General features: G+C 31.9%; 2 protein-coding genes and 1 long non-coding RNA gene across 12 annotated transcripts in view; 1 reads left to right on the top strand and 2 right to left on the bottom strand.

The window, feature by feature from the left end:
- The first annotated feature begins 28116 nt into the window (after window positions 1-28116).
- Window positions 28117-30199, top strand: LOC120077586 (uncharacterized). Its single transcript, XR_005481790.2, has 2 exons — window positions 28117-28416; window positions 29691-30199. It is a non-coding gene; the product is annotated as an uncharacterized LOC120077586 (long non-coding RNA).
- Window positions 30200-36141: 5942 nt separating this feature from the next.
- LOC120077079 (MADS-box protein SVP-like) lies at window positions 36142-97481 on the bottom strand. 10 transcript variants are annotated; one of them, XR_016529733.1, is made up of 9 exons: window positions 97237-97481; window positions 96588-96794; window positions 56096-56177; window positions 54547-54608; window positions 54333-54432; window positions 54205-54246; window positions 38006-38077; window positions 37758-37895; window positions 36142-36404 (listed from the first exon to the last, which is right to left on the bottom strand). XR_016529733.1 is itself a non-coding variant. In XM_090313971.1 (9 exons), exons 2-9 carry the CDS (start codon window positions 96767-96769, stop codon window positions 36383-36385), a joined length of 690 nt encoding a protein of 229 aa, XP_090170097.1. In that variant the 5' UTR covers window positions 96770-96794; window positions 97237-97481; the 3' UTR covers window positions 36142-36382. The 10 variants fall into 10 exon arrangements, 6 of the variants coding, with proteins under 6 accessions (XP_090170097.1, XP_038886862.1, XP_090170099.1 ...); XR_005481727.2 differs by having other exon boundaries at window positions 37758-37902; window positions 38006-38047; XR_005481725.2 differs by having other exon boundaries at window positions 38006-38047.
- Window positions 97482-141245: 43764 nt separating this feature from the next.
- The window catches only part of EMB2804 (tubulin folding cofactor B), a 5949-nt gene continuing 3015 nt past the window's right edge, over window positions 141246-144179 (bottom strand). The window contains exons 6-8 of the mRNA XM_039033130.2: window positions 143093-143226; window positions 142504-142573; window positions 141246-141742 (exon numbers count right to left, since the gene is read on the bottom strand). Coding sequence (XP_038889058.2) covers window positions 141689-141742; window positions 142504-142573; window positions 143093-143226 — 258 coding nt within the window. The 3' untranslated portion in view covers window positions 141246-141688. The remainder of the gene's footprint in view (window positions 141743-142503; window positions 142574-143092; window positions 143227-144179) is intronic.

The raw sequence follows: 144179 nt of genomic DNA, 5'->3' as shown, positions 1-144179 counted from the left end.
CATTGATGCTCGACCTGCTCATCTTTGCCACATTGAAGTGGACCATCATATTGAGAACATGTTCCTGAACAAATGTTTCCTCCTTCATGTGTGAGTTGAAGATGTACTTAAGAGCCTTGTGCCTGAGAAGTGCGGATGGTTGTCCGAACATTCCCTTCAGGGACTCCACGATCTCGCGTGCAGTGATCATGGGCTCATGCTTCTTGGCCAAAATGTCATTAAGGCTGGCCAAGATATACGCTTGGGCCTATTTGTTCGCCTGTGTCGAGCACTCATACATGTCTCGAATGTTTCGAGTAGCGTTAGGAGGTGGAATAGGAGGACACTCCTCTAGAAGGACGAACCGTAAGTCATCAATGATCAAAATTGTATTTATCATGTTCTTTCAACTAGCGTAATTCTCGCCAGTCAATTTGTCAGCATCAAGTAAAGACAAAGTAGCAGAAGCCATAATTTAAAATTGCTAAAAAATGAACAAACTTAATAAGTTTACTTGCATTAAACCATTTTTATTACTAATTAAGTTTTAGCAAAATAGTTTTATTGTATCCTAAGGGACATCTATTTTGTAATGATGCTCCAGTGAGGTAGGACAAAAGTTACCGTAGGGTGATCAAGTGCCTCTTTACTGGAATGAGACAATCTCAACCATTAGACAGAAACAACTCCTTGTAACTGAATTTAATAGTCACCATTGTTCGGTCTAGAATTTGTTAACATCCTTAACAATTCTATGTAAGTGTAACCCCTCATTTTAGGCCCTAGATTCCCGTCCTAATGAGCCAACGATAGGGAAAAGCCAATTAGGACAAGAGACTAAAGCAACCTTATCCATTTCTGGAGATCAAATAAAGAGTTGTGCAAAACAACCATCCTTTAGGGGGACACTCTCAGGGTGCCACGAGGCAATGCACTAAAACTTTATCCAACTTAATGAGAGAAATCAAGGGATATGTTATCACACGTCCCGCTCTCACTTACTATGAACATTTTTCCATTCACCTTGTTATTGACCTACCCAAATGCCACCCGTAGGGGGACACTCCAAAGGTGCCTTGAGGTCGAGGATAGATCTCACGGTGTGAACTTTTTAGGGAGATGTGTAGAGGTAAAGTGAAGTATCATATACCCCAATTACCTCCAACTGAATGTTCTACCTAGGGATTCGTTAACTTAGAAAATCCGGCTACTGATTTTAACTAAGTGGTTTATTTAATTTGCTAAAAAACAACACTTGCTTTTGATGATTAAACAAGTTTGATTCAAGTCTTATTAAACACTTTAACAGACTTTCATCAAAATTGCATGCATGTAACAAATCTATCTAATTCACCTTTCTAGGTAGGTTCTTCGGTAGGGGTGCAACGTTTCCATTGACTTAAATACCCCAACCTTAGCCAAAAGGCCCCTTATAGATACATTTGTTACATATTTAATCTTTTATTAGTCAATGTAATCCTATTAAACCAAATTAAAAAATTAAACTTAAGTTTCTAATCTTATTAGAAACGTGATCTTAGTTCTATCTCAATCAAAATTTAAAACACTTTTAAAACATGATTAAAGCCTAAGGTGTGCATGCAACTCTTTCTTATTGATTTTAATTCTAATTTCATTAATTATAACTCTAATAAAAAATGAAACAATTAAAACCATTCACATTGTTAAGCTAGACATTCACAAGGTATTTATAACTTTTATAAATAAAACTAAGTGTCATGCTTCATCCAATGTTCATTCATTACTAATATATATAACTTTTATATAACTAAGTAATGAACTAATCATACAATCCATGCTAACATACAACCTTATATTATAACATTATAATATAGATGATGCATGGATATGCTTTAATGCATGCATATATTATAACTCTTATATTATATGATGCATGAGCATGCTTTAAGTAATTTAATCATGCAAACTAATATATTATAACACTTATAATATAAAGATGATGCATGAATAAATTGCATAACCTATAGTGGGTTTTAAAACTATATATGACATACATTATGGCATATAATCTAAACATACATCACATGCACATTTAATAAAAGTTGATGGACTGAAATAATTTGTCTCAAAACCAAAAAAAAAATGCTAAACTATTACAAAAGATAGAGTCAACCGGTTCGAACAGGTGAACCGGATCTTGAACCGCCCGCCTTGAAGCCTCATCACTTGATTGTGTAGCAAATCCTTCTGAATATAAACAATGGTGTAGCAATGGTGTAGCAATGATCGTGTGGCCTAGGACTATGTGATGAGCATGAAAGTCCATGCGATCGTGCAACACGCTTCGAGTAACGCATGCCATGTGATCGTGTAGTTAACTACTATGCAATGAGCGTGATAGTCTACACAATCGAGTAGCAAGCGTCGAGTATCGTATACCATGCGATCATGTAGCTATTGACTATGCGATGAACATGATAGCCTACATGATCATTTAGCATGCATGCCTTGTGTCGAGTATCAAATACTATGCGATCGTTTACCCCCGAGCGTCTACGCAATCATGTAGCCAATGCAACACGATCGAGAAAACTCTTTACACGATCGCGTAGCATTAGCTATGCGATCATTTAGCAAATACTACATGATCGAGTAGAACAATTCCACACGAACGCATAGCCAAATCTAAACGATCATCTAGCTTGAGCTACAAATGTGACCATCATTTTATCTTTTCCATCGAAGCAAACAACAACTCTTTGCATCTTAAGCTTCTTCACGAATGACTCAAAAACACAACAAGAATACAGAGTCGATTGCAAGTTATTATGCTAAAAAACGTAGGGGCCCTTACAATTAACTTTTGTAAATGTAAACGAAAGCATTAAACAGAGACAACTATCTCGAAATTATCCATCAACAACATCCACAAACATTTAACACTTAAACGCATTGCAGAAACTTAAAACCCACCAAACCATAAACAACATTCAATACAATAAACCGAATTTGGAAATCAGAACACAACCTGGCTCTGATACCAATTGAAGGAACTCCATTTACAGAGGATCTTTGAGTGGAAGTGGATCGTCTAAATTCCATTGTGAATGAACGCAAACGTTTACAGTCAAATAGAATAGATTATGCATAAAACTTCAATTACAACATGCTTTCGAAATAAAAAACAAAAGTTGAGAGATTATACCTTTGAAGAACCGTTCTTCAAGTAAATCCCTCGATCTAACTTGTTCATGAACGCAGCGAACAACTCGAATAAACAACAAGTAGTAACTCGATTGTCGAACAAGCAGCAAGCAGTAATTCAATCCTTCAACCAAATCGAACACTACCACTTGGTGACCCTGGTATTATCGGTGTGAGAATCTAGGAGTGGTGGCACTGGCTACTTTTGGTTAGAGAGGAAGTTTGGTATGGAGGAGGAAGTCGATCGAGTAGAAACAAGGTCAATCATGTAGATGATGAAGTCTATCACATAGACAATGTAACTCGATTGTTTAGATGTTCAGGCTATCGTATAGTCTCTCTAGCTATCATGTAGCAACTCGATTGTCAATTCTTATCTTACGGAATAAATTAAAAAACCATTTTCATTTATCCCATTTTTTCCATCAAACCAAATAACTACCCACTAAGGGTGGTTATGGAAAAAAAGAAGTTACTTATCAAATAATTAATAAATATAAATAAATATGATATCTAACTTATCATATTATATTTATAACCTATAGTTTTAATATTGCATCATATACAATATATAAACCATAGTTCTTTTTCTCTATTTTATGGCAGTTAATATAAATCATATTTATATTAAATTTAATAACTATGAATCTAATTCATAGAAAATATATTTAAATCATATTCAAATATTAGTTCCTCCAATTAAACAATAATGTATCAAATACATTATAACAATTATATCATATATAATTGAATTAACTTAATTATATCATATATAATTAAATTGCCTCTTATTAATTTGAAATTTTCAAATTAACCCAAAAACTGATTCTCAACTTAAATCCATTGAGCTACCAAGGGGACCTTATAGATCTATAGTTTGAAACTCCAACGATACGTGAATAACTGATTAAACTCTTTAATCACATTATTCACCATCCGTTAACTACTGGGCATTCCACTAAAGTTCGACAGCTACACTCTTCACTTCGCGTTACATATATATTTTTATGTCCATTGGATATAACCAATCATCAGTACGATGACATTCATAAGTACAGCTAGGCCAAATTACCGTTTTACCCCTGTAGTTACATCTAACTCCTTAAGTACCATTGATTCCTCTAATGAACAATAGATCATAGTCCCACTATGACTAAATCCCTCTTGGGCCAAGAGAGGGTATGACGCCACATTGTTCAAGACTCGAAATCAGCCCTTAAGGGAGCAATTTATCTACTTACCCCTGCTTCGGGGAAGGAGTGAATTCCATCTTGTGTAGGTAAGTTCCCAACTCCCTAATTAGACGAATCCTCAAAATGGTAGGCTTGTTGAGTCAGCGATCTGGCCACTCTCGCCCATAAAAATCAAAGGACCGCCCTCAAAGATAGGAGTTCACAACTCACTCAGGATTAAGGTCATGTTACCTATGGTCATCCTAGTGAAATGAAAGTCTCAATTATGAATGGAGTTATATAACGAGACTAAACATTTCGTGGTTCGGTCTTATACAAACTCCTCTGTACAGAATATCCTCACTCGCATGTCTAATACATGAATGATTAGGATCAGTTCATTTGTAGCACTTTACAACATTTGTAACACCACAAAGCGAGCCATCTCGTAGTGTCACTAGGATAAGGTAACCAGCCTTATCCATATACTACAAACCATTTAAGTTATCACTTAAACACGATCCACTTGTATATCTCCACATGCATGTTTAAGTTACAACGATAATCATAGATCTTAGTTTATTGGTTTGTGGTTAATGTAACTAAAATATCATATATTTTATAGACGGAAGTGAATAAAATATCATATATTATAAATCACAGAATGTTTGTTCATACAAATGTTTACAAACTACAGGACCCTACGAGATTTAGGGCATCAACCCCAACATAATCAACCAGAAGGATTCATTGAACAAGATCAAGAACAAAAGGTTTGCAAGCTTAATCGATCCATTTATGACTGAAACATGCATCTCGATCTTGGAAAATAAGATTTGATACAACGATCAAATCTTATGGCTTTAATTAAAATGTTGATGGCCTTGTGTTTACAAGAAAATCATCAAGACCTCAGTAGCTTTCCTCGTGCTGTATGTGGATGATATCCTATTCAGTGGGAATGATATAGGTTTCCTAACTGATGTAAAGAAATGGCTAGCCGCCCAATTTTAAATGAAAGATTTGGGAGAGGTGCAATTTGTTCTAGGGATCCAGATTATAAAGGATCGTAAGAACAAAAGGTTGGCCTTGCCTCAGGCATCGTATATTGACAAGATGCTTGTCAGATATTCGATGCACAATTCCAAGAAGTGTTTATTACCTTTCAGGCATGGAATCGTATTTTCTAAGGAACAATTTCCTAAGACTCCTCAAGAGATTGAAGAAATGAGACAAATTCCCTATTCATCGGCTATTGGTGGCCTTATGTATGCAATGTTATGTACCAGACCTGACATTTGTAAGACTGACTATGTATTAAGGATTGTTAGTCGGTATCAGTCTAATCCAGGATTTGATCACTAGACGGCAGTCAAGATGATCCTCAAGTATCTTCGAAGAATGAGAGACTACATGCTCATGTATGGAGATAAGGATCTGATTCTTACAAAATACACAGACTCTAACTTTCAGACCGATAAAGATTCTTGCAAATTGACATCGGGGTCAGTTTTCACTCTAAATGGAGGAGCTGTAGTGTGACGAAGCATCAAGCAAGGATGCATCGCGAACTCCATTATGGAAGCCGAATACGTAGCCACTTGTGAAGCAGCTAAGGAATCTGTTTGGCTGAGCAAATTCCTTTCAGATTTGGAAGTTGTTCCAAATATGGATTTGCCTATCACTCTGTATTGTGATAACAATGGGGTTGTGGCAAATTCGAAGGAACCTCAGAGTCATCGTCGGGGCAAACATAGAGAGTAGAAATACCACTTGATGAGGGAGATTGTGCATCGCGGTGATGTGATAGTCACGAAGATCGAGTCGGAGCACAACGTTGCTGATCCCTTTACAAAGGCTCTCACAGCTAAAGTGTTCGAGGGTCACCTAGAGAGTCTGGGTCTGTGGGACATGCGGCATTTTGTCTAGGGCAAGTGAAAGATGATACTCGGGTATGTCCTAGTGTATTGGATATCGTACATGTTTTTTCTTGTATTGTACATTAGTTTCCCGAGGCATTAGAACAAGTGGGAGATTATTGGGATTGGTGTTCTAATTCTCCCAGAGTCTCGTTGTTTGTAATTATACACATTGTTTATGAAGAAAATAATTGTTATTTCATTTTGGAATTTATTCATATTCAATAAACAAAGCTCCATGGTTATCTTATGTAAACTTAAGCATGTATATGGGATATACAAGTGGATCATGCCTTAAGTGATAACCTAAATAGTTCTGTAGTATAAGGATTAAAGTGGGATATCTGATCCTGGGGACACTACGGATACGACCCACTTTGTAGAGATTTGCAAGCGTTGTAAATTACTACAGATGGTAGATCCTGACCATTCATATGGAGACATGCGAGCGGAGGTGTCCTATACAAAGAGTTAGTATAAGACCGGACCACAAGATGACTAGTCTATGTATATAACGCTGTTGATACTGGAGACTTACATCTCACCTAAATGACCATAGGTGAAATGACCTCAATCCTAAGTGTTTTGAGAACTCTTTTATTTGAGGGCGGTCCTTTGAGTAGTATGGATGAAAGTAGTCAGATTGCCAACTCAACATGTCTACCTTTTTGGGGACTTGTCTAATTTGGGAGCTGGGAACTCAATTACACAAGATGGAATTCACTCCTTCCACGAAGCAGGGGTAAGTAGATAGATTGCTCTCTTAAGGGCTGATTTCGGGGCTTGAACATAGTGGCCACAGCTTCTCTTTGGAAGAGAGAACTTAGTCATAGTAGGACTATGACTTATATTCATTAGAGGATTTAGTGGTACTTAAGGAGTTAAATGTAACTATAAGGTCAAAAAAGTTATTGGCAGAGCTATGCTTATGAGAGATCTATGAAGGGTTGTCGCACTATTGATTGGTTAAGATGAACACATAATATATCTTTGGTAAGAAGAGTTCAACTGTCAGTCTTTAGTGGAATGCCTGGCAGTTAATGGATGGTAGATCCCGTGACTAAAGAGTTTAGTTAGTTATTCACGTACCGTTGGAGCTTCGAGCTACAAGTCCATAAGGTCCCCTTGGTAGCTCAATGGATTCAAGTTGAGGATTAGTTCTTGGTGTTGATTTGAAATGTTCAAATTGACAAGAGGTAATTCAATTATATATGATATGATCGATATGGTGTATGAGATACATCAAGTGGAGGATTAATGTAAATGAGGTTTAAATTAAGTGCCATGGAATAGAAAAAGAACTATGGTTTATATGTTTCATGAGATGAAATATTAATACTATAGGTTATAAATATATTACGGTAAGTTAGTTATCATTTATATTTATAATAATATTAATTATTGGATAATTATCTATTTTTCTCTAATAACCAATTGATTGGGAGGTTATTAGTGGTTTCATGGTAACCGTGAGATAAAAGGAAAAATGTTTTCCTAATTCTTAAGAAAGAAAAGAAAAGAAAAGGATTTGCAAAATTGTTGATTGGAGATTTCCAATCTCGGAAAGTTCTCATGGAGTAATTAACATCTAATTTCTCGTTGGCAACAGCACCAAAATTCAATTAGTTGTTGCTGACTTGACTCATAGACAAGCGTTGTGTCCACCTATACATAGGTGTTGCTACAGTTCACAAGCAAATAAGGTTTTCTCACACACTCACGCAACGCACACCACTCGGTAGTTTGCTACATGCTTCATATCCCTAATCCACATGACTAAGTATGCGATACTCTAGCAATCTTACTAAGTGATGCAATGAAGTTATGGATGCTAAGTAAAGAAAGATGGAGATGGAATCGAAGGAAACACCGAAATGCATTAAACACATAATGTTTTAATTCCTTAATCACAAAATGTAATACAATACAATATAAGAAAAGAAGAGAAAATGAAATGACCAGGAGAATGTGCGTCAAGGTTGCCGGTTGTGTCATGGAAGGGCAGTGGAGCTGACTCTCTCGAGATCTAGCTCCGATCGCAGGCTTCGGTCGTCACTCGAAATGGATGAGGGAGATGAAGAACTCTCAAGATTTCTTCTCACACATTAGTCTGGATTGCAGGGATAACCCTGGATAAGTTGAAATTCTACTCATCGGCTTCTTTATATAGAGCTTGGATCGTCGACAACATTAATGGACTGCTCTGATTCTGACATTCACGGGCGTTAGTTCTTTCTAAATCTCTACTGCTAACATCGTGGTAGATGAAATGTCAACATCAACTTTTGCTTTTTCCCGAGATATGTGTTGATGCGTTCATTCCACCAACCTTGCGTTGATCCCTCTATTATGCATTATCGCGTAGCCGCAATCGTGCAGTGACCGCATTTGCTTAATACTGCAACTTCTACACGATGACCACAATCGCTTTGACGATCACAACTCCTATGCAATGGACGCTTGCGGCTGATCACTGCAACACCCATGCATTGATGGTATGTGTTCGCCTTTGCGATGGAGAGTTTCTCCGCATGCGATACTTCGGCTTCCACGTTTGCATCCACTTTCTGCATTAGCTACAAAAATAGGCAATGGAGCACATAATAACACATAATAGTGGGTTAGCCGAGATTCATCATGTTGATCAACGCAAACTCATTTTCTCATGAATTCCTAACATAACTGCCGCATATTCTGCTTAACAGCCCTCATAATTCTAAATAAAAGATCTAAGATGACATGCATTTCTGCATGTCATCAACTACCAATCATGTCAGTTTCTCTTACCAAGGATTCAGTTCCTGGCAAACCTTACCACAGTGAAAGATGACTCTTAGAGTCGGCACTAGTGAAGTTGTTTCAACTGTTGCTGTAGGCAGGCTGAAGTTATTTGTTGAAAAGAACTGTTATATATTACTAAATAATGTTTTCGTAATTCCTCATATTAAGAGGAACTTACTCTCAGTTTCTTGTCTCATTGAATAAGGGTATGTCGTCTAGAAGAAAACTGGATTGAGAAGTTGGTGAAAAATGGACTTCTAAAAAGTTTAGAAGAAAACTCCTTACCGGTGTGTGAATCATGGCTCGAAGGCAAGATGACCAAACGACCTTTTACTGGAAAAAAAGTTACAGAACCAAGGAAGCCTTGGAGCTATTACATTCAGACCTTTATGAACTGATGAATGTTAAGGCTCGAGGTGGGTATGAATACTTCATCTCTTTCATAGATGATTATTCAAGGTACGGGTATCTCTATCTAATGCAACGTAAGTCTGAAGCCCTTGATAAATTCAAGAAGTATAAGGCTTAAGTTGAAAACTTATTAGGTAAGAAGATAAGAACACTACAATCTGATCGTGGTGGAGAGTATATGGACCTCCAATTCCAGAACTATATGATAAAACATGGGACTGTGTCCCAACTCTTGGCCCCTAATACACCTTAGCAGAATGGTGTATCAGAAAGGAAAAAAGGAACCTTGTTGGACATGGTTTGGTCTATGATGAGGTGTGCTCATCTTTCAGACTCGTTTTGGGGTTTTGCAGTAGAGATAGCATGCTATATCCTGAACAATATTCCCTCAAAAAGTGTTTTTGAAACACCTTTTGAGCTGTGGAGAGGCCACAAAGGTAGTTTACGCCATTTCAGGATTTGGGGTTGTCCAGCACATGTGCTAATGATTAACTCGGAGATGTTGGAACCGCATTTGAAGGTTTGCCTCTTTGTAGGCTACCTCAAGGAAACGAGAGGTAGATACTTCTATGATATGAGTGAGGATAAAGTATTTTTTCTACAAATGCTATCTTTTTGGAAGAAGACCACATCCGGGATCATAAGCCACAAAGTAAGCTCATTTTGCGTGAGATTTCCAGTGAGACTGAGATTATTGAGGGTTCAACAAGAGTTGTTGAACAGACTGGCAGATCAACAAGAGTTTTCAACCAGTTCAAGAGTTGAGTCCGCCTCAACGTAATGGGTGGGTTATGAACCCATCGAATCGTTACATGGGTTTAACTAAAGCCCAGAACATCATTTCCAATGATGGGGTCGAGGATCCATTGTCTTTTAAGAAATCAATGGAGGATGTTAACGAGGATGAATGGATTAAAGCTATGAACCAGGAAATGGAGTCTATGTACTTCAATAATGTCTAGGAGCTTGTTGATCCACCTTATGGGGTAAGACTTATTAGGTATAAGTGAATCTATAAGCAAAAGAGAGGTGTAGATGGAAATGTGCAAACTTTTAAGGCTCGACTCGTGGCAAAGGGTTATACCCAGGTCGAGGGAGTTAACTATGAGGAAACTTTCTCACCTGTTTCCATGCTCAAGTCTATTAGGATACTCCTGCCCATAGCCATATTTTATGATTATCAAATATGAAAATGGACGTCAAAACTGCCTTTCTTAATGGTAATCTTGAGTAGACCATCTATATGACTCAACCAGAGGGGTTCATAGTTCAAGATCAAGAGAAAAAAGTTTGCAAGCTAAATAGGTCCATTTATGGGCTGAAACAAGCATCTAGATCATGAAACATTAGATTTGACACTGTGGTCAAGTCGTTTGGCTTTGATTAGAACGTTGATGAGCCTTGTGTCTATAAAAAAATCATCAACAGATCAATAGCTTTCTTGGTACTATATGTGGATGATATCCTACTCATTGGGAATGATGTAGGGTATCTGACTGACATTAAGAAATGGCTAGCTGCCTAGTTCCAAATGAAAGATTTGGGTGAGGCACAATATGTTCTAGGGATCCAGATCATTTGGGATCGTAAAAACAAAAGGTTAGCCTTCTCTCAGGCATCGTACATCGATCAAATGTTAGTCAGGTACAGGATGAAGAATTCCAAGAGGGGTTTGTTACCTTTCAGGCATGGAATCATTTTGTCTAAGGATCAATGTCCTTAGACACCTCAAGAAGTTAAAGAAATGAGACAGATTCCCTATGCTTCAGCTGTAGGAAGCTTAATTTATGCAATGTTGTGTACTGATAACGGGTAGAAATGCACGTTATTACAGCGCAAAGATATAAAATAATGAAGGATTGCGATGGTAAAAATATATAAAATCGCGTCCAAAAGCATTAAGTATAGAACATTGCAATCGCATGCGTCCATCGAATTAAAGTAGTTAACTTATGTATTTTGTGCAGGAAAATGCATTGGGGCAAGGCGGAATTGCAATCCAAGGAATTTAGCATTCGCGCACATTAAGAAGATTGCGACCGCAAGGTTATGCGATCATATACGGTCGCGAAAATCTACTCAAGAAGGTGGTCGCATAGAGCCGATGCATTGAGGTGAAAGCTTAATAAATCACGATGGAACAGAAACTTAATAAATCACGATGGGACAGAAAGCTGATGGTTGTCGAATCCGAATTTAGTTGACAAGCCGTTAATGACACACTGTAGCAAGTACACTCAACTTTTCGGTGACAATTATCCAGTGCATCAGATAGAGAATTAATGACATCCCATCAATGCAATCATTTGAGAGAAAAAGTTCTTCACCTCAAAGCTCTATAGCATTTACATTGAGAGATGACTTGCTGTTGTATGTGTGTAGCATGATCGCATAACATGAACGCAATCTTAGGAAGTGTTAGCTAAAAACCTTCTAAATCTGTTCTCTTGTATACTCATTGTACTTTCGTGTTATTGACTCTTTTCTTAATTCCGCCGCATATAATCTATACATTAAACAAACATACCAACCAACGCATTGATTTATTTATCACCATAAAGTTATCAAAAATCACCGTTGCATACCATTTCCTTAGTCCCTGTGTTCGACCCCGGGCTTACCAGGCAACCTGGTAGAATTTATACTTGGATTTTTCTAGGAAAACCTTTATGTACAATGCATATTCCACCATCACATTCTACACCATTATTTCATCGCATTAACCATGCATCATGTACCAGACTCGACATTTGCTATGCAGTAAGGATTGTTAGTCGGTATCAGTTTAATCCATGATTTGATCACTGGACAGCGGTCAAGACGATCCTCAAGTATCTTCAGAAAATGAGGGACTACATGCTCGTGTACGGAGATAAGGATCTAATCCTTACAGGATACACAGACTTTAACTTTCAGACCGATAAAGATTCTCACAAATCAACATTGGGGTCAGTTTTCACTCTGAATGGAAGGGCTATAGTGTGGCGAAGCATCAAACAATGATGCATTGTGGACTCCACTATGGAAGTCGAATACGTAGCAACTTGTGAAGCAGCTAAGGAATTTGTTTGGCTGAGGAAATTCCTTTCAAATTTGGAAGTTGTTCCAAATATGGATTTTCATATCCCTCTGTATTGTGATAACAGTGGGGTTGTGGCAAATTCGAAGGAATCTTGGAGTCATCATCGGGGTGAGCATATAGAGCAGAAATACCACTTAATCAGGGAGATTGTGCATCGCGGTGATGTGATAGTCACGAAGATCGCGTCAAAGCACAACGTTGCTGATCTCTTTACAAAGGCTCTCACAGCTAAAGTGTTCGAGGGTCACCTGGAGAGTCTAGGTCTGCGGGACATGCGGCATCTTGTCTAGGGCAAGTGGGAGAAGATACTAGGGTATGCCCTAGTTTATTGTATATTGTACATGTTTTTTCTTGTATTGTACATTAGTCTCCTGAGACATTAGGACAAATGGGAGATTGTTGGGATTGGTGTTCTAATTCTCCCAGAGTCTCGTTGTTTGTAATTATACACATTGTTTATGAAGAAAATAATAGTTATTTCATTCTGGCATTTACTCATATCCAATAAACAAAGCACCATGGTTATCTTATATAAAGTTAAGCATGTATATGGGATATACAAGTGGATCATGCCTTAAATGATAACCTACATAGGTCTGTAGTATAAGGATTAAGGTGGGATACCTGATCCTGGTGACACTACGGATATGACCCACTTTATAAAGGTTTACAGGTGTTATAAACTACTACAGATGGTAGATCCTGACCATTCATTTGGAGACATGCAAACGGGGGTGTCCTATACAAAGAGTTAGTATAAGACCAGACCACGAGATGACTAGTCTATGTATATAACGCCGTTGATACTGGAGACTTACATCTCACCTAAACAATCATAAGTGACACGACCTCAATCCTGAGTGTTTTGGGAACTCTTGCCTTTGAGGGCGGTCTTTTGATTAGTATGGGTGAGAGTGGCCAAATTGCTAACTCAACATGCTTACCTTTTTGGGGACTTGTCTGATTTGGGAGCTGGGAACTCAATTACACAAGATAGAATTCACTCCTTCCCCGAAGTAAGAGTAAGTAGATAGATTGCTCCCTTAAGGGCTAATTTCGGAGCTTGAACATAATGGACACAATTTCTGTTTGGAAGAGAGGACTCAGTCATAGTAGGACTATGACTTATGTTCATTAGAGGATTCTATGGTACTTAAGGAGTTAGATGTTTGTATAGGGGCATAACGGTTATTGGCCGAGTTGTACTTATGAGTGATATGTGAAGGGTTGTCGTTCTATTGATTGGTTAAGATGGACACATAATACATCTGTGATAAGAAGAGTCCAACTGTCGGTCTTTAGTGAAGTGTCTGGCAGTTAACAGATGGTGGATCCCGTAACTAAAGAGTTGTCAGTTATTCATGTACCGTTGGAGCTTCAAGCTACAGGTCTATAAGGTCCCCTTGGTAGCTCACTGGATTCAAGTTGAGGATCAGTTCTTGGTGTTGATTTAAAATGTTCAAATTGACAAGAGGTAATTCGATTATATATGATATGATCGGTATGATGTATGAGATACATCGAGTGGAGGATTAATGTAAATGAGATTGAGATTTACATTAAGTGTCATGGAATAGAAAAAGAACTATGGTTTATATGTTTTATGAGATGAAATATTAAAACTATAGGTTATAAATATATTATAGTAAGTTAGTTATCATTTATATTTATAATAATATTAATTATTGGATAATTATCTCTTTTTCTCTAATAACCAATTGGTGGGAGGTTATTGGTGGTTTCATGGTAACCGTGAGATAAAAGGAAAAAAATTTTCCTAATTTTTAAGAAAGAAAAGAAAAGAAAAGGATTTGCAAAATTGTTAATTGGAGATTTCCAATCTCGGAATATTCTCACGGAGAAGTTGTCAAGTAAATCAGATTTACTAAGTGATAGCTTGGAGTTAGCTAAACAATCGTGAGTTAGCTAAACGATCGTGGAGTATTCTTACCCAATAGACACTTAGCTAGACGATGCATTAAACGATCGCATAGCTTTTTCTAAATAATTAGGCATCGACCTATACGATAGGTGTAATGCTAAAATGTTTCTTTTACTTACAGCATGCAAACAAATATGAATGTGGATTAATGAACAACAAGCTCATATTGCCATAAACTTGATGACGTAAAGATGGAAATGGAATGTGGATGTTGTGTTATGCATTACTACTTCTAAATATATGCGTTGTTAACTATATGCTTGTAGTATGCTATAGAGTAATGTGTTGTCACAAGTTTCCTTGCGTTGAAACCAAGTATAATTCCAACGCAAGTTTCTCAGAGTAATCTGAGGTCGAACACAGGGATTATTTTCGTTAATGTGTTACTTTCGTGATATATGCGACCAGTTTTACAATTAATAAAAGATTTGGTTTGTACATGAATTTAAATTGCGATAACATAAATTGCGTTGATAAAATAAAAGTGCGATAAAAGTAAATTCCTAAACTATTATGATACAAGATACAAGATTCATGATACATGATACTGAATTCGAGATTGACTGTGAAGTTATACAAAGGTTCGTGGTATGCGATGGCAAGTCTTTATGTATGAATCAGAAATAGAAAGAATAATTAATAAAAACATTGCAAGTTTGTTAACTACGTTAAAGATATAACTAAGGTTCCGCTTTCCCTTGGCGTACAGCTCTCGGTGATCGGCCGCATTCCCATATCTCTATGGTGAAACTGGGATGAACGTGATGAACGTAAGATTGTTTCCATCTCTGGAAGTACTTCTCGCTTTAGTTAACACATTCTTCCAACCCTTTCTCGATAGGCGGAATAGCATCTTCACTTCTGCTCTCACAGGTGAAGATGCCGTTTAGCATGCGTTAGCTAAACATAATTATTTCCTTAACACAAATTACTTTACTTGCTTAATTCTTATTAATTACCCAGGGAATTAAGAAAACATCATGGAGAAAGTGAATCATGGATGAACAAAAATAGACAGAGAGATGATAATGGAAATGATCATAACAATTAATACTAAGATTAAGCGTCTGATACATGTTATGAATGATAGAGTAAAAAAGATGAGTACAAGTGATGAAAACGAGATAGAAACAAATACAGAAGAGTGTCAACGTCTTGACACAGATCTGGACAAAAGTTTTGCTTGCCGGCGTGTGGAAGGATGAAGAGAAGAGCTTCCCTCTTAGGCTTGCTCATCTGGTAGAAGTAACCTTCGTATAGAGCTTCAATGATGAGGATTGAAAAGATTCTTTGCTCGAAGACTCACCTCTCGGCCTTGTCTCTTGATTATCCCGGATTTACTCTGATCAGGCGCTCAGGCCAGTCTCTCTCTCAAATCAGTATATACACGTCTCCTTGTATCGAGTATATACAAGTATCAATTCTCCCATATTGAGTATATTTTTCAATGGAATTGCAGAAGCTATTTATAGGCGAATCTTTGATTCGTTGTAGTGTGGTCTCCATTTTATTGTTAAGGCAGTTCCTAAAATGGTGGAGTGAATATTCATTTTGTTACGCAATCAATCCCATAAAAAATGCACAACTGAAAGCTGTACACGCATCAAAATCTTCAGCAATTACGTTGCTCTTTACATCTTCGATTGTTTGCCCGCATGCGGTGTTGTTTTTTTATTACCGCATGCGATTGAAATTGCGTTGATCGCAAAGCTCTTGATCGATTGTCGCATGCACCGTCATTGCGTTGATCGTCTCTCCATTATTGATTGACGGGCGCAATGTGACGTAGATGCATTGTTCAGTTTATCTTTGAGCCATGAATGCATGCGGTGACTTGATTTCTTGCAAAATAGAACTGAAACATTCTTTTCTACCATCACAATGGTGTGAGTGGGTGTATTGACGACAATTTATAATTCTCGCATTTCTTAGCCAATTTTCATACTATCGACACAACTTTTCTTCTTTTTGGCCGCAATATCTAAATAAAACAATATAAATAACTTGTATTTCTACAAGTTATCAATAGATTGTTCCATCTCCCACTTGCTCAATCGTTTACACAATTGTGGTTCCTCTGGTTTTCTGCCTCTAACCAAGTCCACACAGAGCCCACCCTCTGGATTCTCACACCGAGAATACCAAGGTAAACTTCTTGGTGATGTCTTACTCAACTCGACATTGTCGAGGTTTTGTGGAGGTTGTTCATGGTGTTCAGGATGTTTGTGACCTTGGGGATCGCTTAGTTCGAGTGTTCGGTGTTTGTTCAGTGTAGCAGTCGTGTTAGACAAACGTTCGTGTGTTGTTGTGTTGCTGTGATCAAGCGTTCATGATTAAGGAACTTGAAGATGAGTCTACAAAAGTTTTTTATTCTTGTCCTTGATCTATAGTAAAGTATGTTGTAATTTCTATTTTATTCATAATCGTTTGTTTCCATTTGTGAGTGTAATTGTAATGTTCATATACAATTGAAATTTGGAAAGATCCTTCCGCTGCTCATGAAAATCCTCGTATCTGATTTCCTTCATTAAGAACATCCTCAAGTATCTATGGAGAACGAGGGACTACATGCTTGTGTATGGTTCTAAGAATTTGATCCTTACAGGATACACGGACTTTGATTTTCAGACTGATAAGGATTCTTGAAAATCCAGATCAGGATCTGTGTTCACTTTTAATGGAGGGGCAATAGTATGGTGAAGCACCAAGCAGCGGTGCATCACGGACTCCACCATAGAGAACGAGTATGTAGCTACTTGTGAAGCTGCTAAGGAGGTCGTTTAGCTCAGGAAATTTCTGACCGATCTAGAAGTTGTTTCAGACACGTCAAAGCCCATCACACTTTATTGTGATAATAGTGACTGCAGCTAATTCCCGTGAGCCTAGGAGTCATAAACGCGGCAAGAATGTAGAGTGGAAGTATCATTTCATCAGAGAGATTGTGCATTGAGGGGATGTGATTGTCACAAAGATAGCTTTGGAGCACAATGTTGTTGATCCATTTATGAAGGCCCTCACGGCTATAGTGTTAGAAGGTCACCTGCAGAGTACGGGTCTATGGGACAGACCACAGCTGGATAGTGGGAGATCTTGTACCTAGGCGTGTTATGCCCTAGTTTATTGTTTTAAGTACTTGTATTTTATTATCTTGTACGCCCCACTAGCTTTAGGACAAGTGGGAGATTGTTGGTGCTGATGCCCTAAACCTCATAGGGTTCTATAGTTTATAAAGCTTGTATGAACAAACTCTTGTGTGATTAATAATATATGATATTTTTATTCACTTTATCTATAAAAATATGTGATATTATAGTTGCATTAAACACAAACCAATAAACTAACATCCAAGGTTACCGTTGTAACTTAAACATATATGTGGAGACATATAGGTGGATCATGTTTAAGTGATAACCTGAATTGTCTATAGTATATGGATAAGGCTGGGTACCTTATCCTGGTGACACTACGAGTATGATCCGCTTTGTAGGTGTTACAAATATTGTAAAGTGCTACAAATGATTTGATCCTGATCATTCATATACATGCGAGCGAGAATATTCTATACAAAGGATTTGTATAAGACCGGACCACAAAACGATTAGTATCATTATATAACACTGTTCATAATAGAGACTTTCATTTCACTAGGATGACCAAAGGTAACGTGACCTTAATCCTGAATGAGTTGTGAACTCCTGCCTATGAAGGCAGTCCTTTGATTGTATAGGTGAGAGTGGCCAGATCGCAGACTCAACAAGCCTACCATTTTAGAGATTCATCTTATTGGAGAGCTAGGAACACATCTATACAAGATGGAATTCACTTCTTTCCCAAAGTAGGGATAGGTAGATAAATTACTCCCTTAAGGGCTGATTCCGGGTCTTGAACAATGTAGCGCCACACCTTCACCTGACCCGAGAGGGGTTTAGTCATAGTGGGACTATGATCTATTGTTCATTAGAGGGATCAGTGGTACTTAATGAGTTAGATGTAACTAAAGAGGCAAAATGATAATTTGGTCTAGCTATACTTACTAGAAATTTATGAAGGGTCAACATACTGTTGATTGGTTATATCCAATGGACATAAAAATATATCTGTAGTGTGAAGAGTGCAACTGTCGATCTTTAGTGGAATGCTTGACAGTTAACGAATGGTGGATAATATAATTAAAGAGTTTAATTAATTATGTACGTACCATTGGAGCTTCAAGCTACAAGTTCATAAGGTACCCTTGGTAGCTCAAAAGAATTTAGTTGAGAATCAGTTTTTGGGTAATTTGAATTGTTCAAATTAATAAGAGGAAATTTAATTATATATGATATAAGTGTTAATAATGTATTTGATACATTATTGTTTAATTCGAGGAAATAAATATTTGAATGAGATTCAAATATATTTCCTATGAATGTGATTTATAGCTGTTAAATTTAATAAAAATATGATTTATATTAAATGCCGTAAAATAGAGAAAATAAACTATAGTTTATTTTGTATATGATACAATATTAAAACTATAGGTTATGTGTTATATTTGATATAACATATAGTTTATATAAATAAGATATGATAAGTTAGATATTATATTTATTTATATTAATTTTATTATTTTAAATAGTAATTCTTATTTTTCTCTTCAACTACCTTAGTGGGTGGTTAATTGGTTTTATGGTAAAAGGAATAAAAGAAATTATTTTCTCTTCTTCCTTATAGTTGTTACATGATTTAGAGCTTTACTATATTATAGAAAATAGAATTGTTCTGTGTCTTCTTCAATCTTCTTCCTCCTACAAACTCAAGCAAACCTTCCAAACTAAAATAGTTAGAGTCCATCACTCTTGGACTCTCAACTTGAGAATACCAAAGGCTCCCAATGGTTGTGTCTCTTCTTGGTTTATGAAGTTCTTGAAGAAAGTCCTTAAGGTTTGCTGAGTTCGAGGTTCGTGACAGTTCGAGGGATTTACACGAAAAACGTTCTTAAAAGGTATTATCTCTTGAACCCTATTTCTTTATAAAAAAAAAGCATGCTGTAATTTATATAGAATGCATATCTTGTATATTTACTATAAATTTATTTTTTCAATCAAAATGGAATTTGGATGATTCGCTTCCACTCAAGGGTCTCTTTAAAACGAGTTCCTTCACTTCAAAGGTAAGGGTTTCTGAAACCCTAAGTTTTCTTTTATTAAAGCATGCTATAATTTATGTAAATGCATATCTTGCTTTTGTTTTTCTATGAAACATATTCAATAAAAATTGGAAATTTGAGTCGATCTTGCTTCCACTCAAAGGATCTTTTTCAAAAATTTCCTTCACTTTATACCTAAAGTAGACAATTCCATATACTTGTCAAGTTAAGTGGAGATTCCCTTATCCTTATCAAGGTAAGATCTAGCTCTCGGAGTCTATCGGCTAGAGAGTTTACCACTTATAGATTTTTCTATATTTGTAACTTTTTAAGGATGTTGCTATACACTTAGTTATTTTACAATTACCCGAAAATTAAACTCCAACTTTGATCAAACTCGAGGAGAACCGACCTTATAAATGGGCAAAATGGTGTAGGTTCATTTAGACTAAGAAAACGTTAGGATGATTTGTAAAAGGTAGGTAGAGGGGTCTGCTAAGAACAACCGACTCAACCCGACCCCAATTATGTGAAGAGTCGACCCCTTATTTGATAGAGTAAACATACATACAACGGAAGAAATGAGAAATAATAAGCACTCTAATTACATTTAATTTGAGTTTTAAAGCATGCATATAAACTGTTATATAAAATAGGGTTTCATAAGTATATTACTTTTTATAAAACTCTTCAAATTCTTGCTACTCTCCACGGATTTGGCCTCCAAATGTACAGTAGACCACCAAGAAGATCTTCTCTACTATTCTCTAACTCAGATTGTGTGGTGGAAACACTGAATTGAGGCCAATCGGGTTGAGAAGGAAGAGGGTTTGGAGAGAATTTCATAATTTCAGCTTTTTGCTTGCATTAACTTTTTCCCATTCAAAATTCGGAAGTATCTAACCATGTGAATCATGTAAGTGATTGAACTTCAGCTCATTGACACCTCAAAGCTTAATTTGAGTGGGCTAAGTGTTTAATTAAGAAGATAACCACTCAAACTTTAGAAAAATTAGAAAACTCCACTAAAGAGGAATTTCCAATTTTTAATTTAATTTCAAATTTTTCAAATTCAATTTTGTTTTTATTTAATTTTCACCAAAACTAAATGGAATTGAAAAGTTCAAAACAGATTTTGAATTTTACAAAATTGAATTGAACTTATTTTATTTACACAATTAATTAAACGAATTTAATTAAATAATTAAATATCAAATATTAAATTAATTAAACACCTAATTTATACATGAATCCTATTCACGTAAATCAATATTTAAATATTCTAATCTCCCTGATTACGTTCAATTTTGATGAATTAAACATTTAATTCTATCAAATATAATTAATCAAACCTTAAATTGAATTTGAAGTGCCGCTTAATTCACTGATCTAAGATATAATTTTATGAGCTAGTAGAGGGACCTTATGAACCTAGAGATCATGAGATCCGATGATTTGAGATTAATTGGCTAAACTCTTTAGACCGAATTAATCAATATTTGTTAACTACCAAGACAGCCTACTATAGCTCGATAGTTATACTTTTCTCACTGTAGATATATTTCTGTCAATTTTAATCATAATCAGTAAGTCGATCCTTCATAGGTCGTTCGATTTACAGCTAGGTCAAAATTATCATTTTACTCCTGTAAATACATCTTGTTTCTTAAGCTCCCACTGAACCTCTATTGAACAATTGGTTTATAGTCCAACTAATAAACCATGACCCCCTTGATCATGAGAGGGCAAGGTCCCGTTGTTCAAGACCAGGAATCAGTACTTAAGAGAACAGCCTATCTGCTAACCCTAAATTGGATAGGAGTGAATTCCATCTTGCAGGACTATGTCCCCAGCTATTTATTCGGTCTTATCCCCAAGATGGGAGGCTTATTGAGCAGTGCTATTGGACTACTCTCATCTATTCAAATCAAAGGATAATCCCAAATAAACAGAAGTTTATAGTTAACTCAGAATTAAGATCGAGTTACCCTAGGGCATCGAATTTGATATAGTTAATTTTAACAGTAAACAGTAGTTATATTTCGAGGTCCGATCTTATGTAAACATCCTTTGGATACAATACCCCCATTTGCATGTCTCCACATGAATGATTTTGGGATCACATCATTTGTATGATTATACAAAATGGTTGCCTCCAATAGTGTCGCCAAGATGAGGTACCCAATCTCATCCATATGCTTATAGACCATTCTGGCTATATAATAAAACTTGATCCACATTTATGTCTCTATATAAAGTTAAAGTTTTCATATTATAGGTTTTCGTATTATAGTCATGTATTCGTTTATTGGATTTTTATAATAGAATGCAATATCAATAACATTTCATTGAATGAACAACTCAATGATACTTTTATTGATAAATAGAATATGTTTTCAATATTTACGAACTGCGAGTTTTAGGACATTCCCAACACTATTTGGGCTTTTTCATTTTATATGACTTAATGACCATGCATCAGATATGTTAACTCCATTTTGGGATTGTCTACGTGAACCATCATTTAGTCTAGAGTTAATCGGGTATATAGCAATAATTATACTATCATTTGGAAAAATAGCAAAAGGCGGGATCTTTTTGAATTATAGCAAAACACATGAAAGTCACGTGAGTCCAAATTTCTAAAACCTTAAAAGGCCCTCTGAAGGAACTTTTATTCAAGAGTACCTACGAGCGGAAATGGATCTTTCCAATTCATCGTGACAAAATTTCCACATATACATTCAAACATACTAATATGCATTCATAACGCTAAATTACTGGCATGCTCAAAGGAACAATAAATAAGAGATCGAGAGATCATACCAGTTGAAGACTTATTCTTCACAAAAAATCTCACTTTCACTTAAATGGTAAGCTATCGTTCAGCAAATCCCAATCGTCTACCTCGTACAGTCTCCACACAAACAGAAAGAAGCGGGGACGGCACCACCACTCAGAGCCCTCAGTATTCTTGGAGTGAAAATCCAAAGGATGGGTTTTGTTCAGATTTGGTAGAGAGGATGAGGAAGGGAGATCGTATACAACAATCAAGCAAGTGGAAGATAGGCTTGTCTATCGTATAGACAAAATGCTTGATCATTTAGGTGAAGTATACGATCGTGTAGGAAAAGGTAAGCGATCGTGTAGGAAAAACTAAGCCATCGTCTATACGAACTCTTTGTATAGAACGCTCCCGCTCGCATCTCCCCTACATCAATGATCAGGATCAGACCATCTATGAGTCACAACACTTGTAACTATTCCACAAAGTGGGCCACGTCCATAGTGTTACCATGATAAGATTTCCCTCCTATATCCATATACTACAGACCATTTTGGTTGTCACTTAAGACATGATCCACTCGTATGTCACTACATACATGCTTAAGTTACATAAAGATAACCGGGGATATTAAGTTTATTGGTTTGTAGCAAAATAAAACCATCTAAATATGCAAAATCAAGAAGTGAAGTAAATATCATATATATTATACATCACAAGCGTTCGTACAAAAATGTTTACAAACTATAGGACACGAGAATTTAGGGCACAAATCCCAACACCCTCATCGTCCTTTTTAATTGCAATATAATTAATTCGACATCTTTATTAATGAGATTGTAATTAATTGCTCAACTATATATCCCAATAGACTATCAATGTCAACTAAGCTCATCATTTCAGGCAGATAATTTGCCATAAATCTTGTGATTTAATAGTTGTTTTGGATTTTCAAATAAGATTTAATAGTTGTGTTGAATTTTTTAATCTTGTACATCGACTAATTTTCAAATCTTGTTTTGAAATTTAAAATATCATATTATATTAATTATCATAACTGAGACTTGTTATTTTTATTATACTTTCTATTAATCTTAATCTCGATTCACGAGTTTTAAAATATTTTGAATGTTTGGATATCATATTTTGAACATAGCTTTAGCTTTCTTCATCCTCTATATTGAACGCTTTCTTGTTATGGTTGTTCAACTATTAAGAGTTTTGTTCAATGGCAACTGTGATGAAAACAACCATTACTATGACTTCCGATTTATTGAAGTTTTTGTTGCTTCAAACACATCTTTTTCAATTTTCATCTTTTTTTTTCTAATTTCATTTTTTGTACTCAATCGACAACAAGTCTACTTTGAAGGCTTAACTTAATCAATCAAATCCACTAGTACATAAATGAAAGACTCAACTTAATTGACCATCGACTAAGAGTTTAAGTCACAAAGTCTCTTCTTTCCAAAGTGATTCCTATCGAATCATCGTGAAAAGGTGGGCCAAGCATATTGACAGAGTTGGTATTCACCAGTATTAACCAATTTCCCTTAGGGGTCTTAAACCTACCTTGACAGATTCAATCAAGGAAGGATGTACCATCGTCAAATATTGGTTGTTTCTCTTCTCTTCGTGAGATCTCCACGATTAACATCAACAATACATCATAACTTGTTAGTAATTTCAATTGACAATTTTTAATTAGGATTTTCATATTCCAATTTAAACCAGTTTCTTTCTTCATGAATACAATTATTTAGATAAAGTTTTTATTAGTCCGACTCTTACTTTCTAAACTAATATTTTGGGCCTAGAACAAGAAAAAGTATTGTTACAGAATTTTGGGTAAGCTCCAAAGCGATTTAGATGGTTTGGTTAATTGATTTTCAATCTATGAAGCATAGATACTTCATGTGAGGCAAAAAATCGGTATCAGACACGTATCAGATACCGATACTTCCAGATACTTATCGGATACATATCTAACACGCGATTGACGTATCTATTTTGATGCTTACCTTTTTTGAAAGAAAAAAAGATAAGCAACTCATCTAATCTTTCCCAATCTAAAACGAGGAAGCCTATTTAAAAAGCTCACTACTCGAGACCAAAACTAAAAGGAAAAGAAAAATAAAAGACCAAACCCTAGAATCATCTAATCTTCATCTTCACATTTGAGTCCTCACAAAGTCCACAATTATATATTCCACTTAAATATCTTCAACAATTTAACAAATAAGTTCTTGGTTTATCTGCATATTTCTCCCTCTAATCTTCTTCTTCTTCTCTAATCAATATGAGTCACTTTTCTATTGTATTTTATTGACTATTTTACTTCAATATCTTAGATGTTACTTTTTGTATTGTATTACAGTGTTTGTACTATTGTCATTAACTTGTATGCTAAGTTTATCTATATCCTAGATTTTTTTTAAGAAAAAAGAAAATGTATCTTCTACATATTAGTATCCTAGTTTTTTAGAAATTGGCATATCACTGTATCCTATCATATCCATATCTCATATCTGTATCTGTGTCTATGCTTCATAGTTTTCAAGTATATTTCTTTTTATGTTTATTGTATTTGTTAGGCGTAGTTTGGAGACAATTACAGTGTATTTGTAGGTAACATAAATATCTCATTAGGAGCATCGCCAAATGAAGGAGTAATATAACATGCAACAGAAGAATTCAGAATCAATAAACACTTAAACTACATTTAATTTGAGTTTTAAACATGCTACTCATGAGGTTTTCATAAGAGAGTTTTTACAAGACAATACCTTTATAGTTCTCTCCATGAATTCAGTAGCAATTCCACAAGTTTGAGCTTCATTCTTTAGATAGACCACTAACAAGATCTTCTCCACTATGCTCAAGAAGGAATATGTGATGGAAACACTCTAATTAAGTTGAATTGAGGATGAACTTGAGAGGGTGTAGTAGGGTTTTCAGTTTTGCAGCAACTTGGATAAAATCTCAGAGATCCTTCTCAATTCCATGCATGAAGCTTCATTATATAGACTGATTTCATGCATTAGAACATGGCTGCATGTAGGACAGCTCCTACTTGGAATTGATTGAAGAACTTATGGTGGAATTTGATGATAAAACACCAAAGGGTTAGGGATTTTTTCAATTTTTGGGAAAAATCCACTAACTCAAATTTCTTTTAAAAAATTATTTTTATTTAAATAAAACTATTTTTTAAAAAAATTAGTTTTATAAAATTAATTTAAATAAAAACAATTCCAAATTTAGTTAAACCTTTTAATTAAAAAATATTAATTTAATATCTTAATATTAAATTAATAAAACACCAATTCCACCAATATGATTCAATTTAATATTTAAATCATAATTTAAATATCAATAGATTCTCCAATCTCATTTTAATTTCGACTAAATTAAACATTTTAATTGCATCGTATACAATCAATTGAAAACCCTAAAACCGAATTTGAACATTTCAAATTCATAACCCTAAATTCAAAATTCATCCAATCAATACTCAATTTTATTATTCCAATTTATGAGTTAGTAGAGGGACCTATTGGACCTATGGATCATGAGCTCCAACTATTTGTAATCAATTGGTTAAACTCTTTAAAAATTAATTACTTTTCGTTAACTTTTAAGGCATATCACTATAGCTCGATAGTTGCACTCTCCTCATTGTAGATGTATTTCTGTCCATGTTAACCATAATCAGTAAATCGATTCTTCAGAGGTCGTTCGTATTTACACCTAGGTCAAAATTACTGTTTTACCCCTATAAATACATTTTGTTCAACTCCCACTGACCCTCTAATGAACAATTGATTCATAATACCATTTATGAATCATATCCCTCTCTATCATAAGAGGGTGGGGTCCCAATTGTTAAAGACCAGGAATCAGCACTTAAGGGAACAACCTATCTGCTAACTCTAAGACAAGTACGAGTGAATTCCATCTCGCAAGGCTATATCCCTAGTTATCTATCCGATCTTATCCCCAAAATGGAAGGCTCATTGAGCAGTGCTGTTGGACTACTCTCACCCATGCAGATCAAAGGACAATCTCGAATAAACAAGAGTTCATAGCTAGCTTAGGATTAAGATCGAGTTATCATAAGTTACTTGAGTATGAAATAGTTAGTTTTAACAGTAAACGGTCGTTTTAAAGAAAATTGACTATTTCGAGGTCCAGTCTTTATGCAAACTCAATGCATAGGATGTCTCCACTCACATGTCTCTACATGAATGATCTGTGGATCACATCATTTGTATTACCTATACAAAATAGGCCGCATCTAATAGTGTAACCATGATGAGATACCTAATTTCATCCATATACTTATAGACCATTAGGCTATATACTATTAATTTGATCTTGTTTATGTCACTACATAGAGTTAAAGTATTCATACTATAGCCATGGATAGGTTTATTCGATTTTCATAATAGAATGCAATATCAACAACTTTATCAAATAAGATACTCAATAATATTTTATTGATAAATAGAATGTTTAACATGAAATTTACGAATTGTGGGTTTTAGGACATTCCCAACACCAAAAACTTTCAAAATACATTTTATGACTACAAAACCCTCATCTGAATTACAGTGTAAATAATTTTTTCCTTTGCACATTTCTTTTATCATAAATCTTTATTTTCTCCTAAAATATCTCCACTGTTTTAATTCATCAAATCAATTTTTTTTTCAAATATCAAAACTAAACCATTTTTTTCAAATATTATTTTATTTATTTGGTTTGGTTTTTTTTAGTCTTTTTTCAAATTATTTTATGTTTATGCATTTTGATTTTTTAATTAGTTTGAAAATTTTATACAATCAAATATCATATTTTTCTAATTAGTTTGAAAAATTTAGAACCGAGACTGAAGACTGGCCAATCGCCTTTAAAGTAATAGGGTGGAGGAAATTATGGTTGCTATGATAGATTTAGGGACAATGATTCTATTCAAGATAACACCATCGTTAGGAGTTGAGGTCGATGACAGAGCCTGTGTCGAAGGAGTTGAGATAGAAGAATATGAGATTGGAGTGATCACTAGTAGCTCTGAAGGACCAATAAATGAAGCTGATGGAGAGGGGGCCAAAGTTGAAGTTGATTGTGAAGTATTGGAGGAAGGAGAGGAAGCCACATTTGATGGAGCAAGGAATGAAGACAAAATTCAAGTCGAGGTGTTGCCTTTGTTGGTGGAGGAGCCGATTTTGGAGAGAAAAATGGTGGCAACTTGGTTGGAGAAGAGGTCGATGTAGTGCATAGAGCATGGCCAACCGATAGTCTCTAGATTTTTGTTTTAATTACAGTGTAATTATGTAATAAGTCAATAACAATCTCATTTGTATGGCTAAGGGTAGTTTAGACTTTTATAAATTTATTTATTATTTATTTTTAATTCATTTTGTCATTTTAATAAATGAAATGTTGATTTACTATTTTTACAAATGAAAAGTTAAAATTTGTCATTCTTCTTGTTAGTCCTTTGATATATGTGACCCCCTTTTTTTATTCATTTGGGCCAAGATATATTTGAAGTTGGACTAACAATGGGGAGAGCAAATTATAAAGTTTCATTTGAAAATATGACAAATTGTTTTCATATTTTGAAAAATAGCAAAATGATGAAATTAATAATTAATTAATAATTGGAGAATTGCATCAGGTGGTCAATTGAAATTATACATTAGTATCATGTCGTGTTTTGTAGAGATTTTATTTTTTTTTCTTATTCCAAAACTACCCCCATAAATATCCCAAACCTTCAGCATGCAATTCTCTCCCTCCCGCATTTTTCCTTCTTCTTCAACGTCCAATTTTCTGCAACAAAGATTTCGATTGATTCTGGATTTCTCTCATTTACAATTGGTTTCGATTTCGAATTTCTCAACTGGAGTATTCGATTTCGATTTGCTCAGCAGGAGTTCTTTAAAGCTGATTTGTGGAGGGTTTTTGTTCAATTTTTTGGTTGAAGTTCGTCTACTGGTTTGGTCACATTCTCTCATTCTAATAGGTTTGTTTTCAAAATCTACTGGTTTCAATTTTGAAGAGATTTAAGAGATTTCTGATGCGAATTTGTGGTTTCGATTTTGATTTTGTCTACTGGTTTTGATTTCATGCCTTCTCACTGTTTGAAAATCGCCTTCCCTATTTGAAGTTTGATTTGAGTTTCTTTTAGTTCATCTAATTTCAAATTGTGGTTATTGTTCACCTGGATGTTTCTACTGCTTTTGTTACTTTGAATAATGTAGTTTCTCTTGTATGTGGTTGTTGTAGTTGACAATTTTGAAATCCCCAATCCCCTTTTGTATGAAGTGTATCATGTAGACTGAATTTCAATTGGAAGTAATGGATTGTTATGAAAAAATTGCGAATGGAGCTTGTGTTGTCAAATATTCTGGAGTTATATGACTGTCTGATTGAAATTATTAAATGTTTTGATGTATATAGTCTTATAAAATGGGAGAAAATCCTTGATATTATGTGTTCGCAGTTGCTTACCTTGTTAATATTATCCAAGTGACAGTTTATTTGATTTTATCTTCACATTTTCAATTGTATTGATTATTGGATTTTGTTGACGGTTTAGAAACATGAACTTGAAGGGTATGAATATAGAAGAAAATCAATATGAAACAACAACAAAATAGAGAGAAATGTGTTTATAAGCTCAATTTTGGAAAAGATTATCAATAAATTGATATATACAATATCAAAGTGGATCAAATAAGATTACATATTTAATATCACATTGTTTGACAAAGAAAAAAAGAGTTAATATCACATTCTTCAAATACAAAAATTCGATTCGACTTCTAAAGTTGAAGAAACTCAAAATTATAAAATAAGATTGGTTGACAAAGAAAAAAAGAGTTAATTACAATGTTTTTCTTCAAATACAATCCAAATTCAAAATTTCATTCGATTTTTAAATCTAGAGAAAGTCATAACTATAAGGTAAGATTGGCTGACAAAGTAAAAGAAGTTAATTATAGTGTAATAAATTGGAGAAGCCCATAATTATAAACTAAGTTTGTTTGACAAAGAAAAAAAAAAAGTTAAGTACAATATAATTTTTCAAATACAAAAATTCCATTCGACACACCCTCCCATAATTATAAAGTAAGATTATTTGGCAAAGAAAAAAGAAAGTTAATTATAATGTAATTCTTCAAATACAAAAATCTCATTCAACTTCTAAAACTGGAGAAACACATAATCAACCAAGTCTGAAAGCCGCCCGTGCAACTACTATATATAACTGTTAACATAATCCTTCTGTCTCAGGTTATTTGTTTAGAAATGCCTAGATGCTTCTTCTCCACCTGTAGAGTCACAAAAGATAAGACAACTGGCTGAGAAGATGTCAGTGAAGTATGAAAAGAGACAACAACAGGCCTAATGGAGAAGTAAAAATAGAGGGTCTGGGAGAAGTACTCAAATGAGGAATGAGTCTACCAGTTTTAATTCCATTCGTCGAAGAGGGTGCAACTGGCCTTTTGATAGAAGGAGATGGCATCCGATCAGATTGGAATTTTGGATGAAATATGGATGGTCCTATCAAGATTAAGGGCGAAGAAGTCAAATTAGTCTTGGAGCTTGGTGCTAGGGTTTCAGATTGCGTGGCAAAGAATCCAGGAGAAGATTGCAGTGTATCTTCTCTCTCAATATATCTCATCTATAGTTGGTACAGTCGATCAACACATGATAAATGGAGATGATATAAAATTGGAAAATTGAAATCACATCTATATTGAAATAGGAAAAAAATTACATCTTTTATTTTAATTTCAAAACATGGGAATGCTTAAAAAAATTGACAATACAAAATTAGATACACTAGATATTCGATTGAGGGCCTTTTGGGTATTAGGAAAATCAACCTTTGCCAACAAAATCCGAGTCCTGTCAAATATCCAAATGAAATCTAGAATGTTACTATATATACCCCAATTTCTGTTTAGGAGCCCTAATTGGAGGTAGTTAATCTTGTGGAATTCGAAATTGGTAAGAGGTCGGCTTCCATTATCATTAGCCAAGATCTTAAAAAGGAGTTTGATTGTGTTAAATGTAATAATTTTTATTGTGGTTTACATAATAGTTGTTAGGATTAGTCAAACATTAAGGGTCATTTAAGAGCTTGGATCAATATCTTGGGCTAAGTGGAATTATCCAAAAAGCCCAACAATCATTTTTTTTTTTCCATTTGTGATATTATCTCACTTAATATTACCCCATCACTTATAAAGTGTTCAAATAACCCGATAACTCGAACAATTCAGAAGGATTGGATTGGATTAGAGACTTTATTTGAGTTCTTTGGATTGCCAACCTAACTAATCGAAATTTTCGGGTTGGTTCAATAAACACCCTCAACCCAACCCATGTACACCCCTAACCACAGTTAGTTTACCTAGTATAAACACATTTTTTTTTATTTTCCATAACCACTATTCGTTTGCTTATTTACAAATATATTCCAACTATTTATTTTTCACATCAATATTAGGTTCATTCATCTATATCCTTTACATCATAATTATTGTGAAGACGTTACCTTTGTTATATTTCTTCAAACAATCAATAAAAAAAAAAAAATAGGCCTAATTTATATCTGACTCATGGTAATATCTTAAATGGGTATTCATTTGTTTCTTCATTTTTGCTGTTTTCCAATTTTTTTTAATAAATATAACGATGATTTTTATTTAGTATATAATCATCAATATATCCATATATACCTTGTATATATTATGTACCTTTGATTCAATCATCACACTATTTGAATCCTATCCTTATATATCTCTTGCACTATTCAGTTTTCTTCTACACAATGAATCAACATGATATTGTTACGATATTTATATGAAATATATCATAAAAAAAATAGTATATACACCTTGTTGAGAAAATGAAAGGATTTTTTTTTTTTTTTTTTTTTTTTTGTAAAATTATGAGCATTTGGTATTTATGATTATTTAACCATTAATATTCTCTGATTATTTTTGTAAGCCTTATATATCATGTTGAAATATAAACATGCTTTTGGGTTAAAAGTATTTGGGCCTAGTCCAAACAAAAGCCTGATTTCTAGAAGTATCAAGTATTAGAATATTGAAAAATTGGACAAAATAGCAAGTGATGTTTCATTTGGATTTATGGCAAAATCCGAAAACAATAAGATTTTTGGCTAAACGTATGCCATGCAAATGAGGTCCTTTTTTATAATGCCCATTCTATCATTAATCTGATCGTCCATCAAAGTTATTAAGTACAGTGTAATTGTTATAGCGTGAATATTGCTGAATTAGAAATACAGGTAAATGGGCAAGCCTCAGTTATCAAATTCCAACCTAACCAATTAGGTAGAAAAAAAAGTGGCCTCATTTGAATTTTGAATTGGCAATTTTTTATCATAATAGATTTGTTTAATTACTTTTCTAATTAATTCAAAATTAATCCATCTTTGATTTTTCTCTCTCAATTCAAATTTTAATTTATTGTAAATCTTCCCATTTTACATTATCTTATTAAGTTTATTTATTTAAAATTGTTATGTTTTATCACATGACATACTATTATTATTAAATTTTGGATTCGATAAAATATTTGATAGATATTTTGTTTTATGAGTATCTCAAAAAAGTCTGTGTTATTGATACACAAGTAATTCGTCAATTTTGCTATCTTCCGCTGTTTTTGCTATGACTTTACAAGTTATACTTCTTTTTTATGATCGATGGGATGAAGGTTCACACAAGTAATTAGTCAATTTAAGAGTAAACTTTTTTCTTCAGTCAATTTGTCTATATCTCAATTGACAGTGTACAAAGATAGTTCCAACAATTAGAATCTTATTGGGATTGTTGAGGATAAAAATTCTTTGTTTCCTTTTTTTTCCCCTAGTTATTCCAGCATCTTTCGTTGACTCTTATTGTTTCTTCAGTTTTCTCTTTTTTCAGAACTTTAATCCTTCTTCGAACGCATTTAAGTAGTTGATTATTTTAAAAATTATTTAAATGATAGGGATAAACAAGATATATTGCTTTTTTGTTTTAGAATCCTAAGAAGTTAGGGAAAATATATGTAGAACAAAGATTTATTCGGATTGCCTAAAGATTACAAATAAAATATTATTTTAAAATGCATTATTTTTATTTTAAAAAATTAGGAAAATCTTGAATTATTTATAAAAAAAATGAAGATCTATATATTATATCCAAAGGTTTAACACTTAGTACTTACCTTGAAAAATTGAAACATTGCATAGAATAGATTACATTACATGAACCAAAAGGAAGATTGTGTAAGGGTTTAGGTTTCTTTACCTATGAAAAAGACTATGAGACTATCGATTTTGTGGAAGGGTTTAGATGTAGGTGATACTCATTCTTCCTCTTACAACCATATCAGTTTCGAAGTCTCTTAAATAGGTAAACAAGTTTTAGAAAAGATTATACATGAGGAGGTGAAAGATTGGTGCAATGGAAGGGATTCTCCTCACCTTGATTTTGTGTTGGGATCACCTGAGAAGACTGATTTTCGTTCCTCACATGGTATGTTGTGGTTGCGTGACGAAAAGGAAAAGTGAAGAAAGAATAAAAGGTCACATAAAGAAGCTTTTTCAAATCCTAGTTACTTGTTGTTTGGGATTTGAGTTGTTGGTAGTTTTGATTTTAATTACTTTTTATGTTGTATGAATATTGGTTAACGTGATAATTGTTTGGTTATAGTGTATTTGTATTTTTTTTTTTTAACGTTTTTGAAACTCTCCAACTTCAAATTTTGAATGGTAGGTATTTACTTTTAAGTGAGGATAGTTATGAAAATTTCTCATTATTATTTTTTATTATTTAATTCGAATTTGTCATTTTTACAATTTAAAAAATATTTGCTATTTTTCCAAATGAAACCTCTAAATTTGTTATTTATCTAGTCAGTCCTAGAATATCCTAAAAAAATTACTTGTAAGAGATGCTTAGAGTATATTGTAGAGCTCTTTAGTATATATGAGAAAAATGTGTAATTGAAAAAAATGAGTCTAGAACGACATTTGTAGTCAGTAGATCACGTGCGTGTTCAAAATTCTAGCAAAAAATTTCAAAATATCAACTAATATAAATAAGAGAGATATCTTAGAATCCTTAGGTCAAACAAAAAATTAGAAGTGATCAACTTCTTTCTCAAATCTCTCTTTAAAATTACTTTGAACTTCCAAAAGTTTCTTTCTAACATATCAACACATCATTAATTAAATGATACATCACTTTTTATATTTGTCTTAACATTTTTTTTTTTTTGCTTCGGCCACTGCAATCGAAATCGATTCAAAATTAAAATATATATTATATAGTGTATCATAAACTATATAATATTCCACAATAACAATTATACGATTTTTTTTAATATAAAATATGTTTATGAATTAGTAATGATTTATATTGACTAATTTTTTGTGGGTAAATATAATTAATTTTATAATTTATAAATATAATGTTAAACCTATTTTAAATAAATGTTGAAATTAAAATCAAATTTTTAAATGTGCTTCGGATAAATATTTAAAAATTTAAAATACAACTCTATTTTAATTGAATTTTTATTTTAAAATTTTTGTTTTCAAATTTCTTATCAGATAAGTAAAAAAATTAATCGATTTGCATGATTTCATAGTCAAATTAATCTATTAAATAGGTAGAGATTAATGCACGGTAGACAACTATGAATATTTTAGGCTCCATATGGTAACCATTTAGGTCTTATTTGGTAACTCATTTGGTTTTTTTATTTTTTATTTTTTAAATTAAGCTTATTTCATTCACATTTCGTACAATGATTTGTATCTACACTTGTTGAATTCTTAGCCAAATTTCAAAATAAAAATATTTTTTTGAAAGAGACTTTTTTTAATTCTCAAAATTTAGCTTGGCTTTTTAAACCAAAAAGTACATAAAAGAGGTAGAAGTAATATCCATAGGTTTAAATTTAAAAAAAACAAAAACAAAAAACAAAATAGTTACCAAGCGGGACCTTAGCTTTTTTGTTTTTGTTTTTATTTTTTAAAATTAAGCATATAGACACTAGTTCCCACCTCCAAATTTCTTGCTTTGTTATCTATTTTTTATCAATGGTTTAAAAATCAAGTTAAATTTTGAAAACAAAAAAAAAGTAGCTTTTTAGATACTTGTTATTTTTGAAATTTTGCTAAGAATTGAACATTGTACTTAAGGAAGATACAAATCATTGTAAGAAATGGTAAACAACTAGAATTAATTTTCAAAAACTAAAAACAAAATGAAATAGTTACAAAATGGGGTCTTAGTTTTCATTGGCATATTTGATAAATTAGGCTATATTTTGGCCCATATTTGTAAACCTTTTTAAAAGTCCAAAAAACATTTTTAACACTTAAACTTTCGTAAAAATATCAATTTAGTCTCAAAACTTTAGTTCGTAACAACTTAATCTCTATACTTTCAAATTTGTAATAGTTTAACCACAACTTTAATAAATAATGATTTAGTTCATGTACTTTAAAATTTGTAAGGATATGTTCCTTATTAAAAAAAAATATTAGTATGATTTAATGAAATTTCATACACCTATAGATTGATAAATTAATCGAGAACCAAATTTATTTATAAACTATAAAGATTAAGTCGTTACATAATTAAAATTGACGTTTAATTTTGATAAAATTTTACACGGTAGGAACTAAATTATTATAAATTGTAAAATATAAGAAACTAAATCATTACTTATTTAAATTAGGAATTAAGTTGCTACTAATTTAAAAATAACGAGACTAGATCGTTATCAACTAAAATTAAAATGTTAAAATATAACTTTGTATAAGAAACCAAAAGTACTTTTTAACCTTTAGCATTTTCAGTCCAAAAATTATATTAAGGTTAACAAATTTTTATAAGTAATATTCAATTTTTTTTTAAAACATCATGGGTGATTGCTATTAATTATCTTTCAATTATGTCTTTCCACTTTCAAAATTTTTATTTTTAAAATTACTTTGAAATTATTTATGATAATCCCTTTTTCTCTTGAAATAAAGGTGGACAATTAGTATTAATTAGTAGAGTTACATTATATTACTTAAAAACCATACACAACTGAAATATTTTTGTATATTAAATATGTTACATATGTGTTTATATTTTTGTCCATTTTCATCTTATTTTAACAAAAATATTTTTAAAAGTATTAAAAAAAAAAAACAAATCTCAAAATACATAAACAAAAATGAAAATTTTTAACTCTAAAAAAAATAATTAAAACAAACTCCAAACTCAACGTTATATCTTAAAATTCAATTAAAAAAACTATTTTTAAACTTCATGTTAAACTATATTGTAAACAAAACGGTTCAATAACAACACTCACACTAAATCATTCACATTTAAACCTAATTAATTATAATAATAGATTGATTAGATGCCACATGAATTAATGAAAAATTTTCACAAATTAGAAAAACTGTCAAACTATTTATAGAAATAGTAAAAAAAAAAAAAACACAGATAGATATCGATAAACTTGACACATTGTCTATCACATAGTATCAATAATAGACTTCTATAAGCCTCTATAAAAAAAAAAAAAAAATTTGTTATTTTGTGTAAATAGTTTTCCTTATTTTTTCATTTCTAAAAATCTATAAATTAAATTATATTTCCAAATCTCTTTTAACTACCTTATAGGAGCTTAAAGGGCAATTATGGTATGATCTAATGTAACAAATTCAAGCAATTTAATTTTTGTTGTGTGTGCCAAACTGCAGAAATTCGTTCAATCTATTTATTGCATAAATCATATACATGCACACTTAATCTACCTTATTTATTGCTTTTTTTTTTTTCTTCTCAAACTTGTTATGTATATATTTTTACCAAATACACTCTATTTTTTAAGAGAAAATAGCATATCATTGGGTTGATTCAGGTGCCAATTTGGAGCAATAAAACTCAATACTCAAGCAATGGCAATCTGCAAAAACATTCTAAGGTTGTTAGTGATAATAACACAATTAATTAACAAAGTAAAATTTGTGGATGATATGATGACTTGAGTTTAATATTTTGTTTATTAAAAAACAAATATTTGATAATATTGAAATTAATAGTTTGGTTTAAACACTATTCTGGTTGTATACCTTAAAGCTTAAAATGTTCTATGTTAATCTTAAATTTTGAGATATAAAACCAGTTTAATCCCTGTCACTTTTTTTTTTTAATTTATAAATTGGTTAGAGAAAAAATAGGAAATCAAGTCTTGATTCAGTAACTATTTGATTTTTGAGTTTTATTTTTTATTTTTTAAATTGAGCTTATAGATATCTTTTTCACATCTAAATTTCTTGCTTGATTATTTACTTTCTTCCAATATTTTAAAAAACTAAGCTAAAATTTGAAAACTAAGTTTTTTTTTTTTTTTTTTTTTTTTTTTGAAATATGGTTAAAAATTCAATTCAACATAAAAAAGATGAAAACTATTGTAAGAAACTAAAGAGAGATGGACTTAATTTTTTAAAATAAAATGGTCATTAAATGAAGCCTAAGTAAATATCAATCCACAACATAACATAGCTCAAGAATTGATATATACTCATCTTCTTAAGGGCCGAGGTACAAATCCTCATACACTATATCTGTTACACAACTAATTAAATTCATTATTGTTGATTATCAAAAATTATTAAATGAAAAGGAACAATAAATTAATTTAAGCCCTTATTTGATAGTTATTTCGCTTTTATTTTTAGTTTTTGAAAATTAAGTTTGTTTTCACACAATTTTTTAATAATGAATCTCATCTTTCATAGGTAAAATATTTAATTTTTTTCCAAATTCTAAACACATTTGTAGTTTAACATTGACTTGAATTTTGAAAAAATTCCTAAAATGTAAACAAAAAAAAAACCAAGAAGCTACCAAATGGAAGTAGTATTTGCATAATTAATTATAAAAAACCAAATAGTTATCAAATAGAACCTAAAATAGATATTTGTGCAAAGTTGAGGACTAAATACAATAACATTAGAAAGTTGGGATCCAAAAGATATTAATAAGTTTGTCTTTTTGACAACATATGAGATGGGGATCAAATCTCGGACTCCGAGATCGATAATACAAACAGTATATCAGTTCAACAAAGTTCATTTTGATATGAAAACGAAGTTTTTGGCAAGTTTTAAAATTAGAATATTGCTTTTCATATTAAGATGGTTTTGGATTGAGTTTAGAAATGGTTAAAAAAGAAATACATAATCTAAGTGAATGTATGAGACAAACAAGTCTTGAAAGGAGAATTATCGTTGGAATAGTTGAAAATTAAACTAACCCCAATTTGAGAGAAGTATCAGAGCTGTCATAATCTTGAGAAGGGTTTGATGAAGTGGAATTATTGACTATAGACTCAGAAGAGTTTCCTTGTATGTTCTGCATTTGCTCTGTCATTGTCTCCAACTCCTGCCACAAACTAAATTCTTTCATTTTTCCCACATCAAAAAACATCCCATTATTGCCTAAATAGTAATAATAATAAATAAATAAAAATTTAAACAAAATGATGATTTGTATAATACTTACAAGCTGGTTCAATCTCTTGTTTTCTTCTATCAGCAAATCAACCTGAACATTCAGAATGTAATACTCAGACCACTGGAAAGTACCATAACAATAGAAGTTCAAGGAGTAGTTAGTGTTATGGGTAAAATTGGACTGAAACATAAAATAAGATAGAGCTAATGAAGTCAAGAGTCCATGGTAAGTAGGAGTAGGCCCTACCCTAGGTGGGTCGAGGCCGATTAGAAGTTCGGGTCAATCTCTTTTTCCCATGAGTACATTTAGTCTAAAGAAAGAGATTTCTTGGGCCTGACTAGGGTTGAGTTCGACCCAAGTCTTATGCTTCCATTCAGCTTGGGAACGGTTTAGATAGATTTAGTTTTTTTCCTCTTGTAAAAGGAAAAGAAAATAGTAGGATACTCTACGTCAACCTACTATAAAAGCAACATAACACTTCAACAGTGAATAAGTCTCAAATCTTAAAATTTCTACACTCTTTTACTCTCTGATTTAAGCATCAGAGTGTGCATGACAAGTACCACACCGATGTGCATGTTCTTTCTCTGATAGATAAATTTACTATTGTTGTCATGTGAAGGTCAAACTCTTTTTCTCTGTCCGAATTTTGGCATCATCAGGTATGAGATTTCTTTATGGAGTATATTAAACTTTGGTTTTACTTTTACATACAATAGTTTTAAATATCTTTATACCATTAATCTACACATTGTATTCAAAAGTATCTCTGATTCAATTTTAACAATAACATTAAAGTGAAATGTAATACAGAGCATAAGAAATATCACATGTATTCAAGTGGGTTGGAAAAAAAAAAGCCACAATTTGAAACACATTCAGAATCTTCTCAAAACATGATACAAATATTAGTTCAATTACAGGTGAACAGAACAAAGATGCTAGATTTGGTAACATGCAGCAAATATCATAATAAGTTATTTGAAACCAACATGGAGAGGAAAGGGAGAAAATTGAGACTGAAAGAAAGGCTGGAGTTGAGAAGTTTGTGAGAGAGATAGAGGAAGAAGAAAAAAACAAACACATGAAACACGAAACAAGCCAAAACCCAAGTGAAAACCACTACAATTTTTTAGTGTAACAAAAAGAATCTGAATCTCTTTGGTGCAAAGCCTTAACAGGGTAATGTAATTTCTTTAGAAGAATACTTATTAGGCTGCATCCATCATTTTGCAGACCATCCCTTTGAAACTCAGGTGCATGCCTCAGAGCAGAGGCTGCACCATATGCCAGCAGCAACACAGCGTCCCGCGCCCGACAAGGTTTATGTCCGGCCCCCAAAGACGTTTGGTCCCGCCTCACCAAGCACAGTCCGCCGCACCACCACCCACCCGACAAGGAACATAGCAACATCCCGTGCCCAAACCCGAAGCACCCACTCATCCGCTGTCACACCTCCAACCAACAAGCAATACTATTGGAATATCTTGAATATGGTCTGTGATACTTTAAATAATCAAGTACGGGAGGTCTCACTCCGAAGGCATCTAAATCAATTTGTTATTTACGTTTATGATTATAGGGTTTAGAGAACTGCTCTATATAAACTCTCTAACTTTAAAAATGCTCCAATTTTGTAATCTGTATCATTCTCTCTAATAAAATTGTTCTTCCTCTACTCCATAGACATACTATTAGTGAATCACGTAAATTTGTGTTGATCTCTTTTGTTTTACAGTTTTTCTTTATATTTGATTGTCGATTCTTAACAAACACAACAACATCCGTTGCCCAACAAGGTTCATGCTGGACACCTGGAGGCATGCAGCTCCAACCCACCATGGACGTTTCGCCACCATACCACTAGCCGAAAAGCAATGCAATGAAAGCCGTCGCCCAACAAGTTTCATGTTGGACACCTGAAGGCACCCAGCTCCATCCCATCACAGACATTCTACCACCACACCACTTGCTGACAAGCAACGCAACAACATCGGTTGCCCAACAAGGTTTATGCTAGACACCGAAAGGCATCCAACCCCACCCCACCCCACCATGCACGTTTCGTCGCCACATCACTTGCCATCATTGGGCCTCTGACCACATCCATGCCCAAGGTATGCCCAGTCATCCAACCACAATATGTCACGTGACAAACTCTTCCTTCTTTTCTTGAATATATGTTGGTCTTTTTTGTTGTGCGGTTGTGAGGAAAGTTTGCTCTTTAAACTTGTATCAATGAGACTCTTTTTGTTAGGAGTGCAAACAAAAATCCCACATTGGTTAGGAAAGAAAGTAGTTATGGGTATATAAGTTAGGATAATTATTTTCATTAATATGAGACCTTTTGGATGGTTCCAAAGCAAAATGGTGAGAGTTGGTTTCATACTTAAAAAAAAAAAAAAAAAATTGGTGTACCAGTGCACAAATTTAGAATGATAGCATCACCTTAACAGCAATTTGGTCTACCAGATCAAACTTTTTACAATTTATAACTCTTCTACCATGGCTCCTAAATTTAAGTATCCTTCTTCCAAAAAAATTGCACCAACTGAATTTTAAATTTCTACAACTTAAACATGCATTAAAACTTAAAAAGATGACTTTTATTGAACTATGTAAATATGCATTAATTATTTAATACAGGAAGTTCAGCCAGTTCCTCACAATTGTTTAGGTATTTTTTACTGGACATGTATGTTTATCTTTTGTATCTAACCGGTGGGTCCGGATGCAAATGGTATTGCATATTTTGGGTTGATAGAACAGTAAGCTCTAGAAGGGGAGAAACCACTCTTTCGAACTGGTGGGTCCTTGGTCTCCGATCTTGATGGACCTTTAAATATCTTCATGATGGTATGATATTTTTCATTTTGGACATAAACTCTCGTCATTTCTTTCTATTTCATCCAAGAAGGCCTCATACCATTAGAGATAGTTGTTTTCCTCTACATACCTATGATCATTCTCTTATCAAACCAATGCGGTACTTTGATAGCATTTCCAACAGTTCTTTGCTCGAAGAAAGGACCATCAAGTCTCTCCTCAAATAGTCATCTCTCCGAATTACACATGAGTATGTGGTCTGTTTGAAAACTCAACCATGGAATAGTCCTTCAGTAATCACTGTTGGCTACCACCATGACTAAATTTTTCATTGATGGTTTGTCTGAAAGCTCAATCATAGAACTATGATAGTTATCCTCCTTTATATACCCATGATCATTTCTTTATCCAAATAATATGAGACTTTGGTTGCATTCCAACAAATATTATATCCCCACATGTGGAATCCTTACAATAAAACTTAAAAGAGTAATGACAAAAAGATTTAAAGATCGAAGTCCAAATAGAAACATGTAATGTCTAACAAGAGCTCATCGATCCTCCTTAGACCTTTTGCCCTCTCTAGAAACTCTTCTTCTTAATCCAAAGACTCCACAAAATCACACAAACTCAAAGTAAGCCATACAAAATATCCCTCCTAATGAAAAGGCGATGTAGGAGAAGCTATTCTGAAATCACAATGATTTTTAGGTTAAGTTACATGAGAAAAAAAAAAAAAGCCTAAAAGAAGCAAACTCCAAACCGGAAAAGAAAAAACACAACTGATCATAATTAAAGTGGTCAAGATCCTCTGGTGCATTCCTGATACAATCCTGTGGTTCTATAAAGACAAGTTCCTTGAAACAGAGTCTAAGGTGTTAATTGAGTACCTTCGTTATGGTTGATTTGGACGATCCAACTCAAATAAGACAAAAGACAAAACTCGAGATTGAAATACTCAATCCAAGGCTCAAATGGGCTTTGGACCAAGCAAGCTACAAGTTGAGGCCCATGAGGAGTTACCCTAGACCTCAACCTGAGAAGAGGTCAAAGGTGGCTCGTTCGACTCGAGACTGGAAAATCCTCACACCCCAATAGTTCAAATCTTAAGAGAATAAGAGGGAAAAATCCTAGATCAATTTACCTATATATACACTACCATGACTTCAGAAGAAGTAAGTTCATTCTCATCCTTATAACTCTTGAAACACTTGCAACAACAAAAAGTCCCAAACTGACCAAACCGGAGGCATTGTGGTAAGTACCACATCGCTACCCAGATTCTCCATGTTTTATAGATTTTGTCTTCCTTGAATTACAATTCCTCGTCATTTTCGTGTGAAGGTCAGGTACATATTTTTTCGTCTGACTTTTGGCATTGTCGCTTTTCAATTATACTTATTAGTACCATCAAGCAAAAAGATGAAACCAAATCATATGGGAGAAATTGAACACAAAGCTGACAATGGCTCAAATTTCCCAGCCACATGCTCAACGTATTACATGAAAATGCCAACTTGGAGAAAGATGGCAATGAAAATGCCAAGTAATCGTAATATGCATAAGAGTTTTAAACCTTTTGGAGTAAAGAAAGATAGTGAATGGAGTTTGAATGGTAATCAGAATGGCAGGGATCGAACCTTCAAATGCAAGAAATGTGAAGGTTTTGGTCACTTCCAAGCTGAATGTCTTAACTAGTAATGAGTTAAAGGATGAGATTTGTGCCCTGATTGGTTGTGCAACTATTGATGAGCCCACAATAGTAGTAATGATATTGAAGTAGCAGACAAAATGTGTTGTGGATTGAGTCAAAATGTTCCTTAGCTAAGAAATCTTGCCATTGAAGAAGTGTATGAAAAATGGGAAGATCTGCTTGCACTGGAACATAAAAAAGATTGTATCAGAAGTTATTAGAAGACAATCATTGTCTTTTAAGCACTATATTAGATTTGAAGAAGGAACTGAAATTGTCTCAACAACATCTGGATTCAATGTCTAAATCTATTCGCATGTTAAATTTGGGTACAGATGATCTAAACAAGATTCTCAACATTAGAAAGTAAGCTGCCAATAGAAAAGGAGTTGGGTTCAATAGTCATGAGAAGTCCGGTTATAGAACAACTTTGTCATTTAAGATTGTTTTTGTCCCTGCCCAAAATTCGCACATGTCTGAGCTAAATACAGATGATTCCATACCATCACTCATGTTGAAATTAGTAAGCCTCAGAAGAAATGGGTGTGTCATTACTGTGGGAAAGCAAGTCATATTTGTCCCTTCTGTTTTTATCGTCTTGACAAGAATATATATCATTAAGACACTCTTCCCTGAGTCTAGGGACCTTGAGTCTTGAGAACAAAAAAGTTACATCTAGAAGATTTGTGTGGCGTGTCAAAGATGGAAAATCTCAAGAGAGGATGTCCTGCAATGTGACTTTTACCTCGTCACACATCTCAAACTAAGAAGATTGGTACTTTGATAGTGGATCCTCGAGGCACGTGACAGGTGAAAAATCCTTTCTGTCTGATCTAAAGGCTTGTGGCTCTAGACATGTAACCTTTGGTGATGGAGCTAAAGGAAAAGTGTTGGGAAAAGAAGATTTGTTGAGATATGGTCTCCCTTCTCTTCGTGATGTCATGCTTGTTAAAGGCCTCACTACTAATCTAATTAGCATAAGTCAACTGTGTGATCAAGGATATCAATTAAGTTTCTCCAAAGATAAGTGTCTGGTGAAAGATGATAAAAACATGTTAGTTATGACAGGCTCTTGTTTTACAGACAACTGCTATCACTGGTCCCCTAATGCTTCCACTGATATCTATAACTCTTCCAAAATGAGTAAGGCTGAGATGTGGTAAAAAAGACTTGGTCATATAAGTCTATGATCAATAAGGAAAGCAATCAACGAGGAAGCTATTCTTGGAATACCTTTTCTCAGCATAGAAACTGATTCATTCTGTGGCGACTATCAAATTGGTAAACAAGTTAAAACTTCTCATAAAAAAGTAACATAGTGTAGTACCAGAAGAGTTTTGGAGTTAGGGGCCCATGCAATTTGAAAGTTTGGGAGGTAAGCGGTATGCTCTCTTTTGTGTGGATGACTTCTCTCGCTTCACATGGGTAAGATTTATCAGAGAAAAATCTAACACTTTCAAGGTGTTTCAGATATTATGTCTTCAACTTCAGAGTGAACAAGAGAAAAACATCATTTGTATTAGAAGCTATCACGGGAAGGAGTTTGAAAATTCTCATTTTGCTGATTTCTATACTTCTGAAAGGATTCTATATGAGTACTTTGCTCCTATAACCCAATCAACATAATGGAGTTGTAGAATGAAAGAACCACACGCTCTAAAAGATGGCTCGTGCCATGCTTCATGCTAAAAGGATGCCTCTTCACTTTTGGGCAAAAGCACTAAATACAGTATGCCATATTCACAATCGTATTTGTATGCACATAGGAACTGTTAGCACTAATTACGAACTTTGGAAAGGAAGAAAACCCAATTTGAAGTATTTAAATTTCTTTGGTAGCTCATGCTATATTCTGAGAGATCGAGAAAATAGAAGGAAGTGGGATTCTAAATCTGACGAAGGAATCTTCCTTAGGTACTCAACAGACAATAGGGCCAACAGGGTATTCAATAAGCGAACTCAAACTGTGATGGAATCGACAAACTTTGTGGTCAACATATAACACCCGCAGTAGAAAATGTTAATGATGAAGAAGGTCAGATATTTTTAGAATTTGAGAAAAATTGTGAAAAAGAAATCTCAGAATCATTTGATCTTGATAAGGATGAAGTTGGTGTTATTAATGCTCCCGACATTGTTAGTGACATCTAGACACCTGCAACTAGAAGATATTGGAGAAGATAACAGTGATAAACCTGCACCATCCACTAGAATACAAAAGGCACATCCTTTTAGTAGCATAATTGGGAACCTAGACTCAAGAATAACTACTCATAAGAAGGAGGGAGTTGATTACTTGAAAATGGTTGGTAACGTATGTTTTACATCACCAATAGAACCCAAAAACGTGAAAGAAGCCTTGAAGGATGAGTGATGGATCAATGTCGTGCAGAAAGAACTAGACAGTTCACTAAAAACTAAGTGTAGACACTTTTTCCTTGCCCCGAAAATGTAAATGTAATTGGAACCAAGTGGGTGTTAAAAAAAAAATGTCTAATGAAAATGGAGTTGTGACTAAAAACAAGGCCAGATTGGTCGCCCAGGGATACACTTAAATTGAAGGAGTTGATTTTGATGAGAATTTTGCTCCAATCGCACAATTGGAAGCTATTCGTCTTCTTTTGGGAATCTCACGTCTACTTAAGTTTAAATTGTTTCAAATGGATGTTAAGAGTGCGTTATTAATGGATTTTTAAATGAAGAAGTTTTTGTTGAACAAGCCAAAGGATTTGTTGATCCAACATGTCTTCAACATGTGTATCGATTTCAGAAAGCTCTCTATGGTCTAAAGCAAGCTCCATGGGCTTGGTATGATTGTTTGGAAATTTTCTTAACTAAGAATGGTTATAATCGTGGTGGAACTGGCAAAACCCTATTCACAAAAAGGGACGCACAGAATTTCATCATAGCTCAAATCTATGTGGACGACATCATCTTTAGGGATTGCCTCTAACTATGGTAGATACCTTTGTTGAACAGATGAAGGGTGAGTTCGAAATGAGTATGATGGGTGAGTTGGCATATATCCTTGGTTTACAGATTAAACAAATGGAAGGATGGATTTTCAATCTCAGAAGAAGTATGTTAGAAATATGGTGAGAAAATTTGGGCTCGACAAAGTTCAACCTAAATGTACCTCTGTTGCTATTCATGCCAAAGTCACATAAGATTCTAAAGCTGAACGTGTTGATGAGAGTTTGTATAGAAGCATGATAAGGAGTTTATTATATCTAACTGCTAGACGTCCTGATATCGCTTTTGCAATGGATGTTTGTGCACGGTATTAGTCCAACCCAAGAACCAGTCATATGACAAGTGTGAAGAGAATTCTAAAGTATGTGGGTATACTTGATTATGGCCTTCTGATATAAATCCTGTTTTAGTTGGATATTATGATGCTAACTGGGCAGGATATACTGAAGATAGAAAGAGTACATTAGGAGGGTGTTTTTTCTTGGGAAATCTTATCACATGGATCAGTAAGAAGCAGAATTGTGTGTCCTTATCTACTGCGGAGGCAGAATATGTTGCAGCAGGTAGTAGTTGTGCTCAATTACTTTAGATGAAACAGATGCTAACTGAGTATAATGTGTTTCAGGATGTTATGACCTTGTATTATGACAACATAAGTGCCATAAACATTTGAAAAATTCTGTGCAACATAGTTAAACGAAGCACATTGACATTAGGCATCATTTTATCCGTGAATTGGTTGAGAACAAAGTATTACTCTTGAACATATCAGAACAAATAAGCATCCTGCAGACATTTTTACTAAACCCCTAGATACTATTACTTTTGAATTGCTAAGGACAGCCCTTGGATTATGTAAACTGTCTTTATAGCCATTAATGTTTGCTCTAATGTATTGGGGGATGTAGGTTGATGATTGGTTTTTGTATTCCTTGATTAAAGCTCTCTTTATTGCAAGAGTTAAAACGTCTACTCTCCTCTATTTAAATCACTTGACGTCTTCTTAGGGTCTCCAAAGTATCTCTCACGACTGCTTTCTTCTCAGTGCTTTTGGGCGTCTCTTATTGTACTCTGGAAGGAGTAGTTCGGTGTTGAGTACTCTGTCTCTTTGTGTTTCCAATGTGGTAGATACAAGAAGTTGATCACGAAATACTCATTAATCTGGGGTAAACCTTAAAAAGTCCTTAAAGCATCGCAATGCTAAGCCTGTTGCTTCCACTTCCAAATGACATCATTCAAGTTGATCCACTTCTGAGGTTGTGCGTGCTGATCAAGGTACTATATCTGCTATAAACACTGAAAATCTTATGCATGCATCCGGTTCGGTTGACGCTGTTGAAATTGGCCCTATGTTGGTGGAGATGATAACTTGCTTTTTGTTGTTTTACTTGGAAGTGGCTCTATCTTCTCTTCTCTTCATGTTTTGTCTGATCATCATAATTCTAATGTCTTCCCTGATAATGTTGAAGGTTCCTTTACTGTTAAATATTCTTGTGTGTTAATCTCTGAGCCTCCTCCCACCTCTCCCATGTATGCACAGGCTACTACTGATGAAAATGTTGAACATAATCCGACTGCCTTGAATCTTATCATTGATGATTCACCTATTGATGAAGCACATGTCTCTCAAAACTCTAATACCAATGTTGGTAAACATATGATTGACAAAAACATTACATTAGACTCTTCAGATGACCATAATGTTACTGCAGAACTAAGCAAGCGTAGAATGAAAAAGACGGTCAAAATGTCTCAGAATTCTGGTCCTTCTTCCAGAAAACGTTCACATTTACCTCCATCCTCTAAGAAATCATTTGTTCGGCTTTCAAGGATCATTCTCATTCATCTTCTGATGCATTTAAGGCTACAGTGGTCCCACGACAAGTGAACACCAGAACTGGCAGAAGAAAGGTTCCTCAGAATGTTCCATCTGTTCCCATTGATGGTGTTTCTTTTCACTGTGAAGAAAATGTCTGAAAGTGGAAGTATGTTATTCGTCGAAGAATTTCAGATGAACAAAATGTTTCAGATAAGACACAATCCTATCTTGCTATCATGCAGCTCTTAAATCAGGCTGGATTGCTGAAGACGGTTTCTCAGCTTTGAACTTTCTATCTTTAACTTATTCGTGAGTTCTCTGACAACTTCCTAATTCGTTCGATGATCCAAGTAGCAGTGAATACAGAAAATTCCATGTTAGAGGTGTTTGTTTTACTATTTCACCGGAATTTATCAATGCGTTTCTTGACCATGATGATACCCCAACCCTTTATGCTCCACGTCCTTCCACAAAAGTTTTGGTGACTGAGCACACTGGTGGCACTTATTCTTCATGGCCTTCTTTTGGTCAGTTGTCTACTGCCACCTTGAGTGTGAAATACACAATACTTCATAAGATTGTATTGCTAACTGGTGTCCTACACACAGTTCTAGCATGTCTCTGTCGCTGGCAAGTCTATTATACCAAATTAGCATAGATTCTCGTTTCAATTTTGGCGTCTTTGTCTACAATCAAGTGTTGCAACATGTTAAATCTCTTGCTACCAAATTACCTATTTGCTTTTCCCATCTTCTATATAGTGTCATGCTCTCTCAGTGCTTAACCATTCTTATTCTTGCGGATGCTCCAGACCCTGCGGCCAAGTGTATCAATCTAAACTATAAACTTTTTAGGGATCCCATGTCACTGACATTGTGCATAACATTCGAACTCCTAGAGCTGATGACATACTCGTGCCTGATGATCTTCGAGCTCCTGAAGGTGGCCTGTTGATTCCTTCTGATCTTGGCACTCGTATCTTACAGGTGTTATCTTTTGAGTCTAGAACTTTGAGCTGCATAATTCGTTCTCTTACAGATCGATGGACAGTTATGGATACTCTGGTTCAGTTATTAAGCTTGTCGTTACCCTCTAATGATGCCCCTTTTACTTCACGACGCCCTTTCTCACCATATGCTTAATTTTCTTCTACTGGTAATCAAGGGTGAGTGGTTGGTTCTGGGGGTTTTTTTTTATGAGGTTTTTTTGTTGGCTTGTTGTTGATGAATGTTTGGTTTTGTGGTTGTTGTTGTTTTGGGGTTGGTTACTGTTTTTTGTTTGTTTTTGTTGCCTTCATGTTGTTAATGATTGCCAACAAAAGAAAATTTTTATGCCAAAGGGGGAGATTATTATTGTTTTTATTTGGCATGTAAATTTTTCTTTTGTAAAATATTGGATCTTTTTCGGTTGACTTTCTCTAGACTGTCCGAATGGTTATTTTTGGAATGATTCTTGTCTTGCTGGTTTTCTTGTCTGTAACTTCCTTGTTGATACTGTTATAAAAGAAAGTATGAGAATGTCTCTTTTAGTTTTTAGAGATGCACTAAATGGTTGATGGTTGTTCTTTGGTACACGACCATTGCTGAAAAGAAAAGAAACAAAGAGGTCTGCAATCTTGTTATGACACATACATAAATCTTTGAAGAGAAGCATTGAGTTTAGGGGGAGCCTAAACATACAAGATCAATAAAAGCTAGGCTGAGAAAAGATCTTGAGATAGGTGACAACAAATTTAGGGGGAGTTTAAATAGATTTTCTATATAAAGTTTACTATAATACATGGTAGTAGTTCTATCAGTTAAGTTATTTCTCTTATAAACCTTTTGAATTATACAGAGCTTCTCTTTAATTTAGGCACTCTGCCCCCAGATGTAGGTAAAGCTATACCAAACTGGGTTAACATATTGGCTAGTTATACGTTTTTTTTTTTTTCAGGTTTCACTCAAAAGGTCTCATACCATTAGAGATAGTTATCGAGACACACTGAACACACCGACACAACTAAGTATAAGGAGCATGGCTCTGATACCACTTGTTAAGGATATCGAACCCTCTAACATATCTTTACAATGACATTATCCAATTTGGGCATAAACCTCGTGCCTTTGTTTCTGGTTATAGCCAAAAGGTCTCAAACCATTAGAGATAGTTGTCTTCTCTTATATATCATGAATTTTCCTCTTATCTGGCCAATATGAGGCTTTGATTACACGTCAACACACATTTAGAACACTTTCAACTTCTTAAAGAGTTTTTATTACGTAAGGGAAATTTAGGACCAAGTGTTGAATCGTTAATGAATCCAATTTAGGATTATAGGTAAAGAAAGGTGGATATGGTGATAATTAAGATTGATTAATTTTGAAGAAGTTTATAAACACGTGAACTTAAACTCTTCGACCAAACCTTGGAGAAGGCAATTGAGTTTAAATTAAGATCTTGGATTTGGAACTACATTAAGTTTGCAAATATTTTTGTCTTCATAAACAGGAAACCTAGAAGTAAGATCTTTGCTTCTAGAAGGGTTAGACAACACATTTTTCTTAAAAATCTCATTTCTAAATCTCAATAACTTTTTGGGGTGTTTGGGCCACCGACTTTATAAGTTAATGTTGAATAACTCAACTCCATCAGTTTACAAATTTATCTAGGAACTTCATCTTCCCATCTTTCTCTCTTTTGCACATTTATCAAGAAACTTTATCCTCACAACTCTACACCCCAAACACAAATTTCCTTACTCCAACATATCAACTCCATACTTCATAACTCAACTCAATGTCCCAAACACCACTTTTAGAACTTTAGTTTTAGCAATGTATTGAAAGAGGTTAGCAAGATAGGAGGGTACCATTTGGTTAAGTCGTTGGAGTTCGGGGCCTAGAGGCTGGCAGTTTGAGATTATGTAACAAGACTCTGCTTGCTAAACAATGTTCGTGTTCGTTCATGAAGCCAAATGTTTTGTGTCACAAAGTTATTTTGAACAGGTATGACCCATACCCTTTTGAGCTTGTAGCTGGCAATGGTCCCAATTGACCTTGTCAAAAACTTTAGAAAGTTATTGCCTTTAGTTTTATTAAATGTTGTGTTGGGAAGAAGGGATTGAGTGTTTACTTTTGAGAAGATTGTTGTGTGGGTGGTAAAACCCTTTGTGCATTGTTCCCATGTACTTTTATCATCTTTTGAGTAAGAAGAAGTATTTTGTGTCCTCCATTTTAACCATCCTCACATTATCTCTCTGTTTTATTTCTCTACATTTTGGACCCTAATTTACCAAAATAAAACATAAAAAACAATCATGTTTTATTGGGAATATTCAAATTAAATATCCTTGTCAAGGATGTCAATGGGTGATCATTGGTTAGATGTTGTCGGTGAAAGCTATTCTAAAACGGTCCTAGGCAAATATACGAAGGGAACAGATAAAAGATATAAGTGGTTTGGTTCAATTCGATTTAGGTATTTAACTATCTAAATATATCTTCTTCGCAATATGATTTACCATTATTAATGATTCTAATGTAAACTTTTAAAGTTGTAAAGACTACTAAGATGTCTCTAAAAAAATAACGTACAATGTGTGTCTCATTTATTTTAATAAATAATGTTGAATTTTTTTTATTAAAAAAAACCATTTCGAAATAAATTCGTAAGGGAACTTAATTCATGGATGCGTAAAATTAATGAAGCGTTTGGTTTAATTTTTAAAGGGTATAATTTTGAAAATAAGTCATTTTAAAAAAAATTGAAGTGTTTGACAACTACCCAAAATATCTTTTGAAACACTTTCGAAATATATTTTAACCAATTTATATATATAAAGATTTAAATGATAATGACTTTTTTGAAAAACATTTTTTCTTTAATAAATCCAAGTGGACCTTAAGTTGATGCATAAAATGAATTGCTAACTCAATGCTTGGTAAAAAATATTAAACTGCTATAAATTAAATTCTTATCTAGTGAAATATTAAACTAACATGAATCTTTAATTTGTTTAGAATCACTAACTTTAAAGATCTATACATGTCAATTTTTGCTAAACTATACTCAATTTGGCAAACTGACCTAAATCGAGTTGTTTCTATTAAATTTACATTTTTCATAATAATCATAAAAGTTGTATATCATTGATACGTCAAATAACTTATTATAATAATTTTTCAACATGAGCATAACTTAGTTGGTATAAAATATGTACCATCGATAATAAGATTTGAAATTCAAATTTTCTCATAGAATATATTGTTGAGCTTTCCTTTTCTTTTTTGGATGTAATAGAGAGAGATAAGAAGTTGGTCATCTATAAAATGGTAAAATGACTTTTTGTAGTATAATCTAAGGTGAGAAACTTTAAATTAAATATTTTTAGTCATTAATATATACTATGTTAGTTGAACTATGCTCGATTATTTATATTATCAGAATTTAAGCTTAGTAAAATTACAAAAGAACTCTGGTGAGTTTTCAAGTAGGAAGGAAATATTTTACAAAAATCCTCCACTCAAAACTCACTCCAAATCTCTTTGCCACTTTCAGCAAAAAATAAAAAAAATAAAAAATAAAAAATGTTTGTTAATTTCTGATAACAATGATTACGATTAATTAAATACAATCAAACTATAGAGAGAATAATAAAAATTTGAAAAGATATGAGTAGATGGTGTCAAACTAAACTCTAAACTTTTAATATAAATTAATACCTTCTTTCAAATTTAGTTTGAAAAATATGATGTGAAACATAAAATTGTTTCAATTCAACTTCTAAATTGTCATAATTAAGTGAATCAATTTAGACCATTTATTAATATTAGATTTGAAAATCGTTCATGCATTCAATTCTAAGACGTATGTTGACTACTTCAAATATTGGATTCATAAAATTGGTGATTAGAATGAATGCATGAACAATTTTTAAAAGAAATCTTATTTGCGAGTCTAATTAAATTGAATCACTTGTGAAAATTTAAGAATTTAATTGATAAAATTATAATTCTCACATGATATTTTTCACACTAAATTTGAAGGAGGGTGAAAATTGATACACTTGCAAAAGTTCATGGTCTAAATTAATATAATTAATAATTTAATATTTGAATTGACACACTTCAAAGTTTAAGTTTAAGGGTATAAAATATAAATTGATCTTTTCCCCAAAAATGTAAAACTATACTGACCAAATTGAAATGAAATACAAACTATAATAAAAGAGTAATATTTAACCTATATAATTCCATATATAAACATAATTTTCCTTGAGATCCTTAGTTCTCTTAAAACAAATGATTTACATTCGCAAAAATAAGGGTGATTCGAAATTCGGGTCCTTTTAGCATGCTTTGTCCTTGTTCATATTCATCCTAGAAAAACTTCTAGGAGGTCACCCTAACATAGGATTACTCTAAATTAAGCACGCTTAACTACAGAGTTCTTATGAATGAGTCACCGAAAAGAAAGGTGTATCTTGTTTTTATAGGTAGTAACTTTCTATTCTTTTAAGTCTTTCTTAATCATACTTTCATGTTCTCAGGATCCCTCTCATTTGGATGTGATATCGGTTCATTCATGTACCCCTCCCGAACTCAGGGTGTTACATGTTCACCAGCTTCCACTTAGTTCGTCCCCAAACCACATTTTACTGGGAGAGGTTTAGCTCTGACACCATCTTTAATAGTATGTGGTTCCATTTCAAAACCAATTGGCTAAACAATGTGTGGTTAAACAAAAGAAATATCCCAAATTGAGTACTTCAATTAATTGTCTTTGTTTTTGGTTTCTTTTCTTCAACAAGAAAACTGACTAAAGTTTATGAGCCAGGAGGTCCTAAGATTTTGAACCTCCCAGTTTTCAAATTTTTGGACTTCTCTTTTGTTAGATTATTTCTGGTTCATTCTACCAAACTTTTCTTTGGTTAATTTTGTTTTTGTTAATCACCACGGATCCCAAAAACTTAAGTGATAGATTATGACAAATTTAATTATATCAATACTTCAATAGTTTTATTCAATTTCGATAGTAACCTTGTATCAGTGAATTGAGAGGAGGGGACATGTGTTTAGGTCTAGGGTTTAGGGAGAGTTAAATATAGTAAGACTCATATTTGAGAGTTGTAAGGAGTAGTATGCTAGAGTATTCCTTGGAAGAATGGTGGGAAAAAAAAGATGGAAGCTAGAGTGAATACCTTGAAGGAAAAGATGGTTTCATGTGATAAGAATAACGGATTTGTGTGATATTATTCACTTTTTGACATAAGTTCTCATGACTTTGCTTTTAATTTTACTAAAAAGGTCTCGTACTATAAAGATAGTCCTCATTTATATACCATAGATCTCATTCTTCTATGACCAATGTAGGATTTTGTTTGTACCCAATAATATCAAAGCCTATTACAATTTGTAGAGGAAAAGGGTAAGACAATGGAGCAAAAATAGCATAAAGCATAGGATCGACAAAGGTGATGGTGAGGAAGTTTAAGGTCGGAATGTTAAAACTAGAGTCCGATCTCCTCTGACCAATTATATTGATAAAATTAAATTTATCGTAACTCATCAACTTAAACTTTTGATCTAAACTGACCTTAATATCTCAAAACTACTCGACAATGATGAGTTATTGTAAGGTCTCTCGATTTTCCAATTGGATCTCAACATACCACTTCAAGATCCTACCTCTTTGGGTTCATCATTGTTAGATCGAATCCCAATTTTTGTTTTTAGACCGATCGAAAATCCATTTGGACATCACGGGTTTCGATACCATATTAGATAACACATGGTTTCATTTCAAAATCAATTGACTACGAAGGAAGTTACTCATCTATCTATAAACATTATAAGGTCCCTCGATTTTTCCAAAGCAAAATCGTAAACAACAATTAATAGATGAATCCAATGGTTTCAATACAAATAAATTTGAAGAGGTTAATGAATGGGTTACCTTCCTTCCAATATCACTGATCAAATCAGTATTTCTTCCATCCTGAATAAATTCATTGGCCAAACTTAGATTAACTAATGAAATGTTAATTAGTATGAAAAAAAGGTAAAATGATAGAATTAATTAACCATAATTTCTGCAACACGGCTGAGTGCTCCTTGAAGTGATTTCTCTAATTTCTTAAGCTCGTCCATCCCCAATCCTTGAAGCTCCTCTCCCTTCATTTGCCTATTACATTTATTCATACAAATTTCTTTCCTTACAAATAATTAATAACAATTTTGTTTCCTTTTTTTTCTTTTCTTCCAAACAATGAAAAATGCCTTGTGGTTTTGCACTCACCTTAGTTCATGGGTCTTTTTCTCAACTTCTTCATTCAACTTTGCTCGAATATTACTCTCGAGCTGTTAAAAAGATAACAATAATATATGAGATAGAAGATTCAAACAAACTAAACGATCTTTTAAAGCAAATAGAGGTGTTTAACTAATGAGCTTCTATGCTCCTATTGACTATATTTAGGCTTCGTTTGATAATGTTTATTACTTTTAGTTATATGTCTTTGAAATTTATACTTTTTATTGAAGAAATACCTCAATTTCTAAAGTTGAAAACAAGTTATTGGAAATTACTTTTTGTTTGTTTCTAAAACTTGATTTGGGTTTTTAGATATGAGTGTAGAAAGTGGATAACAAAAAATAGAAACTTATACTTATACGTGAAAATAGTTATTATAAGTTTAATTTTCAAAAACATGAAACATAAGAAACTTATCAAACAATGTCTAGTTTCTTGATTTGTCCTTTTGGTTCGAGTTCTTTATTTTAAAAGATGGTCATCTCTTGTACTTAATAGGTTAGATTATAAGTTTATTCCTTAAAATTTCGAATTAGTTTGTGTCTAATAGATTCTTAAATTTAAAAAGAAATGTCAAATAGATCCTAAACATTTAATTATTTCTAATAGCTTGGTCTCAACTTAAAAAACTATATGATATGTCCTTAAACTTTTACTAACGGATATTTCTAAGACTAAAAAACTTTTCATGTATAAAATTACAAGTTTAGGTTCTTCTTTGACATAAAATTTAGGTCCCGTTTGATAATTATTTCGTTATTGGTTTTTAGTTTTTGAAAACTAATCTATTCCCTCCCAATTTCTTACAATTATTTACATCTTTCTTGAGTATAACGGTTGAATTCTTTACCAAATTTTAAGAACAAAAACAAATTTTTAAAAAGCTACTTTTTTAGTTTTCAAAATTTGACATAGTTTTTAAAACCATTGGTTAAATGTAGATAACAAAAGAAGAAAATTAGAGGTGAAAGTAATGTCTATAGACATAATTTTCAAAAACAAAAACAAAAAACTAAATGATTACTAAACGGGGTCTTAATTTTTTTGTCTAATAAATCTATTATCTCTAAAACGTTGAATATTCTAAGGGCCTATCATATATAATTAATATTCAATCATCTATTCGACAAAAAAAATTGAAAGTTTAATGAACTATAATGGCCTAAACACAAATTTAAAAGTTTCGAGAGTAGACTTTTGAATTAACCTATTCAGTAATAACATTTCCCATTAATACATGTCACCTTTACATTTCATTAAGTATACGTTTCTACAAGAAATTCAACATTCTTGAATTAGAATTTTGGTAGTGGGTTTTCCTTAAAAACTTCAATCTTTTCAAAATTCTACCAAGATCTAAATAAGTTTTTTTTCCTTTTTTTTAATATGCATTACAATTTTGCCCTAACTAGGTCATTTCAAAGCTGCTGCAACAACAATCTTATACTGTAAGATGTAATTTTGAGGAAATAATCACTTTATATTAGAAAATATAAATCAAGATTTTATGAACTAAGTAGATGTTATTAATTACCTGCAACTCAACTGATGGTTCATTCAAATTGGGAAGATTCTCTGAATTGACACTATTATGCCTCTCAAGTATGCTCTGAATGCTTTAGAAAATGGGAAAAAAAATTACTAAAGTTATAATATATTTAAATGTATACATAATATTTTAAACAATTTATAACAAGAAAAACATTCACAATAAAATTAAGTTCAATAACATTGTTCAGACAAAGAGAGAGATTGCAAGTCTCTGTAATTTATAAAACTAAAGAAAAAGAAAAAGAAAAGGAAGAAAAAATGAGGGTAATTAGTAAAAAAAATATATATATATATAGTGGGAGGTAATTAGTAAAAGAAGAATGAGAGTAGTGATAAAAAATTATATAGATTGTGAAAGAGAATAATTAGAGATTAAAGGAACCTTTTTAAGATACTTTGTGTTTTGTGATTTATTTTATCTTTTTTAAAATTAAAATTTTAAAAATAGACTTTGTTGATAATTATTTATAAATTACTGTTCTCTAAGAAAATGTAGTTAAAGATAAAAGTTGCATTTGAAAATGCATTTTACAAAAATAAATTTTAATTTAATATGCTATTTTTTATAAGTAAAGTTTAAGATAATTATTTTAAATAACAAAACTGTCAGAAATATTTATAAATATAACAAAATATCATTGTCTAACCGGATCTATCACTCATTGATAGATGTCTATCAATATCTATATATCACTAATATATAGTGATATTTTACTATAATTATTAAAAATAAAAAGTTTACTCATTTTCCTATATTTGAAAACAATCTTAAACTTTACTAATTTATTTGACGTTACCTAGAGAATAAAAAAGAGAAATTGATGCAAGTATATCATTTATCTAAATTAAACTCCACAATTATTTAAAATGGGAATTTATATCCTATTGATAATAATTTTAAAATTAGAAAATCAGACTGCTTTCAGAATTCACTTTATGAATTTATCTTAAAATTAGGAAAATAATACTTTGGTCCAGTAATTTTTTTTTGTTCACTTTGATGACTGTAATTTCAAATTGATCATCATTTTAAACCTCATATTTTCAACTTTAATTTATTTTAGTTTGTATATTTTTAAATGTTCGTTTTAATTCCTTTACTCTCAATAAAGAAAAAGGCATGATAGACACAAATATGAAGAAACTGATGAATCATTTAACTAAGGATATCTTTATATAAATTTACAAAAAGATAACCATAGAATACCAATTGTTAAGAAACCATAAATGTTAATAAACGCTCATAATTTCCAAAAAAACTCAAAAGGCCACCATTGATTACAAAAACCAAATGTCACAAATAAAGTTTAATATTAAAACCTTTCATGTTCTCAACATAAACTCGTTTCTTTAATTTTTTTTTTTTTTTGAAAAAAACTTGACTTTATTTTGATCTTATACTTTTTTATCATTTTTTAGTCGCTTAAAAATAAAAATATGTGAGGGGCCAAAGAAGTCAATATTAAAAATACATATATCAAAATTAACCAAAATTGAAATCTAAAAAACGAGAAGAACTAAAACAAAAAATATAGGAATCAAAGTAGTATTAAACATAAAAGTTACATTAAAATTAGAAAGGACAAATCTCAAGGAAAAAAGAAAAATCTAATCAAATGAGCCTAATTAGTTTGAGATTGTTTAAAATAAACTGTCTATAGGCCTTAGGCCCTATTTTGTTTACTAGATTTGAAAGATTTTGACAAACATATATAAAAAATATATGTTTATTTGTTTAATTATGCTATCCATCACATATGTTTATTAATTCAAACTTCAAAATTGATAGTATAAGTTCATGTCAATTGAACTATACTCATATTAGTTATTATCTCAAACATTCAAATCTTTATTCTTTTAATCGCTAGATATTTAATATTCATACCACCAATATTGCAATATTGGTGATTTAGAAAAACCCTAACAAGAGTTTACAAGGATTTGATTTTTATGATTGAATTAAAGTAACTACTTTTCTCAATTACAATCTTTTGATTATTTTGCAAGTTACAATCTTTTCAATTATTTTAGATGACTTTAGGGTTTTTTTTTTTGGCAGACCAGAGATCTCTATATTTTTAACATATTTAATGTAGGGATTTGGATAATCATAAAGGTTATTAGGGTTTGATGATATGAAATTCTTAGCAGTATGTTTTTGTTGTAATTCTGAGCAGTAATTCATGTTTCAATATTTGGTTTGTTGCATTTTGTGATAATAATGTTTAGAGTTTTTTTTTCCTATGAAGATAGAATAAACATGGAGCTAGCAAAGATTTGAATCAAGAAAGAACAGCTACCTTAACCATTGATGTTAGCAGGTAATGTCTAGCTTAATTAGTATTGTATTTTAATATGTTCTTTTTCAGGATATTTGTGGAGTGTGCCATTGTTTTCCCTCCAATTTGGGACTTTTTCAGGAAAGTTATTTCCTCTTCATTTCTCTAACTATTTTATGTCTTGAAATACCTTGAATCTGATATATGGTACTTCGAACGATACGATTACGTACTTGAGCTGAGTGCAAAACTACTCGGACATTTTTCATTCTTTTGAAAGAAAGAAAAAAGGGAAGAACATAATTATTCATTTGTAAGCAAAGTAATTTGTCTTTTGTGTGAATAGATGTAATAGGCAAATGAAGGAAGAGGAGCTTCAAGGATTGGGGATGGAAGTGCTTAAGAAATTAGAGAAATCACTCCAAGGAGCACTCAGCCGTGTTGCAGAAATTATGGTTAATTAATTCTATCATTTTACCTTTTTTTCATACTAATTAACATTTCATTAGTTAATCTAAGTTTGGCCAATGAATTTATTCAGGATGGAAGAAATACTGATTTGATCAGTGATATTGGAAGGAAGGTAACCCATTCATTAACCTCTTCAAATTTATTTGTATTGAAACCATTGGATTCATCTTATTAATTGTTGTAGGATTTTGCTTTGGAAAAATCGAGCGACCTTATAATGTTTATAGATAGATGAATAACTTCTCTCATAGTCAATTGGTTTTGAAATGAAACCCTGTATTATCTAATATGGTATCGAAACTTGTGATACCCAAATGGGTTTTCGGTCGGTCCAAAAACAAAAATTGGGATATGATCTAATAATGATAAACCCAAAGAAGCAGGATCTCGAAGGGGTTTGTTAAGATCTAATTGGAAAATCAAGGGACCTTATAATAACTCATCATTATCAATTGATTTTAAGATAGTAATTAAAAGAATGGACAAATTTTCTAATTTAAGGTCTTTTTAGATCAAACAATTATTTAAGAGCTCTCTAACATCCTTAGAACTCTTCTTGAATCACTAATTAACCTACAAGTTTAAGTTGATGGGTTATGATGAATTTAATTTAATCACTATAATTAATCGAAAGGTTTAGAGAAGTGCACTATACAAACTCTCTAACTCTAAAGGCGCATCGGATCCGTATTCTAAATTTTCTCTCTAATAAAATTGCTACCTCCGTCTACCCGTAGATATAATTAACACACTATTAGTGAACCATATAAATCTGTTTGTCCATTCTCTATTGATTTTCGTTTTTCTATTTTCTTTATTTGTCAATTCCATAACAAATCGGTATCAGAACCTAATTGTTATGGCTTGAAATTCCGCATTTGTTCGACAAACAAAGATGTCTACCATAGACATGAAAATAGATAAATTCACAAGGAAGAAAAATTTTGGTCTATGACAGATCAAAGTGTGTTCCTTGTTGAAGCAGTAGGAATTGTGGGCGCTATAAGTAGATAGTTCAAAGAAGGTAGCTGCAGATGACGAAGAATGGAAGACTTTGGATGAGAATAGATAAATTCACAAGGAAGAACAATTTTGGTCTTGGCAAATCAAATCAAAATGTATTCCTTGTTGAAGCAGTAGGAATTGTGGGTGCTATAAGCAAATAGTTCGAAGAAGGTAGCTGCAGATGACGAAGAATGGAAGACTTTAGATGAGAAGGCCATTCGATTATTATGCTATATTTGTTGGGTTTTTTGGCAAAATATTAGAAGTACAGTTGTCCTACACCTAAAAGATTTAGGAAAAGTCATGGGCTTGTCCTACATTGAAAAGGTTTAGGAAAGTCATGGTCTTGTCCTACATCAAAAAGGTTTAGGAAAGTCATGGGCTCCGAGTCTATAAAAGAAGTACATGCCTTTGGTTTTAGTCGTCCCAATTAGAAACACTTTAAGCTTAATGTGCTAACTCTAATTAAATTCCTTTTGTATTATCTAGTTTAAGAGTGGGAAAAAAAGTGTTAGTAATCAAAAGCCTTGAGAGAATGCTATTGTAATTAGGACTGGGAGAGAGAATTATTTTGTGTTATTGTAACAATTTTTCACATAGTGGATTTCTTTTTGATAAACCGTGGTTTTTTTTTAGTTGGAAGTTTTCCACATAAATTCTTGTGTTTCCAATTTTATTACTTTCTTTTAATTTCTCTGTTATTTTCTGCTTATTCCTACGGTAGAAGTGGGAAGTTTTTCCCAACAATGTTTGGCTAATGACGTCATCATTAAGGTCGTAGATGAAAAAACTATCGCTAGTCTTTAGTTGAAGTTGGAAAGTATTCACATGATGAAGTCTTTAACTAAGAAGGTGCTTCTAAAGTAACGTATGTTCAGTCTAAGTATGCAGGAAGGTGCATCCCTTAGAGATCATATATGTAAACCCCTAAATTTATTTTACTAGTTAATCATGTTTGAGTCCCCTTAATTACATGTTTAATTACCCTATTATGTGCTTTAATCTATGTATGCATGTAGTTATAATGTTTGTAATAATTGAAACGATATGGAAGTTATAATGAGTATGTGTGTGAGGTAGAGATGAAGAAAAATTCTCTAAGTCTTGAAATGGGATGCTCTCGGGTAGTAAAGAAAGCCAACACTTAGACAAAATTTCAGAAAGCTAAGGTAGGTGAAGGTAAGGGCGATGCCAGGTTGAAAGGGAATTAGGAATTTTCCTAAGTGTTGGAAGTTGTGCTCTCAAGTAAGATAAGAGCTAGCACTTAGAAGGAAATCCGAAATGTAGAAGTGAGGAACGCATAAGCGTCTGTAGACTTAAGAGCCTAAGGGTAGAGATTGGCTAAGTTTAATAGGAGGTATGTGTCAAGGGCCACATAGAGGTTAGTAAAGGCCTAAGGTGGATAGTATGCAGGCAATTGAGGTTGCCTAAGTGAACACATGGTAGACAAGGAGTGCTAAGACATGAGAGGTTAAGGGAGGTATCGGTGAGTTGCCAGTGTATGCGTTGGCTAGCGATGTGTGAACAAGAGTGTGCGACATTAGCTGTGGTTTGCGTTGGCCGAGGAGGAAGGCTAGCGGAGACGCCAACTTGGGCATTGATGAAGGACTTAAGCATTTAGCTTAATCACCCAATTAATGGGCTAAGTGGCATGCTTAGAGGTCACAAATAACGATTAGTGTGCTAGGTGTAATCTTAAGAAACTAGCTGATCATGCAACCTTAGTATAAAAAGGATTTTAAAGTTGAAGAGCTCAGTTTGGACATTTAAATCGTGCTAAGAGAGGAGAGTTGTGATCAGTCTGAAGCTTGAACGTTGAAGGAGCTGAAACGGGACTGCTAGAGAAAAATTTCAATGGATTGGAGCTAAAGGTTGAGAAATTTCTTTAAAGGTTCAAGAACCTAAGGCCACACGGATGAGTTGTAAAACTTGGTAAATTTCGAGCTTGTAAAGAAGAATAAAAGGTTGTGATTCTAAGGTAAGATAGTTAAGATGTTTGGGAATAAGTTCTTAAAAGAAAATTTCATGAGATTTAGTATGGAATTTAAGTTATTCAAGTTGAAAGTGAAATCTGGAATTTTGGTTAGATGAACAAGTAAGCAGTTGCAACCCACGCATAAGTAAGCAGCTGATCGACATAGGCTAAGTGTGGACAAGCATGCATTACATAGCCGAAGTCAACACGTTCTAATGCCTAAGAGCCTCTTATGTGCAAGCTGCCACCCACCTATTTAGTCGCAAGGTCAAAATTTGGTTAAGTGTGGTAATGCGTTACGTATAATATATTGAGGATGCGTCAAGTAAAAAAGAGGAGTAAGATGATGCGTCGAACTAGGTTTGAGGCTTAGCATGCATTACTTGAATAATAAGTTAAGCTCGAGAGGGAGCCAAGACATTAATCAAAGACTCTTGTTATTCTTACAAGGCAAACATGTATAGGAGAGACTTACAATCCTTTAAGAAAGTAACCTAAAGATTGTGAGTGACTAGTTTTCAAAATATTTACTAAGTGTTTTACTTATGAATTTTCCAACACATAATCAGATTTATCTTGATTTTCTAATGTATGTTTTAAGTATTGGGAATTGTTTCTGGACGCATGTTGATGTTTTATAGATAGATTTTACATGTAATTTTCATTCGTTCCACTTGAGTTTTATGCCATGACATAGCATTGAAATGAGTTATTTACTGATTTCCTTAAGTATGATAAATATGTTGTTTATGATGTTAACATGTATATTTGATATGTAAAACCTACTCTTGATCATTTGGTATCGAAGGTGTGGTAAGGTACCCAGTTATATGACGATCCTTGCTACCAAAGATATGCTAAGATAAACAAGATCCTACTCAGTTCTACGTGCACGTAAGATCTATGTTATTGACGTTGATGACATCGAGGAAAAGGGCTCTCTTCAACTAAGTTTACTAAGGATTGGGCAAAAGGGCTCTCCCACATGTTCAGGCAAAGGAGTAGATGAAATTTTAAAGGAAATGTTGATGAGCGTAAATCTAGGATTTTACATGCTATGATTTCATATTTTTACATGAAAATGTGGATATAGTTTTGGGAACATGTACAAAAGATTCTTTTATTATTATTATTATTTTGTTAAGAAACATTTCATTGGTGAATGAAATATCTAAAGAGTGCGATAGGGATAGACCCAAAGATGAGAACACCCAATAAGCCAAAAGCATAACCCAAATAGTGAAAGATACAACCAAATGGGAACAAGGGGAGGAGGATAAAAATATACAAGCCAATCAATAAATGATAAAATACAAATGAGACAGACTAGACAAAAAGAAAAAAAAAAAGAACAACATAGTGATCCATTTTGGTGAAACAAATCAAATGTGATAATGACCAAAACTTTTTGAAGCTCATCGGTGTAGAAGAAGATCCATAAAAATCAGAACTTTCAGCCAAAAAAAAAAGAAAAAGAAAAAGAAAAAGCCTTGTTATAATGATCTAATGTCAAGTTGAAAAGGATTGGAATGCTTTTTTGCTGAAATCACCTTTATGCAAAGGCCAAGTTCTCTAAACTATGGAGCCAATGTCATCCAATGTAGGGTTGGGTTGAAGGAGTCAGCAGATGGATGGTAAAAATCGTACCATTCTTCTTCTATGTGTAGGGAGAAATCGGTGGAGTAGGAATGGAGATAGAAAGGAAGGCATTTGTGTTAGCTTTCAATGGCAAAGCAATGATGGCAGTGGCGTGCTTGATACCGAGATGAGGGAGGAAGATTGATGGATAGATGGATGAAGTTTAGGAGGGGAGAAAGAGGAGTTTTCAAGAGGTGGAGAAGTGTGAGGGGCTATTGAGATGGGTGGTGATATCATTTGATGGGTAAGGTGAACATGGTTTGGAAGAAAGAGGCGGAGAGCAATGTATTTCGGATAGTTACTTAAGGCGAACATCAGATAGGACAACCAATTGGGAAGGATGGAAAATGTCAATAGAAGGCTGGCATAATTCAGACACAGTATATGGAGAAGTTAGGTTTGGTAAATTATTGGCGTGTTTAGCAAGGGTTGGCATTTAGAAGAGGATAAAGCCAGATCTAATGGAGAAATTTCAGATGAGACAGTTGTTGATAAAAGGATAGTTGGGATCGTCTTTATATACAAAAGATGACTAATTTTATAAAATGGCTCTAGATTAAATGCTAACAATGTCTCTTTTATTAAAGGAGATGATGACTTCATCTAAAGAAAAACAAAATTCATTCTCATTGTGTATTTGTTTTAATTGATAGAGAATATATTTGATGCCAAAAGTTCTATAGGTTTACACATCATTGATTTGATAGTTATGCAAGATTTGTGTAGAGGAAGTATATCCATGGTCGAAAAACTTTTAGATGAGATGAGTAGATCGAAGTTCCAAGTGGTTTACTTTGATATCAAAGTAGGTTATAATTCTATGAGTTGAGAATTATAATTGTTATAGGTGAATTTGAACCTAACAATATAGGCTAAAGGCCAACAAATACCAGGTAGAATAAGTCCAAGATCTTTATCAATGGAATTTGGCTTAAATAAGTCCAAACTCAACTAACCACTGGGGTAATAAGATTTAATCCTAACTTATTTAAGATTAGAAAAAGTCACATCCTAATTCTTGGGATTATGAAGAACCCTAAGTCAATCCCTCTATAAATACATTATTATAGCTCCGTATGAGGTAACTTAAACTTCTAAGTTATGACTTATTATCTATTTCTTACTTTAGCATCGAAGCCATTTTCCTTTAGTTTTGCAGGTATCTCTTTCCCAAATAAAATTGTCATCACATGAAAGTCAAGTGCATTTTCTATTATCTGAATTTTAGGATCAACAATAATGAGTCAATGAAGACAATAGATGTGATATAAGTGGTAGTTTCTTCAACTTCAGCCATCTTCTTAAAATGAAATGGAATTTGTTAGGTTTTTTTTTTTCTTTTGTAACGATTAGAAGTTGAAAAAGTCTCACATGAGAAAAACAATAATTTATGTGAAAAAAATTCTTAATTATATAATAATTACAAATTGCAATGTTTTAAGGTAAATGTCGTCAACCCACCTGAATTGTACACTTGTCTAAAAGAAAAAAATGAATGAACAAATGTCAGTGATAGCTCCCCAAAAGAGGTATCTTAGTGCCTCTAATCTCGCTCGTTTATAATGATTAATGTACTTTAAATGTCTATATTTGTTGGAAGATGTGTTCCAGAGCGTTACAGGCAGTTCAATGTTAATTTGGAGCAATTAGAAGCTTAATAGAGCAACCAAGCTTCAAGGAGCAGAGAAAAGACCAAAATGCCCTAAGAGACCTGACGCCACGATGGCCACCAACACCACAAGTTACAGAGGCATGCGCATAGGCAGGCGCTACAACACCCAACTCATACGCATGTGGGTTAAGGCTTCAACGTCGCAGTGCCCCACAACTTTGCACAAGGGATCTCTATTGCCACGGAGTCGCTGCGATTTCTTTTTATATCCCTTTCAATTTTAGGATTACAGAGGAGAGTTAGGCCGATTTTAGGAGTTTATGCTTGGTTTTGGTCATTCTTGACCAAAACCCATAAGATTTCTTTGTATTCTCACTTGTAGTGAAGATTATAGTGTAGGGATTTGATCTTTGTTGACCGGCTAGGCTCCCAAACTTCAGTTTTGAGATTTATCGGGCACTTTTCTTTAAATTTATGAGATTTTAATGAAAGTTTTTGGTTTTTTCTAATTTCTTCTTGTTTCCCCTTCTTCATTTGAATCCATGTTTGATTTATGTTCGTGTGACAGATTAGTAGTATCAAAGCTTAGATTGAACATGTATGTTATGTGTACTGGGATTCGTAACAAAAGCATGCTTAATTTTAGTAGTAACTAAGTTGAGTTATAGTTATGGTCGAGTTTTAGCATTACTAAGATCATCAGTAACAAAAGATAACAAAATGTAAGAAATGGAAAAGCGTTAGGTTAGATTAGATCAGTTTAATCTAACGTCTCGATCAATCCAAGATCTTTATAACCCTCTAGGCATAGGATTCGAAATACAGCTTCGACACCTGATGGCCCCAACATTCCCTTGCAACATGGCAATGTCATCCTTACTTGTCTTGAACTGCTTCTACAAGTGAAAACTATCTCCACAAACCAACATGGATTTTTTTAAGATATTTTGTCTTCACGCACATGTTCCTTTGGAAAGTTTCCAAGAGATCACACAACATAGGATTGTTCCAAGTTAAGCACACTTAATTTTTGAGTTTCTATGATTGAGTCATCGAAAAAGAAGGTGCATATTGTTGGCACAAGTAGTAACTTAATTCTTTAAAGCCTTTCTTAGCCATACTTTCATATCTCTCAGTATCCCTCTCATTCATACGTGATCCCAGTTCATTCATGTCCACCTCCTAAACTCAGAACATTACAAGCTTAATGCGATAAACTAAGTAAGTAGCTTGCTTGACAACTACTTAGTTGATTTAATAATAAAGACCCACATTAGTTTTCTATTAAGGGAGTCTCACTAGCATTACTAGTCAGCCAATCATGCTTGAATTAGATAACTCATTAACTCGATTTGCATGATCAATCAATTAATTAATCCATAGATAGCCTAACCGTCTCTTAATCGGTGGAAGTAATCTTGTGCATCGCTTTCTCTCTCTCTCTCTCTCAATTTTCTTAACTTTTCGCACTTTAAATTCATGCATTCTTGTCAAACCAAATAGAAACCCTCGTTTTACTACTTTTTAAAGACTTATTTAGTTCAGAGATTTCATCTTAGGCTCCATGTGGTTCCACTTGGTCTTGCTGCTAAGACTACTAGTTAGTTGGAGTTCTTGATCATAGATTATATTATTTGATTGATTAAAGGCCTCGACAACTTTCTGTCTTTCAGTCAATAGGGTTAGTTATAAGTTTTTAGATTTCAAGGGAAAATATTTTTTGGTTCCTAAGTGTTTTATTTTATTTCAATTTCATCCTTAGGTTTTAAGATGTTACACTTTTAACCTTAAGATTTGAGTTTAATTTTCATTTAATCCATAAGTTTCAAAACTTTACATATTTACTCTTGAATCGTATGTTTCAACCAAAAGAGTTATGCATGGGTGGCATCCTAATCAGAATCTTTTCCATCTTGGTTTATTTTCTAGAAACTAGGACTCATCCTTTTGTCAAGAAAGGTAGGTTTCTAACTAAAATTCATTTTTGCTTGGTCCGCACAGACGACGACAACAGATAGAAAAGTAAAATGGTATCACCTCTACGTGGCAATAATAGTAAATACGTATTTGAGAGAAAAACATAATCTGTAAGCTAAGTTACCAAGAATAGCAAACAAATGTGATGTAGGCCACACAAATGTTGATGTTTAATTCAAGAAGCATGTAGATAAGGTTCGTTATGAATTTTCTAGTGGAGAATCTCAACTTACCTCTTCTGTACTTTCTTTACGTATTTACATGGTTGGATGACCTAGATCTTCTCTGATTAGAGCTTCCTTGTTGGTAACAGATTTTACTATTTCCTTATTAGGCCAAATCATGCGAGCAAGGCTGATTTGGTGGCCTCGACCAAGGTTGAGTAGGCTTATTTGACCTTTGGCCAAATCAACATTTCTCTCTATGCCCATGTTTGGCCAAATCATGCAAGAATTGCATGATTTGGTGGGCTCAATCTTGGTCTTGGCCAATGTCAAGCGACCTAATTTGGCTTTGGGTCAAGTCAGTCCTTTTCTCTAATTCCATTCCGTCATATGGGCATCATTACTAGTCTATTCATTGTTATTTCTTGATCCAATTGTTATGTCAATTTTACCCTTTAGTCCAGAATCACCATAATGAACGTTAACTTTCAATTATTTAATTTAAAATAATTATGATATGAAATTTTCTTAAATTATCTAAATAATGAGTGAAAATTAGTGAAAACTAATATAATTATAATCAAATTAATTATTCATAACCATGACTAACTGCGAATATTTAATGAAAAGTCAAGGTTAAAAGTATAATTTTAAAATCTAGAGACCAAATAGAAATGAAACTCAAGTCATAAGGATAAAATGTAACATTTTGAAACTTAGGGACCAAACGGAAACTAAAACCAAAACTTAAAGACCAAAGGGTTCTTTTTCCAAAAGATTATAAAAGGAATTCATGAAAACCTCACATATAACTCTTGAGGTTTTTATTATTCACAATGCAGGGCACACGCAATAAAGGGTTCTCATCTTCAATAGAAGACAAACCCTAGACGAGAAAGTAAACCATCAATGGGTCCAGAAGAAACACTCCTGAATTGCTAGGTGAGAACTATTTTTATATAATCTTATAGAATTTCTTTTTGAAGTAAGATAATATATAAACTTAATGAATCTACATTTGTTGATTAGAAGGATTTACTTCCTAAGCATTTTGATAATTGCCTAAACCTAAAAATGAAATTTTGATTCATGATTTTTTTGAACTTGAAGATTTTCTCTGCATGCTTTGGAAGCCATCCGTTTAAATAATGAGTATAGTTTAAGGAATTAACTCTTAAAGTTTAGAATAAAAATATGATGTTTATTATTTACCTTTGAGGAATGGAATTAGCTAGGGAATCCCTAATTTTGAGGCATCTTAGGAGTGATCTTGAAATGGTTAAAAAATCACTTTGTTGTATTCAAAATCTATCTTAAACGTGGAGCTTTTGACAAAGTGAATTTAAATAAAAAGAACGAATTAGTTAGAAACCCTAATTTTGAAGAAGTTAGGAAACCCTAATTATGAAGACATGTTTGGAATTATATATTTTGATTAGTTAAAATCACTTCGCCATGTTGAAAATGTATCGAAAATGTGCATTTGTTGACAAATTGATTTTAATTAGAAATGGAATTAGGTAGGAATCTCTAATTCTATGGACATATTTGGAGTGATTTTGAAATAGTTGAAAAATGTATTGACCAGTTCAAAATCTATTTGAAACGTGCATTTATTGACAAAAGGATTTTATATCAAGAATGGAATAAGTTGAAGAATCTCTAATTTTATGAGAATGTTTGAAGTAATTTGAAAGGATTAAAAAATTACTTTTTCGTGTTCAAAATCCATTTCAAACTTGCATTTTTGGAAAAAAGTGAATTCAAATCAAGAATGAAATTAATCCTGGATTAATCAGAAATCTCCAATCCCAAGACATATTTAGATTACTTTTGAAATAGTTAAAAAATCACTATGTCACATTCAAAATCCATATAAAACACCCTTCCCTTTCTAAACAAAGTGATTGTAACCCTTGTGAGGAAATGTTGATAATTGCCTAACTAAGAAGCAATAGAGATTGATAAAACAATTTCTTAATTGAAGGGAGGATGGACTTACAAGATAAGAGATAGCCTATTTAACCCTCTTCAGAAGCTTAATAAGTGACCAAAGGATAGTTGATTACTTGATGTAATTTATTGTGTAGAGAAACAGAAAATCTCCAAACTTCTAGGGTTTTTTGTTTTTGGGTTTGAGGGAAAATTTAAGGTGGTTGTGGTTCTTGCTCCTATCATCTCATAAAACCTATGGCTTTAGATTCTGTGTGTTGCACCATGATGGAAAAACATAATCATGAAGCCACTATTATATGAGAGAGGTAGATTGCCATAATAAAAGTTAGATTTAACATAAATGTATTAATATGACACATCAAAATCAAATTTTACTTTATACTATAAAAAGTTGATGGTATATTAATCTTTAATTTAGTTGAAGGAAAAGAATGAAATGAAGACTATATATATATATATATATATTACCATTTGTTTTAAGAATGATTTATAAAAACTTTATGCCAAATTAAAGGCAAATATATCTTTAGGTCAAAACTCTTTTTTCTTTCTTCTAAAGAATTTGATGATTGTTGAGTGAAAAACTTCATCTAAAAGATGAAAATGATTTTAGTTTACTAAAATTTGATCAAAATAATAAGTGATGGTATAAATGAGATAACTTATGAAGAAAAAACTAAAAAGATTTTAACAAATTATACTATAATATTGTTGTATGACTTTTTTAGCCTCGTAAATAACCATTATTGGACACATAAAATATGATTTTTTCTTAAAAAAAAAGTCAAAAGTACGTTTCCCTATTCGTATCTTCTTCTAAAAAATAGTAAGATGTTAATTTTATAAAATTTAATCAAAAGTATAAGTGATCATAGATTGAGATAGCTTATGAAAGGGAAACTAGAAGGATTTCAACAAATTTGAGAAAAAAGCAATTATATTGTTTGGATTAGTTTTTTATTTGTAAAACATTACAATGGGACAAAAATAAATAAATAATTAAACTAGAGTAGGCATATATTAAAATATAATAAAAATCAAAGTGGGTTTCCCCAATTTTTCTTTTTGACATCTTGGGCAATATTCTTTAAATTCAGTATCTTCTTCAAAATTTATTTGATATATTATTTGTGCATTAATTAACTACTATATTATGGAAATTAAGTATCATTTAATATTCTTTGGGAAATATACTTTAAATTAAAAAGTGCCTTGTTTCTTATAGGCATCATTTTATAACATTTTTGTATTATTCTAAAGTATAGATAAATAATATAATATTTATTGTCTATAGTCTTCCCCCAAAGAACTTAGAATTACTCATTGCATTTTGAAGAGGCTGCTTCAAATTTCCATATGGCTTTAGGAACTGAGAGTTGAGAGAAAAATCTTCATCTTGGGTCTTGTTCATTTGATCTATAAAGGGAAATTTAGATTAGAAGTTGACCTAATATAGTCATTTGCTCATTTCTTTTAGTGGATTTAATTAAAATAATTCTATTAGTGGTTGACTCTTCTCATGATCTAAATAAGAGGTCCTTCCAATCATGAATTCTCTAAGAAGCATAGGGTTTGAGTTGGAAATACATTGGCTTAAGAAGATTGTGAAAATGGTTGAGTTTTAGGGCATATATTAGAGACATAATTTAGATAAAGTATATTAGTTGATGAGTTACTTTGGGAGACAAATGTACTTTGCTCCTAGCCTTGTAAGTTTCAACCCTTTGTCTTACAAGGCTTTTAATTTTGTCTTGAACTAGAAGTTTTCTTTTTCATGTATAATTAAGAGTTGGCTTCTTTTGGTGGTTTTTTTTCTTCCCATTTTTGTATTCTTCTATGCAAGTTAGTTCCTAAAATAAACTCATATATAAAAAGAATAAAGAAAAGAAGACTCTAGAGAAGCTCATCAAGGATTTCCTTTGGGAAGGGCTTAGGAGGGGAAAGGGACTCACTTAGTCAAGTGGGATATAGTTGTGAAGCCAGTGGATATTTTAGAGGAATTATAATAAGTAATTGATAACTCCCTCTTACGTGAGTTATTTAGTCTTAAAATGTTTAGGTTATTGAGTTAAAAACATGTGTTTAATGTCATATTTGATAGTTTTATGAATAATTTTATGCAAAACAAGTCACTCATATCTTAGCCTTGATCGGTGAAATAATATAGAATATATACAAAGAGTGTCAAACTTGGAGCAATTTTTTGTCTTTTTATATCATTTGCAAAAAGCTGTCAAAGTTACAATTGAACTGCAACTGCAACTTGCAAAATCAAAAAGGTCCAATTTTTTTAGATTTGCAGATTCTACTCTAATTCAATCCAAATCACATCAAATTTGCATTTATTAAATCCAAATCAATTAGGAAAGAGCTATAATGTGTTCTGGAAGCCCTAGCCCCTTGGAAGTCTATAAAAGGCATCGTTTTCGCTCCCCAAACATTAAACAACAAGCTCAAGCTACCTAGAAACTCTACTATTTTTCTGCTTTCATTTTTCTATAACTCACTTGGAGGGCTACTGTTCTAATCCTCTTCATCCTTGAATTCTCTTACGGGTACTTGTTTCGAAAGAACAAGCACAAGGGCATTGTTCTTCTTGAAAGAGAGGACTTAACTAGATCGAGAGGCAAGTTAACAAGGTTTCTTGTACTTCCTTTTCATCTTATTGTACCTTTAGTTCTATTTGTAATAGTTTAGTATTAAGTTCTTTAGCTACTGTTTTATTAAGTTTTTTGGCTACTGTTTTTCATTCTTTTTACATTGAAAATGTTTTGTATTTGTTTCTATCTATTAGTAATTTGAGTTCTTCCATTTTTACACTTTATGTTATTTAGTTTTTATTATGAGCTAAACTTTCTTTTGGGATTTAAAGATGTGGATACTCTAAGGATAAACTAAAGAAAGTTCCATATGTGTCCCTTTTTACCTTGTTCAACACTATAATCTATGTTTGCTTTTATTGATTTTATGCTTATTGTTAACTTAGATTGATCACTTAGGTTGGCATACAATGTTGAGTCTACTATCAAAAAAGTTAGATAATAAACAATTTTCATAAAAAGCAATATAGGACAAAAGCCTAGACATAGGATTTCATTTGACCCCTAGAAATAGGATAATACCTATAGGATCATTAGATTAAATGCTTAACTATCTTAAGTCTGAATAGCCATAGTAATATGTGCTTAATTGCTTATCTTTTTTAGAAAACTCAAGCTACAAGTCTATTTTTAATTATTTTGTACTAGTCAAAAGTTCAACTTTATAGAAAAGTTGTCAAGTACCTATATTTAGAATTAGTGGCTAATTTTGTGGAGTTAGATTTGTGGAGCTTTTTTGTTAGTTTTATGCTTCGAACAAGCTATTTTTAGTTTGTAGCATTAATATTTATAGTGAGAAATGATTGAATAAAAACACACGCTTCCCCAATTCTCTTCTTTCTCTCAAATTAGAATAGTAGTGGTATTAGCCAAATTCTTAAGGGATTTGTGAGTGATAGTGAAATATCCCTAAGAGAAATCAAGTGATATACTTGTGAGAATTGAGTGAGCTAGAGTCAGGATCAAGCAAACTTTCTTTGTTAGCTCCACTTGGATGGTGAGAAATACCAAGCATGGACTATCAAAATGTAAGCCTACATGGAGTAAGCAATTGAGCAAGTTTATGAAATTGCTCCACTTTCTGATAATCTAACAATGAACCAGATTAGGACTTACAAGAATAGAGTCACGAGGAAGGCAAAGACTAGAGCTTGTCTATATTCAGCAGTTTCTCTTGTCATATTTAACAGAATCATGGTCTTGTAGTCAATAGAGGAGATCTAAGAATTCCTCAAGAGTGAGCATGAAGGTGTTGAACTTGGTGAGAGAATTTGATAGGATGTAGATGAAGGATTTTAAGTTCATTAAAGAGTATTCTGATAAGTTGGTTGAGATTACCAAAAAGGCAAGAACATTAAGAACTAATTTATCTGACAATAAATTGTTTCAAAAGATTCTAGTCTCAGGGCCTGAGAGATAAGAAACTATTGCTTCCTTAGAAAATACTAAGGATCTCCCTCAACTCAAAGAAATAGAAATAGTTAGTGCTTTGCAAGTATAGGGGTGGAGAACATTGATGATACACGAAGGAAACATTAAGGGAGCACTAAAAGTCAGAATGCAACAGGAAGAAGATGGAAGAAAGTAGAAGTAGAAATGGAAAAAGGGAAACGACAACAGTAGCTTAGAATCTGTAGTAAATGATGCTGGAAATGTAGGTTTCAATAAAGGCAGTGCATGTAAGCACTATGGAAAATAGAATTGTACGCACTTTAGATGCTTGAGAAGGCCATATGTGAAATGTAGAAGGTGTCATTTAATGGGGTACGTTGAAAGGTTCTGTAAGGAAACTTAGCAGCAAAGAGGAGCACATGTTGTAGTACAACAAAAAGAGAATCAACTCTTTGTGGCAACCTATTTCTCATCAATCACTCAATGTGATAATTGATTGGTGGATAGTGGTTGTATCAATCACATGAAAAATGACAAAGAGTGATTCAAGGATCTTTACAAGTCATTCAAGTCAAAGGTGAAGATAGGGAATGGTGGGTATCTAGAAGTGACGGAGAAAGGCTTGATGCCAATAAAATGCTGTGTAGGAACCAAGTTGATAACTGAAGGGTTGCTTGTTCCTGAGATTGATCAAAACTTGTTAAGTGTTGGTCAACTAATAGAGAAGGGATTTAAAGTTCTATTTGAAGATGGAAAATGCCTCATTTTCGACTCTAATGAGAATGTGTTGTTCAACATAAAGATACAATACAAGCACTTCTCATTGGATCCCCTCGAGAAGGAGTAGATAGCTTTCAAGTATCAAATGAATGACATTAAGCTATGGCACAAAAGGCTAGGCATTTTCATCAAATGGAAAAGATCTACAGAAGAATAGAATGGCAGTTAAAGTACTGGTTTTGGAGGAGTTAAAAGACATACCGTAGAGCTTGTTTGATAGGGAAACAAATGAGGTTGCCATTCAATAAGTTAATTTGGAAAGCAATCAAGACGCTGTAACTTATCCATACTGAATTTTGTGGACCTCAACCAACTCTATCACTGAGTGGTAATAGGTATTTCATTATATTTGTTGGTGATAATACTAGAACGCATTGTATTTACTTCATGAAACAAAAATCTGAAATACTTGATGTGTTTCTAAAGTTTAAAAGATGGATTGAGAATAAAAATGGCTATAAGATTCAGGCGGCGAAGTCTGATAATGGGACTAAATATGCATCACAAAAGTTCAATTCTTTATGTAAAAAAGCTTGGATAGAATATTAGCTCACTGCTCCATACTCCACAACAAAATGGAGTAAGTGAGAGGAAGAACGGGAGTATTATGAAGAGGATAAGATACATATTGAATAAAAAAAACTTTAAATGTTTTAGGCTAAAGCAGGTAACACATCAGTCTTTCTATTCAATTGACTACTAACAAAGGGATTAGAGAATAAGTCACCTTATGAAACTCGGTTTGATACTAAACCAAGTTTGGAAAATTTGAAAGTGCTTAGTTGTTTATGCTTTTTTCATATTCCACATGTGGAGAAAGACAAGTTGAGAGACAAGGCAGAACCAAGAAATTTTGTAGGCTATAACATGGTGTCCAACGTATACAAGATCTATCATCCTTATACAAAGAAGATGGTGATTAGCAGGGCGGTACAATTCTTGGAGGACGAGGAGTGAGACTAGACAGAAGAAGTAGAGGTGATGCACCAATTCAAGGGACTAGACTATTGAATGAGGTATATGAGAGTAGTGTAGCTATGTTGGAGCTAAACAAGATAAAAAAATGGATGAAGGCAATGAAACCAAAAGGTTTAGAAATAATGGGATCATTGGAACTAAAAGGTTCTCGGGGAATCATAAAATTTGATAGAAAAAAATTTTAGGTATTGGAAGATGCAGATTAGGGATTTTATAACTTACAAGAAAATGCATAAGGCATTGAATGAAAGACCGAATGGGATATCAGTTGGAGATTAGGAAAACCTAAATGAAGAATAAATAGCAACGACCAAGATGTGTCTATCAATGAATGTTGTTAGTCTTGTAGCCATCGAGATTAATGCAGTAAAATTGATGGAAGAGCTTACATATAAGTATGAGAAACCGTCTGCTAATAGTAAGGCTTATATTCTTAAGAAATATTTCAACATGCAAATGGTTGAGGATGTTTCTATTTATTCCTTTATTAATGAGAATACCACTTTGATTAATCAATTGAAGTATGTTAAGATAGAATTTACTGATAAAGTGTATGCTATTCAATTATTAGTGTCTTTACCTGATAGTTGGAAAACCATGAAGACACCAGTGTCTAATTCATTTGGGGATAGCACTTTGAAGTTTTCAAGAGTGTGTGGTTTGGCTATAATTGAGGAAATTCGTAAGAAGAACAGTAGTAAAGCATTTGTTGTAGATTCACTTTTAATTGTGAATCGGGTAAAGACAAGATAGATTCTAAAAATGATGGGTTGAGTAGTAGTAATAAAAAGTGGAAGAATAGGAATAAAGAGATAGTGTTATATCACAAGAAAGGTCACTTCAAAAGTCAATGTAGGAAATTGGTAGAGAATTAGAAAAGAAAATAGGAGGTAAATATGGTTGAAATTGTTAAAAAAATTTGTGATGTCTATGTTTGTGTTGAGGGTAACACATATAATAGTAGCCACTCATCTTAATGGATAATTGATAGTGTAGCTTCCGTACACATAACTTTAGATGGAATTTTGTTTGCATCTTCACATCAAGACATCATGGTATAGTGAGGATGGGAAATGGTAAAGTTTCCAAGATTGTTCGAATTGGAAATATTAAATTGAAGACAGATGGTGGAGAAAAACTTATACTACACAATGTCAGGTTTATGCCTAGAATGAAAATAAATCTCATCTCTATTGGTAAGTTAGATGATGAGGGTTACAATTGTGATAGATAGTAACAGTTGGCCACAAATATTCCACATTGTACAACTATCGATTTAATGTTGTTAAAAGATCAAAGAGATGTTGGATGTCAGTTAAAGTTGAAGATGGCAGGTGTAGAGGTGCAATTGACCCAACAACAATGGTAGCCAATTTCAATCAATCAAATCAAGGTCCATTAGCTCAGAAAAAATTGGAAGTTCAAGAGTGAAAGTCAATGGCTATCATAAACTCCGCATTTTCGGACATTCTAATTGATTTAAAAGTCGCCTAGGCGAATAAGGGCATCAAAGTGGAAGGTCAAAGCAGTTCCTAAAGTCAAGGATAAAGTCTCCAACTTAGCAGGCTTGAAGGAAGGAGTCAAGAAATTTGCATAATGTATCTTCGTCAAGAACAAGCGTTCAGGATTAAAGAAAATGCCAGTTGATACCACTTAGCTGAAGGGGGAGTATATGATTGTCCTTATTGTCTAGGGAACAGTTCTACGTAACCTGCTCATACATCAGGGCTATTATCTGATGGTTTCCTGTTTTGTTACTGTATTGATTTTAGAGGTTTTATGATGAACCTTGGAGTTTGCCAAGAAGATCAAATAATACAATTGTAGTGGGATTAGAGTCTTGGAGTTCATCAAGATAATAAATTTATTGCAATGAGAGTAAGATTGTCAATTTATCTCCAAGTGGGAGATTATTAAGTTTGTGGAGAAAAATTGAAGCTACAATTTGATGGAATTCACCCACGTGCATGCAGGAAGCTTAATTCATATAAGATTTTGCTAATGGGCTCACTTATGTTAAAGGGCCAAAATTAGTTAGCTTACTTTGCAATATATATATACATATATATATTTGTGAGAAGAAAAGTTAAAAAAAAGAAAGCAACGACAGTAGTAATGACTTCTGCAATATTAGTATGAATTAGTTTCTCATAATTTTTTTTGCAGTCAATGTGGTCTAATGATTATTTGATTGGGTTCTGGGCATTTCTTTTAATTGCTAATCCCAAGTTACTTAGTTGTGGTATTGGAAGTCAAATAGTTTGTGTTGGGCTATTTGAGAGAGTTTTGTAGCGCAAAATTAGAATCTTTTGTAATCTCCATCGTAGGAGAACCTGCAGTTGCAAAAGACTGGACGTAGTCTCATGTTTGGAGAGAACCAGTATATTTTTTTGTATCGTTCTCTTTTTCCTCTCTTTATTATTTATTATTTTATGATCGTTAATCTTTTGCTCTAACCTGTACAGTGGACATTTTAGATATAATTTAGTTTCTGCATTTATTTATATCTTAATATAAATTTCCAATAGAACATTAGTGAGAGAAGAAACCTTTCTAGCCGCTTCTATTAATTCCACCAGGAAAGATAAGTTTGTTTAATCCTTCATTAACTCCAAGTAGATCTCTACAAAATTTCCTTTCAAGTTAGAGATTTTCTCCACCTATAGATCATATTCAACCAAACGAGACTTGATGAAAATCTTCTAGTTCAAATGTGCTTTCAAGCAAGGAAGAAAAGGTGGAGTATGACAATGTGAGAGATTCTTTCTTAAGAGATAGAGTAAAGGACTTATCTCTAGAAGCTTCGGTGATCCTAATTCTATGAGAGACTTCTACCGAAAAGGTCTTTTGATCCAATGGTAAAGGAAGGAAGAGGATGAAGACATTTCATCATCTCCTTAACATATCTATATGGCCGAAATAGAGATAATAAAAAGCAAGGGGAGAAGCTAAAAGGGATGAAAGAGGAGAGAGGAGAGAGAATTTTTTTCAAGATGGAGCAATTGTTTCTACATTGAAAAAACTTCTTAAAGAGATTTTTATGGCTTTCCAACTTTTTCGGATAAGTTGATTAGGTGGCTTTTTAAGAAATCACATTTATGTGAGAAATCAATGAATGAAATCACTATGTAGCTCAACTAGTTTTGAATTGGCCCGATAGTCTCTTGAACTTTCCTCATTCTTTCACCAAAATCATTATTTTCATGCATTTTACTTTTGTTTGCCTATCAAGCCCCCTATTTATTGTTTTACATTCAAATTTTGCTCAGAGAAAATAAGTTCGACTCCTTGAGGTTAACATATATGGTTAATGATTATTTGATAGGGAGCTTTATTTCTCCCATGTTAACCATGACAACTAAAAGGGAGAGAAGCAACTTTTGAAAATATAAGTGCTAGTGATTTGAAAATTTAATTTTTGAGTGAATCTAGACATGAAGAGTGTTTTAAAATAATAGGGAGATGCAATCTAACCAAGGCCTAAAGGATTCTATAGAAGAGATTCAAATTCTTTGTCAGAGAAAATAACAAGATTGTTGTTAGTAAGGAGAAGATAGGTAAACAAAGAGATTGTCGAATGAATCCAGCCAAAGGAGGATTTTCAAAGAATAGGATGATAGAATTCGAGGCTAGGATCTGGAGGATTTTAATGAGATCCAAACTTTATTTATGGAAAAGAGAATGAGAACATTGTTAGTAAGCCTAATGAGGATGAAGTGAACAATGTAACCCTTGTAAGTAAAGACAATGGGGAGGAGAAAGTACAGAAAGATTTTGAGAAAAAAGACTACAAGAAAGGGAAACTATGCTTGAAAACTTTGGAGGAGAAGATCTCCTATCTCAAGAGAAACTATAAAGAAGTTGTAGAAAAATGAATTGTGTATTAAACCTATACCCTAGAAAGGTAAAAACAGCAATAAATATAACACTACCAAGAAATAGGAGTATCAAGAGCTAAAAAGTCTAATTCTTAGGAAAATTCCTTAAAAGAGAGATTTTTGTTCCTCGAACAAACATGAATGTTGATTATGTGTGATCATCGCTCGCTTGACAACAATTTTGAGCTTAAACAGGCATTAGCGGGTGACATATTGGTTTGTCAATTTTGAAGTGGAAATGACAATGATCGATCGATATCATTAGGGGTTAATCAATTTTAGTCATTTTGTGCCTTCAACAAACTAAAAAAAATATGAGAAATGGAAATGACAATAAGAAATGATAAGAAAGAGAGAAGAATAAGAAAGGGAAAAGAAGAGGTGATGGGAAAAAAGAACAAATGGAAGGGGGAGAAAAAAAAGGAAATATTATTATTTTCATAAGTAATAAAAATCTTTGGGAAAACTAGGTGATAGTCTTTCAAAGAGAATAGTAACAACAGTAACCAAGATTTTTTTTCACATTTAGTCGATATGAGCCCTTTTCAAGCTTTTTGGTCCATTGAGTTGAGTTGCATTAATACATCTCTAGAGTTAATAAATCTATGTTTGGAGTGTAGAGTTGAATTGAGTTAGTTGATGAAGTTTGTTTTGAGGTGCATAGTTAAGTTATTAAGTCATGAATATCTAGTGCAGTTTTTTACCTAAAGAAGTATGGTTTTTACTTGCTAAATTTTTTATTCAGTCATTCAATTACACAAAAAATCTCCTATATTATTTGTTGTACCTCTTAATTTTCAAATTTGCCCAAATTTTAATTGGAGTTGAATATGAGTGTAACAAATTTTCTTAATTTGAAACCAACTTCTAGATGTCTTGAAATTGGATTTTATATTAGTTTTTAAAAATACTTGTAGTAAAATTTGGAATATATCCAAAAAAATGAAAGGAATATCCAAATTTAATACAAGATAAATTTTAGGTTTTATCCAAATTTTGGTTTAACTTTGGGATGGAGTTATAAAATAGACTTGTGAAATTTTATTAGATGAAAATGTGATAATGAGTTAGGACTAAATTCAATTTGATTCAAAATTAAACCAAATTCGAAATTTTCGAATTTATCTTTTGATTTGAACTTGAACAATTAGCTGAGGATTATCTGAGTATGGGTTGGGAACGAAATTGAGGGGGCGGGGCTATCGAATCCAGCTGTGGAAAAAGAAGATTGTGCATCCAACCCATCCATTGTGAGTTATTCTAATGATGATTCCTTCCTTTCCGCTCCTATGGTCAAGAACATGAAAGAGGTGTTTGAAGAAGGTTTGTTTACTCGTGGGGGTGGAGGTGATTTCCAAGGACAAAGATGCGGGAAGGTGGATGGAGGTGATTCTAAGAGGGCGTTAGTAATATAGTTTCTGATTTGAGGAAGGAAGGACCTTTGGAGGGCAAGGAGGCAGAGGTAGATAAGTATCAAAATTTGTCAGATGCTTCGGCAAAGGGAGGAAGGGTTGAGGGCTTTTTTTGGTCAGGGGTCTCATTTAGCTCTCACGTTTTTCCATTGGTTAGTGCTGTCGGGTTAACTTGTCAGGTAGGTCCTCTATCTTTGGTTTCTTATCTTCCTTCGGGTCTGGGGTTTGTTGAGGGAAATGTCGGGTTTGTGTCTCCTATGTCTCCACCTTTGGCACCTTTTTTTTTTTGTGGGAGGGGGAGGGGGTAAGTGGTGTCAGACAATAATTTCTCACCTCAAGTCTTGTTAAACTCGATTCAGGGTTCGAGTGTGCCTTACCTTTTTCGCCAGCATTCTCTTAGGGAGAGAGGCGGTCAATGTTCACTCAGATGGTTTCTACCGTAAATGACAGATAGGGAGAGGTGGCTAACTTTTTTCCAACAAAGGAGGAGTTGGTTATTCCTTCATGAGTTTAAACCCCTTAGGCATTCAAACCCTTCCAGTTAATAGGGATATGGGCTCCAATGGATGGGTTGCATTAGCTTCTATGGGCATCCATCGGTGGAGGTAACGAGCCTATTGATGGTTTGGGAGCCCCACCAAAAAGAGGGCAAGGAAGGAAGGTTAAAGAGAGAATGCAGCAATAGAATCAATCGGAAGCTTAAAAAGCTTAATTTTTTGATGAACTATGATAGGAAGTAAGCTTCCAAGGAAGTAGAGTAAGGTAAGTCTCTATGTTGAAAATCATTTCGTGGAATGTGAAGGGCTTAGAGGACAAAGTGAAAAGAAGGTTAGTGAAGGAGTTGCTTGTGTAGAAGAATCCAGATCTTGTTGTCTTGATGGAAACGAGTTGAATTTCTTTCTATCATAGGAGGAATGATAGTATTTGGAGAAGCAGGAAGGTTGGGTGGGAGAACCTTGACTCAACTGAGAACTTGAGGAGGATTCTGATTTTGTGGAAAACTAGATCTTGTTGCTCGTGAAATGGTTAGAGGTTTATGTTGAAAATAGGGTTATTAACCTAGGGGCATTTATGTAATTGTAGACCCCTTGGTTTTCCTATTGTCTATTTATACCGTGTGTCCTTATTATGTATTCAGTGTATCAGATTAAAATAATAAGAAAAGTCTCTAAATCGTGGTTTTTCTCCCTGTACTAGGGTTTCCACGTAACTGTGTTGTTATTCTCTTCCCTACTCTTTTATTTTTAACATGGTATCAGAGCTCGGCGACGAAACCCTAGCCGTTATGGAAGAGAATCAAGCACAGTCATCTTCTGTTGATAGAACTTCGGGTTTTGACATGAAGACAGCTATTCGAGCGACTGTAAAAGAGTGTTTTCAAGCAGCCTTACCAAAGCTACTTTCAGCCGTCCAACAGCAGTCAATGGAGTGTCGCTGTCTATGGGAGCCGTCACACTAAACAGAAGCTTTGATCGACGGATAGGCAAATCACAGACAGACAGATCCGGTCGTTTCAGGTTGTAGGGTGTTGCCTTCTGCACCATTGGAGTCTGCTGCATCGTCTCAGACATCTGCGCCAATCGGGGTCGTGTCGATCTGCTAGTTCGCTTCAAGTCAGATCGACTTCCAAAGGGCCACGCCGAACGCAAACGCGGTTGGGTTCAACTGATCTTCCGCGTCAAATAGGTTCGACAACCAGAGAGTTATCCAGCACGCGATCCACTACCCAACGACGAGCCATCCAGCCAACGATCATCTCGAATCATCCGATCGGTTGGGTTCTTTACAGTTGCCGGCGACCTTCCAGCCGGTGACGTCTTTTCAGCCGACAGTTGCAGCCCCGTTTCCAACCAACTGTGGTTCGACCCGTTACCCAGACGATGTGAGACAACGGTTGGTTTATCTGCAACAACAGATTTCAGATTTGGATACAATGTTTGGCACCCCAATCCGATTCAACCAGTCTATTCAGAGAACCCAGTAAACTCGTTCCCTGTTTTGCCGAATGTTTCTTATTTATCTGGTTCAATGGGCAATTCTGCAGGATTTCTTGTAGGGGAAAAATCAAATCGCCAGAATTATTTCTTCTGGTCCCAATTAATCCGAATGACCTTGGAAGGGCGTCACAAATTTGGGTACCTGATAGGGGAGATTCCAAAGCCAGCACCAGGCGATCCACAAAAACGAATCTGGAAAGAAGAAGACTCACTGTTACGCTCTGTTTTGGTGAATAGTATGGAGCCTCAAATAGGAAAACCATTATTATATTCTGTAACTGCTAAGGATATCTGGGAGGCAATGCAAGATTTGTACTAAAAAAGATAGAATGCCTCTCGACTATATACGCTCCACAAACAGGTCCATGAATGCAAACAAGGATCCATGGACTAACATCTTATTTTAATAAACTGTTAATGTTGTGGCAAAAGATGGACTTGTGTTGAGAGGTTGTCCGGAACTGTGCACAAGATGGGGCTCAATACTTAAAAATCGAAGAGGCTGACCGTGTTTATGTGTTCTTGGCTGGATTAAATCTTAAATTCGATGGTGTCCATAGTCGAATATTGGGCCAATGCCCGACTCCTTAACTTAGAGAAGTCTGCTCCGAAATACAGCTTGAAGAGAATCGGTCGTGTGCCATGAATAATCCCATTCCTACAACTGACGCAACTGCCTTTGTTGCAAAATCGTCCAGTGCCGATGGCGATAAAATACCCCCACCTATGTGTGAACATTGTAAGAAGCTCTGGCACACAAAGAACCAGTGTTGAAAATTGCACGGGAAGCCTCCAAACAACATGCAACGACAGTCTCATGATAAATCTTATACTAGTCATGCCCTGGTAAGTGACTCAGTAGATGAACAGACTTAGAAGCAATCTTCCGTTGACAGTAAGAACAGCTTGAGTACGGCTGGGGTAAGTGCAATTGCACAGTCAGGTAATTTCCCCTCATTTGGCCTTATTAGTATAAATGGTAAAAACCATGGATTGTGGACTCAGGGGCCACAGATCATCTTACAAGTTCTTCATAATTGTTTATGTCATATAACCCAAGTGCTGGAAATGAGCGTATTCGCATTGCAGATGGGTCTTTTGCCCCTGTTGCAGGGAAAGGTCATATCTCTCCGTTTGACAGTTTAATTCTGCGTGATACTTTACATATGCCTAAAATATCTTATAATCTGTTGTCTGTCAGTAAAATAATAAGGGATTCGAAGTGTAAGGCAATTTTCTCACCTGATTTCGTTTTGTTTTAGGATCTGAAATCGGGGATGACGATTGGTATTGCCTGGCACGATAAGGGACTCTACTTCCTTTCTAAAGAAGCTTCCTCTAGAGATGATCATCAAACTGGGTTTATGTCATTAAATTGCTCTGTTTCTGAATGACTTTATGTTGTGGCATTTCCGTTTAGGACATCCGAATTTTCAATATATGAAGTATTTATTTCCACATTTATTTCACAATCTTCTTTAAATTGTGATGTGTGTATTCGTGCCAAGCAAAGTCGTGTTTCTTTCTGGTCTCAGCCTTACAAACCCTCGAGTCCTTTTTCCCTTATTCATAATGATGTATGGGGTCCCTCACCAGTTACTACTTCCACTAGAAAACAGTGGTTTGTCACATTCATAGACGATCACACCCGCCTTACCTAGGTTTTCCTCCTTACTGACAAATCTGAAGTGTCATCTATTTTCCAACAATTTTATACAACTGTCGAAACTCAGTTCAAAATAAAGATTGGAATTTTACGAAGTGATAATGGGCGAGAATTCTTCAATACCTCCTTCAGGGATTTTCTTGTTTCTAAGGGTATTATTCACCAGAGCTCGTATGCTTACACTCCACAACAAAATGGAGTAGCTGAGTGGAAATATCGTTATCTGGTTGAAGTAGCCCGGTCTCTTATGTTATTTGCCACTCTTCCGTCATATCTATGGGGGGATGCAGTTCTCACTACTGTCCATCTCATTAATCGGATGCCCTCTCGTATTCTTAATCTTCATACTCCTTTAGAACTGTTTAAAGAGTCCTTTCCAACCACTCGATTAATCTTTGATGTTCCTCTTCGGGTTTTTGGTTGTGTTGTCTTTGTTCACTCCCATGGTCCAAACCGTACAAAATTTACTCCTCGTGCTCAGAAGTGTACCTTTGTTGGATATCCATTTCATCAACGTGGATATAAGTGTTATCACCTGTCATCTCGTAAGTACTATGTCTCAATGGATGTCACCTTCCTCGAGGATCAACCGTTTTTCCTTGTTAGTCATCTTCAGGAGGAGAACATGAATGAAGAGACTAACTGGTCATCTTAGGCTATTTCCTTAGAATCAGCTTCCATTCAAACCTTGTCTAAACCTAGTTCTGAGCATGACAGTCTGGTCCTTCCTACCAACCAAGTTCCTTGAAAAACTTACTATAGAAAGAATCTCAGGAAGGAAGCAGTATCACCTGTTGAGCTAGAACTACCGGCTCCAGTGCATGAGTCAGACCCGCCATCAGATCCAGGTACATACATTCCTGAAATTAATGATATTGATGTATGTATGGAGACTGATGAATGCAGGCAAGATAAAGGAGAAGGAAGTAGTAATACTAAAAGAATGGCAGAAAGGGAGACAGCAGAGAATGAAATGATTCTTGCTAATGATGATGTAGAAGAAGTCTCTGATACATAGATAGTTGATCATGGAAAGGAGCCTGAAGATTGAAAGAACGTGATGCATCATCGCTTGATCTTCCTATAGCTCTGAGGAAAGGCACTCGTTCATGTACTAAATATCATATGCATAATTACATGATGTATAGTAATCTTGCAATCGAGTTCAAAGCATTCACTACTAGTTTGGATGTTGAGGTGGTTCCAAATGACATAAGGGTTGCAATGAAAAAACCAGAATGGCGGTCTGCTGTTATGGAAGAAATGAGAGTTCTTGAGAAGAATGGAACTTGGGAACAGGTGGCTTTGCCTGAAGGGCACAAGATAGTTGGATGTAAATGGGTATTTACTATAAAATACAATTCAGATGGGATGACCGGTACAAAGGCTAGACTCGTTGCAAGAGGCTTTACTCAGATCTATGGAGTAGATTATTCTGAAACTTTTTCTTCTGTGGCCAAACTTAACACTATCCGAGTGCTCTTGTCAGTTGCTGTAAATAAGGATTGGTCCCTACCCTATACCAACTTGATGTTAAAAATGCTTTTTTGAATGGGGAACTTGAAAAGGAAGTCTATATGAGTCCTCCTCCTGGGTTCGAGAGTCAATTCAAAAACAAGGTGTGTAGATTGGGGAGGTCGTTATACGGATTGAAACAGTCTCCAAGAGTCTGGGTTGACAGGTTTACAACTTTTGTGAAAGCATAGGGGTATGTTCAGGGGCATTCTGATCACTCTTTTTATAAAAAATCGACATCAGGGAAGATAGCTGTTCTTATTGTCTACGTTGATGACATTGTTTTATTTGGGGATGATGATGTAGAGATCATGAGGCTCAAAACAGAGATGACCTGAGAATTTGAAATTAAAGACCTCGGGAAGCTAAGATACTTTCTGGGAATAGAAATGGCTCACTCAAAAGAAGGTATATCAGTCTCTCAACAAAAATATACTCTAAAGGAAATAGGCATGACTGGGTGTAAACCTGTTGACACACCAGCAGAGTACAATGTGAAGCTCAGTGATAAGAATGATAGAGTTCTTGTTAATAAAGAAAGGTATCAGCGGTTAGTCGGGAAGTTGATCTACTTGTCTCACACAAGACCAGATATTTCTTATGCAATAGGTGTTGTCAGTCAGTTTATGAAAGCTCCATGTAAGGATCATATGACAACAGTTGAACGTATCCTTCGGTACCTGAAAGAAACTCCTGGCAAAGGTCTAATGTTGAGAAAGACCGAAAAACGATCTGTTGAAGCCTACACTGATTCTGGCTGGACAGGGTCTGTTGTTGATAGAAAATCAACATCTGGGTACTGTACGTTTGTCTGGAGTAATCTAGTCACCTAGAGAAGTAAGAAACAAGGAGTTGTTGCTAGAAGTAGTGCTGAGGCTGAGTATAGATCCATGAGTCTGGGAATTTGTGAAGAAATTTGGTTGAAGAAAGTGTTATCAGATCTCCAGCAAGATAATGAGCTTCCGATGAAATTGTTTTGTGACAATAAAGTTGCCATCAGTATTGCAAATAACTCGATTCAACACGACAGAACTAAACACGTGAAGATAGACAGACATTTCATTAAGGAGAGGTTGAACAGTGGAAGCATATGCATTCCCTATATTCCTTCAAATTAACAAGTTGTTGATGTACTTACAAAAGGGTTACTGAGACAAAGCTTTGATTATTGTGTAAGCAAGTTGGGCCTTGTCGATATTTATGCTCCAACTTGAGAGGGAGTGTTGAAAATAGGGTTATTAACCTAGGGGCATTTATGTAATTGTGTAGACTACTAGGGTTTCCTACTGTCTATTTATACAACATGTCCCTATGTATTCAGTGTATCAGATTAAAATAATAAGAAAAGTCTCTATATCGTGGTTTTTCTCCCTGTACTAGGGTTTCCAAGTAATTGTGTTATTATTCTCTTCCCTACTCTTGTATTTTTAACATTTATTCTCTCTGACGATCTCATTTTACAATGTAGAGGGAAAGGAGTTTTAGATTACAGCGGTTTATGAGCCTTCAAAGATTAGAGGGAAGAAAGATTTTTGGGATGAGCTCAAGAATCTCTTTAGTGTGTGTGGTCCTTATTGGTGTGTGGCTGGGATTTTAATTTCACTTGTTCCTTTGGAAAAAAACCTTTGGAGAAAGATTTATTGGTTCCATGATATCTTTTAATAGTTTTATTATTGGCTGCAAGGTTTTTATCCTCCATTATTACTTGGGCTTACTGCAAGGCCACTATAAGGATTGACAGACTTCTTCATTCCGAGGATTGAATTGAGTGGTATGGAATCTCTAGACAGTCAAGAGGGCTGAGAGTTACTTTAGACCATTGGCCCATAATCTTAACTTCGACACTCAAAGGTGGGGCTCTGGACCTTTTAGGTTTAAAAATATGTGGCTTGACCACCCTTCTTTCAAGGCTAACATTTCCTCTTAGTGGAATGTTCCAATGCAATGAGGTGGGAAAGGTACCACTTTATAGGGAAACTAAAAGCTCTAAAAGTTACTCTCAGGTCTTTGAATAGAGTGATCTTTGGAGACATCAAAATTAAAAAAAAAAAATAGAAAATTCTAAATAGAACTGAGGAGGTTGGTTTGAAAGAGGTGGAAGGGCTTATGGATCCAATGCTAAAAAGGGAGAGGGAAATTCTTAGAGGGGAGTCTGCTGAAGTAATTAGAAAGGAGACTACTAATGAGATAGAAGATGGAATTGAAGTGGGCTAGGGAAGGGGATGAGCAGCTAGTGATAGAAGAAACAAAAACTGCATAGGCCCTTTGATCAAGGATAATGGGGAACAAACAAGCAATGATAAGGAGGTGGAGGAGGAGATTTTATCGATATTTTCAGACTTGTTAAGCCCTGTTGTTAAGCCTAGATCGTTTGTTTAAGGCATTGATTGGAGGCCCATTTCAACTAGAGAGTGGGAAGAGTTGGATTCGGTTTAATGTGGAGGAAATTAGGAAGGTGGTCTTTGGGAGTGATAGAAGTAAGTCTTAAGGACTGGACGACTTCTCCATGACTTTTCCAAGATAACTAGGATATTATAAAGGGAGACGTGGAAAATGTTTTCAAAAAATTCTTTGAAAAATGCATTTTAAACCGCTCCCTGCTAGAAACTTCTGTGTCTTATTCCTAAGAAATATAATGCTAATCGAGTCAAGGAATTTAGAACTATCGACCTTTTAACTAATGTGTATAAGATCCTTGTTAAGGTATAGGCTAACCATCTTAGGAAAGTGCTCTTGTTGACCATTTTTGAAGCTCAATGAGCCTTTGTTGTGAGGAGACATATTCTAGACCATGCCCTCACTGCGAGTGATGCCATTGAGGATTATAGAGCCAAGAGAAAGGAAGGTGTGATTTTTAAATTGACATTGAGAAAGCTTAGGATCATGTCAACTGTAATTTCTTGGATAGGGTGATGGAAAAGAAAGGCTTCAAGTATAAATGGAGAATGTGGATGTGGAAATGTATTAGAAATGTGAATTATTCAATCCTTATCAATGGTTCCTTGAAGGGGTCAATCTTGGCCTCTAAAGGTTTGAGACAAGGGGATCCGCTATCACCTTTCCTTTTCTTGTTGATGGTATATATTTTAAGTCATCTCATTCACAAAGGAGTGGAAGGAGGTATTATCGAGCCATATAACATAGCCTTTAAGGAGGTGGCTCTTTCTCACCTTCAGTTTGTTGATGACACAATTTTCTTCTGTTCTAGAAAATTGGATTCTTTATCCATCCTTAACCACATCCTAGGGTTCATTGAGGGGATTTCAAGGCTTAGAATTAACAGAAGCAAGTGTTAGGTTCTGGGGATTAACTGCAAGCAGGAAAAGTTTAACAGATGGGCTAGTTGGCTGGGTTATGTTGTTGGTTTTTTTCCTTCGTCTTATCTTCCTTTCTCTTGGAAGTAACTCGAGATCTATTTTGTTTTTAGGATCCCTACATGGAAAAGATCAGGAAGAGATTGACTTCTTGAAAGAAGAGGTTTTTCTCCGAAGCTGGGAGACTAACTCTTATTAGATCATTGTCAAGCAGAATTCCTATCTATTACCTTTCCCTCTCTAGTACGCCTGTATTGGTTCGTAAGAGCATAGAGAAGTTGATGAGAGATTTTCTTTGGGATGGGGTGGAGGAAGACAAAGGCTCACATTTGATTAGTTGGCTTGATGTGGGGAAATCTATTAATTAGGGTGGGAAGGCAAAGATTGGAAAATTAAGGCTTCGCAATAAAGCTCATTGGCTAAATGGTTTTGGCAATTTGACCTTGAGCCTGGATCCTTATGCCTAAAGATTATTGGGTGGTTGGCGAACGAGGTTAAAGGCACACATCGAAACCTGTGGAGAGATATTTCTTCTCATCTCCCTTCCTTTTTCCATCATGTTTTCTGTTTCATGGAGGACGACAAGGAAACATACTTTTGGGAAGATCTTTGAGTTGGGGATAGGCCCCTCTCCTTTACATTTCCTTGATTATATCGTTTTTCTTCTTTAGATTTTGGTTTTGTAATTACTCTATTGGAAATATTGTTCTTAGTTGGACGCTCTTTTTTTAAGGGGTTTTGTGGGCTTGGCTTTTTTATATGCCCTTATATTATTTAATTTTTTTTTCTCAATGAAAACAGTTGTTTCTATTAAAAAAATACAAAGCAATGTCATAACGCTATAAAAAAATTATTCTATTTAACAGAAAATTGTGCAAGGAAGAGGGCATCGAGTTTTAGTGGGTTTTGAGCTTAGGAACAAGAAAGCCTATGGAATTATCGGAGGACAATCACAAGCTCAAGGACGCTAGTCCAGAGCCTGGTGAAAACGATCTATATGGAGTTGGAAATGATTGATTGGTCATGTTTCTTTCCATTTTCTCTCTTATTTTCTTTGTATGGATGATTTGTATTTAGTGGGTTTGTATTTCATGATCATGAGTAGCTAATCACTTTTTTGGGGTATTGATTAGAATATGGATTGATATTTGATTGATAGTTTAAATTGAATTGGAATTGTTATTAAATGGCATTCTAACTATTATGCATTTATCGTCTTCAGTTAATTTGGATCCTTTAAATAAAACCGTTGAAGAATTTGTGGAAGCTAAGAAAAATTGTAAAACCAATCTTTCCTAGAAGATACTCGGTATTAAACCGTTTACTTGATTATAATTTGATGTGTCCACTTATATATCAATAGCCCATCATCTCATAGCAGCATCTTATATTATCGCTAATCGAGATAATATCTTGGCAATCGTGTCAAAGCTAAATTTATGTCGCAACCTCTGACTCATGGTAAGAGATGCATTGTTGGCACACCCATACCTTGAGATAATGTCCTTGAGATTCTCATTCTCAAAGAGAGACGTCCAAGACACCAGTCTTGTAACACTCGTGCACATCATAGGTGCGAGCTTAAGATTATGTGTTGTACCACCCTTGTAACTTAAAAAAAAAATACAGATCTTTGGCACGTGTTATAGCCAACCTATGAACAACATTACTATTAAATATAGATTCTTATTCCTCGACTATCAGATCTTTTGGACGAATTAAGTGGGGCACAAGTAATCTTATAAGTAGATTTGACAAATGTTCATCACCAAGTATATATTCGCCCTAAAGAAGAATGCCAAATGACCTTCAAGACTAATGAGAGGTATTTTTGGGTGGCTTGTAATGCCTTTAGGTCTCTCTAACACTCCTACCATATTTATGCAACACATAAATCAAGTTCTTCAATCTATCTTAATAACGCTATGGTTGTTTATTTTGATGATATATCTTAAACTACAACAAGAAACAAGAGGAACATCTTCATCACCTTCACACCTTATTTGAGACACTCCAAAAGAACCAAACTTTATATTAATTTTAAGAAATTCTCTTTATGACTTATGAGATTTACTTCCTTGGCTTTCTAACAATTTAACATGGAGTGCCAGTGATCCATCCAAAGTTCAAGTATTTCAAGATAGGCCCATTCCTATGACTATGAATAACATAAAAAGCTTTCAGGTTTGGCCTCCTCCTAGGAAGTTCATTAGGCATTTTAGCATATTTGCAATAACATTAATTGAATGCTTCAAGAAAGGCAAGCTTAATTGGCAAGATGAACAATCTTCCAGCATTGATAAACTAAAGGGAAGGCTTGGTTCAGCATCAGGTGTCTTCTCTCAAAGTGACCATCCCCTTGAGTATCTTACAAAAAAAAAAAAAAAAAAAACATACTTAGGAAATGGACTTTATTCTCTTATGTGTACACTTAAACAATGAGATCACTACTTGATAAGAAAAGAATGTATCTTTTTACAAACCATTACTCCCTGGAATCCTTCCAAAAAAGATTAGTCATAGGATGAGTGGTAGATGGTTGTCATTTATAGAATCATTTGACTTCCTTCATCAAATACTTTTTGAGGATCCAATATTGAAAAGATTGAGAGACTTCACAATCTTTAAAAGATATATAGGCTAATCTTTCCATGTCAATTGGTTTTGAAATAGAACCTCATGTTTATCTAAAATGGTATCATAGTTCATGAAGTTCAAACGAGTATTTAGTCAAAAAAAAATGGATCGACCAAAGAATGGTGAATCCAAATATGACCATCTTGAAGAGGTAACATAGGGATCCCACATTGAAAAGATGGGGATGCCTAGTAATATTTATGAATAGATGGCGTTCCTACGCCAATTAGTTTTGAGATCGAATTGCATATTTATCTAATATGGTATCGGAGCAAACAAGAAAACTAACAACATCCTTTAGAGTAGGAGGATAAGTCTTCAAACTATAAGATTGACCATACCTTTTAAGTATGAACATGATATCGACTATAGAGGGATTTGGAAACAACATAATAATTATGATAATTGATGGTCATTTGTTTAAGAATGATAGATCTCACACTTCTTGAAGGGAAACATTGATTAAAGCCCTACATGAGATGAAACCTAGTTAGCCTCTTTAGTAGCAAGCTGATTTTTTTTGACACAATTGAGGAAGGATGTTTCAATTTTGTCAAAAGATGCTTCATTTGCCAAAAGGTTAAAGGACAAGGACAAAACATTTGGATATGATTCAATGTTGGTTGTGGTTGATCACTTTTGGAAAATGACTCATCTTTTACCTTGTAAGAAAACCTCTAATGTGTTCTATATTGCTAAATTTATTCTTCAAAATAAATTGTACAATTACTAGCCACACTTGATGATGTTTGGAAGGAATAAATTAAACCTAAACAATTGAATTTCACATTTAGCACAAACTGAATTTTTGTTCAACCATGTACACTATCATTTCCATATGAAAGTGTAGATTTGAGGTTGAAGTATACCAAGATTCCTAGACTAACTGTTGATCTTGTTGTTGTTCTTTCTTCTGTTGATATTAATCAAGAAATTGAAACTATGGCTGAATTTATATTGTGGAAATACACAAAGAAGTCACAAGGAGCATTTGTAATAGATGAACATTTTAACTCTTTGTGTATTTCCAAGTTTAGACCTTTTAAACCCATATGAGTTCAAAGAAGGTTTCCAATAGAAACATAAACATAATCCCCTTCACATGCTCAAGAAATAAAAGAAATTTAAGAGATCATGAAATGTTGTTTTCTTTGTTAAAAAAAAAAATAATAATAAATAAATAAATAGACATTTCTGTGGGACTTTTTTCAAAAAGTATTATTACAAATAAATGATGTAATTAAGTTGATAAAAGATATATTTATGACACTAGTAAAAGAAATCGAGAATTATTTAAATATTCCATTGATTGACTCATATATTTAAAATAAAATTTATAATTATAAATTAAATATATATATATATATATAAGAAAAAGATAATGATATTTTTGAAATTTGTAGTCTTAAAACAATCTATTATTTCACTTGTATATACCTTAAGCCAACCTGTGGATGATTCTTCTGAAGAGAAAAAAAAAAAAAGAGAGAGAGAGAAAAAGGGAATCAATTTCAATAGTTATAGGTTAGTTTTTCAATATGGAGCTATGAAACAACACTGTTATATTGCAAAATTTAATCAACTCATTGACAGAATTTTAAAATAGGAGCTGCCAAATAATGCACCAACCAATCTATATGCAAAATAATTCTGGAAAGGATTTGGAACTGATGTTGTTTTTTGAATCTCTCAACATTTTATACCTAAGTTTTTTATGAGTGGTTTATTGTTTATACTAAAAACCGAACTTTCATCGAAAAGAATGAAAAAATACAATAACAGACAAAAATAAAGTCGATAAAAAAAAAATTAAGAATATACGGGGAGATACAAAAACAATCCACAAAAAAAAAGTCCACGCACAAAAAACTATAAGAATGGACTTTAATCGAAAACAATTATACCAAACTGAAAATTTTACGAGAAACTCGATGAACAGACGTTATAAAGACGCAATAAACTTCACCACTTCTAACCCTCCAAAAAATCTAATGAGTTAAATGTGCTACATTTATAAAAAAGAGACCTGTGGGTTCCCCTTCAAATTAAGGGCAAAACTTGTGTTCAATCATCTTCTTACAATATAAAATTTTGATCATTATGATAATTTAGGACTTTGCCCTAAAGGATTTGTCAAAATGTTAATGGAGAGGAGGATTTAGGGGACAAAGATCCTATAGTGTAATTCCACCCCCATATTGTTGGAGTGAGAATTGAAATGTAGGGTTTTGGTGTCAAACTTAATAATGTTAATATATATACACATAGCTTAGGATATAAAGAATTAAAATCTTAAAGACATATTAAGAGCTTATACACTTTGTCAGTGGTTCAAGAATAAATTCTTGAAAGAAAAATAGTATTTAAAAAACTTATAAAATTTCCAATGCATTAGATTAAAGTTTTCTAAACTACATTCAAGGTTCTAAAAGAAATTCAATAGCTTTACAAAACTAATCATTAGGGTCAAACAAACCCTAATAACTAGTTTGTCTTGAGATTTGGTTTTTATTTAATTTTAACTATATCAACTACTAACATTTTTAATTTGCTCTAATTATAACTTTAATTATATTGAGACATAATCCCAAATCTTTTTGAAGCCATGCACAAAATTTTCCAGCCTAATGTCACACCTAATATTTTTCTTAGAGAAAAGAGCATTTGAAGGCTAAGAAAAAGAGGGGAAAACAAAACTAGAAACATTAGTTTCTTCACTTTTTTTAGTTGTTCTCTTTGAGTTAGTTTCAGTAATATTGTCTTTTGGTTGGGTTTTTTTTTTTCAGAGAAGTTTTCCTTTTTTTTCTTTTTTAAGAATGGAGTTCCACCCTTCATTCTATCGTGTCGTGGATAGATTTGAACGAGAAGAACGAACTTCATTCACTCTACCGTGTCACAGACAGATGTGAACAAGGAGAACTTATATTAATATCTCAATTTGAATTCAAACACGAGTTTGATTCACACTCCATATTCTAAAGAACTCCAAATCGTTTTCTTAAAGCTCGTCATCTATATTAGAAATGAAGTAAAAATAATTTCTAGTAAGATTTGGTTACTATTTTCTATATATATATATATATATATATTTGACTAATTGCTAAATGAAAGCCTTTTGCTCTCTGCAAAGGTTTCTTATAAGCAATTACACAATATTAAGGCAGTGAGTAACAGAAATAAAGCACATATATATAAAATATGAAGGCATTTGTTAAGATATATGAAAATGAAGAGAGAGCATATATAATGATAAATAAACTATATATAATAAACTGAAAAAGAGTGCAATAATAAATAAATAAATAAAATGAAGAATATGTTTATGCATGGCAAACCTAGAACTTAAACAATATAAACAGTAAAGTAAACTATAAACTTGAGATGATAATTAAATATTTATATCAATGATAATTATCCTAATTTCAATCACAATGAACCTTTAAAAATTTATATTCTATTTCAAATAAAAAAAGAAAATTCAAAGAGAGTACATTTTAGAAATGGACAATCCCCTCTTCATCTTCTGTTTTTTTTTTTTTTTTTTTTTTTTGTTATTATTTTCAATTAGAGAAAGAATGAAAGTTCTTAATTAAGAAATTATTCTTTCAACATGTCTTATTATAAAAAAAAATTGCATTTTGATAGTTTCAGTTCATTTGATGACATGTTTTGTTTTCTAAGATAAAATTATTTGTTTCTAAGAGTGAGTGATGATAATATGTATATATATCCAAATAATATATATGTTACAACAAAATATTAGAGAAATTATTAAAATTAGCAATCATATATTATATTCTACCCCCACTTAGAACATTTTTTTTAAGATAAAAAAAAAAAAAAAAAAAAACTAATTTTGATGTTTTAAAGTTTGTACTTGAAAATGTACCTTAACAACAAAACCTATAATATTTGAAACATATTTACATGTAATGAGGCAAATATATGAAAATATTATTGAAAAAAGAAAATGTAGTGTTGAATATATATCTTCTCCATATATAAAACATATGAGAATTAGATTTAAAAGTCATAGATGACATAGAGAAAGTACATTATCATCATTATGAATATGAGGTGGGACATTATAATAAACTAAAGAAAATATATAAATTTTAGGTACATTATGGTGAGAGAAAAAGTTATTAGAGTTTGTCTTTTTTGAGAATTTGGTCTTGTTTTTCAATGGAAAATTTTTGTATATTTCATGTTTCATTTGTTAAGAACAGGGAGAATTTAAGTCATATCCTTATATCTAAGCCATATTTAACAGATAATGAGAAAACCCATCATGCAAAATGCCACTTTTTGAGGCCTATATGTACTAAATTATTTTTAAAAAGGACTACAAACTAAATATTTTGTGTTTCCAAATCTTAATACTTACAAATAACAAATCTATCTTTGTATAAAGCTTATAGGTTCCAAATCTTCAACAAAACCTTCTTTATAATCTACCATTAAAGCTCATTTCCTTTCTTCTTTTTTTTTTCCCTTAATTTTTGTCCTTTGATAAATTAAACTACTCTTCCCAATTCCCATCCTACTCAACCTATGTTTATATATTTTTCTATATATTTTTTCCATTTCTAATCTTATTGGAGGGCCATTCTCTATCAATTACAAAAGTACACATATCATATTGATTTTTTTTTTTAAATAAATGTTAATTTAAAGTACAAACAAGTTAATCAAAAAAATGAATGCAACCAATCAAATGAATGCATAATATTGAAAATATGAACATTTAAACAACATTTTCTGACATCCAAGAACATCCAACATGTGAATTATTCAAATTTAGGACCAAACCCATCTCTCTAAATTTGCAAATTCCTCCTCCAATCTTATTCAAAGCTTTTTTTTCATGAAATTTCACCTCAAATTTCACATCTTCAAGCTACCAACATATTATACAAAAACAATCTACCCTATATTTTATGGGGGTGGAAAAAAATATAATCCTACAATAAGGTTTTCAAATCCCAACTAGTCTAGATTTTAGATTATTGGCCTCTACTTCAAATTCACATCCCCCCATATGGTTCTTTTGACTAGGATTTGTGTACTTGGCTTCTCTATTATTATTTTAATTTCTTTTAAAGTGCAATTTTTTTTTTTTTTTTTTTGGGGTTTCAAGCTAAGATTCTCTCTCCTCTCTTTCTCTCTCTCTCTTGATGCAAAAATAGAATAGAATGAAGTTTTTAAGAGATTTGAGGGGGAAAAAACCTTGAACTTGCATAGTCAAAGAGCTTCCCAGAGGCAGAAAAAACAAGAAGGCCAATCTCAGCATCACAAAGAATTGCAAGCTCTTTAGCTTTCTTGAAAAGCCCTTTTCTTCTCTTAGAAAATGCAACTTGTCTTGCAGCTATGTTGTCAATTTTCTTGATCTGAATTTTCTTCCTCGTCATCTTCTTCTTTCTCAAATCTCTTTTCCTGAAAACTCAAAATATTAATTTATCAATTAGGGGGAAGAAATCTTAAAAAGAAAGGAAAAAGAATTGATCTTTGAGAAAAAAAATGGGTTTTTTTTTTTTTTTTTTTTTTTTTTTTGCTTATTTTCTCAAAAATAATGGATCTTGAATTTAGTACGGATGAAAATAGGAACAAAACCCAATCTTTGAGAGAGGGAAAAAAAAATAAAATAGAACAAAAACCCACAAAATTCATTTATACATTTAAAGGCCTATCTGTTTTAAGCCAAACAAAAACCATCCACTAATAGCAAAATGTAAAGTAAAGAGAGAAACTGATGGGTTTTTTTTGTTTATAGAGAGAAATCCAAGCAAAATAACAAAAACCCACCAAAGATTTGATGCAAAAAGATTGTTTTTTTTTCAAAGGAAAAATAAAAGAGAGAAAGAGCTTAGAACATTACTATGGAAGAAGAAGGACTTGAGCTTTGAGATTGATCTCTTTCTTCTTCTTTCTTATTTCCTCTTTGTTTTTTCTTTTTTTTTTTTTCTGGGTTTATTTTTTTTATTTTTTATTTTTATTTTTGTTGGTAGCTTTTGAGGTTTATTACTGACACAGCTTGAAGAGGGTTTCAGACAAGATACCATTATTTGGAAAATCCTCCAATGGGTTGAAGAGAGAGAAAGAAGAAAAAGGAGGCTCTGATTTAAAGATATTTAATGTTCTTTTTATATATTTATATATTTCTTTTTTACTTTTTGGGGTTTTTTTTTTTTCTTCTTTTTGTGGTTAAGCAATTCCCACAAAAGAGCTTCCTTTCACTTGTTGTTGTGTTTGGCGCCGATTGGGTAACACTGATGAAAAGCCAGACATGTCTGCTCTATTCTATCAACTACTCACAACATATACAGTTGGCAATTAAAATTTTAGCAACTTTTTAGGTTTTCTTTACCTTTTATCATTTCTTTTTCTTTTTATTATTTTTTATTTCAATATACAGTAATTACATGAATTTTTAACATTCACTTGACTTGGGTTCAGATTTTAACTTAATTCGATGTTTGGTCCATCAACTTCACATGTCGGTATTGTTACATTACTTAACTCCACCCATTTCAACTGTGTTCACTATTGAAATTTACACGTTGATTGAGATACACGATCTTTTCCTCTTTCTCTCTCCCTCCCTCTAGTATTTTGAATGACTCCACTCATTGGCCACCGTCAATGACCAACTCGGGCGACAATTATTTTCGGCAGACACGTTTAATGCCCAACTCCAGTCAACAACCTTTGCTGAAAACTACCTTCAATAATCATCTCTAGCGACCATCTTTGATCTCCAACTCGACGTGACTACCACCCTCAATGACCAACTCCATCAATCATCAACTCTAACAACTAACTCAATCAAACATATACTAAAAAGAAAGAAAACAAACGAACAAAAATTGATTGGTGAAAGAATTTTTTTTAAATACAAAATTGAAATTATTAATTCATGGGGTTTAATAATCATCTTATATAGTAGTTTATACATTCATGGCTCTACTTTTGGGTTCTCCCAAAAGACCTCATAACATTGGTGATAGTTGTTTTCCCTCATATACTCATGATTATCTTCTTATCTAGCTAATGTGAGGCTTTGATCACATTTCCAGTGCCAACATATATGTATAATAAACTATAACCTACAATTTGAATAAGATATCATAGAAAGCCCTAAACCCGTAGTTTACTTTTCTGGTACATACTACACTCACATATTCCACTAATGTGAAAGTATATTGTAATTCTATTGTTTGTATGAAACAAGAGTATTTTGTCTACCTCAAGTACAATAGTCACATTAAAAAAAATGTAAAATATATGTGAAGGTTTTAAGTTGACATCTCAATTTGTTGTTAAGAATTTGGAAAAACATATGTGCAATTGAACAATTAAACAAAAATAATCACAATAAAAGATCATACGTCTTTGTATTACAAAAAATTGCACCGACTTAAAAAGTCAACTTTGCACCCCAAACATAGATTTTATAGCTCCACATATATGTTAACTTCAATCTTCATAACTCAAAGCAACATCCGAGATAGCCTCTAAATTATTTGGTAAAAATGAGATTTCACCCGTTTTTTCAAAACAAAGGTTTTCTAACTTTTTTCTATTGTACCAAACATTTTTTGGAATAATTATTTGTTCTTGTTCTAGCCTAGACCACTTTCTCACTTTTGCTCTTGTTCTAGTTCTAGTTCATTTTCTCTCTCTTGTCCTAAGTTTAGTCATTTCTTGCTCTTGATCTAATTCCCGTTCAAAATTTCTCACTCATGCTCTAGTTCTTGCTCTCGGTTTCATTCTTGTCCTCCACACACGCTTCGTTTCGCACTTGAAAAAAATCCCATTTGTTTTCATCAACTATTGTGCATTGCTAATGAAAGAAAGAAACAATTTTATTTGTCGTCATTGTTGTCGTTGTCGAATGCAAAACACAGGGAATAAAGCATTGTGGTAGTCGGGGTTGATGGAATATAGAGAAGGAAACTAGAGAAACTAGATAAAGAGGAATGAGAGAGGGAGAGAGATTTAGAAAAAGAAATAGAAGGTGAGTTGAGATAGAAATGGAGAAAAGTGATTATAAAAAAAAGTTGGAAAAAGATTATAAAACCTTATATTATTGAATAACCAAGTCTAATAACATTTTGATCCAATTTTTAGATTAATTTATCAAATAATCCAATACTTATACTTCTTTTAAGCACCATAGATTGATTTTTTTTTATGTTAAAAATGAATTGAAAATTAGATATGGATGTGATGATATGGATGGTCGACTTTCCTGTTGCTTTTAAAATCGTTCTCTCTCTCTCTATTGTTTGTAGGCTTTGTAGATATTGTCCTCTAGGTGAATTTCTTTACCTAAGAGTTCTTCGTTAGGTTGTCATTGAGGTTTTGTTTAGGATACAAAAATTCACATGCTTCTTTATCGCTATCATATATTATATGACAGTTGAGTTATACTTAATTTGGCTTATCATTGAAGTTGAAATGCACTATATTAGGTAATATGAGGTAAATTGTTTCAAATGGTAAAATTGTCGAAAATATTTATAAGATATAATAAAATTTTAAAACTATCAATGATAGACGTTAATAGACACTAATAGACTTTTATCAGTGTCTATCAATATCACTGATAGACTTATATCACTGTTTTATCAATGTCCTTGATAGACACTAATTTGATAAACACTGATAGAAGTCTATCAGTGTCTATCAATATCTATCATTGATAATTTTGTTTTGAGACTGGTTTCAATTTAGCCTGTAAGTTTTAAAATGTTATAATTTTACCTTTAAGATTTCAATTTTGTTTTAATTTGGTACTTAGGTTTAAAGATTTACACTTTTAACCTCGATCTTTCACTTAATACTCACTTTTACCTTTAGTATTAATGTCTAGTAATAGTAATCTAATTACTAAGTTTTTGCCTCCCGAATATCCAATTGATTAATTAATTCTTTATAACGCATTTGATTTTTCTTTGATAAATAAGAAAGTAATCACTGGTGTTTTCTGAGAATTTTACGTAGACCCTTTTGAGATAAATAAGAATTATAGCCAATTAAATTTAACTATTTTCATCACTTTTAAAATTAAATTTAAAATCTCATTTTGTAATTATTTTTAGTTAATTAATAGACATTAACAGTATGACTGAAAGAACGTATTTATTGAAAATTTGTGATTAAATGTGTAAATCTTAAAAGTCAGGGAACAAATTGAAACAAAACTCAAATCTAAAAAATAAAATTGTAAGATTTTAAGAACTGTGAACTAAATTGAAACCAAACTCAAAACTTAAAAAACTAAATGTGTAATCTTTTGAAACCTTAAAACCAAATGAAAATTAGATCCAAAACCTAAAAACCAAAATGTTCTTTTTTTCCCTTAAAACTATGAAAGTTAAAATCTCATTTTGGTCCCTAAACTTTGAAGTTTATTCAATTTTAGTCCCTAAATTTTCAGTTGTCCAATTTTTATTCTATGTACTTTCAATAACTCTTAAATTTAGTCCTTGTTTATCGAAATCGATTAAAGAATAACAATAATTTTCGTGTGAAGAAATAAAATATATGAGTATGTTTGTAAAAATTTATAGAAAAAATGCTAATATATAACAAAAAGGTTTTTACAAAATCAACAATAAACTAACAATGAAAACTAAAATTAAAATTTATTGAAATTTCAAGAACAAAAATTGGACAATTAAAAATACAATGACTAAAATTGAATAAACTTTAAAATATAGAGATCAAAATAATATTTTAACCAGATCTTATTTTGGGATCATAAGAAAATTTTCATGAACTATAAGCCGATAAATAAATGGATAACTTTTAATAAAATAGTTCAGTTCAAAAGACATGAAAATTAATGCAGAAGATGAACTCATAGCACAACTATCGAACAATCTTGTCACTGACCTTGAAAAATATAGAAAGGAGTGCGTATTACAATTGCTAAGCAAGTAGTCTCCTAATATGCAAAGTATATACGTGTTAAATGAGATGATATTAAATTTAGCTTCATATATCGACTTAAATTTTTAGGTCAATAAATGATTTAACATAGTATTAAAGTAGTTAGTTTAAGAGGTCCAGCTCTTTTGATCGATAATATTTATGATCATAGTTTCCAATAGGGATGTTCAAAAGACCTGTTGACTTCAAAAACTCGATCAACTCAATCCAACCTGTACGGTTTGGGTTGGGTTATCAACTCATTTGAGTTTCATTAGATTTAAATAAATACAAATTTTATGGTCTAGCTTAGTTCATAGATTCACCTAAAATAATCCAAATAAACCCGAGCTTGTTATAACTTTTAAAATGTATGTTTTTTTTACTTATAATTCAATCAAATATGCATGTATCTAAAGCTCATATGAATTTTTAGTTGGTTTGTCATTTAAAATAATTTTCCTATATTTGATTAATTTCATGATTTTTTATGGATAGCTTATTCGCCAAAATCTTTTAAAAATATTTTTTTAGCATTTTAGGAAAGAAAATTTTCATAATATAAATCGAAATTCATTTGTTAATCATAATTTAATATAAGAAAATAATTAAATAAAATTTTTACGTACTGGCATTTTACTTTTTTTAAGAATAAAAATTTTAATAAATGATCCAAGTAATCCCAATCCTACTCTTTCATAGTTGGATTGGATTAAGTTCATTGGTTAATAAGAGTTATTATATTGGAAAAACTTATGATCCAAACAATTGAGTTTAGTCTAAGAAGTACTTCAATTCAACTCAACTCAATCCACGAACATCCCTTCCCAACTCTTATCTTCTTTTTTTTTTTTTCTTTTTCATGAGAGCAAATCCCATCAAAATGACATAGATAGGTAGACAAGCATTCAATGTACATCGACATGACAAGAATTGATAACAAATCAATAATAATGTTGCCATTATCTTTTCATAAAATATGATTATGATCATACATGCACATTAGATCTTATCAAACTAAACATACTTTCAACTTGCAATGGGCATGAAAAACATACCATATCAATTCAATCACATGCAATTCAAGCATAAAATTAAATCAAACAACATACAAAACATCTAACTTAACTCTAAGACATTCAAAAAGATATTCCTTTAAACAATCTATCAATAATCTCCTAACATATTAAGAATCTCTATTGTGATATTGGAATGCAACGAATCTGCAACTTTTAGCTCTTCCTTCTTCTTCTATGATATGTAACTTTTTTTAAATATAATCTATAGCTTGGGAGTAACTTTTTTAAAATCTTGGGTGAACTTCCTTCTTCGAGCTGCAACTTCTTCTTTAATTGATTATTCTTCGGTCTCAATTTGTATTTTTCCTTTTAGAAACAAGGAGAGCGAACAAGCATCAAGGAGCAAGAGCGAGAATCGAGGACGAGTTGTCTTCGCCCACATATTCTTTTATTACATCTCTTGATTCCACCTCTATTCTAATCTTTTTCATGAAACTTTATCTCATTTTAGGTGGTGTAGTGCAATGATTGAGGAGATGACTGATTTGGATGATAATGGTACTTGGGATTTAATCTCACATCCGATAGGAAAGAAGGCTATTGGGTGTAAATGGATGTTTGCTATAAAGGTTAATCCTGACGGAATAATGGCTCGACTGAAAACTCGTTTTGTTGCCAAAGGTTATGCCCAAATCTATGGTACTAACTTTTCCAATACATTTTCTCCTATTGTGAAATTAACTTCTATTCGACTATTTCTTTCTATGGGTGCTACTCACAATTGGCATCTGCATCAACTCGACATTAAGAATGTTTTTTTGCATGGTGATATTCAAGAGGAAGTTTATATGGAGCAACCATCTGGATTTGTTGCTTGGAGGAGAGTGATAAGGTGTGTCGCCTTCGAAAATCTTTTTATGGACTGAAACAGAGTCCTCGTGCATGGTTTTTTAGTAAGTTTAGTCAAGCACTCAAATGTTTTGATACGAAGACAAGTATGTGTGATCATTATGCATTCTATCGATGATCTAACAACGGTATTACTTTGTCTGTTGTATATGTTGATGATATCGTTATCAATGGAAAGGATGTATTTGGTATATCTTCTCTCAAGAATTTCTTTCAAGGCTAGTTTCATACTAAAGATTTGGGACAATTGAAGTTTTTTTGGTATTAAAGTAATGAAAAGCAAGAAAGATATCTATCTAGAAAGGTATTTATCTATCACAACAGAAATATGCATTTAATTTTTTGTTTGAGATTGAAAAATTAGGATCCAGACCATGCAGTACTCCGATGATACCAAATTTGTAACTTTCTAAAGAAGATGAATTATTTAAAGATCCTGAGAGATATAGAAGATTAGTTGGAAAGTTGAATTGTTTAATAGTGACACGACCAGACAACGCTTATTCGATGAGTATTGTGAGTCAATTTATCTCTTCTTCTATAATGGATCATTGGGCTGCAGTAGAACAAATATTATGTTATCTAAAAGTTGCACCTGGACGTAGGATCTTATGTAAAGATTATGGTTATACAAGGGTTGAATGTTCTTTAGATGTTGATTGGGCTGGATCTCGGGAAATTAGGAGATCAACCTCTAGATATTGTGTTTTTGTAGAAGGAAACTTAGTATCGTGGAAAAGTAACACTACAAGAAAAACGGGAACTCCTGACGTCATTTTAAGGCATCAGGAGAGAAGGTCTCTTCTGACGAAGTAAAGGACCATCGGGAGTTCCCCGGGAACTCTCGACACTGTAAAGGTTCGTCGGGAGTTCTCCGGGAACTCTCGACGCATCAATTATAACAAAAGAGCAAGGTGAACAAAAGAGCAAGATAGCCCCAATTATAACAAAAGAACCACAAACCCTAAGAATAAAGGATACTTTTCAAATAACCTCATAGTCAAGTAGATTTTGATGGAATTAAAGGCACAAACGAACGAAATTTAGGATCTGAGATGAACACCCAACCGATGGCAGCTCAAATGGACCTCCCATGCATTGCACGTGGCGACGAAGACAGTGCTTCCGACGACACATGAAGCCTATGCATGGCATTTCTCGGCAACAGAAGATAGACCAGGTGGAAGACGGCAACACTCCTCCTGGGTTGGGTAGTGTCGACAAATAGTCACTCAAATTCAATGATCCAAATGAAAATCCTAACTTTGTGAGAAGCAAAAACCCTAATGTAACTGTTAAACGAATATTCTAAACCCTAGATGGCTCTAATACCATATACTCTTTACTTTTGGGAATAATCTCATAAAATTTAATCAAACTAAAGAAACATACATACATACATACATCCATATATATATATATATAGATATATACACAAATAAGAAACCCTAATTTAAAGGAATACAAAATTACAATAAGGACAACTATACATAATAATATAAATACATATTATAATAGAGAGCAAGAACCAAGGAGCAAGAAGAGATTCTGACGTAGAAAATTGAATTGATAAGGAGGGATAGAAGGAGCGAGAAATGAGAAGTGAAAAGCAAGAATGAGAAGACTTCTTATCATAGAAAAGCAAATTGAGAAGGAGGATAAAAGGTGCAAAAGAGTCCTAACACGTACATTCTTTGGTCATAGTAATTTCATATAGCATTGACGCAAGCAAAAAGTCAAAATTCATTGATTTTTAAACTTTTTTTGTTAATTTTAATTTGGCCCCTAAAAAGGAGTCATGTGTACAAAAAAACCCCTATATAAACCTTATAATCTCATTGGTGTCTTTGTATTTGTACTCTAATATTCTTCTAAAAAAATTGTTTCTATCCTGGATGTAGTTAATAAACTGTTAATAAATCACGTAAATCTTCATGTCGAGTGTTTCTACATTATTCTTTGCTTGTTGATTTTAGTTATGTCATAACAGTTGGTCAATAAATTTAATTAAGAGGTAAGGGGTCGCTGCCAAATGAAAAGAGAACTTTTTTAGAGAACTTTTTTCCTAATTGAAAATAGAATGGTTAGTCAAATTATGTTTGTAGAGAATGTTAGAGCATAAGTAATTTGAGTCCAATTTAAATTCAAATATATAGCTTCCCAATAAGATTTTGTTTATTTATTTTTTCTTTTTAGTTAAGAATTTTAATAGATAAATAGTTTTTTCAACTAATTATTTAGGTTCGTTTGGGTAACCATTTCGTTTTTTATTTCTAGTTCTAAAAATTTAGTCTATTTTCTCATATTTTTTTTTTTTTACAATGGTGTGCATCTTTCTTAAGTATAAGAGTTGAATTCTTGGCCAAATTACAAAAATAAAAATAAGTATTTAATAACTATTTTTATATTTTTCAAATTTTGGCTTGATTTTTAAAAATATAGATAAAAGTGGACAATAAAGGAAAAAATCTAAAAGTGATAGAGGTGTTTGTGTTGAGGTTTATGCCTTAAACTCATGAGTTGTAATTCTGTATACAGTGTATTTATTGATAAAATAATTGTTATTTTATTATCCTTTAGAATTGCGTAACTCAAATCCAATAAGCTAAAATTCAGGGTTGTTTAATGCGACCTCAACGATATGTAACTAACATACAATGGATTTTGTTCAAGTAATAGCCTAAAGGGTATATAGTATATGGTTAAGGTTGTGCGTCTTATTCTGGTAACATTATGGATACGGTCCACTTTGTAAATATTACAAACGATGTAATCCAAATCGTTCATGTGGAGACATATGAGTAGGGTTATCCTATATGATGAGTTTGTATAAAACTAGACTATGAAATTATTAATCTTTCTATACAACACTATTAATTGAAGAGATTAATATTTCATAACATTTCTATATGTGACTCGATCTCCATCTTAAGTGAGTTATGAACTTCCACTTGTGAAACCATGTCCTTTGATTTGTACGGGTAAGAGTGACCCAAGTCACCGATTCAATAAGTCTACCATTTTGGGGACTTGACCGAGTGGGGAGCTGGAAACATAAATACATGAGATGGAATTCACTCCTTCCTGCCTTAGGGTAAGTAGATGAGTAGTTTCCTTAAGTGTTGATTCGAGGTCTTGAACTGGGACCCTACCCTCTCATTAGCCCGAGAGGGATTTTGGTTTATGGTTAAACTATAGAAAAATTGATCATTAGAGGATCAGTGGTGCTTAAGAATGAAAAGGTAATTACATTTGTAAAACAGTAATTTGACCCAACTGTAATTATGAAAAACTCGTGAAAGATCAACTTACTTGTAATGGTTAAATCTATGGACATAAAATATTCTACAGTTTATAAGAGTGCAGCTATTGGTCTTTAGTGGAGTGACACATTGATTAATTTAATTAATTAATCTCAATTCATTGGAGCTTATAACTATAGGTCTATTAGATCCTCCTGCTAGCTCACAACGAGTAAAACAAAGATCAAGAGTTTTTAAAAAAATTTGAAAATATTCAAATTGATTAAGATAATGTATGTTAATGGTATATGATACAATTAATATAATATATATAGATACATAATATAAAGTTTATTTTGAATGAGATTCGAAATTAAACTATAAGAGAGAGCATTAATATGTTTGAATAAGATTCAGATGATAATTAATATGAATAAGATTCATGTTAAAACTATAAGTTAAAATTAATATAAATAAGATTTATATTAAAATTATAGGTTAAAGTTAATGTGAATAAGATTTTTTTTTTTTTTTAATAAAACCTCATTTTATATATATATATGTTGCATGGGCTGAAGCATTATAATCATTTGAACTAATTAGATTTTTTAACCAATTAGGGAATGAAGGTAACCAAGGAATTTTACAACCATCATTTTTTGCTAATTTTTCTAGGATCTCAACCACTATATTACACGATCGCTCATAGATTACGATAGACTTCCTTGTTAGAAGGTTGATTGCTTGTAGATTATCGGATTCTACGATGAGTTACGAGGAAAAAAACATACTTACATGTGATTCAAATATATATTTAATTAAATAACTTAATTTTATTATTAATTAATTACTAATTTAATTTAAATAACTTCAATGGGGAGTGGAGAGTTGCGGAGGGGAGTTACAACTCTCCCTCTCTTCTATCTTTAATTGCAGAGTTTCATGCAATTAAGTAAACTTAGGTTTTTTTACACATGAAAATGAGCAAAAGGTATATCTCTCTAAAAAAAATTATCTCAAGCAAAAACACAAAAAAGAAGTTCTCTGTTAAACATACAATCCCTGTAACTTTCAAAAGGAGGTTCTCACATAATCGATCATTGTTAGAGAATAGTCGGAAAGTTTTTTTGGTGGTGTCTTGTACTAGTCAAGAAGGGTTCATGCTTTTCCTTTTTTATTAAGATTTGGAGAAGATTTGAAAAAATATCTTAAAAGTAACCTTCTTTTCCCCTGTGTTTTCACATACTTAATCTACTATGTATTTACTTCCTATATTTTAATTCTTGAAACAAAATTTATACAAAGTGATCGCACGCTTCCACTAGGGATTCGATCCCTTCAGTTTGTAGGCTTAATTTTCAAAAACTAAATGACTATTAAACAAGATCATAATTTTTGTTACTGCTTTCTTTAATTTAAAAAAAAAAAATTGTTGTAGTCAAATAAAAGAAAACATTCAAATGATGAAAAGACGAGTCATTCATCTACAAGAAAAATATATGGATATCTTCTAAATTACACTCGTGTTTTTAGAGCTCAATAAGTTGGGTCCAACTATATTTTATTACATGACAAACTCTTTTATCTTATAAATTATTTTTTGAGCTTTTTCTATCATATGATAAAATTAGACGGCAAAAAGATTGGTGCAACTATCTATTGATTGATAGAGTTTGTACCTTGCAAAAAAAAAAAAAGATTGGTGCAACTACCAATAATTTATTTAAGTATTTCTTTATAAAAATATCAAAAAGTATTGAATGTTGTTGAAATGGGCATAGTTCAATTAACACAAAGTTTGTACTATCGATCTCAATATTAAAGATTTGATATTTCCATCCACAATATTGTAAACAAAAATCGAAGTAAATGATTATGAATATTTATTGAATTTAAATAAATAATATGTGTTTATCTTTTTCTCTCTCTAGCTAGTGGAATATTTTGTTATCCATTATTATACCTTTGCGCAAAAAAAAAAAAAAAAAAAAAAAAAAAAAAAAAAAAAAACTATTATCATAAAATAATTATAACCATGTTTATTGACTAGTAAATGTAATGAATGGAGGATGATATGAAGAGTGGTCTTAGTTAACTATATATATATATGCATTTATCAATATTTTGTAGTCGTAATGAACGATGTCCCACAACAAAACTCATAATCAATAATCTTAATCTACATTTGATTATGGAGGAGAAGACGATCAATTTGATTATCATTGATAATTACATGATATCAATCTTAATCCATATCTCAAGTTAAATTATCTATTAATTAAAAAGGTAAAGGATTATAGTATTAGTTCAATTTAAGTAAAAAAAAAAAAAAAAACTTTTAGTCTACATTCTAGTGAATTGGACTTCAAGAAATAGGTCCAATGTCAGAAAGCAAACCAAAAAAATTTAAAAAAAAAAAAAAAAAAAAAAAATCCACAAGAGAAAAGTGAACCTAGGCTCAAATAACCATTGTCAAATGTCATTAGACTAATGAGATCTAATTCCTAACTTGTTTAGGATTATGAAAAAATTTAGATCAATTCTCTTATAAATACATATTTCTTATAACTCTCATAAGAGGCAGGAGATTATTGAGAATCAACATATTCAAAAATTCAAAGGATCTTACAATATTATAAGATACATGAGTTACTCATCTCTTTATCAATTGGTTTTGTGATGAAATTACGTCATATTATCTAATATGGTATCAAAGTTCATGAAATCCATTGAACATTTGCCTAAAAAAAATTAATAATAAGATATGATTCGAGAATAGTGAATCCAAAGGGACAGTACTATCATGAAGAAGAATGTTGAAAATTTCACATTGAAAATATAAATGACCCTCACAATGTTATAAGATAAATGAACTCCTCTTATTTATACACCAATATGTAGTTTTCTATGTTTTGTAGGTGATCTCTTCCCTAAATCAAAATAGCTAATCCAATGTATTTATTAATTGAAAAAAGGGGTAATTGCAATTGGTAGCATTTTTAGAAATAATAATCAAGTATATAACATCATTTAAAAAAAAATTACAAATATAGACAAGTCTATCAACGATAGGCTTATATCGTTGATAGACCTATCGCTGATAGACTCTTACTAGTGATATGGTTTATTACTAATAGACTCCTGCCAATAATATGATCTATCATTGATAGATTATTTAAATTTGATCATATTTACAACTTTTTTTTTACATTATATTATATCTGCTAATACTTTGGATTTAATATCTATATTTATCATTGTTCCTAAAGTTAATTACATATTGTGGTCAAAACTAATTGTGCCTATAACAACCTATAACTTGGAAATTGTATTGCACAACAAAAATAATTAACATATTTACAATTTTGTCTTCAGTTTTTCAACTTTGTAAATATAGTAAAGCTATTAAATTCTATTTATCTTTGCTTCAATGTATGTTTTTTGTTTTTTTCTTTCTACCTAATCTCTCTTCCACTCGGTCTAAAAAAATGAATAAAATAAAATAAATCTTTTACTTCCAGTTTTCTTTCCTATTTTTTCTCTTCATATATTTCATATCATATGCCAACTATTTTTAGTTTTTAGTTTTTTTTTATCTCATTTCTAATTTAATTTTCTTCTCTCTATACCTAATTTTTGGGTTTACTTATTTATTTATTTTGGTTTTTCTTTTGGATGTTATTAAATTTTGCTGTATTCTCAATATTTTTTATTACTTTTCAAGTGAGATAGATCTTTGTGTTTACTTTTAATTTCATTCTATTTTTTGTTTGATTTATGTTATTTCATATACTAAATTTAAAATAAATGTAACGCGTACATTTTGACAAATAATCACATTGATTTACTAAAAAAAAAACTCAAATAACTATGTTGATATACTAAATATATACACTAATATATTAAATTTGTCAACAAGAGATTACAAGTGTATAAAAAAAATGTAAACTTTGACTAATTTATCAACAATTTATCAGTCAAATGCACCATTATCAAGTATATCGACCAAGTGTATCAAGTTTATCAGCAATATAGACGAGTGCATGATTGACAAGTATATCAAATATATCAATCAAGCGCATCATTATCAAGTATATTAGTTAAGTGTATCAAGTATATATTAGTGCAACAAGTGATAAAGAGAGAGAAGCAAACAGAGAGTGCATTTACGAGTACCAAGTACATCAAGTGTATATAGTAGTGTATCAAGTATATAAGTATGTAATTGTCCCTAATTTAAAATCAAAATGAAATTTCCTCTCGGAAAATTAACTAGAATGAAAATTATTTTAAATGAAAACTACTGAAAACATTTTTAATTATAGCAAAATATTACGATGTATTAGTGGTGGAGACAATTATCATTTATCACTGATAGACAGTGATATTTTACTATATTTGTAAATATTTTGATTTATTTTTCAATGTTTGAAAATAGCCCTAACTAGAATTCAATTGGCCTAAAATTAAAGAGTTTAATGAATTCCAAATAAAACTAAGGCGAAGAGAATTTAAAATTGTATATGACTGTTTCAACCAAGGTTCAAAATGTCGATACCGACGAAAATATTGAAGTCTTAATTTTATGAAAATTTCGATGGAAATATCGATATAATGTTGATTTCGATAGATATTTATGGAAAAATTATAAAAATTTATATTAGTAAATAAATATTATATGATTTTCAAACAAGTTAATATGTCTATTATTTATATTATATTTATATTAGTGTCATTTTGATGCTTATGTTTTCGTGTATCGTAGATTTTTTTTTTATATAACAGAAATATCGATTCACTTTTCATGTTGACGTTGAACCCATGAAAACGTAAAAATATTTATGGAAATATCGACCTATCAACAATGATAATAGAAAGAAAGTTTTCACGTGAATAAATCACAAAATAATCTCACATTTTACCAGTGCAATAAGAGAAGTTTTACTGCAATTTGAATTACTTACCCCACAAAGCAATCAGAGAACATGCTATACTAGTCAACATCAACCTAACTTAATAACTTAAATGACAGTAATACATAAATTGTTGACCAAGAGGCCTAAGATTTTAATTTTCTAACCCTATATGTTATTGTCTAAAAAAAAAAAAGAAAAAGAAAGAAAGAAATGAATAAAGAAAGAATTAAATGCATACTACGATAACTTTTGGTTTTTTATGTCTATTTAGACTTTAAAAATGTTTAATTGGTAATTGAGTTTTCAATAATTTTGTATCTAGCTAATGGATCTCTAAATTTCTAAAACATATCTACTTTTTAGAAATTGTAAAAGTGATCTATTAGAAATTTTATAATTCAAGAATAAACAAAAACTTAAAATTTAAAAGTTGATTTGGTAACTATTTACTTTTTTTTTTTTGTTTTAATTTTTTGAAAATTTAACCTATTTACTCTCAATTTCTTACCACACTTTGGATTATTGTTAAGTAAAAGAGTATTATTAGGCAAATTCTAAAATAAAAAATAAGTTTTAATTTTTTTTTTAGTTTTCAAAACTTGCCTTAGTTTTTTACAACATTGGTAAAAAGTAGATAACAAAACAAAAAATTTAAAGGTAAAGTGATGTTTATAAGCGTTATTTTCAAAAATTAAATTGATTACCAAACAGATTTAAGAAACTAAATTTGTAATTTAATCAAATGATATATATCTTTGATTTTTTTTTTTTTTTTTTAAGGGTTTTAAACAGTGGGGCAAGAGCAAAAGGGTTTAAAATGGGGACTTTTTGAGTGATTTTTGGGTAGAAAAATGGAGTCAAAATTCCTTTGGAGGTTGGTTCTCAAAGGTGGGGCACAATATCTAATAATGTCTCTCATGAAATCTTTTTGCAACATTTTCTTTCACTTTATTGTGGAATCTCTTAAGATTGGAAAATAAATGACGTCACTCATTTTATCCTAGATTGATAAATTTTGGTGTGATCGTTATAGATATTTATCTTAGTTTATTTGTTATCATCATCGATAAGTAGTGACATTTTGTTATATTTATAAATAAATTGACTCATCTTTTTTATTCCAAAACAATCATAAATAGTGAGAGATTTACCAATAAAGAATTAGTGAAAGATAATATACAAGTAAAAATAAAAAGAATAACAACCACTAACATTTAAAGTGGTAATTTATGTTATATAGTTTAGAATTTATGAATTATTACTTATTAAGTTAGAGTAATGCATAAAGATTAGGTGACATAATAATGACAAACAAAAATAAAGTTAGTTGTTTTCAAAAGTTAATGATCAAAATAGTTATTATTATTCTAAGTATAAAAATAATACAAATATTTGGAAAGGTTTAAAAAAATAAATATAACACAAGTGACCGTTAGAGACCAAAATGAAAAATAAATATAATATACTTTTATTAACTTCTTGGAAAATAATCAAATATCCTTTTTCATTTTTCCAAAGGGAAAATAATCAAACCTTGTCTTCAGATCATTCTTTTTTACCATAAACTTTATATTCTTTTTTACCATAAACTTTATTACAATAGCATCAAATGGTTGGTAGACATTATAATAGGTTTGGTAGCATAAAAAATAAGTTTAATATACTTTCTTAATTTTTTGGAAAGTAATCAAATCTTATCCTCTAATTTTGTAAGTTGGATTTTTTTTGGGAAAATTTTCATAAATAAAAAAATTATCAAACTATTTACGAAAATAGTAAAAAAAAAATATTGATAGATACTGATAGACTTCTATCCGCCTCTATTAAAGAAGATTAAAATTTTGCTATTTCGTGAAATAGTTTCCATTATTTTTCTATTTTTCAAAATTTCCTATTTTTTTTTAAAAAAATTAATATAATTAGTTTTAATAAATTAAATTAATTTTACTAGAATACATTAAGATATTCAAAAGATAGATGGACATTAATAAAAATAAAAGAGAAAAAAAACGAAGAAAACACATATTTTTGCAAGGGTATCAAATAGTTGGGAAAATTTTCAGTACTACTCTCTCTATTTATTGTGTGTCACATCAACTTGTTTTAAAATATAGTGGAATGTAATGCACCGACAATAATGCGAGATCCCTTCACTTGAACTTCCCTAAATTTGAAATCTTTTTACTTCCAGCATGACTCTCGATAAAGTAGGGTTTTCAAACTAAAATATTTAGACTCTCCTAAATGTAAGCTCAAATCACATGGATTGTTTCAATAACATGTAGTAAACTTTCTTTCTTCAGATACATAAATTTACAGTCTATATGGCAAAGAGATTGCTTCAAAGTAAAAGATAACTGCAACCATACCTAATGAATAACATCACCTCACTTACCTCAGGATTATCTTCAAAAAAAACCTTTCAAATAACTTGCTTTGAAATTAAAAATGTGGAATAGATGAATGATGTTTTAGATGACACAAAATTAAAAATTTAATCATCTATTTGATATAAAATTAGAAATTTATTGACTTATTAAATAGTTTTAAAAATCCAAGACCTATCATATAAGAAATTGAAAGTTTAAAAATTTATTAGATAATTTTTAGAGCATGTTTGATTTAATGAGTTGACATTAGGTGGAATCTATTTGTTCGGTGCGAGCTGTTTATGGGCCTCATGACTAATAAACATTAATTTTATGACGTATTAATTTCTTACACTGTAGGCCCTATTACCATACAACTACTTAGATCTAAACACTTCCAAATATACGAGAACTTGAAAACTCACAAACTAAACATGTAATTTAATCTTTATTTTAATTCACAAACTTAAGCTTGCAAAAATTTAGGACTAAATTGGCAATATAATACCCACACAGAGATATTCTTTAAAGAAAGATTGTACCCGTCTATCGTGCAACTCATGCTACACTTAATTAAAAAAATTGTCACGCGACAATTCATTTTTCTTTAAAAAAAATAAATAAGAAAATTGCCTTTTTTGATGTATAGAGAAAGGGGAGCATGAGACGTAAGTGCAACCTTAGCTATTGTTCATTCTTAAATGTCATTTTGGTGTTTGTACTTTTGACATTCGTTCACTTTAATTCTTATACTTTCAAAACTTTCATTTTAATTTTAATATTTTTAATATTTATTTATTTTGTTCCCACTACTTTTAAAAACACATTTATTTTGGTTTGATCCCTATTTGAAATTTTAACAAAAATTTTATGCACGATAAAAATCATTACAAATTTATTTAATAGTCTACCATATTTCTGAAATTATTTTTGAAACCACAATATTTCACTATTTATTTTTAAAAGTCACAATATTCCTCCAAGTGTCAAGCTAAAATTCATATAAAATAAAATGCGGTAAAAATCAAACTGAAAGAACAAAAAATAACCCCTTAAAAATTAAAAAATATATATATATTATATATAGGATGATTACATTTGGTAGCATTTTTAGGAATAATAACCAAGTGTAAAAAAACTGCAAATATAGACAAGTCTATCAACGATAGAATTCTATTGATATGATCTATCACGGATAAATCTTACAAATAATATGGTCTATCACTAATAGACTATTTAAATTTGGTCATATTTGTAATTTTTTATACATTATATTATATCTGCTAATATTTTAAATCTAATATCTATATTTGCAACAGTCTCTTATATATATAACTGTTGATATCCTTCATATATATATATATATATAAAGTATCACCAAATAGTATTTTAACAGTTTTTGAATAAATGGCTTAGTCTTATTATTTTATTATTATTGTGATTATTAGTGACTTACTCCTGTTATAATTCATGAAGTCAGTGGCACTGTTTTGATTATGACTGATGTAGTGAGAAGATATCACAAGCATTTTCAATTTAAAACACGAGCAAAACGAGCATACAAAAAGTCTTACTAAAGCTCTGACATCCTACAGAGATTCTTAATTCTACAATTATTTTTATCATATCTTATGGTTTCCGAAACTTCCTATATATTATTTATTATATCTAATTCATTATGTCTCCATATCAAATAACTTAAACTTCTAATTTCTTAACTTAGATATCGAAGTCATTTTTCTTTGTTTTGTAGGTCATCTATTCTTCAAATTACAAATTTATCGATGTTGTTATGTGAATGTCGGGTGTGTTTTCCTTTGGCCAAATTTTTGCATTAATAAATGGTGATGTGAAAAGTGGACCCTATTTTGATTACCTTTGGTATTGTTTAGTGTTTTGTGCACTCTTACTAACATCTGGGGGCTACTTCCAAATCTGTAATGAAAAACATAAATAGATTGACAAGTGGAGAGTGTGTCGATTCAATTGTGTCTGGAAATTACATCGTATCGTTATCACTACTGTTACAGTTACCGTTATTCAATTTTTTTTTTTTTTTAAATTTTGACACATTTATTGTTAATATTACTGTTACCAAAATCGTTACTGTTTGACCCCCTTAGAGATAAAGGTAATGGTAATGGTAGTAGTAAATGTCATAAGATTCATAATTCTAAATAAACGTGATCAAAAGTAGTCCAATTACATTTGTGATTTTAACTAATTACGATTGATCTATTAATAAAAATTCTATTACGATTACACCAATTTTCATTACAAATTGGTAACGTGGCTTATAATCATAGTATTAAATTTTTGTTGTCATGTTAATATCTACATCGATATTTCCTTGGACCCGATTTGGACATGAGGGGTTAATTGGTATGTTGTATAAAAATCTACAAAATATAAACATAAGCATCAAAATATCATTAATGTAAACATAATATAAATAGTAGACTTGTTAACTTGTTTGAAAATCATAAAATGTTTATTTACTAATTAAATTTATTTTATTAATATTTTTTATAACTTTTCCAACAATATCCATCGATATTGATATTTTATCCATATTTTCATTAAAATTTTGATAAAATTAAGACCTGATATTTCGGTTGATATCGATTTTTTAAATAGTGATTATAATTCATTTTTAGGTAGGTTTTATTTATATTTAAAGACTTTTGAAATTTTTTATTGGAAAATTTTCACATATAGAAAAGATTATCAAACTACTTATAGAAATAATGAAAAAAAAATATACTGATAGACTTTTATCAACATCTATCACATAGTATCAATAATAGATTTCTATCAGTTTCTATCATTGATAGATATGGATAGACTTCTATTAGCCTTTATCAATCTCTATCAAAGAAGATTAAATTTTGTTGTTTTGTGTAAATAGTTTCCCTTATTTTTCTATTTTTTAAAATCTCCATTTTTCATTCTACCTTTGAAATTTTAAAATTTGATTTAAAAGACACCTAGGGGCTGTTTGGGATGCTGGAAACGTACAGGATTACTAGATATCTAAGGAGTGTTGAAATAAGTAAGGAATCGAGGATGGAACGAAAATAGGATTGTGAAACATGAAAAATGTGGAAAAGAGGATTTGGTTGAAAACTATGAGAACGAAATGAGTTTGGTATTACAAATGAGACACAAGAAGTTCAATCCAAACATGGACTTCTATATTATGTTACAAACTCATTCTATTACGAGCCCTTAAAGAGTTTTTTTTTTTTTTTTTTTTCAATAGAATAAGATTAGAATTTATGGTGACTTCTAGTGTATAAAAATTAAAGTGCATATGCAATATCTTAACATCATTCTTGTAAAACAACACGACATTAACATGTAAACTTTTGTTATATATACTTAATTTATCTATTTCGACACAACATTTGAGAATGAGAAGATTCAAATCATTGACCTCTTGGTTGAACTATATGTCTTAACCAAATGAATTGTATTCAAGTTGATAAGTATGTAAGTGATTTTAATATCTTTTCTAATGAAAATAAAGTGATAATAACTAAAGGGAATTAACAATTCATTCTATAGGGAAAGCACTGGATCACAATGTTTTTATTTAGAATCAAACAAAAATAAAAGGAATAAGCATTTATATATACCTCAAAAGATTATGGAGAATATATTGGTGGGTCTTTATTTTCTTGTATTTCAACTCCACGATGTCGAATCTTTATCTTCACTATAGGATCTTTCTTGCTATGACTTTAATAATAGACTAACGTTCGTAAGAGTCTCTTGAAAAAAAAAAAAGGAAAAGAGAAAGGAAGTTTGGAGAATTGGAGAGACCTTAGTTCAACCTCATCTCATGGCAAAAACCCCATGGTCTTATTTATGACCTAGGGCAAAATTTGTCTATATATATATATATTTGAATCTTATATTCAATTATAAAATTCTCGTTATCCTAATATATACATTTTCTTATTTGAAACTCATTCAAATAAAATATATATAACTTTATTTAATATATTTTAATATATTAATAATTTTATTTCATATTTAATGTATCAAATACAAAAATTATTTTTTCCTCATTTAATATATCAAATATTAATCTGAACACTTCAAATTGTCTTTCAACAAAATTGATTCCTAATTGTTTGTATGAACTAGCAAAGAAACCTTATGGGCCTACAGTATATAAGCTCCATTAATAATTCAAATTTTGTCAATTACACCCTTTAATTAGTCAATTTTTTCATTCATTAACTATAGGTCACTCTACTATAGATCTTGAGTTGCATTGTAGGACAAATTGTATCAATGGATATAATCATTACTATTGCATCAATCATTCACGAGTTGATATAATTACAACTAGGTCAAAGTTTGTTTCACCACTATATAATTACATTTTGCACCTTAAGTACTATTGATCCTCTAATGAACAATATGTTTATGATCCAAAAACCAAGTCTCTCTTGGGCCAATGAGAGGGCGATACCCATTATTCAAGTCCTGAAATCAGCAATAAAGAAACTAATCATCTACTTATCCGATATGAGAAAAAGTAAATTTCATCTTGTAAAATTACGTTCTCAACTACCTATTGTCAAGTCCTCAAACTGGTAGACTTATTGAATTAATTACTAGGGTCATTCTCACACATGCAAATCAAAGGACGAGCCCTCAAAAGTAGTAGTTAATAACTCATTCAAGATGTAGATCGAGTCACATATGATAATCGTGTAAAATATTAATCTATTCAATTAATGGATTTATAAAGAGAGATTAAATATTTTGCAGTTTAATCTTATACAAACTTTTTGTATAGGATATCCCACTCATATGTCTCTACATGAATGATTTGGACCAAATTTTTTAAACAATTATAAAGTGGATGTCGTATCCATGGTGTCACCAGGATAGAGCACTAAACCTTATTCATATAAACCCTTTAAGTTATTTCTTGAATATGAGTCACTCATATGTCATCCACATATTGTTCAATATTACATTAATACCTTTGGATTTTTACAGTAATAGATAATATAATATTGCATATAATTAAATAATTACATATTGAATTAATTTATCGAGGTCTTAGGGCACAAAATCTCAACAATAACAATCTTCATCTTATATAGAGAGAGAACTGTGAGCAAGAATAAAAATATTCATCGATATGTCGATATATTCATAAATCAAAGGGTTTGATTTCGATATTAAATATCCATAAATATCTCCAACATTTTTCTTATTAATACTTGTAGAATATATATATAATCTATTTAATCCAATATGAATAGTAATATTAGTAACAATACTCATAACTTAGTTTTGAAGGAAAAATAACTTAATTATTAATTTAAATATTTTATAAAATTCATGATTTATAGAAATATCAATCGATAGAGATATTTTGTCAATGTGTACGTAAAATTGAAATGTTGATAACGAGTTGGTGAAATTATTTAAAAGTCCTATATACTTTGTAATTTGTTTAAAAAATCTTTAACTTTCTTTAAAAAAAAAAAAAAAAAAAAAAAAAAACCTCTGAACTTTCAAAAGTTTTATGAACACCTTAAACTTCCAAAAATGTTTAAATATACTTTTGATGTCTTAGTTATAATGGACAAAAACTGACAGCTTTTTGTTTAAAAAAAATACCAAAACTCAATTTTTTTCATTAATATTCTTAGAATTAAAAAAAAGTTTAAAAATACTCCGATGGTAGTATATAGATGAAAATGATTCGTACTTCAAAAATATTTTTAACTCTAAAACAGAATTGAAAAAATTGTCAATTCTTGTTAGTATAGAGATGGAAATGGTTTATTTACACCTCATCACCTCTCTCTTCTATTGCTTTTTTCTCATTTGCTTCAATCTATAGGCAATATTTTCGTCTTCCCTCATCTTTTTCCTCTCTCTCTCTTCTTCATTATCCTCTCAATGTTATTTCATTCCTCAATCTTTAAAAGATCTCCCATTTCTTCTCTCTTTTTAAATATCAAAATTTTAAATGAATAAGAAGAACTCTTCATTCCTAAGGACGCTCAAATATATATATATATAAAAGAAACTTCATTACCAAAATAATCAATTTATTTAAAGTTATCTTGAGTTGAGAAAGAAATTGAAAACAATTCATTTAAACATCTTATTTCTTTTTATTTTTTCACTTTTTCTCATTTATCCAATTTTTATACACAAAAAGGTCAAATTAAAGTTAAAGTCTCAAACTTGGGATGAGTGGTTAAATATAAAAAAGGTCCACAAAGAAATATTATCTTTGATCATTAGAAATCTCCTTAAATTCATGATCACAACATAAGGACTAATTTGAATTAAACAAAAAATCAACAAAATCTTCATTGTGCATATTTGTAATGCACAATGCACATGTTTTTCTTTCTTTTCTTTTCTTTTTTTTCCTTTTTTTCCTCCCTCCAAATAATTGTCCTAATTAAAACTAAAATTAGGGGATAAAAAGGTATTGAAAAGGGGTGAGGAAAAAAAGGGAAAAAACAGTAAAATGTGAGGTCATAGATTAAAATAGATGAGAGATGGAGAAAATTGAAAAAATTAGTGATGGTAAATAAATGGTTTTTGTCCATATACTAATAGCAATGCAACTTTAGTACAAATTTTTAAGTTGAGGATATTAATATAACCGTTAAAAGTTTAAAGAGATTTTTAAACGAGATATTAATAGTTTTTGCCGGGTTTCTAGTAGCTTTTTTTAAGAAGTTATAAAATTGTAATTTAAAAAAATAAGAAAGAAGAGATGGGGAGAAAAATTGTAGGACTCACATAATTGTGAGAAAACGAATAGAGAAGTGGTGAGACCCACCATAATTATGAGAAAAATGGAAATAAAAGTGGTGGGCCTCACCAAAATTTTGTAATTTAAAAAAAAAAAAAAAAAAAACCCATAGATTTAATTGAGGTTCAAAAAAAGGAGGAAAAACCATAGATTTAGTTGAGGTATCCCGTGGGTTTGGAGAGATTTATTATTTGAATTTTGGAAATGGGAAGCTTATTCTACCAAACGTAAGTTTAGATTTGGAACCCATGCCCCAAACACTTCTAGTATTTTTAGTTGTTTAAAATTTTGAATACCAATGTTTTTTCTTCTTTTTTTTTTAATTTTAGAAATAGAAGTCAAGGATAATTATTTTAAATAATAAAATTGTTAAAAATATTTTCAAATATAGTAAAATATCACGGTCTATTAATAATAGTCATTTATAGACATCTATTCGTGACTATCATTGATAAATAGTGACATTTTATTATATTTATGAATAAGTTGACTCATTTTTATATATTTGAAAACAACCCAAAATTTAATATACTTTAAATACTATGGCTATTTTTTTTTAAAAAAAAAAAAAAAAAGACAAATGCTATTATACCATTATTTTCTCCACTATTTTCTTCACAATTTTTATTTATTAATTAAATATACATTATCTTCTAGAGGATTTTCAAAAATAGAAAAATATGGGAAAATATTTACACAAATAACAAAATTTAATTATAGTTGTGATAGACATTGATAACAATGTCTATCACAGATAGATATTGATGAAGTCTATTAACGTCTAGCTGTGATAGAAACTGATACAAGCCTATCATTGATAGACGTTGTAGAAGTTTATTAGTATCTATCAGTGATAAAAACTGATACAAGCCTATCATTGATAGACGTCGATAGAAGTCTATTAGTATCTATCAGTGACAGAAACTGATAGAAGTCTATCATTGATATAAGTCTATCAGTGTCTATCAACGATAAAAAACCGATAGAAGTCTATCACAGTGATAGAAACTAATATAAGTCTATCATTCATAGAAGTTGATAAAAGTCTAAAATGTCTATATCTCTTTTATTACTATTTCTGTAAATAGTTTGACATTCTTCCTATCCGTGAAAATTTCTCTTATCTTTTCTAGAATACTTCTTATGACATCATATTAATCACAAAATAATAGTTATACATTACCACCTATTCGAGTGGGTGAAAATCTCCCTTACTATGATATGTTAACCACCTTACTATGATATGTTAACCACATAGTACATACAAAATACAAGTATACCCATCGAACATAAAACAACCTAAATATATACTAATTATGTTACAACAGATAAAAATTTTAAAGGGTGTTTAAGGCTACAACTTAGAGTTGACACTCAACGTTTGGTGTGTGTTAAGATAATGGAGAGTAAGAGTTATTTTAACATTTGTTTTGTTATAGTAAAACTATTTATAACTCAGTGATTAAAATGACCAACTTTTCCTCCCTCAAACGTTTTCAATAACTCCACACCTACCAGCGATCAAGTCCGACGAACATCTCTAGCAACCAAGTATGACAACTATCTTTGGCAATCAACTCCAACGACCATCTCCAGTGATTGATAAATGACATATTTTGTGTGCTTTTTATCCTTGAGTTAATAGAGTTTCATGAATAAATTTGGTCTTAAGCATGTCGTTATAACACTAAAAGGTTATAAATCGATTGAAATAGGTTGATATATATTTGTAGGTTGTTTTGATATGTTAAGGGTATTTTGGAATGAATAGGTCAATTTTAGGTTCATTTGAAGTAATATGTACTTTTGCAGGAAATCAGTTAGATGTGACCACATTATGCCCTAGACCCAGTCAACGAGCAGATCGTAACTTGCTATTTGTTGTTGTTTTCTTAGTCTTCAGTCGTTCTTTGACTCCAAATTCAACTAAGGCTTCAAAGATCATGTATTTCGGCCAACACCCAATCATTTTGGATCTATAGAAAGTGGAAGAATCATCAATGGATCAGGGAGAATCCGTGTCTTTGAAGAAAGCCCACAAAATATTCCATATTTTCTTCAAGAATGAGAGTTATTTTGAAAACTAGGTTCCTTTATGTCAACTTACTGGCGAGACTATGTTGTAGAGTGAGATTCACCTTGAGCAAAGTTGAATAAACTCGAGAGGATACCTTAGTTGTGTAAGCTTGCTCAAAGACCATTTGTTTACTGTTTTTCCAAATTTTCCCTTTTAGTTATTTTTTTTTCTTATTCAATTTTTTTTATTTCTCTATTTGTTACATTGTAACCCATGACATTTGATTTAATGAAGTTAATTAATTTTTATCTACTTATGCGTTAAGTTTTGTAAGGGATTCAGTCTCGTAGATACCATAAGGATAACATGACTTAAACCAATGCAACCACATTAACTGCATTTCTACCTTCTATTTCTTTTGTTGAAATATTGTTATCTTGTTAAGTTAAACTAAACATTTTAAGTTAGCATGCTAGGAGATTCTTAATACTGAAAATGTTAAGATATAAGCAAATCTTACAAAAGAATACGAGACTAAAAGTCTAGACATAAGTTGTCACGTGACTTTAAACATAAGGTATACCACAGGATTAAGAGACCATGTGAATTTATTTAATTAACTTTAGAATGTTGGAAAAATTACTTAGACTTTTAAAAAAAATACTTGTAAAACAAGACTGAATAAGAGTTATTATCAGTTTATTGAATTGTGATGTGGTCACATAGCTTATGAGTTAAGCTTGACCTATAATCCATGTCTCTCATTACTATTTATCTTTAATATTTGCAACCAACCCCTAAAATCACTTATTTAATGGTTATCATTTGGTTTGTATTGAAAACTCTATTTTAAAAAGAATTGAATTGTTTTAATAGTGTCATGGAACCAATACTTGGAGTGTTTCCTTTTTACCACTTGTGACAGTGTATGTTTGTACTTGACTTTAAGAATCTACTAAATTATCATCTATATATATTGTGATCATTAGTGACCAACTTTGACGATCACTTCAAATGATCACTCCAGTGTCCAACTCTAGCGAAGACCACCTCTAATGTCCAATTTCGATAACAACCACCTCCAATGACTAGCTCAACGGCCAAAATTTAATGACCCCTTATGCGACCAACTTTGATGGACAACTCTAGTGGCCAACCCCATCGAAAACCACCTTCATCCCTCAGTTTCGGTGACCAACCACCCCACTGATTAGCTTAGACGACTCCCTTCGACGACCAACTTCGATGATCACCTTCACTAACAAACTATATGACCAACTCTGGCGACTAACTTCAGGGATCACTCCAACGACCAACTCCAGTAAAGATCACCTTCGACGATGGGTTGCTTGATTTGTTTTTTGTTTTCTTATTTTTTTTAAGGCATGATTGAAACTATGGGGCTGCCTCCAAATCTATAATCAAAATATGTAATATAATTGATGAATGGATGATGTTCAATCTAATTGTGCTTCAAACTTATGTGGACCTACCACCTTTATTGTTACCGTTATCATTGATGATATTGTTAACATAACAAAATGTGAATTATGAATCTGTCACATTTATTGTTACTTTTACCTTTACTTTTACCATTATCGTTAGGGTCAAGTAGTGACGGTAACAATAACGATAACAGTAAAATGTGACAAATTCAAATTCTAAGTAAATGTGATCCAAATCAATCCAATTATGTTTGTGATTCAAGTCTATTAGGATTCATCTGTTAGTTTTTTGACCCTTAATCTCAAATTAATTCATTTTAATTAATTAATTAATCAATGTTTTGATGATAGCAAACTCAATTTTTAATTACTGAAAATCTTAGTGTTTTAATATCTCCATAGCGTAGAACTTGGAACAACGATTCCAACACCTCTTGAATCACTCAAATCGGAGCTAAAACGAAAACGATATGACCGAAACAAGTCTATAGAGAAAATACCGTGATGGATGACGTGGTATAACCAGACCATTTGCATGTAGACATGTGACAGCATATTGGTTGAATGGTGGATCATTAAGAGATTAACATATGATGGACTTTTGATTTTTCGATTGATTTAAAATAAAAAATTGAAATTTAAAAGAAATTTAAAAAGAAAATAAATTTAATATTATTTTATGTTTGTGTCTAACGGCTAGTTTTTTACATATGGTATGTTTTTTATTTTTAGATTGATTTTAAAGAGAGTAATTTTAAAAAGAAAATGAATTAAAAGAAAAATGAATTTAATATTATTTTATGTTTGTGTCTAACGGCTAATTTTTGACACATGGCATGTTTTTTTATTTTTTGGATTAATTTTAAAAAGAAAATGAATTTCAAAAGAAAATGAATTTAATATTATATTTTGTTTGTATCTAACGACTAGTTTAGTTTAAAATCTCCACTATTAATTTTTCTTTTTCAAAATCCAATGGTCCAAATTAATTGTGGTTTCTAAAATTTTTTCCATCTCTATATAAACCATATTCCTCTCCAAATTTTAAACCAACAAATTTTACATTTCATAATCCTCCAAAACTCAAAAGTTCCATTGTTGCTCTCTCTAACTCCCTTTTTTTTTTTTTTTCTTTTTATCTTTTTCTTGAGAGAGTGTTATTGTATTGTGAGGATGAAATTGTTGAGTGCTTAAACTTGTAAATCCACTCTAGTGAGAGTTGTATTGTGTTCTTTAAAAATTGCAACATTTGTAACGGTTTGATCCTAGACCGTGGAAAGGATTGGGTTTGCTCTTGAACCCGTAAAAAGTCGGAAATATTTTATTCAAATTCTCAAAAGGCACTTAGGGAGTGGAGTAGGTCGAGTTTGACGGAACCACTATAAAAAATTACTGTGTCTTCTTTAATTATTTCCTTTTTAATTTTGCAATTAATTTAAGTAATTTATTGTATGTTTTAGTTTGTTCTTATTTATTTGCTAAAATTTGATAGAATTAAATTATCACAGTTTTTGTCATCTTATTTGTTGCATAATTTGAATTTTTCTTATTATTTATAAAAAGTGTATTAATTAGTTTAATTGGGTTAATTTAGAAAAAAAAGTTTAATTAAACCATATTCACCCCTCTAGGGTTGCCATATTGATCCAACATCATCCAGAAATGAAATCTCATTCAAATAACACAAATTTTTTTTATTACGGATTGGTAAATGTGGTCTAAAGGTTTTATTACAAAAAAAAAAAAAAAAAAATCCTAAACATGTTAACATACTATTTTATTTGTTATACTTTGAACGTGGTTCAACTTTAGTTAACATAATTTATTAAAAATGAAAAAAAAAAACTAGTCGAATGTAATTTCAATTGTCTAATTTTAATTTGTACAGTTAATAAAATCTTAAATTTAATCTCTCAACGTTAATTTTTATCGAATTCGATTAAATAATAATAATAATAATTTTCATATAAAAAATATAATATATAAATATGTTTTAAAAATATATAGTAAAAATACTATAGATAAAAAAAATGGTCAAGAATTTAAGATTTATTAAAAGAATAGAAGTAAAATTAAACCATTCTTAACCAAGGAATAATTTCAAATATACAATGATTTAAATCTATAAAAAAAAATCCAAATTCCAGAAAACAAATTTAAGAAAGGAATATATTCCTTTTGAAAAACAAATTCCTAAATATGCCATAGTTGACCCAAAACTATTTAAATCAACTATGTCTCAATTACAAGGTCCCATGTCATGTTCTTCCATTTTGGTTTGCTCCCCTTTTTCATTTTTCTTTTATTTATTTATTTTCTTTTTTAGAAATTATTGTCGTCATTTTTTATTTTTTTTATTTTTTTATTTTTGCCTTTTCTTCCACGTTTCATTTATCGTTTTTCACTCTTTTAAATTATGCAACGTAGATCGAATTTGCACCACAAAAATAGAAGGTTTTTTCTTTTTTTTTTTCTTTTTTACTTTTGTCATTTTTCTTTTCTTTTTCTAAAGTTAGGAAGGATGACGAAATCATTATGTAAGACTTTTTTTGGTTAAATATTTAAATTTTGTGGGGCCAGAAATGAAAAATAATAATAATTTTCTTTAGACGTTTTCTTGGAAAAAAAGAGAGGGATTTCTGTTACATGTTAAGGAAACGGCAACATCTCTTTCATTAAACAAAACGAAATATATCTATATATATATATATATATAAAAGGTTATTTGTGTATTATCAAATCATTGTTTTTCTTTTTTTGGGTAATTATTTAGGTAAAATTATTAAAATATTTTTAAGTATATTAAAATGTCAAAATCCATAAGTGAAGAACTACGATAGATATCTATAACTGGACGATAAACATGTAGTGATAGATATTTATTAAAAAGTAAAAATTGTTTATGACGTAGTAATTATTTTTAAAAAGTAAAAATTTAACTGTAAACTTTGATTTTGATTTAAGTTATTAAGTTTCAATCTATTTTGAAAATGATTTATTTTGTCCAATTTATCTAATTTGATCCACTTGAATAGGAGTGCAAAATCGATTCTCAATAGATTGTATTTAGAGAAAACTAAAAGTTCGTAGTTAGGTTCGGTTTTTTATTGAAAAGTCAATCAAAACCAAATCAAACTGATGTATATTTATATCCTTAAATTTTGGTAGACAATGTATTATTAATATTTTATTTTGTTGGATGAATTATATTATTACTATTAGTATTTTAATTATTATGGTGTATGTAGGTTTATTATTTGAAAAAAGATCTACTTATAAATATCAAATTTTAATTTAAAAATAAAAGGTCAAATTTTAATTTGAGAAAAAAAATGCCCAATTTAAAAGCAAGAGAAAAAATAAATTTGAAAATTTGAAAAAAGAAAATATTAGATTGGGCCCATAATCGAAAACCAAACCAACATGGAATCAATCCAATCAGCAAAACCATTTGGTAAGTTTCTCTCAACTTTTTTTTGGTGGTCCATCAATAAAGCATAGGTATCTATCATACAACGAGGTAAGTTAAAAAGTTTGTTTAGGCAAAAATCAACCACAAGCGTACCATGAATTAATAAAAAGTAAGAGGTGTTTGGGGCACCAATTGAGAATAGGTTAAGTGGGCTATAATAGTCCACACAATGTTAAGAGTACGAGTTAAGAAAATTAGGGTAATAGTTATTTTAATTCCCCATTTTGCTAAGTACTACTATTTGTAACATAGTGGTTAATAACCAACGTTTTTTTTCATTCCAATGTTTACAAATTCTTCACCGGTCGGCGACCAACTCCGACGACCAACTCTAACACCAACTCTCATAATCACTCAGGCGGCTAACTCTAACAAAAACCACCTTCTTCAACTAGGTTTAATGACTATCTCCATTGACCAACTTCGACGATCACCTCTGGTAACTAACTCAGTGATAACTCCATTGACCAGTTCATAATGTTTAACATCTTCTTTTATAGTAATTTAACATAAATAGAATGTGTGTATATATACATATAAACATGTACATCAATAGTACTATTTATGATATACTTTATATTTGATCAGCCGATATAAATTATATTTGGTATACCAATTATTCAATTGATATACCAAATTTACCATCCATACCAAATTTATCAATCAACAAATTGCTCAAGCATTTGTTATTATTTGTGGACTTTCAAAGTATTCTTTTTCTAGTATTATCATCAATTTACAATGGTTCAATTCATCCCGTTGGTAACTATTTATGAATGAATGTTGAATAAGCTATTGATACATCAACGTTATATTTGAAATTGAATTTTGAACGGGTGTTAATACACTACTAATACATATACTTGAACAAATGTATTTTTAAGAAGTAAAATATACTATGATACACCAATATTATACACTTGAAATGAATATTTTGAATTAATTATTATTTTCTACTAATATATTAATACTCTAATAATGTACTTGAAATTGTATTTTGAATGAGTGCTGATATATTATTGATCTATTACTAATATACTTGAATTACATTTTAAATGAATATTTTTTTATATACTATTGAAATACTATTCGATCATATGCCAGGTATTATATTTTAAATAAAATTTGAATGAATAACAATTAACAATCAATACTAATATGATACTTAATATTTCATTTTAAACGAATGATGATATATTGTTGATAATATATTTATACTGTATACTTGAAATCATTTTGAAATAGTACTAAAATATAATTTAAATACAAATGATATACTTAGGTATCTAATTACGAATAAAATTATTATTCATATTTGGTACATTAACAATATCATTAATATATTTTTTAATGCTACGTAAATCTGTTATATCATTAAACTAATATACTTCACATTTTGTATATTAGTGGTATATACAAAATCTATATCGTCAAATGTGAAGTATATTCGTACATAACTGATATGCCAAACCGAATGTAATTGATATATCGTCAAAATCATATTAAAATTTTTTAAAAAATAGAAAAAAATAGTTTATATACTTTATATTTAGTATATCCAGAGAAAGATATTAGAGATGGAAGGAATTCGTAGGTACATTAAAATATAACTAATTGACAGATTCTTAACACCTTCATCGTACCACATACTCAATATATTGATAACACGAAAACCGATACAATAAGAGCTGAAAAGGAGCTCAAGAGAACAAATAGAACACGGCCAGAGAGAATTTAAGCCATTAGTGAGAATACAAAGAAGATGAAAAGCAGATAATTATAGGACTGTAGTTTTTTGAAGAGTTTCGATCTGTATGTCCAGAAACCCGCCAAATTACAAGCATTTTCCCATACTTGAAGGATGCTAGCTGCTAGATCTGATGTTGAATGTATGATTGTTTCTTTCAATCAAAATAGGGCAACAAATGTCCACTGAAGTGGTGAAAACGATTGTATTCCCTTGTAAAGATGTTTTTAATGAGAAGATACTAAAATCTCCATCTGGTCACATCTCTGTCAAGGAAAGGCCGACAAGGGTTGATGTTCCATTCAAGAGTGTTCTGATTCCAAGCATCTTTAATCGATAAATTTGTGTTATTTTTTAGAGAAAAGACCCTATGAAAGGATTCAGCTAAGGGGTCGTGTTTACTTCATCTGTTTCTCCCAAAGGTGATATCTTTCTCCTTGCTGACTTTCCAACTATAGGGAGCTTTAAACCAGTCCAGACCTTTTAAAATTGCACAATACGGAGTTTTCATACTACTGATTTTTTGTTGAATTTTGTACCCTAAATCTCGTTCATCTTGTAGTTTGTAATTTTGTAAATAAAATTTATTTATTTAATAAAATAAGAAGTATTTTACTTGACTTTTAGATAGGATTAATCCATCTAATAAACTAAGATTCAAGATCATTTTATGAAACTTGAACAGCATGTGGTGAACATACGAGTAGATCATATTCAAATAATGACCTAAAAATTTTGCAGTCCTGATGATACTACAGATTCGACCTACTTTGTAATTGTTACATGAGTTGTAAGTGTTACAAATAATATGATTCATATTGTTCATGTGGAGACATGTGAGTGGAGGTATCCTATATAAAGAGTTTATATAAAATCGGACCACAAAATGATTAGTTTCTCAGTATAACATTGTTGCTTGAAAAAGCTAACTTTTCATTAGGATGACCATAGGTAACTTGATCTTAATCCTTAGTGAGTTGTGAACTTCTGTTTGTGAGGGAAAACCTTTGATCTGTATGGGTGAGGCTGACCTATTTCGCCAATGCAACATGCTACTATTTTGGGGTTTTGTTCGAGTCGGGAGTTGGGAATACAACTACACAAGATGGAATTCACTCATTCTTGTAGCAAGGGAAAGTAGATAAATTGGCCCCTTAATAGTTAATTCTGGGTTTTGAACAATAAGGTCTCACCCTTTCATTGGCCCGAGAGGGGTTAATTTATAGTTGGACTAACTATAAATTGTTTGTTCATTAGATGAATCATTGACATTTAAGGAGTTAGATGTAACTACAAGGGTAAAACGGTAATTTTGACACAGTTATAGTTACAAGCAATTTGTGAATGATCAACTTACTGTTGATTGGTTATATCCAATAGACACAAAAATATATCTATCGTGTGAAGAGTACAACTATCGATCTTTAGTGGAGTGACCGACAATTAATGAATGTTGATTAATCCAATTAAAGAGTTTAGTTGGTTAATCTCTAATCATTGAAGCTTCTAATTTGTAGGTCCAATAGGTCCCTTTGTTAGCTTTCTAAGGATAAAAATAAGGAATAATTGTTTTTGGAATAATTTGAATTGTTCAAATTATTTATGGGAATTTAAGTAATTAATTATATTAATATGATTAATGTAATGTGTAATGTATGTTGATGTATTATAATATATAGTTAATTATAATAATGATTTATAATTAAAATTATATAATATGTGAAAGAAGTATTTGAATAAGATTCAAAAAATTTTAAATAGGTTTTATACTATAGATTAATATTTAATATGATTTTTTTTTTCATATTAAGACTATAGGTTAAAGAGGAGGTCACATTAAAGTAATGTAAGTCTAGCTTTAAAGGTATGTACCTTCCCAGTTGCATCTCTCTTTCTCTTATAGATCCATTTGCGCCCTATAGGTTTTATCCCTTTAGGAAGATCTACAAGTTCTCATACTGAGTTGAAGTACATTAACTCCATTTCAAGGTCCATGGCTTTGACCTGTCAGTTCTTGTCTACGTCATTCATCGCTTGTCTATATGACAATGGATTCTCAATGCCATCATCAGATATGACGACCTGAGTTTTAGTTAAACCCAAGTAGTGGTCAGGTTGTGATACAACCCTCTCATTGCATTGAGGCACTCTCAACGATTAAGAAGGACGAGACGAGCTTGAAGAATTATCTCATTAATCAACTCTTGTTGAAAAACCAGCTTTGTCAAAACTTTTATTAACTCTTCAGTAGCTTCTTCTAAAAATAACTTATTACGTGGTTTATGATCCCTCATGTGGTATTCCTCCAAGAAAGTAGCATTTGTCGATACAAACACCTTATTTTCTTGTGGGTCGTAAAAAAGACTACCTCCTGTTTCTTTTTGGTAACCAAAAAATTGGCACAACCTTGAACGAGGTTCCAATTTCTTAGGTTTTTCACAAGCACGTGTACTGGACAACCCCATATCCTAAAGTAGCATAAACTAGGTTTACGCCCCCTTCATAACTCGAAAGATGTTTCTAAAACACTCTTTTGTTTAGGATGTGAGTTGTGATCTCTACTGCATACCCTCAAAACAAGCTAGGCAACTGATCATAGCTCATCATCGAACGAACGATGTCTAACAAGGTTCTATTTATCCTTTCTAATACACTGTTTTGCTGAGGTGTACCAAGAGTTGAGAATTGGGATTGGATTCCAATTTCTATCATATAGTCTTGGAATTTTTTATCCATATACTCTCCACCTTGATTAGATCAAAATATTTAAATTGTTTTACCTAATAGGTTTTCAACCTCAGTCTTAAACTTCTTGAACTTTCAAGAGCTTCAGATTTATGCGCTATTAGGTATAAATAACCATATCTTGAATAATCATCTATAAAAGAGATGAAATATTCATATCCTCCTCGAGCTTTTACGTTCATTAGACTACAGAGATCTGAATGTATTAACTCTAAGGGTTCTTTGGCTCTATAATCTTTTATACTAAAAGAATTTTTGGTCATTTTTTTCTCAAGACACGATTCAGATGGTGGTAATGAATCATCTTCTAACTCATTTGGAAGTTCATTCTTTACCAAATGCTCAATCCTATCGAGGCTTATGTGACTTAGTCTTAAGTGCCAAAGATAGGTGTTGTTACTTTTAGGAGAAATATGTTGCCTTTTACTTTGAGTTTCACATCTCATGATTTAAAATTATTTTTGTTTCGGTTAGTCTTAATACATACAAGTTATTTTCTAATCTAGCTAAATACATAAGTACAGCATTTTTAAGAATGAACCCTTCATTACTTTGAAAATTTACGGTGTAAGATTGTTCAAGTAGACAAAAGATAGAAACTAAATGTCTCTTAATTCTTGGTACAATATACAAATCCTTAAGAAAAACAAATCTATCTCTAAAAAATAACTTTGCAGCTCCCACTGTACTGGCTGAAACGACGTCTCCCGTTTCAACCCTAAGCATCATTTCACCTTCTTCCAGCTGCTAAAGGAACTATTTCCCTGTAAATAAGAACAAACATGATCAGTTGATCCTAAATCAAGTATCCAGTAAAGTCATCATGTTCCACAAGACACGTTTCTAAAACAAGTAAATTGTATTTACCTTTTTTTTCTCAGTGAGATACTTAGGGCAGTTCCTCTTCTAGTGTCCATCTACGTTACAGTGGAAACACTTGGGCCATCTTGACCTTTCCCTTGCCTTTTATGGCAGCGGCAGGAGCCTTCCCCTTATCTCCCTTCTTCTTTTGAATCTTCTTCGATGAAGAAGACTGAGGAATAAACTTAGTTCCAGAGGATGAACTTTTCTGGAACTTCTTTTTGGAATGGGAAACATTTTCCTCTCCTTCAACTGGTTCCTTATTTTTTGGAAGAGACTGGTAAGTTTGTAGCTTATTAAGAAGATTAGTCAGGTTATATTGAATTTTGTTCATCAACGCATTGCTGCGATATTATAGGAAACTCTTCAGAAGAGATTCCATTATGAACGCAACCTGACTGCTCTCATTTATGACTGCTCCATTTGCTTCTGCCACGTTAAATTGGACCATCATGTCTAGGACATGTTCTCGAACAGATGTGCCCTCTTTCATACGACAGTTGTAAATGTATTTAAAGGCATATGGCAGAGTTGATAGAACAGTTGTCCAAACATCTCTTGGAGAGATTCCATAATCTTCTTAGCAGTTACCATGACCTCATGCTTCTTGGAAAGAACTTCAAATAAACTCGCTAAGATGTAAAAACATGCCTTTTCATTAGTCTTTATCCACCGCCCATAAGCATCCTTCATAGCTTGGGATGCATGACGAGTAAGGGTCGAAGAACAATCCTTTGATAGGAAAAATCGCAGATCGTCAACAACAAGAATCGTATTCAAATTGGACTTCCACATAGAGTAATTTTCATTGGTAAGTTTTTCATTTTTAAGCAGTGCAATTATTGAGGAAGACATTGTTAAAAAAAACAAACATTGATCGTATTAGTTATCTTTGTCTTAACCCATCACACAAGCAAACAATTGCAAACTATCAAATCAATTTAGTAAAAACAAGTAATCATATAATCCTAATAAACTATTGATTTAGTTTTTGCAATATTGCTTCAGGGGTTTAGAGCAACAATCACGGAAGAATGATCAACCTCTTCTCCTCTAAAATGAGACAACTTTTGGCTAATTCTAATACCAGAATAACTCATATTCCTTTAGACATTAGCCATCGTTGTTTGGTCAAGGATTCGTTAACTCTTAACTCATCCCCGTAAATGTATCCCTTCTACTTTCATATTCCAGAAGTATGTATCAACAGACTATCATTAAAAAAGACAACTGTTAGTAATTAACCTAAGTGACCCCATCCTTTTTAGGAGTTCACTGTGTTCCAAATTTTATAAGTAGGCCCTCCAAAGGGATGGTTGCTCCAGGACAACATGTAGGCGGATCATGGGAATCTCACGGTGTGACCTAGGGGTGGAGACCGAAGGATACGTTGACACGCGTCTTGCTCCCACTTACTATAGACACTTTCTCCATTCACCTTGTTATTGACCCATGCAAACACTTTCCGAAGGGAGGCCACGCCTAAGATGACACGAAGCCGAGCATGGATCTCACATTCAGGGACATATAAGCAAAACTTGATATAAACATCTCGTTTTGTACTTTTCCTCCCATTAAAGTGTCCTACCATCTTTTAGGGTTATTTAACTTAGACAAATCCGACTAAATCAATCTTTCTAAGTCTATGCCTATTATCTCTTATAAAAAGGTCTTTACACTATTTTCTGGGTGAATTAAACCCTGTTAATTAACCTAGTGACCTTGCATGCTAACATTAAACTATGATTAATTCAACTAAGTTCCAGATCATTTCCCAGGTAGGAGGTGTTCCGTAAACCGTCAACTTAAATACCTCTAGCCTAGATAGAACCTAACCGGTAGAGTTCCCTTACAATCATAATAATGTTTTTCCTACTTAGTTCATTAAAACTATTTTAAAACTAAGTAAGAAATAATTCTAATTCTATTAGAATTAAAATGATCTTAGGTCTAATTAATTTCAAATAATTTAAAATTAATTAATTATTCTATGATCCTATGTTCATGTAATTCTTGATTATAGATTGACGATTTCTAATAATTAATTTTAAAAATATTTTCAAATTTTAATGATTAGTCCTATAATCATGTTTTCTATAGTTTAATTTAATTGACAATCATATTCTAATTAATTAAATAATCTATATTATATGCATTGCATGAAAAATATAACATTTATATTTATATTATGGATATTTCATGCTCAATGCATCTTTGATATTCATAGTTTTATTAAACACTTTATATTAAAGGCAATCATGAAGATCAAACAAGCATGCTCAAGACATTCAATTAAATATAACTTTTATTGAATTAAGATAACAATTATATTAAATTACTCATGAAATTAAATATATATAATGCATTAATACCATACATTATAACGCTTATAATATATTAAAATGCGTGAACATGCTTAACCTATGGTATGATTTATCTAAACGACATCCATAAAACATTTAAATAGCAAATGAACCGGTAATTTTGGCCCCTAAGTATAAATTAAGCAATTAAATTACAATAATTGTGCTAATTTATCCTAAAATAAGCTTCTTCTAGACCAAACTAGACTAACTTGGACCACTTCGAACTAGTCCCCAAAAATGCGAACTAAGCCAAAGCAGCACAGAATTGGACCCAACTAGCTTGAATCGGATTGAACCGGCTTGACCGGATCCAATCATTTTGAACCAGGTCTCTGCTGACGTCAGTGTGACGTCAACCCTTCTTTTTCGTACAATGCCATTTTCTTTTCTTTCTTTTTTTGTTTTCGATTCCTCAACCTCTGTTCATCGAAATTTTGCAGAATTGGTCTCAACCTTCATCGCCAAGGGTCTTAATTCTAGATATGAACTTACAAAGACTCGATTTACATAATTAAAACGCCAAAAAACATAGGGGCCATTACAATTGATCAAATAAAAAACATATAAATCTAAGGCAAAAAATACCATAAACATTCATTTGCAATAAATATTCACAATGCAATTAATTCGACTAAAATCCAGTGCAAATTTCAAAATTCTAATTAATATATGAGAAGACTCTGATACCAATTTTAGGGATGAAATCTCTATCGCAATAGAAAGCATAGAACCAAAACTCATTATTAATTTGGGATTTCTAAAATACCCCTACGTTGGACAATTCAAAAATAATATAGAGGCCAAAGAAAAACAAAAATTAGCCTACTGTAAAATTAGAACTAGGTCAAGCATGCTTAAAAAAATAGAAAAGGGATAAAAAAAACCTTTACCTTTGTACAAACAAGTGAGAATCCAATTCTCGGATTTTAGAACACCACAAGAAAAGCAACCTTCCTATTTTTTGGGAAACCTTTAGTAATTTTTGGTATGTCAGAACCAATCGAATTGGAAAAAAGAAAGGGAGAAGGAAGAATTTTCTTGGAGAGGAGTAAAAAGGTCAGAACTGTTCTGTGTAGAATTTTTCTATTTTAGAATTTTTCTATTTTTTTTTCCTCTGTGATCAAAATAAAGATAGAGATGGAGAGAAACGTGGAACCACCCACTTTTTTAGATAATTCCCCTATGTGGGAGTTATCTAATTAATTAATTAATCATTAATTAAATAAATTTAATTCAATTAATTTTATTTAAATCATATTAAATGAAACATCTCTCACATAATTTATAGTTTTAATTCAATTAATTAAACTAAATTAAATTACTATTTAATTCTACAATTAAATTATCTCCAAATTAAATATCAAATATTTAATTTGGTTCACATTTGAATCATATTTAATTATATTTCTTCCATAACCTATTTTTTTAATGTGCATAAAATACACATTAATCTTAACCTATAGTTTCAATATGAATCCAATTTATTAATATTTGAACTCTTTCAAATATTTAGTTCTCCCATAAATTAATTTTGAATCATATCCAAAAATAAATTTATATTATAATATATTATTATGCATTATATTATTTTCCTAAGTGAATTTGAACATTTCAAACTCTATTCAAAGCATAGTTACCTCAATTCCCTCTATGAGTTAGAAAAGAGACCTCATGGACCTACAAATCAGAAGCTCCAACGATATAAGATTAATTAGCAAACTCATTAATTAATTAAACAATATTTGTTAATTGTGGGTACACTCCACTAAAAACCCATAGTTGTACTTTTCTAACTACAGATATATTTCTGTGTCCACATATATACGCCAATGTCAGCAAGTTAGTCCTTCAAAGTGTTCGCAACACTAGCTGGGTCAAATTACCAATTTTTTCCTGTGTTATCTTTGTATTCTTAAGTACCAGTGCTTCTCTAATGAATAACTTGTTTATGGTCCAACCATTAAACAGAAATCCTTCTCGGGCCAGTGAGAGGGTTAAGCCCTTTGTTCAGATCCTGGAGACACTACTTAAGGAAACACTCATCTACTTGCCCTAAAGTCATGAAGAAGTGAATTCCATATCGTGAAGTTAGTTCTCAACTCCCCACTCGGTCTTGTCTATAAAAGGGTAGGCTTATCGAGTTGGCGAACTAGTCACTCTCACCCATGCAAATCAAAGGACAATCCCTCATAAACAGGAGCCCATAGCTCACTCAGGATTAAGACTAAGTTGCCTAGGTCATCCTATTGAAATAGAAACCTAACTAGTCAACAGAGTTACATCTAGTGGTTACTATTTCGTGGTCTAATCTTAAACAAACTAATTGCATAGAATATCCCCACTCGCATGTCCCCTATACGAATGTGTTAGATTATTGTATTTGTATCAATTATAAAGTGGATCCTATCCATAGTGTGTCACCAGGATAAGGTACCCAGCCTTATTCATATATTATAGGCCCTTTAGATTGTATCTTGAACACTAATCCCCGTATGTCTCCACATACAGTTCAAGACTCATACAACAGTTTAGGATGTTAGTTTTATTGGATTAGGGTTATTTAGGCAAGATAAATACAAGATAAGCAATAACTATTTATTGTAATACATTAATAACACTTTATTAATGATCGATCAAATGTTACATTTACTATCTTCGAGTTTTAGGGCATAAAACTCAGCATTCCATTCACAAAGGCCAATTGATTCTTCAAAATGGTGGAAGGAAGAGTAAGCTTCAATCTTTATACGTGAGTGTTTGCAAGGATCTTGTATAAAGATGTTGTAAGACTGATAGGCCGATATAGTAAGTGGGCTTGAGGGCCCTTTCTTTTTTTTGTAATAAAAGCAACATAAGTCTCGTTGACATTTTTATTCACTATCCTCTTTATGAAAAATCGTGGAAGACTTCCATAATAGACCGACTAAGAGTGTTCCATGACTTTAGAAAATTCAATAGTGAACCCACCAGGACTTGGAGCTTTGTTATTGCTAATGCAGTTAAGAACTTCTTCACCTTCCATTTCTATAAAGGGATCAGTTAAAAGTTGTTTACCATGATCATTGCTAATTAGAGATCAACTCAAGTTATTGACAAATCAAGTCCCTTGATAGATGTTATAGTAGAACTGTTCAATTAATGCAATTAAGATATATCATTAAAATTATATTAAAATATTAAAAAATATAGAATAACTAATTCCAAAACCTAAATCAATCGATTGAAATCAAACTAATCGAATGAAAAAACTATAAGTAGATTTACAAGTGGATATAATAATAATAATGATAATAATTGGATAGAGAAGTGATAGAATGATAATAAACACCATTGTGAGATATAATAATAATAATGATAATAATTGGATAGAGAAGTGATAGAAGAAAATAAAATATAGAATTAGAAAGTAAAATAAAAATAAAAGAAAAAGGGTGGGGGAGAGAGAGAATGTATGAAGTTTCTAATAATGGGAAACAATTTCGAAGTTTGGGAGAACACCGAGGCTGACTGCGCGTGGAGAACCGTGTGTCAACTCAATTATTATATTGTTTTCTATTACTTTTTATAAAACACGTTTAAATCACGTGTTTACTTTTTATTATCATATTTTTCCCTTTATTTTTTTAGCAATGAAAAACAACCACAATGCTCAATTAAAGTATTAATTATCTCCGACACATCATCTACTATAGATCTCATTTTAGTTTTATATGCTTTGATACTATATTCAATAGTATGAACCATTCTCAAATCTAATTGACAATTGAAAAAATAGTCTATCTATCTTGTAAAGAGTGTGAGATCCTTTAATTTTTTTTGTGAGATTCTCAAAAAACTGTGAAGTTTTAAAAATTGTAAATTTATGGAATCAATAATATAAGAGATTATTAAAACATAAAATCGATATGTTTCGGTGGTGGATTGAGAAGAAAATTTACAGCTCTACTCTCTCCAACTCCTTACTATCTCAACTCCTTGTATTAGATACTCCCTTAGTCCACATTACAGTTCCATGTTGAGAAACTAATTTACCGATGTTGTCAATGATGTTTGTCAACTCAAACATATCAAAGCAAAACTCGTTTAAAGTTTGGGGAGATCGAGAGAGTCATACTCAATAATTAAGAACGATTTAGTGATTTCAACTCATCGATGATTGCTTTTCCTTTTAGAACTTTCATCGACTACTCTCTAGAGATCCAATGAAATTACAAACTATTACTTTTTAGTTGTGACATCTTAAACTCAGGTATAATTTTTACCGTAAAATTGAATAGGTATTACAATTTTGTATGTACATTTAATGATTATATAAAATGGTAGGTTAGATAGAAAATTAACGAAGCATGAGGTAAAAAGGCTCAGATGAAATTGAAGTTAGAATTAGTAAGAAATGTATAGGGGGTTAAACTTGGGCATAGGAAAAGGGAGTTGTTCGAGGCAAAGGACACAATTGACAGCGAAATTTCACAATTTTGGACGGATGGGATGTGAAAACTCACGTGACTTCTCGTCAAAATGAGTGTAGGTACTAAAAGGATTTGCTTTTTGGGCCTAAGGAAAGAATGGGCCTCGAATCTAGGAGAAATTTATTTATTTTTGGGATATTAGAATGTACGAAAAAATTTGAGTGTTCATTTAAAAAAATGATAAAATTGTTGAAAATATTTTTAAATATAATAAAATGTCACCTTTTATCAGTGACAAAAATGATAGATAATGATAGATGTTTTAGATAGACAGTGATATTTTGTTATATTTGTAAATAAGTTGACTCATTTTCCTATATTTGATAACACATTTTTGTTTGGGAATTGCAAAAATTAATTCATAAACTAATAGTTTATTTTAGTTATATTTAATTTAATTATTTTTTGGATGATTTATTCTCCGACAACTCCTAAAAATAGTTTTTTAGTACTTTAGAAAAAAAATTTCATTAAATAAGTTTTATTATTAATTCAATATATGAAAATAAATAAATGATCTGAGTACCCAAACAAATCATACTCAAATATTCCATGGTCGGGTAGGTTTTGGTTTATTTTCTAATAAGGATCATTTAAGTTGAAGATTAGAATTCGAACAATCAGATTGGGTCTAAAAAGTTCTTAAACCCAACCTAATCAACCTATAAATACCCCTACTATCTTCTATTCTTGTGTACTTTCTCGATGCTAAAAATTTTGTGGGAATTGCAAAGAAAAAATTAACCATAAATTAATAGGGATTATTGCAATTGCATTTAATAATTTTTGGTTTGAATAATTGTGAGTTCTAAAATTGAATTATAGTATTGAAGTTTTTAAATACGAAGGACAATTGAAAAATAGTGCAACTTTTAGTTTAGCAGAAGTTTTTATTTTATTAAATTTAATTTTGTAATATTTTAAAAATTACAAAATAGTATTTTGTAATTTATATTATACTTACTTTAGAGACATTTTATTGCTTATATTTTATGTTTCATGAATTTGTTTTTTCTACAATATAAGAAAATGTTGATTCACCTCATATTAATGTCAAATTCATGAGAATGTGGAAATATCGATAAAAAAATGTTGGCTCGTAGATGAAAATTTAATACCATGATAGTCTATTTGCAGCTTACCTAACTTAATTCTATGCTTTTAAAAAACGTATTTATCCTATAATTATCTAGTATCCATCATTGTTTTCCTTTTATTCTTGATTATTCAAAAAAAAAAAAAAAAAAATCATCCATCCACTTCTCAAACTGCACAACAAATCAGTCTAGCTTGATTTAGAAAGATCACAAAGGTATGGATCTATCGATACTTACACATTTCTATGCATCATCCCTTTGCTTACCTCATTTAACTTTAGTCAAAATATCTACTCGACCAATTAAGTTATGTAAAACTTATTATTCGAGTTGTTTCAACATATATTGCATCCATGCTAATGTATTAAAAATTCTCTAATAATTTTTTCTAATCGCTGGTCGCAAATGATCAGTGCTAGATTTCCATATCATAAATGTTTGAAATATCTGGCTTAAAAGGAAAGGATACATACATGAAGAGAATCCTTTATATGGGCATTAAAGGTTCATAGAGGCATGCATTACAATACAAAACAGCTAAAAAAAAAGACTTAATAATAGAGATATAATGCAAAATCTTCATTGCAATGCTCATTGAGTTTCCTTTTTTTCGACTAACAATACAATTCATAACACCCTACAGGAAAGTTACAATAGTTTGCAATATGACTATCACCGAAGATCTGAACCTCATTGTCGTTTTCTTTCATGTTTCCTCTCAAGAAATTTCCAGCAAAAAAATGGCTTCTTTCAAGTAGAGTTTGTAAAACCATATCAAACCACCGTGAGCAAAGGTGACTCTGAAGCTCAGAGTGTCTTTATCACTTCCAAAAGAAATCAATAATTCATCAAGGTTTTAGAAAGTAGGTTGGTTCCATAAATATTACAAATACAAATCCGAGTATGAACTGTTCATATCTCATCTTCTTCGTCGTCGAAAGGGTCCCTTTCAGGATAGTCACCAACCTGGAACAGAAGCAAGTTTTAATAATCACTAACATAAGAAAAGGGCAGCACATTTGCATAGCACATTCGAGACATTTCTGAAGATCATTTTGAAGCTATAGACTATGGGGGGATTCTAAAAACCTACAAGTTTCCTCATTTTCACATTAGCATATCAATAACTGCTTTCTGATCTTTCGTCAAGGCACAGTAGGGATGGACTCAGATTCAAGTACAGCAAAATAAGATGGATGTCCATTGTCTATATTGTAGCATGAACCTAGGCACCTTAACCTACTTGATATTCAGCAAAATTCACGGGCTGACTTTCCAACTCAATTCCACTGCTTCAAAATTTGAATATGATTTTTTCTTTTTAACAATGTTATTATGTAGAGACCACATGGAATAGATGAGAGCTAAAATTGTTACACACATCTGTAACAGTGGACTCCAATGTTCCAGACTCGAGCAATGGGCATAATCAAAGAATGTCGAATTGGTCATTCATATTGTCTGAAGTCTACAATGATGCGCAGAAGGATTCCGTGATTGTATCTGTCCAACTCATGGTTCACCTTCCTAACTTCCTATAAGCAGTTATAGATCCATTTTCCCCTAAGCTATAAATGGCTTTCTAAAAATTTAAAGCATGAGATATTATACAAAGTTCAGGAAAAAGAAAAGAAGAAAAAAATAAGGAAAAAAAATCCATGTACGATGTAACATACTATTTGAAGCTTCAAAGTTGGAAAACAGATTAATGGAGCTGAAAATCAAACCTTCACTTTGTCAGGCCTGATCATCGCACCATGAAGCAGAGGGCAGTCAAAATAGCGGATACCTTTTACCCTGCAGAGTTTTACACGTTTAGTCCATAGAATATGTGATCATAATCTCTGAAGCATGGACGAAAAACAAGAAACCAGGAAAACTACTTTATTGCACAAAAGGGATTCTAAGACCAATAAAAATTTTAATCAATCAACACAAATAAATAATGATAATTTAATCAAATGAACATGAGAAGTAGCATACAAGGTTTCCATATGAGGCACGAAATCCTAAAGAATTTAAGAATGATCAGAGTAAAAACTGTTCTGGCAGAACAGCTTTATGAAATAACTTATCCAAATTAAGGCGGGCCATGATAAGTTATGTGCTTCAATGTTCATACTTTATAGTAATTTTTTTTTCCTCCCTTTAAAAGGAAGGGTAAAACATTTTAGTGCACATTCGTGACTATCAAAGAACTAAAGTTTCTTCTAAGGAAGAATAGAAATAGATAATAGGAAAAACAAATCAATCACCGCTTCAAAGACATTGAGAAACAAATTAGTCATAGACAAAAGAAAACAAAGGCCATCTTACATGCCATCATTTTTACCCAACGGTTCATCATATTGAACTCCAACCCAAAAACCAGGAGCAAGCGATTCAGCCCGGCCAACAAATTTCACAACACCCCGTTTCTCCCCGGGTTCAACTTCACATCTATCACCAACCTATATCATGTAAAAGTCAAGTTTAGTATAAACTGGACAACGTGGTTTCAAGGAGCAGATAGTAAATACTTCACCTATAAAATAATTTTCGGACATAATATTCAAAAGAATGCTAACTATCAGAATTCAAAAGTCAACACTGACTACACTGTTGTGATTCACAAGGTAATAAGAAAATGGGGTATTTACTAAATTACTAGCATGTCCACTTTGTGTTCTTCTCAAAAACATTATACTTTTTAGCGAGGTATACTATAAACACTCTATCAGGCTAAAATATAAAAAGACAACTTAAACCATAAAATTGTTCATCTTCATGAAACTTGGAGATGAATTTGCGGGTCGAAGTTAATCAGAGAATAACAACATATTTGAAATGGACAAGATCAATAGCCATCTTTCAAATGGCGTTATTTCTCCCAGTGTTATTGGATCAGCTTTGCATGGAAGTGGTTTGGTTTTAAATAATGGAAGAGATCTCTCAACAGTCAATGAAATTAAAGACTGTTTTATTGCCACATATTCAAAGTTTTATACAAGAAAACAATCAACAAACCCTTCTTTCAAGATTCCATATTTTAATGAGGAGGTTGCCTCATGAAATGAACCTTCAATGTCTCGGCAATTAAGTCTGATTGCCTCAACAGCTAATTCTCATGTCGTAACTCAAGCTGTTTTACAGTCAGACAATAAAGGTCTTGATGGAAAAAACAACTTTCAAAATCTCAGAGGCTAATACAGAAACTATCAAAGAAGCTTGCCTGGCACTTATGTTTCCCGTAGTTCAGTCAGCTGCCCTAGTCTTAGAAAGAAGCAAAAGTTGCCTCATAAATTCTGTCAATTGTCATTCTCCATTCAAAGATCAGACTTAACTCTGAAAAAAGGTGTACTGTCTTCTAAATTTTCTGATGCTACATTATGTTCACCAATTATAGACTACACTGCAGAATCTT

Source organism: Benincasa hispida, chromosome 5, assembly GCF_027475165.1.
Source record: "Benincasa hispida cultivar pf3 chromosome 5, pf3_genome.v1.1, whole genome shotgun sequence".
NCBI classification, from domain to species: domain Eukaryota; kingdom Viridiplantae; phylum Streptophyta; class Magnoliopsida; order Cucurbitales; family Cucurbitaceae; genus Benincasa; species Benincasa hispida.
The sequence above is the reverse complement of the archived record's forward strand: the minus strand, read 5'-3'. Positions and strand labels throughout refer to the sequence as shown.

Coding starts and splice junctions, on each gene's coding strand:
- LOC120077079 (XM_090313971.1), bottom strand. CDS start 96,769: ATGACGAGGAAGAAAATTCAGATCAAGAAAATTGACAACATAGCTGCA. Junction 56,178..96,587: donor TTTGACTATGCAAGTTCAAG/GTTTTTTCCCCC, acceptor CATTTTCTAAAG/CATTCAGAGCATACTTGAGA. Junction 38,078..54,204: donor TCAGTGATATTGGAAGGAAG/GTAACCCATTCA, acceptor GGTACTTTCCAG/TGGTCTGAGTATTACATTCT.